The sequence below is a fragment of the Cryptomeria japonica genome, chromosome 10, assembly GCF_030272615.1.
Source record: "Cryptomeria japonica chromosome 10, Sugi_1.0, whole genome shotgun sequence".
Taxonomy (NCBI): Eukaryota; Viridiplantae; Streptophyta; class Pinopsida; order Cupressales; family Cupressaceae; genus Cryptomeria; species Cryptomeria japonica.
This window is the reverse complement of record NC_081414.1, coordinates 42,459,285-42,595,500: the sequence shown is the minus strand read 5'-3', so window position 1 is coordinate 42,595,500 and position 136,216 is coordinate 42,459,285. Positions and strand designations below refer to the sequence as shown.

General features: G+C 36.7%; 1 protein-coding gene across 1 annotated transcript; it reads left to right on the top strand.

The window, feature by feature from the left end:
• The first annotated feature begins 14,557 nt into the window (after positions 1 to 14,557).
• Positions 14,558 to 126,750, top strand: LOC131048815 (aspartic proteinase 36). Its single transcript, XM_057982888.2, has 10 exons — positions 14,558 to 15,415; positions 17,126 to 17,255; positions 20,726 to 20,970; positions 22,195 to 22,416; positions 26,273 to 26,435; positions 26,510 to 26,580; positions 57,666 to 57,756; positions 69,627 to 69,702; positions 80,826 to 80,897; positions 126,469 to 126,750. The coding sequence occupies exons 1-10, from the start codon at positions 15,159 to 15,161 to the stop codon at positions 126,621 to 126,623; spliced, it is 1,482 nt and encodes a 493-aa protein (XP_057838871.1). The 5' UTR covers positions 14,558 to 15,158; the 3' UTR covers positions 126,624 to 126,750.
• The last annotated feature ends 9,466 nt before the right edge of the window (positions 126,751 to 136,216 follow it).

Here is a 136,216-nt window from a genome sequence, read left to right as displayed (position 1 = left end):
CTTGAAAGAAAAACAAAGTCCTTTTTAAGAAGGATTTTGGCGATTTTCTCTAATATGCCTTCAATATGGGGAAGGGAAGCACTTGGGGGGTCTGAGGGAGGGTCAACCCTAGCAATAGAAAAGAATAGTCCTTAGCTTGGTTGAAAACCCTAAAGATTTTCTTACTAGAGTATCCATTCAAATTGAAGACAAGGCAGATATGGGAAAGCTCTTGTTCTATGTAATCCTCATCACAAATTTGAAGGGCTTTCAAGGTCAGGGTTTTAAGGATCCCCAATTTTTGGCAAGGGTGATGATGGGATGAAGAGTGGAGGTAGATATGAGTGTGGTCAGCCTTACGAAACACTCAATGGCTAAGGGAATCATCATATGTTCTAAGGAGCAAGCTGTCAAGGAAATGGAGTTGTTATTATACTCAATAATGTTGGTGTCATCTACATATTGTTTCCACCACTTTGGCTTAAGAGGAAAGGACTACAAAGCAACTTCCTCAAAATGCTTCATGTAAATATTGACAACAATAGTAGACAAGGGAGAACCCATGACCACATCATCAAATTGCTCATATATAATATCTTGGAAAGAGAAAAAAGTTGATCTTAAACATAACTCAACTAAGGTGGCCACCTCATCATTAGATTTTCACTTGACTATCTCAATAGAGTTTGTAATAGGAACCTTGGTGAAGAGAGAGATAACATTGAAACTCACCAAGAGGTTATTTCTCTCTAACCTTTTGTCCTTAAAAAAATGGACAAAATGACTATAATTCTTGATAAAAGAGTCTGAATTGCCTACTAGAGGAGCCAATAACTTGTCTAGGAAAGAAGTGAGAGGATTAGTCAAGGAACCAATGGTGTTGACAATGGGATGCAAAGGAACATCAGATTTATGGATTTTGGGAACACCATAAATATGGGGAGTGACTTCTCTATTAGGAGCACGCCACTTCTCGGTATCTTAATCAAAGGATGAGCATGACACAATGACATTGACTCTCTTAAGAATTTTGGCGCACAGGTTGCAAGATAAGGTTTAATAGTTATGCGGATCTAAGATGAGGTCAAGCATTTTTGTGATACAATCTTGCTTGTTCATAATGACAATGGTGTGACCTTTATCATCTTTGAAGGATAATATTTTTGTTTCTCAATAGCTTATTCAAAGCATGAAATCCTGATTTAGGAACATTTCATCAAGGAGGTTTGACATTCTTTAACACAATCTAATAAAAAAGCAGTTGCAATAATAATTATGAGTTAATATATAAGGATCCAGTGGCACAAGTGCTCAAATTTTCCCTCTCCTTCAAAGGATAGAAAATCCCTATCCAAGAATTCATATCTCTACTCAAGGGAGTACATAATAAGTAACTTCAAGGTAGGAGATGAATCCCTTGCACCATATTGGCAAATAGTCAAATGGTCTTAAACTAGGCTAGTACAAGTAATCTATATCATCTTATAAATACCAAGAGGGTACATGAGGCACATCTATAATAACTATCCCATCACAATAATTGGTCAAGAATTTCAGTTAATCCATTTGGACCAACCCTGTATCCCTATCTTAGTATCACCCAAGTTTAAGGATTTCCCTAAAGTTACAATGTGACTAGATTGTGATAAAACTTTGGCTCTCACCCCGTTGCATACCTTGTTAGTGCATATTATTGTGGTCATCCCTTGGGGTAGTGGAGTCCCCAAGAATGTCTCCTAAAGGGAAGGAAATACTAGGTGTTTACAATATACAGGCTCATACGAAAATGCAAGGATAGAGCATATGTGCAAGATAGCGTTAGGAAATAAAACTTCATAACTAGTTACATTTTATTGATTTCCTACATAACATATGAGAGAGAAACATGCATACAAGATTACATAATCACCATTATAAAATGAGAAAATACACAAGCCACAAGATAACTCAAGATATACCCATTACCCCTGAGGTAAAAAACCTTGCCTCTAAAAGAATTCATACTCCATGTATTAATCAACCATAAAGCAATACAAAGCACTTATAGAGTTACAATGAATACTCCTAAAACATCAAGCCCTCCAATGCATTCTCCATGTGTCCAAACATGAATTCACACATCCCATGCCATGCTTCACATATGCACTCCTTAGAAAGACACAATAATGACAACCCACTCAACCAGCCAACCATAAACACTAACATGTACTTGCTTTTATATAATAAAGCTCACAAAAAATACAACTAGTGATAAAGTGAACCATGTTCCACAAAAGCATGTGAACACAGTACCATTGATACCTCATTTAATATTGGGTACTATTTTCACTTTATTAAATATCCTTCCCCAATATTAAATAAATACAATGTTGTATTTCAACATGACACCCATATTAAATATAATTCTAATTGTTACAATACAACACATAAAGTAGCTCCAAGAATGTTCACTCCTAGTGATGCATGCCCATCTAGGTTCCCCTAGGTGCAACACACATAATAATAAAGTAATGCATTATAAACACTATACATGGTGTACAACTCCTTATCTCAATAGCTAGCACCCCTAGGATTAAAACAACAATACTTAGATTAATGTGAGATTTCTAATATCCAAGCTCATATGAGAATGATAGGGTAGAGTATACGTTAACACATTAACCCTAAACATGAAAAATACTCACTAATTGACCCTTTAATGTGTGTCTAATTTAGTGGAAAGAATATTGCTTTTGATCGTGAACCTACAAGAGATTAAATTGGTAGAACTTCTAGACTTGTTTTTAGACAATTGAAGGAAAGTTGTGCAAATTGGTTAGTTTGATCACATGAAAATACAAGTTAGTAGATTAGTATCAAAAGTGAAATAAGAAACACAAAAAAGCAAAAAAACTTGTATTTTACCTAGTAAATCTTCCTATAGATAGGGAAAATCCACCTTAGAATCTTCAAATCCACTTTTGAATGATATGTTACAAATTCGCATGGAAATTTAGCAAATCAAATTTGCTAAAAGAGGAGTGAATTCACAAATTTGGAAATGGGTGATGTTTAGGCAAATCCACGCGAAAACCTACAATTCTACCCCTACATAGTGTAAATCTACTCAATTGTAAAAAAAGCGCAGAGTAAAAAATCTTACCAACAAATCCACTATTGCACATGTAAATCTTCCCTTTTGAAGTTGAATTTTTTGAAACATAACCTGAAAACATAGAAGCACTAAAAACCAACAAATTTGTTAGATTGAACCCGTGATGTGGGTCCCACCAAGTGTGTCAAAATGTGTGCAAGGAAAAGTGCTTTCAAATGAATTGATTTAAAATTAAAAATAACTCAAAAGCACAAATCAAATCAACAATCAAGATTGGGCTAAAAAGAGATCGAACCATAATAAAATACATAAAAAATGAAGTATGTTGATCTCTTTGTTGTGTAGATTTGCCCAATGTGATAAGTGTAGACACCTAAAATTGTCCTAGCCTAATTGAATAAATATTTATATTTAAATTAATTATTTCATCCTAAGCCTTCTATTAATTAAATAAATTTTTATTTATAAGTATTACTGCTTCTAGATTAGATTGTGTGTGTTTATTTGCATCAACCTTTTGGATCACACTCTATGATCCATCATCAAGATGATAGAAAGTTCATGGAATAGAAAAATAAACAAAGAGTGTGATCCGAAACAATGATGCAAATAAACACACACAATCTAATCTAGAAGCAGTAATACTTACACCATTATGGATTGTGGAAAACAAATATCTTTAATAGATTTTTATTTATTTAATTAATTCACTTATCCTCTTCTACCCTTTCCCCATTTAAATAAATATATTTTTTATTTATTTAAATTATCCTTTTTCTAAATTAAATAAATATTGTATTTATTTAATTGGTTCCACTTCTTCTATTAATTAAATAAATCTCTATTTATTTAATTAATTCTTTATCTTTTTCCTTCCATGACACCTGTCATTAATCTCTTAATTTACCTTTAACAACCTCTCTAATATTTTCCTATTTTCTATACCTACCCTCTAATCCTAGCCGACCATTTAATCCTCCACCTCTTAGCCCTTCATTTTCTAGGGTACTCTCTATATAAGAGGATCTTTTTATCCTTATCAATCCCTAATGTGATCATAACCCTAATCACTCAATCAATCAATGCTCATGCGAGCTTTCATAGCTATCAATCACTCAAGCATCTACACAACCACAATCCATTCTTTGTTGATCTCTTGTGCAAACTAATAAATCTGAGAGCAACCATATCAAGCAAGATCAATGGAGATAGGAAACAATGGGGATCAAACCCTAATGAGCATGTGAATGGTATAATCTTTCATGTTTTGTGTTTTGCATGTTTTTAGGTTCTTCATTGGTGTATGATGGATTTAATTGTAGAAATAGGATTTTATGTGGTTGGATCTTTATTTGGTTTTATAATATTTGAATTCCTAAATTTCATCATATACAATAAGTTTTGATGTGTGCTCACTAGGAATTTTGGTGGCATAACGTGCTCTTAGATTCAAAATACATGAAATATGAGAAAATGACTAAGTGTGATAGTATGAATGAGGGAAGAATGCAATGGAGGGATGAGATTGATTCATGGAGATAAAGGGTGGAGGTTGATTTGGTTCTCTTAAGGTATGAGATGTTTCCAAGTGGCAAAATGGGAGAGGATGTGAGAGAGTTGGTGGTTGGGAAGTGTAACCTTGGGGTATGTACAAGATCCTCCCATAAAGGTATTCTTGTTTGCTCCAAGTGCAGAGGAGAAAAGGAGTAAATGATTTTTAGATGAACCTTGATGTGTCCTTTTGGGAGAAGACCCATGTGGGTTTCCTTCCCAAAAGAAGAAAGCCTTTAAGGATAATTGGGCAAGTGGGGAGGCCATTTATGGAAAAGATTTTACCCCTTCCTAATCCAAGGGATTATGAATGTGCAAATGATTACATGGGTGGTTAGGTGAGATTAAGAGTGCGATTAGGAGGTAATGAGAAATTTTGTAGGATGTGACATTTGGAGAGAGAGAGAGAGAGGGAGGAATTAAAAATTAAAATTTTTAATTCGATGCTGAGGAAATAGAGGAAAATGAAGTAAATTAAATAAATTGGGGAATTTATTTAATTTAATAGATGAAAGGAGTTAAGTGTTGAACATATGTTATGATTGAAGTCAAAGAAGTGTCAAATATGTGATAGGAGTCGACATATTGTAAGGAGCTTTCCATGGGGTCTAATCCACGTGTAATTAAATAGCCACGGTTATATTAATTTCTATGTCTAAGTATTTGAAGTTTTAGAAGTATAATATCAATTGTAATATGACTATAATATCATCTTGTGTTAATTCTTGGTGTTGAGAGTGATTGAAAATTATTTGTGGTATGTTCCTCAACCAATTTGTTTACACTAGCAGTTTGTAATGCTCCACATCTTGCCTATCTCGAGTACTATGACCTGTAGTTTAGAAGGAGAGTATGTCTACACTTATTTTATTGGATTTTGGAGTCAATCTTTTGTGAAGAAAGAGTTTGAAGTGATAGAGTGATCACCATGCTAGTTGATCAATTGAGTTGTTTTGGTTTGATGTGATAGAGGTTTATAACATGTGCTCACTAGAGACAACATGTGGATGATTGTTGGGACAAGATAAGGCTACATTGGGTAATGCATAACATGTTATTTTTCTTTGGGGTAGCATGTGGGATTTTGGACCTGGCCTAATACCACTATTAGTGGTGGTTTATGCTCGTGACTAACTTATAGATCAATAAAATTTTCATAGGCCCACATATAAATGTAATGGTAATTGTACACACACACACATATATATATATATATATATATAGTTGATCTAGGTTCATTCTTTGTTGTTGTATGCATGGCTATCAATATAATTATTCAATATGTGTTATGAGGGTGATGCTATGTGAGATGCATTTCAATCATTAAGCAATTTCATTAGAAGATCTTATGCAAAGTGAGCAAAAATTTTGAAGGTTGATCATATCAAGTGAAAGTTGAGTATTTAGTTTGAAGGTTCATAATTCATATATTTGCATTTTGGTGGGATTGGTGTCTCACCCACTGAGTTAATGCTTAGATATTTTAGTAGAAAATCATTTTCTCTAGTAGGCTGGTGCCTGCAAATGTAATTGGAGATTGGTGTTCATGGTAGGTTGGTTCCTACTTTATATTATAAATGATTCATTATTTTGTGAGGCTAGATTTGGGTAGTATATCCAAGCAACTATTCTCACCGTAGATTTTCCCATTCTGAGTTTTCACGTAAATCTAGTATTTATTATGTGGATGTGTGCTTGTGCATTGATTAATTGTTTTCTCTTAAAGGAAATATTAGTAAATGTTTCTTTGATGATTTGGTGCTTATGTTTGGAGAAGTTTTTAATGGCAACTAATGTTTAATTAAGTTAAAATTAGCATATGTCGATTCACCCCCCTCTTAGTATATTGTGCACCCTTCATTAAAGGTATAATGAACTAGTTAAATTAATTACCTAGGAAGATTGGCTAAGAAATAAAAGAATAAAGACACTTAATTAATTAATAGTGAGTAATTTAATTAATAAGGATAGTGGGAGTAAACAAATAACAAAGATAAATTGACCAAATGTCAATGATCGATTTTAGGTGTCTACAAGTACAAGTTCTGTAATGCATCCTCTAAATACCAAGAGTGTACTTGAAGCACATTCATGAACACTAGCTCATCATAAGCATGGATCAAGAATGTTAGAGAAGCTATTCAAACTAGCCTTGCACTCTTGGCTTAGTATCACCCAAGTATTAGAGCTTTTCTAGATATGATGTAATTAGATTGAAGTACAACATTCATTCCCCCCCCTTTGTATATACCTTATCCATTCACGTGGTTAAGGTCATCTCATAGGGTGATAAAATCCCCAATAATATATCCTAAAATGAGGGATATCATAAGTATTTATGATTTCTAGGCTTAAACGAAGTGTAAGGAGAGAGCATAAACATAGGCTAGCACTCCTAGGATTAACACCATAAGACTTAGATTGATGCATGATTTTTGATCCCTAGGCTTGTCATATGGTGCTAGGGGATAACATACAACAATGTGTAATCCTAAACAAAGCAAACAAGGTTAATTGACCCTTTATAAAATCAAAGTGTGCCTACTTTAATTATGGGAAACACATGTCCTTGACTTAAATTCTACAAGAAACAATACTAGATGTTTAATTCCATTGGTCTTAAACTAATGATAATTGCACAAACGAGTAGTATGATCCCATGCAAGGACATTTTAGGTGATTAGTATTGAAATCAAAAGAAGTTTGACCGAATGGATTAAATTTGTAATCTGTTGTATACTTGACATGTTCATCCAAGGATAAGTCATATTCGCCTTTATGAGTTTAGAGTCTACTCCAACACATTTACCTAAAAATTTTAGGTTCACCCTAGAATTGAGGAAGCATACAAACAATATACCAGTTGATGTATGCACCCAAATGATGTAAGCTCACCTTTGTGCAATTTATATTCACCTAAATACTGCAACACACAAAAGTCAAATTACAACTATGCACATTTTCCCAAACAGTGATAGATTCACCTATTTGACACTCGTGTATGTGAAAATACTAAAAAAAGGAATTTGGTTAGTTTGATATGTAACGTGGACACCACTAGGCATGCTAGAATGTGTGCAAGAAAAAATGTGCTTCAAACATGAATGACATAGAAATAAAATCAAACAAAACACAAATATCCAAACAACAATCAAATTGGGTTGAAAGAAGATCGAATCATTGTGAGATTTAGTGGAAATAAAGTATGTCAACCTCTTTCTTGTAATTATTTTCCTATCTTGTCTAGATTCAATGTATGGTCATGAAAATTTGGGAACATAATGAAGCTCAGTTTATTTGGATGCAAGATAGATGAAAATGGCTATTTCTATAAGGAAGTTAAGGCTGTGAAACAACTTCCTACACTAATATTGAGAGGAAGGTAATGTAATTTAAAAAAAAAAATCTTTATAATAGTTACATAAAATTAATATAAATAAGCATAAATAACATGCATACCACAACATAATGATTCTCGTAGGGAAAACCCTTTCACGAGAAAAACCCCACACTCCAAAGTCACCCAATTTATTATCCAGAAATCAAAAACAAATTACAATATACTTACAGAACAAGCTTCTTATAGGAGTATCAACAATGAAGATCCAGGGCGACTCAACAGCTATAAGACTCTTACACATAACCTCCATCTCACACACCTAATATATAGGAAATACAATACATGAAATTGTCAAACGGTATTACAAAACCATGGGCTAAAACTACCCAAGAGTAGCACCCATCTTATATACAATAAAGATGACCTATGATGTGTCAATACACACACCAACACGTGTAACTACCTTTTACAACTCATTTATATATTCAACAAAATTTTATTTTTCCTATTTTATGAGACCCAACTTTTGAACTGAATGTCCGATTGACAAACCGTTTGAAGCATCGAAAAGATCGTGATGTGCTCTATCAAGCTATAAATAGCTATGGTAGTTATAGGATCTTTCAGGCTATTTTAGAATCTCTAAGGCCCTCAAAATTGACTTTGGAAGTTTTATTTGCAATTGTAAAAAACATATACTTTAATATCTTCAAATTATAGACAATGATCTTGCAATGGGACCAATCTGTGCTTAAATGGAAACTTACTAAAACTAGTAACCTTATGTATATACAAGGTTGATATACCATTTTCCTATTATTATCCAACATGAATGAGGAGAGAATGTAATGCATGGCTAGGATGAGGGGAGAGGAGATCAATGGTGGAGAGAGATTTTGTTCTCTCAAGGCATATGATTGCACCAAGTAGCACATGGAGGATGAATGAGTGACAGACAGGTACCTTGGAGTATGAGAAATATCTTGTCATTAGGCATTTCTTGTCTGACCGCATTCTCAAGACATGTGGATGAAAGACAATAAATGAATTTTTAATTCCTTAGAAGTTACTTTGGGTGGTCTTTGGAAGGAAAGCCCATGTGGGGCTTTCTTCTAGAAAGGAGAAGATTTATAAGAGAAGGGATATGGTGGGTGGAGGGTAGGTGGAAAGGGGGTTGACCCTCTCCTAATTAGGATTAGGAGTGTGCACATGTTTAGGAAGAGAAATAGAGAGGATTAATATTAGATTAGAGGGTGAGATTAGATGTAAGTGGGAAAGATGGAGGATGGGACTAGGAGAGAGAGAAAAGGATGAAATACATAATTTTTATCTATTTCATGAGGGGAATAGGTTAAGTAGGCTAAATTAAATAAATCAAAGTATATATTTAATTTATTGGAAGAATGGAATAAGATAAAATGGGACATATAATTAAATTATTTAATTGTCTTAGGATAGAATATGCAATAATAGAAAAAAGTAAGGGATATTAATTACATGATGAAATATCATTTAATTGATATAGATGATAGGAATTAGATGAATTAAAAGTAAATTGACCAAATGAAAGTGGTGAATTTTAGGTATCTACACCCACAGTTGCAATTGATCCTTGCCTTTTAAAAATTTAAATTTTGGGTAGCTAGTCCCCTTAATTTTCTTGTCCCAAGCTAATGAAGTGCATGATTTGTGAGTTTTGACACCGTGTGCTAGTATTTAAAAATATTTAATTGCATTCATTTCATGACTCTCATCCCACAAGCATCATCTCTTATCCTAAAGTATCAAAGGAACATTCAATAGTGAAACCTCTATATTGGTGCCCTAAAAGGAGTACAAAAAATCTACATACATCATTATAAGGTCCTCACTTGATGTCTCCAAATCTTTTAGACATATTTTTTGGGGTTAACCTAGGAGAATACATATCGTTATGACATAACAATAATGCTTCCAAAATATTCCTAAATATCACTAGCCTTCAAATATTAGAAAAGAGTAGTGGCAGTTATATCCCACAATATTGGGTTACACTTTTTGGTACATCTTGATTTTTGCTGAAATTATACATTTTTAAAAAAATATAATGATTTAAGCATTAAGATGTCTCATTTGAAGTAATTAATCAAGGAGAGTTAGATCAAAGACTCTTAGATCCAAATTTATTGGATAGAACCTATCTACTTCTAAATCATACCTGCAATGGAGTCTCTTTTGCACCTATCAAAATGCTGATAGGAAATCACTCTTACATTAGCTTTTGGGGGGTCAAATGAATTCATTTAGAAGTTTTTTTAAAAAAGTATTTAGTCTTTATTATAAGCTTTCCAAATAGTATAATTTTTAATACATTTAATTTCATTAATATATTTATGTTTTATTTCTTATGAATGTAGGTTTTTCATCGAACATTAAGGATTGTGTTTCACACATGTGGAAAAATTGAAAAATGGAGAAAAAATTGTAAAATTTTTTTATTTTCCCTAGGTATTGATATCCTCTTTCAACACAAAAAGAAGTTAATTCAAATGCATACAAAAAAGTTATGCATTACAAAATACACCTCTATCCAAATTACAATTACTCTATCTTCAAAAATTAACTAAAAAAAATATATGTAACAAAAAATTATGAAAAAATATCCATTCACTAGATATTGGTGTGATAATTTTATATTTCAAAAATTAGAATTTCCTTCTTGCTACAAAAAAGTGTTATGCATTACCAAATAAATGTCACTTCTAAAAAATGTTGATTATTGTAAATATTGAGTTATTAAAAGTTACATAAAAATATGGACGATTAATTTCTAGTTATTTAAAAAAAATATATTTAGAATCTATATGAAAAATCTCACAAATTAGTAGTTTACATCATCTTCAAAATTTTAATGGTTTACACGCTGTAGGTTTTAGAAAGTAAAGATCTGATGTAAAATGTTAATTTCAGTGTCAAGTTTGGCCAAAAAGTGTAACCCAGTATTATGGGGCAAACAAACATATGTTAGGCGAATAGTATTATATAATTTTTATAATGCTCAAGGCCAAGTTTAGACTCTCAAGACAAATCTATGATTATATATTTTGGGGGTTGACCTAGGAAAACACATTTCCTTATGGCATAATAATTACCCTTCCAAGATATTTCTAAATACCACTAGCCTTGAAATATTAGAAAGGAGTAGTGCAAACAAAGATCTATTAGACAAACAATAAAGCACAATTTTACATTGCTCAGGGTCAAGTTTAGACTCTCAAGACAAATTTGTGATCATATGCTTTACCCTCTATGAATTAAGATTAGGAATGTGCAATGTTTAGGAAGAGAATTAGGTAGGATTAATATTAGATTAGGGGGAAGATTAGGTGCAAGTGACAAATATGAAGGATGAGACTACAAGAGAGAAAAATAAATGAAATAAATAAACTTTATTAATTTCAAGGAGGAAATAGGATAAGTAGGTTAAATTAAACAAATAAAAGTATTTATTTAATTTATTGGAAGAAGGGTATACGATAAATGGAATAGATAATTATATTAATTGATTACCTTAGGATAGAATTTGTAACAATAGAAAAACTAAGGGATACTATTTAATGATGAAATATCATTTAATCAATATAGATGATAGGAATTAGACGAATTAAAGTAAATTTACTAAACAAAAGTGGTCAATTTTAGGTGTCTACACCCATAGTGAACTTCATCTTTGTCTTTTAAAAGATTAAATTTTGGCTAGTTAGCCCCCTTCATTTTCTTGTCCTAAGCTAATGAAGTACACGTTTTATGAATTTTGATGTCATGTGTGAGTATTTTATCGATATTCAATTGCATTCATTTCATGACTCTCATCCTCAAGCATCCTCTCTCATCCTAAAGCATCAAAGGATCAATCAATAGTGAAACATCTATATTTGGTGCACTAAAAGGAGTACAAAAAATCTACATACAACATTATAAGGTCCTCGCCCGATGTCTTGAATCTTTTACACATATTGGTGAGGGTTGACCTAGGAGAACACATCTTCTTATGACATATCAATAACCCTTGCAAGATATTTCTAAATACCAATATCCTCTAAATATTAAAAAGGATAGTGCAAGCAAAGATCTATAAATAAATGATACAATATAATTTTACATTGCTCAAGGTTGAGTTTAGATTCTTAAGACAAATTGGTAACCACCTTAAAAGGTTACTTATCTCAAGGATCTTGACAATGATGGTAGCTTTGATCTCTTCTCATGTCCGCGTTGCTCTCCCTGACGATACTCCCCCTCCCTTCTCTAAGGGTGATAAAATATCCTTTATCCATTTAGACTCGCGAAGGCAGTTAGACATAATCTTTTTACTATACAAGGCATCCATATAAAAAAGTATTAATTTCTTAAATTAATATAATTTATTCCATAAATCTCATCAACCATGTGTTTTCAATAACTTCAATTAACATCATCGTATCTCTAATTATACAAATCGAGCAAAAATGAAAAAGTTCATGAAAGAGGGATGTAACAAATATCATTTAATCCATATAGATGATAGGAATTAGATGAATTAAAAGTAAACAGACCAGACAAAAGTGGTCAAAATAGGTGTCTACACCCACAATTGCAAACTTCATCCTTGCCTTTTTAAAAGTTTAAATTTGGCTAGCTAGCCTTCTTTGTTTCTTGCCCTAAGCTAATGAAGTACATGTTTTGTGAAGTTTGATGTCATGTGTTAGTATTCTATAGATATTCAATTGCATTAATTTCACGACTCTCATCCCTCAAGCAGTATTCTATAGATATTCAATTGCATTCATTTCACGACTCTCATCCCTCAAGCATCCGTCCTAAAGCATCCAAGGAGCAATCAATAAACATCTATATTTGGTGCACTAAAAGGAGTAAACAAAATCTACATACATCTTTATAAGGCCCTCACTTGATGTCTCTGAATCTTTCACACATATTTTTGGGGGTTGAGCTAGGAGAACACATCTCCTTATGACATAACGATAATGCTTCCAAAATATTCCTAAATACCACTAGCCTTCAAATTAGAAAAGAGTAGTGCAAATAAAAATATGTTAGGCAAATAATATAATATAATTTTTTATATTGCTCAAGTTCAAGTTTAGACAGAAGACAAATTTATGATCATATATTTTGGAGGTTAACCTAGGAGAACACACTTCCTTGTGACATAACATTTACTCTTCCAAGATATTTCTAAATACCACTAGCTTCCAAATATTAGAAAAGAGTAGTGCAAACAAAGATATGTTAGGCAAACAATATAATATAATTTTTATATTGCTCTAGGTCAAGTTTAGACTCTCAAGACAAATTTATGATCATATATTTTGGGGGTTGACCTAGGAGAACACACCTCTTTGTGACATAACAATTACTCTTCAAATTTATTTCTAGATACCACTGGCCATCATTAGAAAGAAGTAGTGCAAACAAAGATCTATTAGACAAACAATATAATATAATTTTACATTTCTCAAGGTCAAGTTTAGACTCTCAAGATAAATTAGTGATCATATATTTTACATATACACTTAATCCTAGATGTCAACATAACTTCCATTATATCATCCATAGAGATCAACAAAACAAATGACATTGAATGAATGAGTTTTAATGATGTCCACGAGACCATGACCAAAAACATCATTGTTAACAATTTCCAAATTCTTTTCACTCACTTTCGAACTATATAGAAATAAACAATTATCTACTTTTATATATTAAAACAACTAATCACTTTGCAACACTTATTCAATGATGGTATTCCTTGCCTTGACATGGGACAAATGTCCAAAGGCCCAGCTAAGCGGTTTGGAATCTGTTCCCACATCCCCATCGTCGTTATCTTATCTTATCGTAATTCACCTCACCTGTAATCGTCATTAAGGCGATATTTTATCACCCCTAGTTTGAAATTTTGAACAGTCGAATGGGACTAAAACAGATGGCCAACCATTTTATTTTCCGACTTTTGCCAATTATTTTGTCGCTTAAATGCCAAATTTATCGATCTAACCAAATCTTAGCCTTCACCAGTGCCGATTTATTCCTCCAATTTTATCGGCTAGTTGTTTTATACGTAGGTAGCCAACCTAACTCAGATTTACCTTTCTGTTTTCTTCAGGCCTACGACACTTGGCTTTTCACAGTTGCATACGGCAAGTAAAACGTGTACAGAAGTTTCTAAGGGTTTTTATTTATTATTAGTCAACGGGGTTACGTACTGCCCGTTACTTGTACCGTCCTTGGGATATAATTAATTGCTCATAAATTTTCTGCTTCCGACGACGAGGATTTGGGACAGAAGTTTTGTCAGTCATTTCACGTGCCTATTTAGAAGGGAAAAAAAAATAACGGGCTCAACTAATTTTAGGTACTTTGAAGATAGGGAAAGGGAAGAAACATGAGTTGCGTAGGGCTCACTTTTTTCTTGCGTGCGCACCACATCATCATATCGATGCGTAGGTTCCGCACTTCAACGCACACGTCACCATAGTGGGATGGGAAAACAAACCGCGGGGTAACCGTGTGCAGAGCGTATTATACTCGTATGTGCAGTCAGAATACGGTGACTGTATATATGTTTAGGAGTTTAATAATGGAGTAGATTTTAATTGAGTGTACATCTACGGCATCAGAGTTTTAACTGACAAAGCGTGTTTTAAAGTGTGCTTGAATTGCGTGGGAAGGAAAGGGATGGCCAGGGACTGTAAATATTTCGAAGAGTAGAGAAATTGATCTACCAGACTCCTGTGAATTTCCCCGTCTATGTGACCCACCTTACGAAAGTGAAAGATCACGTATCGAGATCAGCCGGCTTTTGAAATTGGCTTGCAAGATCGGGGTTTTATATATTCATAGTTTTATTTATTCATTTTTTATTTGTTTTCAGCTGAAATAAGGGGAAGCGGGTCCTTCGGGGATGAATGTCAAGGAGGGAGTGTAAGGAAGATGAATGGTTTGAATGCTTAAAAGTCGCGACTTTGAATAATGTGGCAGTTTAAACAAGGAGTTTGTGTTTAGTGTTTTTTCGGGCTGATTATGTGGGCACATGATTACTAAATCCGCAAAAGCTCTGTTAATTCTGCAAGTTTTTGTTTAGTAGTTTTTGGGCTCTTCAATAGGGCACAGGATTACTAAATCCGCAAAAGTTCATTCAATTGTTGGATAATGGTGAGATCTGGGCTTAACGGTTGCAGCAGCAGGGCCCGTGTTTTAGTTATCGCGGTTGCAGCGTTGACGTTTCTGCTGGGTTTGGATGGGGTTCACGGCGTCGGTGTTTTGAATTTACATCATAAGTTCGCCCACAAATGGAATTCTTCTGACAGAATTAAGGATTTCAGGGAGCATGATTCCAGGCGCCATAGCAGAATTCTGTCAAACGTCGACATTCCAATTGGTGGCTCTGCGAATCCCAATATTGCAGGGTGTGTATGTTATGTTTTTTTGTTTTCAAAAGTAAAGTTAAATGTAGGAAGTTTATGCTTATTTGTAGAAATTTCATAATTTGCATTTGACCTAGTTATGTGTATTTACTTCCCGTATTTCATTTGACTTTTGTATTTATTGTATAAAATTTCATAATTACTCATTTTGTACAAGAACATTTATTGCCCATTTCTTTGAAATTTATTTACTGAATTTAGAATTTATATGTATTTTTATTAATAACATAATTTTGTATTTTATCCGTCTATAACTACATTTAGCCCCCCATGTTTTCTAATTTAAAATTTAGCTTTGTGAAATTTGGATTTATACTTACTTTCTAAATATTTTATCATCTGCAATTATTTTTCAATTGCTATTGCCCATGTTTTATCAATCTAAAATTTAGTTCTGTGAATTTTGAATTTTTATTGTTTTCTAAGAATTTATAAATGTGCTTTTAATCGGCAACAATTTATCATCTATCTTCTTTTAATTTAGATTTCATCTCTATGAGTCTGAAGTTTATTTCTATTTTCTGAAGATTTCACAGTTTTTAATTTGTTTTTAAACTGTTAAAACGACTAAGTGCTCCGGAGGCATTTTGGTGTCAAACTACAGAAGATGTGAATATGGTGCAATTACTTTTCTGCAGTTGTTAATTTTATTGGCAACTCTGTGAAATGCTTAAAAAAGGTAAAACAGACGTTGGGCTTCTTACTAAAACTCGACAGTCACATGCTTTTGATGTTCGATGTTGTTATTTTGCTAGTAGAAAATTATCATTTCATTACTTCTGTAGGTGGAGCATTTTCTGGACAAGTAGAACAGGGACGATTGTCAATCAGTTGTCATCATGATTTTTAGCTGACGGACCAATTTAATCACTATTATAAGTTGATAATTGGTATTTACACTTATTCCCAACTTTTTAAAAACCTCCTGTCAAAACTGATTGGCCAACTCGAAGTTCTTCTCTAGGAAAAAAAATTACGGTTGACTTTCTAATATTTCAATTTCTGTTTCAAATTGGGTTGAAAATTTATCCAATTTAATAGAAAATTTGGATAGAAATAAATTTTATACCATTTTTAACTCATCTTTGTTTTGAAAGTTCAATTCTATAGTTAAGTCGATGGTATGTTAAAAATGGTTCTTGTCCTTCTCACAAAACTTCAACTTATATGCGTCACATTGCAAAAATATGTTTTTTTGGCATGCTCAATTTATCATTTCAGCTTCTGTTTGAAAATGGAGTGATTTTCTGACTAGTAGAGAAATTTGCCAAATGATATTCACAATTTCAAATCACATAGGATCATTTTTCATCATTGTTGGCTTGCTCACAAATGCTGCTTAAATATGTAAAATGACTAAAATGGTTGTTGGCCCTTTCACTAACGCTTACCTGCTTTACATTACCATAAAGGTAACTTTGTGATTGAAATGTTATTTTTCGCATGTGTTAAGATGTTATGATTGTGTGACTGATGATGGGGTAATGGCAATTGCGCATCATGATCTCAATCTGGTGAAATTACTTCAACAACCTAAAATGAATTCTAATTAGCTTAGTGATTCACATTCACACTTATCACATAATCGTAACTGATGATATTTTTTATTTCTAAATGTGTTATGAATAATTTTAATTTGTTAATATTACTTGTTATTTGCCTTTGATTTGTTCATAAATGTTTTGGATGCAGGCTGTATTATGCTCAAATAGGATTAGGGGTTCCAGCCAAGCAGTATTTTGTTCAAGTGGATACAGGAAGTGATATCTTGTGGGTTAGTTGCACTCCTTGCGCAAAATGCCCAAAGTCAAGTGGACTTGGGGTAAGCAGACGTGCCTGTAACTTAGTCCTTTGTTTTGTTTTCAACTTGTTAGCATTGAAAATATTATTTAAAGATCTCATCTATTCCAAAATGCATGGTCTCACAAAGTAACTCAGTTTCTAAGGTAAAAAGCAACCAGATGGTAGAACAGTTAGACTCTCCATGATTTTGGGCCCAAGGGTCTGCATATTTTTGTGAGGAATGAGATGGATCTAGTAATTACTTATTTAATACCAGACAATCCTGCTTTGCCAAGTTGAACATATAGTCTTCACTCTTCGCAAACCATCTCTAAATTATTTGGTGCTTAGGACAAAGTAGGTGGCATTAAATATCAAATGCAAGTTGAAATATTTGTTTTCTTTAAGTTGTGAAGGATAGCATTCATTAAATAAAAAGTTTAAAAAATTATGTCAAAGTGCATCTTGGATAGGAAAAAGTTATATTGGTGGCCACAAATGACTAAACCAGATCAATCAGACTCCAAAAGCATACCAAATTACATTAGCAAGGAGGAATGCTTAAAATAAGCACAACTAAAACTGAGGTATCTAAAAACTAGACACATGAAGCAAAAGAACCTAACAATGAGGTAGAACCCGAAGAGTTTAACCTTATACAAGTTGGTTTCTTGCCAAGGTAGCCCCTAGTAGATCCTATAGAAGTGGGCAATGAAGATTTGGACTCCACCTTGAGTCAGAGTTTGGAGCAGAAGCATGGACAACATCCTCATCAATCACTATGAAAAGGTCAATACAAAATCTGATGACGTCTTGTGGAAAAATTCCTCAAGAGTGTATGATTAAACAGTGTACTTCTCATTGTGTCCCTTGTCACCCATGGTTGATGATCCGCCAAATGTAAAGAGAAAAATTGGTTATGGTTCCCTGCCCTTGCAGTGTGCACTGTGAACAGGCAGAGTATCTGATCCTCTCTGCTGGTTGGTAGCTGACATCATCTTCTTGATGTGATAGTAAGAGGACTTAGTGCCTTGGTGGTCACGTGTGAATGTTGGACCCCAGCTCACTAACATACACACTAAATTATCTAAATCTAGATGTGCTATATGTGGAAGCAATATTTTAAACAAAAATTGATTGAAATGAAACTTGCTACATAATAGAAAATTTTATTGTAAATGAGGACAGTTGCTATGGGAGAGTTTATGCCTTGAACTCAGAGTTCTTCATTTGAATCTACACCTGTCATTGTTATACAATGCATAAACTGTGTAGTGAATGGAAGGTTTTCCTTTGAGAACTGATGAGTGACATGCATCCCTCTTGGAAGCAAAAGCAATCTGTCAGATAAGGACGACTATCTTGGAAGCTGAATTCAACTGTAGGTATAGTGTTCTTTTGGTGGTACCACTTCTTGGGGTCATAGCTCCTGGATTGTAGCTCAGTATTCAAAGCTTAGATATGTGCTGGAAAGCTTAGGTTATGATACAAGTTTTGAGGATTGTAAAGGGAGCTACCGTCTTCCAGAAGCAATTCTGCTTAGAAGGTACCTGAAAATAAGAAAATTATGTTTTTTTGGGGGGAAATTCTTAAATTTCAGTGCAGAACTGTCATCTGGGTCACATCTGCAATCGATTAAAGAGGTCAAAGATTTGATTAATTTATCATTCCTAGAAGTTGCATGTTGAGGCTGATATCTGAATCTAAAAGTGATTTCTACTCTGAGGCAAAGGGCAAAGCACCTTTTTGTTTGTGATACTATTACTATTAACCAGAGTCCCTCTTGGGTTGCTGTTAAAACAGTAATATCTACCTTGGAGTTGATAATAAACGGACCAGCTAAAAATAGATTTTAGAATTGCAGTTATTAATCTTGGCATGCTTCTTATGCAAATATAGCTGCTCAAAAAGTCCAAAAGGTTTTAAATGCATTTAAGGGAAATATTTATTTTCCCAGTGTTTTGATGAAGGGCTTGAACTATATGTGAGCCATACACATTCTTAAAGTGGTAGGATTGCAACTGATGCTGGCCTTAGGAATGGATTTTCTTTGGAAGGTTTGTGGTGTAATGGTCACAGTTCTCATGTTGTTAGGTGGTTCAGCAGCATGCCAATTGATATATGGCATGCCTCTGGGATTGCAAATTTGTAAATGTCTTATTGAGCAAGGAAACATTAAAATATCAAGTAAATTGATTTTGTTTATAAGATTATTGTTGTTTTACTTGTGTGAAATTGTTTCACCTTGATCATATTTTTATGCTTCTTTTTGCCTTGAGGCAACCTGCAATTTAGTTGCTATGTAAGTTCTAGGACCATGGCTAGTCATCATTGCTTTCAGTACACTTATGTCCTTACAAATCATACACAGTTATCCACTTGTAAGCACACGCTTTGGGAGAGCCCATTGTGAAATGTTATGTGGAATTTGATGAAATGCATCTTTCTCTATTTTGCTAATGGGTCAGCAAGTGAACATGAGTGCAACCCATGGTACAGGTTGGTACTTAATATATTGCATGTCATAGTAGGGAGAAAAGCCTGTTTCTCGCTAATATTGAGTCTCTAACAGAAAACGTGAATTATGCAGCTCTCTGTGTTTAAAACGTATCTGCTCCCTGTACTGTGCCATTATGACCCAGGTTTCGTGGCTTTTTCAATAAACCAGTCAAAACCAGGTCAAACTGGCAAAAATCCGATTAAAAACATGCATGTAACTGAAAAAACCACTTGGCTGTGGGTTTCTACCTATAAACATTTGCATTTCTTTTTTCTGTGTTTTTATGTGTATTTGAGTATCTTTTAGTTTGCTTGGTTTTTCCCATTTTAAACCTTTGTAATTGAATTTCACTTTTCAAACTTGGCATGGGTGTTTGCCTATAAACAATTGCACTTCTTTTTTTCTTTTTTTTTAATGAATATTTTAGTGTCTTTTAATTTGCTATGTTTTTTCTGTTCTAAACCATTGTAATTGAATTCCATTTACACTTTTAGATTGCCGTGCTTTCCCTTTGTAAATATAATGTTTCCGTGCAATCTCTTCCTAAAATTATCCAACTATTCACTCCTGTAAAACTGTTAGCTCTAGTGGGAAAATCCTTTTCTCTCAACTAGAGTATCTTGACACTCGTGAGGGCACTTTGGATTCATGGCACTTTACAAAATGCTTTATATACACCAAATTTTGATTTGATGTTGCCATTTGGAACAAATAGTTGTGGAAGTTCATGCCACTATGGGTTTTAGAGACATCTAGTTTGTAGATTTGGTGGAACCATATTACATTTTTCTTTGTGAACTGAAGCTTCTCAAGCACTTGATGTCATTTTTTGTTATTATTCCTCGACATTGAGAATAATTTTTTTGGTGAATTATTTTAAAAGAAATTTTACTCCTAAATTTCTGCCTGTTGCATCGATTATAGATTGAAATAAATTTATCTCCAATACAATTTCCGGTATTTGAATAACATATATTTTTTTACTTTTGTTTTGCTTTGCTTCCTTGCAGGTGCGATTAACAATTTATAATCCAGATAACTCCGGTACTGTTGTTACTTGTGGTCAACCATTTTGTAACTTAGTAAATCAGGTTGACAACCTTGACAGTTGTAAGCAAAGCGATCGGTGTCCATATGGTGTGCAGTATGGGGATGGAAGTTCAACTTCTGGATATTTTGTGAAGGATACATTGCAGTACAATGAATTAGTTGGAAATTCCCAAATGAGAACAGAAAATGCAAGTGTCATGTTTGGGTTAGTTTCTTCGTCTAAAATAAATATTTTTCTTCATAAATAGTATCTTTACTAATTTGCAAAATTTCTACAATTTCATGCTCATCGAAATGATTTTTTGTGTGCTCATTAATAACAAAGAAGTGGGTATTAATATTATTATCTCTTTTATAAACTAACAATAATAGGGGAGTGCCAGCTCATCTTGTTTTAGTCTCTTTGTCTAAACTAAATCCTTTCCTTCATGAATAAGCATCTCTACTAATTTCTAAAACTTCTTAGATTCATGCCTTTGAAATGGTTTTTTAATTGATTGTTAATAAAATAGAAGCAGTTAATGGAATTTTTATTTCTTTGCAAAGCTAACAATGATAGGGAAGTGCTAGCACAACTTCAATAAATGTTTTTAAATGTATGGTATGGTTCAAACATAGGATCTTATAAACTTTGTAAATTCTATAGAAATACATGAGAAGGTTAAGAATCCTATTAGAGAAAAGAGGAATGACAACAAGCCATCACAATTCATAAGCATCATTCTTCACTTCAACGGAGTTTGAAAACAAATAAATAGTTCAAACTCCTGAGGTAGATTGTTTGGGTGATCTATGATTTGAATGGTTTACAATGAGAAGTCTGGTCATTAGACTACTTGCAGTCCAAACATCCTCTGAGCTGAAAGAAAGAAGTCACAAGATCAACATGTTGTAAGCTGTATCCTTCAATGCAATGCTATATTCAGATAAACTCCCCCTCAATTCCTGTTAAAACTTTTCAGAGTTGCTATAGATGCTTGTGAATCTCTGAAGGCACTGATAACTACCTTCCTTTTCCTTGTAAAGTGGACACCTGAAGATGTAATACTGTAATAGTCTTTCATGTCTAACTCCATATTATAGACCTTAGAGATCCATTGGGGTCAAAGGAGGCAATATTCTCAACTCAAAACTGACGAGGACAAACCTATGGTTGGCATAAATGAATTCTGTTTTATATATTAGAGAGAAAATTAGAAAATGTTGAAAATTATAAGAAAAGAGATAGCATGATAAAAAACATAGTGTACAAGCACCAGTTCAGAGAAAAAAAGATTTAGCTTAGTTTCTTTTTTTCATTTCCCTCCAAATCCAAGAGGATTTATTTCTTATGTGTTTTTGTTGCATCTTGTCTAAAGTGCTTCTTTTGTAGGTTATGTGTTCTAAATTTATGGAACCATTGATATCAATGTATTTCTACTCAATACAGGTGCGGTTCTCAACAGTCAGGTGATTTGTTACAGAGTGACCAAGCATTGGATGGTATTCTTGGTTTTGGACAAGCCAATACATCTATTCTCTCACAGCTAGCTTCAGCAGGTAAAGTCCGCAAGGTTTTTGCTCATTGTTTAGATGGAGACAAAGGAGGTGGCATCCTGGCTATTGGAGATGTAGAAAATGATGTGCCAACTACTCCACTAATTCCCAATCAGTAAGAACTAATGCTTCTTTTTTGTCTAAATTTAGATGATTTAAGCCATTGGACGTATCATATTGACACTGTTTATTGTTGTATATCTAAATACTTGGTTTCCAAAAGAATGCTTGGGATATGGTCTTGAATGCTTTGCTGAAAAGTTTGAGTTATCTGCATTGAAAACAAGTAGCTTTATTTTTTATCTAATTTTTTCTCTTAGTTGTTACGTATGGTGAAGTTCTTCGAAGAGGAGCATAAAATTTATGAGCCTGAGGTGAATTTTTTAACATAACTGATTTTCGTTTTTTTCAATCTATTCTGCCATGACTTAGATAATGATCAAGTGGATTTCACAGTCTTCATTTAATACCTTAACTTTGGCCCTCTGTTCTTCCTTATATTGGAATAAGGTTTCCAATCCTTCTTCAAAAATTTACCTCTTGTTAGACTGTTCTTACCAGCAAGAGATCTAATGTGTGTGTATCTCTCTTTGCCTCTGCTCATGCGTATTCATTCCAAATCATCATAATTATAGTGCATTGGAATGGTTTTGAAATTGAAATTATGACATTTTCTTTAATAGCTGTAACAGTGTTCCCTTTAGGATTGTTGTCTTCTGTCATTTATTCAACCATGTTTCTTTCTACAATCACCTCACTTATACTTATGTTAGACCATTCAAACAATTTGCTGGGTTATTTGTTTGTTTTGTTGAGTGATGTCACCATGGAATTTGGGAAATCCCTTGTTGGATCCTTGAGGAAAATAATGATTAGCCTGAAGTGATGTCACCATGGAATTTGGGAAATCCCTTGTTGGATCCTTGAGGAAAATAATGATTAGCCTGAAATGTGAGAGAACCAATATTATTATCCCATGGTAAGGGAAGAGGTGGAATGCCTATATTGTAGTTATTGCCGTGATCAACCATTGTATGATTGAGATGTTCCTTATCCAATGAGATCGGGGTGGATGGAAGTGATTCTCCTCTTAAGGCTGATTGTTAAAAAGCATGAAAAGCAGATTCATAAGGGTCTGCTTTCTTTCAGGACCTTGTGTAAACTTTATAATGCCATATTTCTTTAATTCTAGGAAGGAGGAGGTACAATCAGTCTCCCCGCTGCAAAGTTAGCTTTTCTTTCTTCTTTTCTAGCATGGCAGCTGTTGCTCTCCAATGTGCAGAATTTTTCTTTGGGTTGAATGCAGAGCACCTTAGACTATCCAAGATGTCTTCTTGTTCTAATTCAAACCGATATAGATTAGGGTGCAAAACAAGAGCTTGAGGAGCTTGGATGGTCATTTGTCATGAAATGATAACTTTCAGTTTCAGCAACTCATACCCCATGGTAGGTGCGAAAAAATTAGCTTTTAATTTGTCCTTTGTAGGACAACTTAAACTGGAACAGTGTGTGGAGAAATCCTCTCTTCAAATTAGAGGAAGCCACATTGGTCCAGCATAAGCAAAGAGGGGCTTCGTGAAGTCAATTAAGATGTACAAAGAGGAAGACACTTAGGTTCAACATGAGTGAACTGGATTTATGAAAACAAAGGGTTACATGCATTTGACAAAGATAGATAGGGAGACTTTGGTGCAAGAGAATCCAGTGTGTTGGTGGCAGTTATATGAGCCTCCATTATTGATACAAACACTGACCATTTTGTATTCATTGGTTTGTAGTTCTTTGCTGTTGCAAGGATTTGATGCTATAATCATGATTTCTATATTTAGCCTCTAAATGTGCAACGTGTCTCTTTTCTTGGGATTGGTAGGCATAACAAACCACATTTTCTTACCCAAGCTTAGCAGCCACCAATTATTTTTGGTTATTGTGGCCAATTGCACTCCATAGGTTGTCTTCATGAACTGGCTGTCATGATGTGCCAATCCCATATCATGTTTGTACACTATTTTTGACTAGCTTGTCTTTCCTCATGCAAATCAATAGCTGTCTACCGTAACATATCTCCAATATCAATATGCTGTCTTCTGCTTTAGTGACCATGCCCCTCCTTCATGCTATCTATACATCCTTCCACTTGTAGATCATTTTTGCAGTAAAGTTATCTGTCCTTTCATTAGGCTGTCTTGAACATTTATACCACCCCCCTTGGACAACCTCTGTACTTCTCATACAACATTTATCTCACAAGAGTTGCAAACAGAAGTGGAAATTTGGGAGTCGCCCCTTCACTCATTACTAATGTATCAATCAAATTGATATTTATTATAAGAAATGTTCCAAGTCTGTGATACAACACATCCATGTTTACCTTGATCTTTCTTTCTCTTTCACAAGCCAAATTGGATTGTCATCTTTCCATCCCTGGTATTTCAATGATTACAAAAACCAGTTTTCTTCCGTCACCACTACAAAAGCCTTGAAATTGTTAATGGAGACATTCATTAAAATAATTAATCAATTTGGTTTGAATTGATGCATGCCATCGTACCTCTTTCATGTGCATCTCCATTCCTTTCCTTTTTACTACCTTTGTTATTGATAGAGGTGATATATTTTTGGATGTGGTATCAACATCCTCCTTTTCTTTTCCCTAGATAGGTAGTGGTGATTACCTTTTTCACATGGCATGCACATCCTGCTTTTCTCACTCTAGATACGTTGGGTGCATTGTTCTTTGGGATAGAGGGGTGGATACTTAGCATCTATAGGAGATCTATACAGGTACGCATTACCAGCTTCCTCCCTACTTCTGGAGGATAAATGGTATGTGGATGCTAGGAGTGTCTCTAAGAGTCATTTCTTGTGCCCCCAATGCTCATCCAGTCCTAGACTGACTTATTCTTAGGTTGCCGTGTTCTTGGTGGTTGACATCTTTTTCTCATTGCATTCAGATGCAGATAGGGGTCAACTTTTTGTCTCCAAACAGGGACTCCTTTAGCTTCATCATCTTTGGTAACACCTCTTTTCACATGGCTTGTAATGTTGTAATGCTTGCTATTGTATATACTGACATGTTTAGAGTTGTTTTGGGTTCACTCCCACATTTAGTTAGAATTTTTTCTTGTTGTGCTTCCAGCTTTTAGCATGTAGAGTCTATTTCTTTTGGATGTTGGAGCTCAGTTGTGACGACTTCTCACTTGCTGCTACGAATTTTGTTCATTTATGGACATCATTATGCTTTCTTTGTAGTCGCTTGAAACAACCTACAGCTACTGTTGATAACCATGATGTCAATGTAGACCCAGTTACCGCTGTCCTCCAATCCACACCACTCAATAACCAATTTATGTTTAGCAATGTTCAGGTTACAAAGAAGTGTGCAAACTGGTTAAAATGATTCCATTCTAGGGTACTAGTTTTGAGGTATATTTTCTTATTTTAAAAAGTAATTGTTCGCTGATGGCTTCTAAGATTGCTTTGTCTTTGCCCATTAGTAAGAGCTCTTTTCGGTACTAGTGAGGATTAGGGTCCCCAGTCTTTGCTATTCTCTAGAAGATATTTTCAAATGAACAATTGTTGGGTGTATTATGGTTCCTACTTGTGGGAATGGGGAAGTTAGGATCTTTCCTTTTCACACATTTGGCTACAACTTTGTATTTTTCTTAGACATTTTTTTGGATGACGTCTCTTGAGAATATGTTATTGGCATTCTTGTAGATGCACCCCACTCCCATTGAACTATTTAGATCTTTTGGACATTAATATAATTTGAATATAGATTCTCTTATGCTGGGAGACAAAACTGATTTAGTCATTACAAACCATTTATTACTCAAAGGTATTGTTATATAGATCTAATACAAGACACATTTTTTCAAAAGAGAAAAAAGATAGAGAAAAAGGTTGGGAAACCATAGTTTGTTTGATTCTTCACATTTCTTGGGCTTGAACTGCCTCTTCTTTTGCAGGTCTCATTACAATGTTAATTTGAAAAGAATAGATATTGATGCTGCAGATTTGGGAATTGACCCAAAGGTGTTTGAAACTACTGACAAGCAAGGCACAATTATAGATAGTGGTACAACTCTTGCCTATATAACGGAACAGGCTTTCAAGCCCTTGATAACTGCGGTATGTGTAATGATTTTTAATGTTTTCTTTGCTCTTAGAGTGGACAATTTAGTAACGACCCTTTTAAACTACAGATCATGTCGGCGGAACCAAATTTGGATTATATATTGCAAGATGGCACATATTCATTTGTTTATGATGGCAGGTAGTGCTTTAGGCCCTTAGCCTTTAGTGCAATTTTTTAAAGTGATTAATTTTCAGATCATAAATTAGACCCTTACATGGTCATTAGCAACTGATGAAGTAGTTAGTTACTTAGTATTGGTTACCACATGGACTCAATCAATTCTAATCTGAACTTTCTAATTTTTAAGAATTTTTTTAGAAATTGAAATGTTCTTCACTGATTTTTTTTTTGCACAATGGGCTTTTAAAGATGATGCTAGATATTTTCAATCTAGTCTTCCATTACAAAGATGTGTTTAAAGATGTACAACATTTTTTGTCAGCAGATTCTTTTTACTTCAAGATTTTTTTTGTCAAAATGAAATGTACTCCATCTGCTTTCATCGGAAGTTATGAATGTTTAGCTTAATTTAATTCATTTTTGAAGCAACTGTGCTAAACAATTAAGGTATTAAGTATTCAACTCATTTACTCACAATATGGGCCTTGTAGCATATAGTGTGGCAATGGTATGGTAGAAAATAACAAATTAATAAGAGAAAACTATATTTTTGATAGAAAGAAGTGTGAGAATAAGAAGGTTGTCTAGTGTTGCAATTCGACATGCTAGAATATGTTAAGAATGTACTAGAGGGTGAGATTGATATTGTTGATTGGTGATGAATGTTATGTTGAAAAGGAGAGATGAGGATGTGTTCAAGAATTGCCACGAGCACAATAGCAGTAGCTTGATTGGGGAGATGGAATTGAAGAACATTAAATAGAAGGGATACTGAGATTCATTTGGATTTTCTCTGGGATCTATGCTACTGATTCCTCTTGAAACATGCACTGCCCTTGGACTAATTCTTGAATGTGATTAGCATCTTTGCATCTACTAGTTTATTTGATTCTATATATAAATACGATTATAAACACATAATTATGTGTATCTGTGTGTGAAGGTGGGATTGAAGTTGTTGAAATACATGTGTGATTCATTAGTTCCTTTGGGGTCTATGGTACTGAGTCCTCTTGATACTCGTTGCAATTCTTGAATGCGAGTAGCAATTGTGCATCTTGTAGTTTAGGGTTTGAGGTCTTTCTCATTCTTTCTCTCTCTCTATATGTCTGTGTGTGTGTGCGCACACACACATAATTCCTAGATTTTGGAACTCTGGCACACCTGTAGCTGATTCACATTTGCCCCTGCACCCACACTTACTGCACTTGGGTATAGGTTGACAAGAAGCCTTTTGATTACCAAGAAGAAAGTCAAAGTAATACAAGCCAATAAATTTGATTACCAGGAAGAAAGTCAAAGTAATAATAGTTAATAAATTTGATGAGCACCTTATATTGTACTTAGTGCTCAGGTTATATTGTGATGCATATGCTTGATGCAGCTGGTAGTCATCAAATAATTTTGGGAAATACTGAAAACAAGGTCAGCTTGCTGGGGGTGCAACCTGTTGATCAGAATTCAAAACCATTTAATGCATCAGAAAGCTTACGCTTTTAATAACACAATGAAAGAAAGCATTATTTTTTGGTGGCAAATTTCACCCGAGAACCACTCTGAAGGGCCAAATAGTCACAAAATATGAATATCTGGGAAGTTTGGTTTTTGGAATATTAGAGTTGTGTTTTAATGAATTTTTTTGTCTTCACAATATGAAATGTCTAGAACATTCTTTTTTTTGGAATATTGAAGTGTGTTTTGATGAGTTTCATGTTGTGACATATCCATTCAACTTGTTGGAGAAGTAATTGTCATATTGCTTTTGAGATTCTATGGTTAATCACTTCAGTTTCTATTTTTAGACTTCATTAACTATTAAAAGTTTCCGTGAAAGAATTAAAATTCAAACAAAGAAAAGGAGATTGCTGTAGGGTGATGTCCTCGATATAATTAAATAATAAAAGTAAAATACTTTATTGTATGGCCCCAAATTTAATAATAAATCTTTCAGGCCCTTTATTTAACTAGTCAAGTTTTATTTTGGTCGTGTCGGCCCGTTTGTAACCCTTCAGGAAATTTCCCAGATTCCATATTTATGAACGAGTTAGTCATTGTTGTAGGTATGCGAATTTGGTAATTTCTTTGTATGTGCGAATTCCAGTTGGAGTTCAGCTTGTCTACCATTTCGGAGGTGAGAGATCCTCCCTACTTGGCATTTGCAGTTTCGGTGGGAGTTTCTCCTCACCCTATTCTGCTTCTGTTCGGAGTCTGTATAATCTGTTGTGCAATCATTATCAATATAATTTCTCTTTGCATGTGCAAATCTTTCTTTTGGCAAGTACGAACCTTCAACTAAGTCTCGTGTTTGGAATATTAATAATTCATTTCATTTCTCTGTGCAACACCAAACTGTCTAAACATCTAGAGGGCTCAAGGGTGAAACTCGGTGGATATTCACTCACCGTATGACCCTTCGTATGACCATACCACCGACTCACCGTGCGGCTACTACCGTACGCCTAGCCTGTATGACCATACCACCGTACGGTCAAGGTCATTGATCCACGCTCACCGCACACCGACTTCTTGAGGGGAGTGTTCCATACGGTCACCATCGTATGTTCTAAGTAGCCATACAAATTACACTGTACACCGACTGCTGAGGGAAGTGTACTGTACGGTCACCACCGTACTTTCTGAGGAGGCCATACACAAGTTACACCGTATGTGGAATAGTTGAAGAAGACCGTACTACGTACGAAACCTTACAGTGGTATCAGAGCTGGTGATCTTGCCAGCCTGTTGGGTAGTGGATGCAGATGTACACTAGAAGGAGGTACCGTTTTGCCGACCGAATGGGGGAACCACAGGATCCTGCAAGAGAAGTCATGGCACTACTAAGGGAGCTAACCAGAAGCCAAGCTCAACTCAACGACACCATAACCAAAGGGGAACAATGACAACAATTCATGGAGGAAACATTACGACAATTGGCCTTGGGAAAAACGAATGGAGAACAGAGGCAGGGCGATAATTCGGTCACTGGAAGATCAAATTCCCAATGCTCACATTCATGACCGCTGATGCCTACTTTTCCCCAGAAATCAGAAGCGTCATGTGGGGAGCAAGAACCCACTTTTCAGGAGATGCAAGCATAGTCGAACCAAGATTGGAGGGATGCAAATTTCGAGGGGGACATATCCTTCAAGGATTATGTTAAGCTCCGGATGAAATACTCTGGTGACAGAAGTCGGGGCTATTACGGTCACTATAACGATGACATCAAGCAAAAGGTTGGTAAGATCAATATGTCATCTTTTGATGGGATCGGGGCAACCTTGGCACGAGCTTGGGTACAAAAAGCAGATACCTACTTACAACTCAACCCGATGCTTGAAGATGAAGCTATCAAGTTTGCAACACTTCACCTGGAAGGAGTCGCTCATGAATGGTGGCATCATGGAATGGTCACTCTCGGCCATGACCAGATAACTTCCTATGCCGACTTCACAGAGAGGCTCATAGACCGATTTGATGGGAAGGATCCAGAACTCAATTTCAAGGAGCTGGCACAACTAAAACAGTCGGGACCTGTGGACAGTTACATCATAGAGTTCCAGAGGCTATCTGTGTTGGTAACAGGCATCTCAGAGCGGAGATTGGTAGTCTTGTTCATGGGCGGATTGGTGGAACCCCTGAAGGGTTGGGTGAAAGGGTTCAACCCCGACATGCTCACGGAAGCAATCAAGAAGGTTCGTAACATGGCAAAATCTTCCTCTTCCAGAAATTTTGCACATCCCAAACCACCCTTTGTTCCGAAGAAGGATAATAAACCCTTCCCGAAGAAGTCATTGCTGAATGAGGCCACAAAACATTAACTCAGAAGGAAGAAGCTTTGTTTCACTTACAGGGAGCCATGGGAGCCAGGACACCGATGTTTGGGCAAAGGGAAGATTCATGATATTGAGGTGATGTCCGATGGAGAAGAGGAGCATGAGGAAAGTGAACTACTAGGGGAAGAATTTGCCGATGAAACAAGCTCAACGGAGAGAATTTCCACATTGGTATGGAGGGGAGGCGTCATTGCCACATTGGCAGGTACCCCAAGGAGCAGTGTGTTTAGGGTACATGGTACGCTTCAAGGGCAATGAGTCCTTGTTATGCTCAATAGTGGGGCCTCCCTCAACTTCATAAACTCATCACTCGTCACCCGAAGGGGTTTGCATACAAAGGAGCATGAAGGGTTCGATGTCAAGGTGGCAGGAGGCAATCTCCTATCATGCACTCACCTGGTCCGCAACTAAGCATCACCATGGGAAATTACATGGTGACAGACAATTTCTTTGTAGTAGATCTGGATGACACAAATGTCATATTGGGCATTCAATAGATGGAAACCCTCAACTAGTACACGCAGAGCTTCAAAAAGATGGAGTTCTCATTCGAGGCGGATGATAGGAAGGTGGTTCTCAAAGGAATGTAGAGTGGTGGCCCGAGGGAGATTTCCGCCAAACATATGGAAGCCATCTTCAGACATGATGAAGTAGTCTGGGCAGCACATTGCTTGATCTCGACAAAACTTGTGAAAGGGCAACTGACTTACTACCAGGATGAGGAACTTCAGGCGGTTATGGATAAGCATAGTTTGGTCTTCGCTGATATTCCACCTAGTATACCCCCACATCGAGGGTTTGAGCACACCATCGAGTTGGAAGAAGGAGCAATACCCGTTATCACCATACCCTATCGACACCCGAAGAACAAAGAAGAGATAGAGAAAATGATCTAGGAACTCCTCGATAGAGAATGGATCCGGCCCAGCTCTAGCCCCTTTGCATCGTCGGTGGTACTAGTGAAGAAGGACGTGTTGACGTGTTTTTTTGACAGCTTCGAACATAGAATAAAGTTACCAACGGTCACCTTACCCTCTCTTGAGCAAAATTAGTCCGTATGCTAAGATTGCATAAAGTTCAAACGGCTAATTCCAAGGTTCCTCCACCATGTGGACATGACTCAGTTGTTTGATGGGTTTGCTGTTAACCCAAGGGGCCTTATGTGTGTTCAATTGAAGAAGATGATAAACTCATGCAAGCTCAAGGATTTCTATATGGATGATTTGCAATGAAAGCCTTAGTTTTAGATTTTTGATTTTTGAATTATGCAGAAAGTAAATGAGAGTAGGGTAGAGAGAACTATGTTAAAGCTAATCTAATCGTAAGAATAGGAGATAGGATCACCCATGCAAAATCAAACCACGTTTCGCTTTGCCGGCAGAGCACAACTACGCGAAGGCGATGCAATCTTCAAAGGGTGTGTAGAGGTTTTTCAGATCACCAATATGGACCATCGGATCGAACAATCTTCACTGGTGATCGAAGTTAAGCGCACACACATAACAAAAGGCTCAGTCTAACTTTGCATGGTATACAACAATCAACTGCACACCAAAAGTACGAGCTCGGATTCTGCAACAAGTACTCCTATCAAATCCGGTTCTCCTAACAACATGTAAGCAAATCTAATCTGACTGAAGAGAGCAAGACCATGCAGATTGCTAAAATAGAACAAGAATACACCATCAAAATCGAACAATGTATTAAGTTGGCTACTTCAACAATCCCGATGCAACAATCTTAGATAATAATCTCTCCTTACAAATAAGGGGGCTCACCCCTTTATATAGGCCTCAGGCCATGATTACATGCAAACCCTAATTAGGGTTTTCCCTAAAAGATTCTCCACTCAAGATGCAACAAGGTGGGAATCTCCAATTAATAACCCATCACGCCCATATACAATTAATTTAAAAGTACCCCAAATAGCACTTATTGCGCATTAAATGCACCACCTCTTTCAAATTCACCCAACATGTGTTGAATATTCATCCATGCAAAAATTGCCCCACCATGTCATAAATGCACCATCACCTCCACATGCGACGACTGCATGCAAAAGGAATCTACCATAAATTCAACATGCAACGACCGGGTTGCCATTTGGTCAAATATTCCGACAATGAATGTGCCACCATGCTGCCATGCGTTCAATAAATCCTCGCCATGCAAGTGGACCCTGTCGTCGTATATCTGCTCTTTTACATCTTGAATTGTTGGAGAGAGAAAATTTGATTCAAGAAGAATTTTCTTGAAGTCTTCAACTTTCGTTGCTTGAATAAGGTTTTTCATCAATTCTGCACATTTCCTATTTTTTAGGAAAATTTCCAAATTAGGGTTCCACGGTCCAGGAGAGAGAAAATTCTCCTACGAATCCAAATCTATAAAAAATTTGAAATTTGGATGTGATTTGATGCCTGAGAATGGATTTTTAAAAACTTTTCCTAGGGGAAATTTCTTGTTCAGTTCATCCCTGATTCCTTCCTTGCCAAGAAATTGTTTTTCCACCTTCAATTCATCCCGACGTGGAATTCATGTTGTGAAGGAATTCTCCTTTGAAAAGAAATTTGTTCCTTACCCCCGAGGAAGGAAATTCTTCATGCCTTGGCCAATTTTCATGATTTCCAAGAACTATGTCGTGAAGGAAGGTATTTCCACCACTTAGTCAATTTTTTTTTCAGAATTTCTTCTTCTTGGGCACAATTCTTTCTCGAGGAAGGATTTTTTGTGTTCTTTGAATTCATCACATTCGCAGGGAGCTTTTTGACAAATTTGCCACATTTCCTATTTTTTAGGAATTTTCCTAAAATTTAGGACTCGGGTCCAGGAGATAGAGAATTATCTCACGAGTCCTAATTTGTAAAACTTTCCGGATCTGATAAGATTTGTTGTCTAAAAATGGAAATTTCAAAAAATTTCTCGAGGGGATTTTTTTGCTTTTCATTCCTCCTTGACCCTTGGACTTTCATGCCTTAGACAAATTTTCAATTTTCAAGCCTAAGCATGAAATTCACCATGTCTTGGAAATTGATCATTTTCCATGCCTCCAAGCACCCCTCAATTTGGCGCTTTCCATTAGTCTAGGGCGCTATTTCCATGTGCAGAGGAATTCACACTTTGTTTGGAATCTTCCATCACTTCCTTGTTTTGGCGCCTTCACCATGCCTTGGGCGGAATTTCACCGTGGAGGAGGAATTTCATCAAATGTTGAATCCTCCATGACCCCTCCATTTTGGCGCCCTGCTGAGTGTTTGGGCAGAATTTCACTGTGGAGGAGGAATTTGATGTTTTCTACCAATTTAGGACATGTATATATATGAAATATAACATTTAAGTATAAGTGGCATCTTCAATGTCTTTTTCCTTTCTTATACTTTAAGTTATATTTCATGTATATTGTCAGGATGTTTGAGAGTGGTTTCAGGTCCCTAGGAATCATAATGCAAATTCTGGATTTTGGAAGATCTTTCAAACTTTCAGACTTAGTCAAATTTCAGGCCATTTTCAGATCAGGATGACATTGGTGGATTGATGTGAATTTCCAGACTTGGATGATTTTGCATGCTTTCCTCTTTTGGAATAGGAGTTCCAAACTTAACCATTTTTTTGATCCAACTTGTCCGCCTTCTAACTCTTTCGGATTTAGAAATGATCTTCAAGAGCGTTCAGTCTTTAGCGTCTTCAGGGATGTTCAGTTTTCAGTGTTTTCCTGTGAAGAACTTGCCAAAAATAGATTTTCCCAAATAGTAAGTGTTTCAAAATGTCAAGGTTTGGGCAAAATAGGTCAGGAAAGCACTTACTAAAAATAGTAAGTTTGATTTTTGGCAAAATTAGACCAATCCGGGAGGCAGTGAAACTTACTAAAAATAGTTAGTGCTCAGAATTTGCTCAAATTTTACTGAGAGGTTTCTTGAAGGGTCCCGATTCCAGTTCTAAGTTCAGTTTTTCCAAAACCCTAAAAGAAACCCCTAAAATCTAGGACTAATGGCAAAAACCCTAAAATTAACAAAACTAGTCCCAGACTTAACCAAATTTGCTCAAACGAAAAGAAGAATTAATCAATATGACCCCCAAACACTTGCAAAGTGGAGAGACTGACGAGACTGCTACGAAAAGACCCAAAAAACAAAGCCAAAAGACCGGAAGGGCCTAAAAAGTAGGGGGTCCCCATCTGGAATGGGGCGATGTGTGAAAACGTCACAACAGGATGGAACTCTCAGAATGTGTGTTGACTACCGTGCACTGAACAAGAAGACTATCAAGAATAGATACCCCATTCCCAGGATTGGTAGCCGATGCCCTGTCAAGAAGGCCTGCCATATGTTCTCTATCCCAGATTTCGGCGGATTGGAAAGAACATCTGTTGGTTGAATACTCCAAGAATACTTTTGCATGCAAACTGATGGATGGTCAACTGCAGGATGATCGATACAAGGTGGTTGACGACATCATTTACTACAAGGATAAAATTTATTTGGTACTCGAGTCCAAGATGGAGAAGATTTTGAAGGAAATGCACGACTCTCCCTTGGCCGGACACCCGAGATACTTAAAAACCTACAGACAGATCCGGGAAAGGTTTTCCTGGAAGGGACTTAAGAACGACATTCTGCAGTACGTGCGGGAATGCCTCACCTGTCAGGAGAACAAATCTGAGCACACCTTACCCGCTGGACTGCTTCAACCATTGCCATTCCCTAACCAGAAATGGGATAGCATCTCGATGGATTTCATTAGTGGGCTCCCCAAAGTGCAAGGTAAGGATTTCATCTTCGTCGTGGTAGATCGCTTGACCAAGTATGCCCATTTTTTTGCCATTCCCATAGGATACCAAGCAGTTCAAGTGGTCGAGTTGTTCTTCCGTGAGGTATTCCGCTTACATGGTCTACCATGGAACATAGTAAGTGACAGGGATAGCCGTTTTCTGAGTACCTTTTGGATGGAGTTATTTCGGTTGGTAGGAACCGAGTTGTCGCCCAGCACTAGCTACCATTCGCAAACAGACGAATAGACCGAGATTGTGAACAAATGGCTGGAGGGTTATCTCAGGAACTATGTCTCAGCACAACAAAAGGCTTGGGTTCGTTGGTTATATTTGGGTGAACATTGTTACAACACCACCTATCACATGTCGATAGGCATGCCACCCTTCAAAGCACTGTATGGTTATGAACCTTCGTCATTTGTTGATCTGGCATTGGGAGATAGTCGTGCACCAAGGGCCAAAGATTGGCTTCAGGAGAGTTTGGATATCCTGAGATCTCTCAAGGATAACCTGCAGAGGGCTCAAAACCAGCAGAAGATGTATGCTGATAGACATCGGATTGAGCAAAATTTTGAGGCGGGTGATTTGGTATACCTCTGACTTCAACCGTACAGACAATCCTCCTTGAAGACAAGTTGTAAGGAGAAGTTGAAGCTGCGTTGATATGGACCTGTTGTGACCATTTCACACATCGCCCCATTAAAATGGGGACCCCCTCTTTTTGCTCAGTTTTGCCTTGTTCTTCTCTCTGCTTTTTAGGGTTTTTGGGAAGTGAGTGAGTCGTCTGGACTAGGGCTAAGCCTTAGGGTTTCTTTTTTTGATATTTTCAAGCCGCAGTCCAGTCAATTTTGAAGGTTATTGAGCATCCTCGTATGGATTGCAATTTTGGAATAGGGTGAATCTGTCAAGGGGTCAAGTGAATCTGTCTAGATTCAGTCGGAATTTTGAAAGCAAGTCCAAATTTTGCCTAAGTGTTGATGATGGAATTTTGAAATTTTGTTTGATTGAATTTTTGACCAAATTTTGGAAAGTTTGATAATTGATCCTTCGCCTTGGAGATAACCTAATTTTGCCTTGTGAAGTGACTGAGAGCCTAAATTCTTGATATTTTGGCCTATAGAGGTAAAATCGCTCCTGTCCCTCAGCCAGGGACCAGGGTGAAATTGGTATTTTATGCGTCTGGGTTATTGACTTGCTTCATTCGTCTTGTGCAGGGTCGCCAGGAGATGCAATAATTGAAGATTTAGAAGATTTTTGAGACTCAAAATGGCAAATTTTTAAAGTTTAAAGTCAAATCGCTCCTGTCCCTCAGTCAAGGACCAGGGCGAAATGACTTACTTAGACCATTTTTGACCTCATTTTGATCAAATTGAAGCGTCAAGGACGCAATGGAAGGTGAAATCAACATGATGGAACGCCAGGATTTAGCCGTTTGCAATGAAAAGTTGAGATTTTGACCTCAAGGACAAAAATCGCTCCTGTCCCTCACTGAAGGACCGGAGCTTGTTTCTTAAAATTCAATTGTCCTTGCAGGACCAAGACGTTTTTTTGGATTGGAAGATATCAAGGAGGGCATCTTTGTCCATTGAATATAATTTGAAGAAATTTGCAAACAAGGAAATGTGCCAGAAGGACAAAATCGCTCCTGTCCCTCACTGAAGGACCGGAGCTTGAAATCTAAGATTGCTTTGTCCTTGCAAGATTTTAATGATTTCGCGATTTGAGGAGAACAAAGAAAGTGTGTTTTATCAGTTGAATATAACTTGAAAATGCCATCATGGAGAAAATCTACCCAAAAGGTCAGGATCGCTCCTGTCCCTCTGTCAAGGACCAAGGCGAATTTCAATGATAGCTCTTGTCCCTCTCTCAGGGACCAGAGCGATTTCCTTAAAAGACAAGTTTGTGGCGAAGGTGAAGAAAGTTTTAAGTTTGAGGCAAGCAAAGGAAAGCATAACGAATCTATTGAAGATAATTTTGAAGATTGCAAGACGCCAAGTAAGCCCATATTTGCCTAGGCGCTCATGTCCCGCTCCCAGGGACCAGAGCGATTTCCTCCTAAGACAAATTTCCCACCAAGTTGAAGCGAGTTTCATGTCAAAGATGAGTGAAGGGGAGCATAATAAATCCATTGAAGACAAATTGGAAGGTTGGCAAAACACGAATAAGCTTGCAAATGGAAGTTCGCTCCTGCCCTTCAGCCAAGGACCAGGGCGAAATATAGAATATCAAGTCTTTTCCTTCAAGATTGGTCGGATCCAAGCCAAGACGCATGATGGAGATGATGTTTGGAATGCTTCGAGGAAGAGTGAAGTTACAAATACTATGAGAATTTGAAGGAAATAGCTAACTCGCTCCTGTCCCTCTCCCAGGGACCAGAGCGAAATAGTCAAGTATGCTTAAATTTTGAATGCCACTTCCTTTTCAAACGTTCAAGAAGGAGTAAGAGACACTATTTTACGCTTTGAAGACAATTGGAGGTCGATATGATCAAGGATTAGCACAAGGAGCAAAAGTTCGCTCCTGTCCTTCAGACAAGGACCAGGGCGATATTCATTAAAACAATCATTTCCTTCAAAAAACCATATCAAGGCGAAGTCATGCAAGGTCCGAAATGTCATTAGAAAGGTGATGAACAAGGAGTTAATATTAAAAGTTGACAATTTTGAGCTAAAAATACAAAGTTCGCTCCTGTCCCTCACCAAGGGACCAGGGCGAAAATCACTCAAATATCAAATTTGCCTTGCAAAGGACAAGTTAAGTATGCGTAGAATGAATGGATGAAGTTATTTCTTGCCTTGTGACGTAAGTTGGCAATTAAAATGATCAAGGAGAAAAGCAAAGTTCACTCCTGTCCCTCACCAAGGGACCAGGGCGAAAATGGTCTAAGAGACATTCATTCAAAAGATTGAATAAGATCAAGCTCAAGGTTCCCAATTAAAATGCCAGTTTGGACGTAAGGGAAGTGACTTTGAACGTAAAAAGCGAGAAATTCAAGAACAAAATGCTAAAGCGCTCCTGTCCCTCTCCCAGGGACGAGAGCGATGAGGTTAATATTCATTATTCTTCCCATGTCTTGGCGCCAACATCATTTTCAAATTGCATTAAATGCTAAATTTCGATGAACCTTGATATTTTTAATTAAAATTGGCATTTAATGGGTGCGCACAAGGCATTTAATAATTAATTTAGGCCTTTAAAAAATCGAAGTTTTTAATTACAAAGGTATTTTAATTAATTAATTAAATAAGAGGGAGAGCGCTTGGGTTTTATTTTTATATTTATACAAAAGTCGGCCTCCTTTTATTTTAATTTTTTGTTATTATTTGCCTTATTTTCAAGTCGGCCTAGAGATAATTAAAGAGGTGAGCGCCTATAAAAGGGAAGTATGATATTGCATTTCAAATCATCATTTAATCATTCATTTGCATGCGATTTGGAGAAGGCAAGGAGAAGTGCGAAATTTCCATCCAAGGAAGAGTGCGAATTTTGTTGCAAGTGGAGCGAATTTGTCCTCAAGGTGGTGAAATTAAGTAAGGAGGCGCCTTTGCTAGAGGAGGATCACGTTGAAGACTTCAATCTTCATTTTGCCTAGGCGAATTTCCTAATTTTGCATCCTTTTGTTAGAGTTAGCTCTCAAAGTGAGGTATGGCAAGATCTCCCTTGTCCAAATTTTGAATTTTGAAACGTCCTAGTCTCAGTCTTGAATTTTGAATTTTGAAATTTTGAATTTCCAGTAGCTCAATCGTATTTAGGAAATGATAACTCAAAGACTTATCATGAAGTTTCCTAAATTCAATCTTTAATCCAATCTATATTTCTATATTGCAAAATCTATTACTCATTATGAAATGTTGTGTAGGTGTCACGATGGCGACCCCGAAGGCAGGAGCATCTACCAGTCGTCCAGCCCTCATGAAGGAAGATCAGAAGAACGAAGAATTGGAGACCAAGATCGTGTCTAAGTGGAGCAACATTGGAGATACCAACCTGGGAAACTTCAGTGTGAAGAAGTTTCGAGAGGTCCCTTACATTGGCAAGCCATCACCTGTCGCAAGGAGAATAATTGAAAGTGGCATTATCAAGGCGCCGGCTTCCCTCCAGCAATCCAGTGCCATGAGTTGATGATCGAGTGTGCTCGCCATTATGATCCACAGTCCAGATCGATAGTGTCCAAGGAGGGAGACACTTTTGCTTATCTTTCAGAAGAAGCTATCAGTGAAGCTCTTCACTTGCCAGAACATAAAGATATGATTTATAAAAGCTTAGAAGGAGCCAGGTCCATGTATGAAGATGATCCAGACACTTGCTTGAGCATCATCAACAAGAATTGGTTACTCAAGAGTCGTCCTCGCCTGAGCAAGATTCCGAACACACCACATAGGATCGACTTCCAGGAGGAGTACAGAGATTTGATAACATTACTCAACCGAGTTGCAGGGGCTCCTCAAGCCTTCTATTTTGAGAAGTGGATGTTCTACTTCATCCAAGTGATAGTTCAAGGAAAAGGAACAATTCATTGGGCTAGAATGATTAGCCATTGCTTGGACGTGCAGTTAAGAAGACTGAAGGCTACCAAGTCTTTCCACATGAGTTCATACATCATATATGCCTTGATCAGGAGTTTTGAATATGCAGGACTCCCTCACAGAGGAGTGATCGGGAGAGGGCCCGGGGAAGTCAGAGTTTGTGATTCCTATGTGCACTTGCATCATCCGCCAGGAAGTAACTACAAGTTAGTCAATGATACCTTCACGATGAACATCACCAGGACATTGCAAGGTGGGATTCACAATCGGCTATCTCAAGATGCACAAGAGCTTGTAAAGAGGTACGGTGCATGGTTTATCCAATTCCAGAAGTTTACATATATTAGAGTTCATGGATGTCCTTCACCTCCCTACATGTTGCCAAGATATCCGACAGACAGAATAGTGTTACTTGAGGTAATTAGACAGTTGGCAGCGTATGCAAAGGCATTCAGACACAGGCATGGAAATGGAATTCCTGTTCCTATCATACTAGGAAATTCAATTGAAGTATGTCCTAATGCCCTAGCCATGGATGATGCGGAAAAGGAGTTAGCTTTATATTCATTTTCATTCTTTGCCATGAGAGAGAGTTTTGATCCTTATGGGTATATAGAAGAGACAGTCGGAAGGAAATACAGACATGAACCTCAGGTAGAGGACTTTGTGATGAATCTCTCAGATGATCTTGAAGTGAAAAGAAAGATGCATTCCAGATTGCCTTTAGACTTTATCAGAAAATGCAAAATTTACAAAGTGGCCAACCAAGCTCAGGATAGTGGCAGACATCTCCAATCATCTTATGACCGAGAAAGCAAAGCAGTGAAGCTAGATTGGAATGAACCTGAAATTTTGGATCTAGATGCCTTGATGGCTCCAGTTTTGTCTTGTACTCGCAGATGGGTTGATGTGCAACATCAAAAGTTGAGAGAGCAAGGCATATCTATGACTTTTACTTTGGAGGAAAGGCCATCCGAAGGAGGAGCAAGTGTAAGTGAAGGTAATCCTAATCCCAGAAGCACAAGCGAAGGCAACCTTCGAAGCGTAAGTGAGGGTAATCCTCATCCTAGAGGCTCAAAGAGAAAAGAGAGACCTGAGAAAAGGGAATCCTCCAAGAAGAAGCCAGAGGCCAACCGAGATCGTTCATCCGGCACATCTTCTCGACAAGAGAAGAGGACACTTGAAATGGAGGAATCTATGGAATCAATGGTACAGAACGATAAACATGAAGAGGGACAGGCATCTCAACGTTCATCAAGCCGATCTCTCCAAGTCAATGAGCTTCATGAAGACAAAAACGAGGATGAAGTGACATCTCCTCTCAGAGAGGAAGAAACATTGCCTAATGAGATACAGGTTAGAGAAACAAGATCTGCCATTCCAGATTGGTTAAAAGAGAGACTAACAAGGGTGATTGTGATCGAGGACGAAGATAATGTGATTGATTTAGAGAGCCTTGTTGGAAATTCTCAGGAAGTGACAGAAAAGAGGAAAGCCACCAAGATGTCCAAGATGATCAGAGATGAGACAGGATCCAGGAAATTGCAGATAGCTACACCAGCAGTAGACAAGTATGAAGGTGAGATCCTCGCAGAGGAATATGATGTAGAGACATTTGAGCTTGGTCCACTCACAGCCGAGCAGACGTTGGATGATGCCACTGATTCATTTGAGGCACTTAAGGACAAGCTTAGAGAAGAAATGGAAAAGAGTAGGAAGCTTGAGCGAGAGGTCAGTGCTTGGAGAGGCTACTTTAGCCATCTCAATCAGCCTTTGAGACGTCAGGATCCAGCAGTATCTCCTACACAGGCACTTCCTCTTGAATCAGTTGGCGAGGCAGAGAGAGTCAGGAGTTTGGTTCAGCTTATGAGCTCTTGGATTGACAAATCCCATACAGTTGCTATTGAATTTGCAACAAGGATGATGCAGACCATTCACCGAGCTATTCAGGTTCTTGAGGTCATCCACAACCTAATGATAACTGTAGCTGCTTTTGCTCATACTAAGGATGTTATCATTCCTGTCCTGCAAGTAATCAGACAAACATCAAGGAAGGTCTTAGCACAAGAAAAGATAATAGATGGAGGACCTCATAGTTTACTCCAATGGTCAACTTTACTTCAGATGAAGGAAGTTCTTTTTGAGGACATCAGTAACAAATGCAATCAAGTTGAAGAGATTATCCATCCGATCCAGGACAAAGTGTTTGAAGTATTATGTACTATTCTTGGCAGGAGGATTGCAGTTGAGACAGATGTGGATTTGCAAGAATTAGAAGATAGAGTCAAGGTCATCTTTTGCAAAGATGAGAATGTTATTACAAATGAGCAACGAGATCAGATGTTTGCCACCATGCTCCTAATTGAGAAGATCAAAGAACTTGAACCTGGATGGGACACTGCTCTGCTCAAGGCTCTCGATCAAGTCATACACTTGGAGGAACGAATGAAGAATCTTCCCGAGATTCCACTTGCTGAGATCGAAGGAATCGTGTCTAGATTCATTGCATATGCTAAGAAGGAGCATTGGAAAGGGAATAAGATTCTAGAAGAAAGGTTGTTATAGATGATGTGGCACCTTAATTGTCATTGGTCTATGTTTCCTAGATTTTTGTACCAAATTTAATATTTGGCTATGCATTTAATGTTGTGCAATAAAAGGGGACTTTTTGTAATAAAACCCTAATTAGGGTTTAGGTGTCATAATCTCGGCCATTGATCTTCTTTTGATCTAGACCGTTCATTGTAATTGAGGATGCTATATATACCCTCACTCATTTTCATTTTGATATAGATAGATGGAGATAGAGAGATAGAACTAAGAGAGAGCAATAAGAAGTAGTTAGAGTTTTAGAAGCAAGTTATTTTGTAGCAAGATTGAGCTTTGAGGAAGGAATATCAGACAATTGTTGTTTATGATGGCTTTGAGATCAATAAAATATTGAAGTTATGGTGTTTTATTGCAATTCTTGTGGCTATTTTCATGGTTGTTTACTTTCTTGAATCATTCTCGGTCGAAGTAGTATTTAAATTTGAAGGACTAAGTGTTGGGTTTGATCTTTGGTGAGATTCATACTCCAAACCACTAGCTTCTTGCTGATTGTAAGGACGCCTTGTGTGGTCGACTGGAAATATTTGGATTGCATAAACCTTCATTCATTATTGAGTCATTGATATGTACCTTCATGGTAGTGCCTATGATTCTTGATGATTTGAAAATCATTATTCACCTTAGAAGATCGCATCAGTTTCAGTAAAGTTGTAATTCCTTGGCAATACTGAAGTTGGTAGAATCTTGCCAAGTCTAGCCTACATTGAGTCATTCTTAGGATTAGATTAGAGTTTATCTCTTGCAACCCTCCCCCCTTTTGATCTTTTTTGGAATTCATTAGTATTAGGAAATCTTGTTCTCGCATTTCGGATACGTAAGTCCCCTTGATGAAACAGCAATCACAACGACCACTGGTGCTTATCCACACGTAGAGACCCTACATAAAAGAACATTGGAGTCACCCTGATTGATCCTTTTGCGACATCTTCAGCAATCAGAGACTTTATTCAAGAGAGGATAAGGTACCCTTGGGTATTTTATTCTGTGTATGATTGTGTACAAAATACACGTCAACAGGACCCTACAGGGTGGTTCGGAGGGTGGGCAAGGTCGCCTATGAGCTGGAGCTTCCTGAGGGGAGTCGGATTCCCAATGTTTTTCACGTGTCATGTCTCAAGAAGGCCGTCGGGCAGTGTGTCACAGTGTCCGAGGATCTGCCACCCATCGACGAAGAAGGAAAACTAACTTTGGAACTGACGGAGATCATTGATGTCAGAGAGAAGCTGAGATCGCGCACAGTCAAGGAGTTCCTTGTGCGTTGGAAGGATCTACCGATTGAGGATGCCACCTGGGAAGGCGAGCAAATTCTTGGAGCATCCAAGTTTGCAATTGCTTGAGGGCAAGCAATTCTTGGTCCGGGAGGATTGTGATGTCCCCGATATAATTAAATAATAAAATTAAAATACTCTATTGTATGGCCCCAAATTTAATAATAAATCTTTCAGGCCCTTTATTTAATTAGTCAAGTTTTATTTTGGTCGTGGCCACCCGTTTGTAACCCTTCGGGAAATTTGCCGGAGCCCATATTTATGGCCGAGTTAGTCATTGTTGTAGGTATGTGAATTTGGTAATTTCTTTGTATGTGCGAATTCCAGTTGGAGTTTAGCTTGTTTGCAATTTTGGAGGTGAGAGATCCTCCCTACTTGGCATACGCAGTTTCGGTGGGAGTTTCTCCTCACCCTATTCTGCTTCTGTTCGGAGTCTGTATAATCTGTTGTGCAATCATTATCAATATAATTTCTCTTTGCATGTGCGAATCTTTCTTCTAGCAAGTACGAACCTTCAACTAAGTCTCTTGTGTCTGGAATATTAATAATTCATTTCATTTCTCTGTGCAACACCAAACTGTCTAAAATGTCTGGAGGGCTCAAGGGCAAAACTTGGTGGATATTCACTCACCGTACGACCACTACCGTATGCCCCGCCGTATGACCATACCACCCACTCACTGTGCGGCTACTACCGTATGACCATACCACCGTACTGTCAAGGTCATTGATCCACGCTCACCGCACACCGACTTCTTGCGGGGAGTGTTTTGTACGGTCACCACCATACATTCTAAGGAGCCATACAAATTACACCATATGCCGACTGTTGAGAGAAGTGTACCATACGATCACCACCGTACGTTCTGAGGAGGCCATACACAAGTTACACCGTACGTGGAGCAGTTGAAGAGGATCGTACTGTGTATGGAACCTTACAGTGTTTTGATGAGTTTCATGTCTTCACAATATGAAATGTCTAGAACATTCATTTATTTGGAATATTGAAGTGTGTTTTGATGAGTTTCATGTTGTGACATATCCATTCAACTTGTTGGAGAAGTAATTGTCATATTGCTTTTGAGATTCTATGGTTAATCACTTCAGTTTCTATTTTTAGACTTTATTAACTATTAAAAGTTTCTATGAAAGAATTAAAATTCAAACAAAGAAAAGGAGATTGCTGTAGCCTTCTTTTTTTGCTGGATTCTTTACATTTGTTTCAGTTTATTGGTATATAACACATCAACTTTGAGAAAAAGGAAAGGAAGGATAGAAGAAAATCTCAGAAACTCAAGAAAGAAACCCAATCCTTGGCATTGTGGCCTTGTGTACTCAGTATTGTTAACAATGAAGTGATTGGAGGTTGGCCAAGGCAATCAGCCGTTTTGTTATCTTTCCTTTCCATTATGCTTGTTTAGTAGATGGAACTTCTACAAGTATGTCACATTCTTCATGTGCCTTGCATTATTGAGCTTTGTTTATGCAGAAATTGAAGAGAGTTGTGGTTGTTGTGAATTGATGGTCTCCTTACCAAAGAGATAATGTTACCATTACTTCACAACCTGATTTGCATAGAGATCCTTTTTGTAGGTAGAATATCTTTGCACAATGTCAGTGTGTTTCAAAATGATATGCAACAGAATGCCCTTTTTGAGTGAAAACAGGTAATGTATGAATGCAGAATCAGATGCATTGGTCTTTATTTCAAAGTATTGGTTGACATTAGGCATAAGGATGGGTGTGGAGCAAAGTCTGGCCTTGAGTTCTTCAAATGCTTGATGTTGTGATTGTGTCTATTGGAATGATGAATTACCTTACATTGTTTGGTGCAATTGCTAGTGGAGGTGAGAATCCAAACGTAAACTAACCATATATTTGCAACTCCAATGCATCTTCATAATTATGTATGAATGAAGGGAGTTGGCCGATCATGAATTATCTCATTCTTTGCTAGACCTAAATGAAATCCTTCCTGATCTATGGTGTAGTCCAAATGCTGAACCTGAGTTACACCAAATGCACACTTCCCTAAGTTAGCTTGTAAGTTGTGGGTAAGAAGCATGTCAAGAACCTTCTCAACATGTGCAGCATGCTCAGTCAAGTCTTATTGTAGATGAGGATGTCAACTAAATGGATGGTGGTGAAGGCTTGTCAAATATTATTCATGACCTACATGAAGGTTGTAAGTGTAGTGGTTACATCTAAAGGCATTATCAACTGGTCACATGCGCCTTTCTTAATCTTGAGTTCAATCTTGTAGATGTTTTTTAAATTGTAGGTGCCCTGTTTATAATTAAAGAAAAACAACACTTGAAAGAATAGTGCCACCTTATACTAGTCAGCCTATGTTTAGAAGAAAGCAAGGGTTAGAGCTAAATATTCCTATATAAACATGTTTTCCTTATTCAAAATCACAAACGGTTACTCCTTTTGCTGCACATAGCAGAAAGTTTTTATTTCTTCTTGATTTTGTAGGTTTAAAGGTCTGATTTTTGGTGCCAAGGAAGAACATTTGTAAAGTTGCAGCTATAGTAAAGAAAATTTTAACATACGTGTCAGCTTACCCTTCAAATTCTTCCATTTGTTGCTTCTGTCATATCAAATCTCTCTTTCTAAAGTGCTGTTCTGCCAGTTACAGCAGGACTGTTCTTTCAAATTGTTATATATTCCAAGTCACAGATATTATGAAGAAGACGCTTTAAGTATTATATTGCATGAGGATTTCTTGGAGCCAAAAACACTCTTGTCAAATAGCTGATGCCATGTTTGAACTGCAATGCTTAGTCATATGAACATACATGATTTGAAGTTGGACGAAAGAGTTAGAGCAAAGAGCAATTTGGCTGTCAAATTAGTGGAAAGTGGACTCTTACTAGCTGCCTCGTATCCTACCACAATCCATTCCCTTGAATTGCTGATAGCTTGTGGCCATCATTACAAGCCAGGAACCAGAAGGATTATGTCTTCCAACCTAAGTTGCTGATTCTGGTACTGGTACGGGATACAGGTGTGTGATATGAGTTTGGGTATGTAGATACGACAATTTTTTTTTTCCTTGGGTACAGGTATGGGTATGTTTGTACATATAAAGTAATACATTTAAAATGAGTAATAAAATAATACTAATATGTTTAAAATAATAAAATAAATATATAACAATAAATAAAAAATGCACTTAATAGAAGTAATAAAATAAAAATAAATATTAAATAATAAATTTATAATTAATATATAATAATATATATAATAGATATATTATAATATAAGTTGAATTTAAATTTTTAATATTTTAAAATATTAAATTTTAACATATTGAATAAAAAACAAAAGTAAATATTAAAGTTCATTCTAACTTTCATTTATATGGTTGACACCTATGCGAGCACATTCTTTGCAAGGGATTTAAGCCTCCCAACTCTAGTGGACGGCCTTTCGTGGACATTTTACAACAAAAGTTGCTTAGCATTGGAGTTAACTGTGAGACAACGTATTGATTTTTATCTTAATTAAGATATCACGTAGGCATCTGGCCTCAGATTGCATTTTCATGACTGCTTTGTCCAGTTAGAATCCGCTAATTCCGGTGTGAACCTAGGGTTGGATTGGGTCGAGACTCGCACTCAGATCAAACCCGAACCAGCACTTGGGCTTCAAAAGTTGAATCTTGTATCTTAGCTTCCAACTATTGAGTGATTGTAAACCTTTGAATCAACATTTGCATTGCAGCCATATAAAGAGACCCATCTGATTAATTTAGAAGCATGTGAACATAAGTGGGACAACAATGGGCAGGATTTAAAAATAAATTACACGGAGATGGTTCAATGAAACAAAGAGGCCTACTTGCTTGCCAAAGATACTATACCAAAATGATTTTAGGGAAGAACTCAGCCCAATGATCACTATACTCAACTAAGTGATGGGCCAAGTAGAAGCAAGAACTTCCAAGAATTCGATGTTTTACATTATCAACCTTATTTGTGAAGGAAAGAGACACGTTGATTGGATTCATTTTATCAGCAAGTCTACTCCTTAACCGATAAAGTTCTTTAACACTAGGGCTTTTCATATGATGTCATAGCTCATTTACTCTTTGGTGCATGTTGATGCTTTTATAGGGTTGGAAAAGGTCCCAATAAACGGACACTTTTTCTTGCGAAATCCACAACTAGATTACAAAGTAGGGTTGAAGAATTTTAAGAGATCAAATGATGTCTTTACCATTTTAATGATTAGGGATATGGAGATTGAAAACTGTTATAGATTTCAAATTAGGCAAGGATGGTTATTATGGGTGAACAAATTGGTTCATCCATTTTCCTATCTTCACCAACATTAGAGTGTGTAGATTTGGCTCATATCCTTATAAACTTCCATGATACCCAAGTGGTCAAATCCACTTGATGGATGTTGATAGCTAAAACACATATTAGTTTACTTTAATTACATTGTACAATCATCAAGTTTAGTTATGACTTGTTGGTTGTTTACAATAGTTATGGGTAGCTGCTAAAGGTTGGAAAGTACTGTTATAGATTTCAAATTAGGCAAGGCTGGTTATCATGGGTGTACAAATGGGTTCATCCATTTTCCTACCTTCACCAACATTAGAGTGTGTAGATTTGGCTCATATCCTAATAAACTTCCATGATACCCAAGTGGTCAAATCCACTTGATGGATGTTGATAGCTAAAACACATATTAGTTTACTTTAATTACATTGTACACTCATCAAGTTTAGTTATGACTTGTTGGTTGGTTACAATAGTTATGGTAGCTGCTAAAGATTGGAAATCCCTGAGCAATGATTGACAAGTTTAAATACTTATCTTGTGGCCATGACAAGGGATTGCATTGTGCAAGAAGTTCACTGGTGTTTGGGGTGGGTATGGAGTGGTGGTTCCAAAGAAGGCTTCCTATCCCCTCCCACCAGTGGAGCATCCATCCAGAACCATGCATCTTAGTTGAGGTCATCTCTTCGAAAGGTAGGCCGATAGGATGACGAATCAGAGAGGTGGGTTCTCAGAGAACAAAAGGGTTGGTTACAATAGTTATGGGTAGCTACTGAAGGTTGGAAATCCCTTTGCAATGATCGACAAGTTTAAATACTTCTCTTGTGGCTAGGTGTAATGTCCCCTACTAGATTTAAGCCTGTTTTAACCAGAATTAATCCATCTCAACATACTTATGACTTAAGCTACATTGACTAGGAGACAAAACCATCTTAACCAGAATTCAATCAGTGATAACATAACCTTCTTCCTGATATTGAATTCATAATTCAATCAAATTTATAATCTCACATTTATTTGTTCTTTCAAATTACTGTTTATATATATATATATATATTTAAGTTCAGATAGTATTACACTCTATGGTTTTACTGTAGAGTAGTTTCTAAAGATACTGTTTTAATTATAATTATTATATTGATATCTATTATTGTATCAATATCCATATTTATAACCCTTCCTTAATTCTTATTCAGATTTGAGTATATATATAAATAAATAAATGAATTAACTATACCAATAATTTATGTATTTGCTAATTACTTATTCTATAGATTATTAATACTACTACTGCTTCAAAATATTAATTATTAATAATATATTTAATGGTTGGTAAAGACAGACAGATCTGACATGTCTGCCAATATGTATATAAATTGAAATGTAACCCATATGTATTGCAGTCTATAATAATATTACTATTGAATTCTGCATATAGACATTGTATCGGGTTTTATATATTAGGCATACGTATCAAGCACATCCCCTCTGCATACCCCCAGAACAAAATGTTATTGCCTGTCCTCCTCTTATGAGCACACACTATATAATTATTTCCCATCTATCTGATCATTGCCCGTTCCTCTCCTCCTTTTTCTAATCTGTTATAATCTTTCTACAAATATCTGCCTTGGTGAATATCTCCTTCCAAACGGTCACAACCTTTCAAATAAGTCATATCTTCTCCTCCCTAGTATTCGCTCCTCTTGGAAACTAATTAAAAGTTATGAACCATTGGTAGCCTTGAGAAAGTATAGTAATGCATCCCTTTGGGGTGTATCATGGTAATCGCACCCTTTATAAGTTTATGGCTTACGATGTTAATTGTATGATTAACTTATTAACTTCTTTTTGTACAGAAATGGATTGTAATAAGCTAATGATCATTTTCGATAAGAATAAGTAGTGTCCATTGTCACATATAAGTATAACTAAACCCCCTTTGTTTATGCAGATCATCCTCAGCTATTTGTTACGATATCATATTTGACCTAATCGAATGCCTTTAAGAAGATATTGATATAAATATTTCTTAATTCGATATGCTGTTTGTGTATTACTAATTACAATTGTTGTTCTAACCAACTAATCAATTGATTATTTAGTCTGTCGCTTACATTCATCCCATTGGCAGCAGTTATTGATATTGGTTTGGTTGACTGGATACTTGGTCTTCCTCAACGTGAATTATCGTGATTAGCTGTAGTAGAAATTGTATCGCTACAGGAATGTAAAGCTGAAATCCTCCAATCTTTATTTGCTATTTAACAATAACTCCAGTGTCAATATAGTAGCTATCTTGTATGTTATTTTGACATATAATATTTGTTTCAAGAGCTCCCTTGAATATGAACACTTTCTTCAGTTTCCTTGATATCCCATGAAAGCAGTATCTAAATACTTATATACTGATCTCTCTCATCCATGGTGAACTACTGCTGTGACTAATCAAGTGCGGCATAGTTGCTGCTGTCTTATGTTGTATTGGCTATTGATATTCTTAGGTCTATAAAGATAATACAAGGAGTTTCCTAAGTTAGCTACACAATATCTAACGAAATCTTGTTTTATATTAGAAATTTGATGGGGACATCACAGATAATTCAAATATGTCAAATTTATATGCAAAATTATATGATGATAATTCAAAATTATATGATCTATGTTTACGTTTTAGCAAAGATGTTAATGCATGATAGCTTCGGTAAGATAAATGATTGAATGAGAGATAAATGAAGTCTCTCATTCAATCATTTATCCTATTGATAAACCATCAAGAAAACTTCAATCCATTTTCATCTGATAATCATTCCTCTTCTATATATCAAATCTACTTAGTCGATCAATATCGATAATCATGTTATAGCATGGTATATCGGTGATCACTGATGGTTATCGGGTTAACTATGTATTCCGATTCACATCGGATGTGTTCCCAGCAATAAACAAATAATTATCGAGTTGCTTTCGGGTGGCAAAGTATGCACCGCTTGGGATATATAACCTTTAGTTAGTGATCGGTGTCAGTTAACTTAGACACCGATTCCCATCGGTTAATATGCCACGCCAACACCATCGTGAATATCGATTGGCATATACACTATGTTACGTGAACCCCGATTAGTATCGGGCTGGTAATAAATTAAACACCGGTTGATAACATATATCAAAGGGTGCGATCAATTAGTGTCTTGATCGGTCATGTCCATAAGACATGACCGGTCAAGGCACTGCTTGATCCTCCCCTCTTGCATATATATATCATTTGATATTTGTGAAGAGGATATTGAAATCGAAAAATACTCCTTTCACTTGTCAAACAAAGAAGATAGTCAGATTTATAATAGAGATAGAAAATTACATAGATATAGAGAATACAATTAAGAATACATCTTGCATATTGAATTGTAAATTGAACATCATTTACATGTTATCAAAGCTATAGTTAAATCAAACCTGAGGCTGTTCAATTTTACTTAAAATTCAAATCAAGCATATATTCAACATCACAATTCTCTCAATAGCTAGCGCTATCAAATTTGAAGACAGACTCGGAGGAGGTGATGACTTCTCCGCATGGAAATTCAGAATTCAAATGATTCTAAAAGAAAATAAAGTGGAATCATTTGTAAAGACTGAAATTGCAGAACCTGAGACTGAACCTGACAAAGCAATTTGGAGAGAAGGAAATTGTAAGGCTATTAAAATCATAGTTGATGGGGTAAGAAACAATATTATGCCCATTATAAGGAAACATGAAACAACCTTCAACATGTTCAAAGCACTTGAAGATGCTTTTGAGATATCTAATGCCAGTAGAACCTTGGCTTTAAAAAGAGAAATAAATCACATAGCCATGATAAAAGGAGAATCAGTCAATGCCTACTTCATGCGAATATCTGCCCTAAGGGATGAACTGGCAACCCTTGGATATGAGATCCAAAGCAAAGAATTAACCCTCATTGCTCTAGATGGGTTGCCTAGCATATGGGAAACATTCGTCCAAGGCATCAGTGCAAGGGATGAATTCCCAAAATTCAATAGGCTAAAGGCTGACTGTCTCCAAGAGGAATCAAGGCAAAATAAGAAAGGGATCAAACAAAAGAATATGGATGAAGATCTTCAAGTTCTAAATACGAACTCAAACAAGAAAGGCAAGCATAAGCAATTCAGGAAGAAAAAAGGTCGTCACGGCAAGAACTCCTTCAAGAAGGACCTTTCTCAGATTCAGTGTTACAGATGTGACAAATTTGGGCACTATGTTGCCAAATGTCCAAAAAGAGATAAGCAAGCCACATTTGCCAAAACAGGAAAATCTAAAAGTGAAGAGGACTCCGAGAAGTATGTACTCTATTCAGAAATCACAAACCAAGCATCAAACAAAGTGAACTCCTGGGTGATCGACAATGGCTCATCCAGACACATCACAGGATTCAGAGAAGTACTAGACTCCATGAAAGAGGAGAATGATGAGGAAGTAACTATCGGAGATGATTCTACACATCCAGTCAAAGGAGTTGGAACTTGCACCATCAAACTAAAGTCGGGTGTATCATTACAACTTAGAGGATTTCTATATGTCCCAGGCATCAAGAGAAATCTAGTCTCAATATCAGCACTGGAGGACAATGGATACAGAATAACTTTCATGGACAACAAAGTATTGGCTTGGCCAAAGAACTCATCCATCAAGAAAGCTAAAACAATTGGTCAAAGACAAGGCTATTTGTATGAGCTATGTATAGAGCCCAACTTAGCCCTAATTCATGAAACTACAGATGCCAATGAAATCTGGCATAGAAGACTAGGCCACCTAAATTTTAGAGCTTTATCATCAATGGGAGACCTTGTCACAGGTCTACCTAAGTTAAAGCAATATCATTTAGGGGCATGCATAGGATGTGCCCTAAGTAAAAATACTAAGTGTGCTTTACAGAATAGTACTAGGAAAACAAGTAAAATTTTAGAGTTAGTTCATTCTGATGTATGTGGACCTATGTCCGTACCTTCATTGGGGGGATTTTTGTATTATGTAATATTTGTTGATGACTACTCTAGGAAAACTTGGATCTACTTTCTGAAATGTAAAGAATCAGAAGAGATCCTTAATAGGTTTAAAGAATTCAAATCACTAACAGAGAATTACACAGGAAATAAAATTAAAACCCTAAGAACTGATAATGGGGGGGAATACACATCAGAATTATTTAAAGAGTTTTGTAAAAATTCAGGGATTAAGAGGGAATTAACAATACCTTATAACCCTCAACAAAATGGGATGGCTGAAAGGAAAAATAGGACAATCGTTGAAGCTGCCAAAGCTATGATTCTTGATCAGAATCTAAATATCAATCTTTGGGCAGAAGCAACTAGGACTGCTGTATATATTCAAAACAGATGTCCTCACTCTCATCTTAAAGATAAGACCCCTGAGGAAGTATTTACTAAATCAAAACCTGACATTAGCCACCTTAGGATATTTGGATGCCCTGTCTATATTCATGTACCTAAGGAGAAAAGATTAAAATTAGAGCCTTCTGGAAAAAGGGGAATCTTTGTAGGATATAGTGAAACCTCCAAAGCCTACAGGATCTACATACCTGGTCAAAAGAATATTGAACTAAGCAGGGATGTGATCTTTGAAGAAGACTTAGCATTCAAAAGAGCCCAAAGCTCTCTAGACCCTGAAGTCTATATCCCCACCCCTAGCATAGATAGAGATCTTATTCCTGAGCTTCAGAGGGAGAATCCTGAGGAAACTATAAGTGAAACTCAAAGTCCACCTAGAGAAAACCTCAAGAAAAGACCACTATGGGCCACCAAGACTATAGCAAAAGCTCAAAATTTTTTTGCTCCTTCAGGGAAAGCAAAAGGCCTAACAAATTCACTAGCTATGTTGCTCTTATGAATGATCTCTCTAAAGTAGAACCAAACAATGTATCAAAAGCTCTTGAATATCAAGTATGGAAAGATGCTATGTTTGAAGAGTATCAGTCTATTATGAAAATTGATGTCTGGGAGATTGTTCCTAGGCCAACTAAGAAATCTGTTGTTTCATCTAAATGGCTTTTTAAGATCAAACATGCTGCAGATGGTAGTATTGAAAAACACAAAGCTAGATTTGTAGCTAGAGGGTTCTCACAAAGGGAAGGAATAGATTATGAAGAAACTTTTGCACCTGTTGCCAGATATACATCAGTAAGAGCTGTATTAGCCATTGCAGCAGCTAAGGGTTGGAAGGTACACCAGATTGATGTTAAGATAGCATTTCTAAATGGTGAGATCTTAGAAGAAGTCTACCTAGAGCAACCTGAAGGGTTTGAAATTTATAATGCAGAGTCTCATGTGTGCAGACTCAAGAAAGCTCTCCATGGGCTTAAACAGGCTCCCAGGGCTTGGTATGAAAGAATCGACACCTATCTCTCAGGACTAGGCTTCTCTAAAAATGATGCAGATCCTAATCACTACTACAAAAGAAATAAAGGTGATATGCTAATGTTGATTTTATATGTTGATGACTTATTAATCACAGGAAATGATCATCTTATAGATCAATGCAAGAAAGATCTATCCAAAGAATTTGATATGAAGGACTTAGGACTCCTTCATTACTTCCTAGGATTGGAAGTATGGCAGAATTCTGACAACATTATACTAAACCAAGGAAAGTATACCTTGGATATTTTGAAGAGTATCGGAATGCTAAACTGTAGGCCCATGACCTCTCCTATGGAAACCAATTTACATAAACTTAAAGAAGCAGCAGCAGAGTCACAACCCACTGACTCTACTCAATACAGACAGATGATTGGGTCCCTGATGTACCTAGTGAATACAAGGCTAGATATCTGTTATGCAGTCAATGCCTTAAGTCAGTTCATGTGTGAGCCTAAGGAGATACACCTGGTTGCAGTAAAACACATCATGAGATACCTACAAAGTACTCTAAACCTTGGTCTCAAATATGAGAAAGTTGACATAAACCTACATGGATTTACAGATTCAGATTGGGCTGGAAGTGTAACTGACAGAAAAAGCACTTCAGGGTATTGATTCAATCTAGGTTCAGCCATGATATCTTGGATCAATAGGAAGCAATCCTCTGTAGCTCAAAGCTCCACCGAGGCAGAATACATTGCAACTTCTATGGCTGCTCGAGAGGCAGTATGGCTTAGGAAGTTGCTTGTGGGGTTGTTTGGAGAACCTATGAAACCCACTATTTTACATTGTGACAATCAGAGCTGCATAAAACTTTTCAGTTAATCCAGTGTTCCATGACAGTTCCAAGCATATTGAGATCCCATACCACTATGTGTGAGATATGGTAGACAAAAATGTGATTCAATTAGAATATGTTTGTACAGGAGATCAAACGACAGATATTCTGACCAAACCTCTTTCCAGAGTGAAGGTTGATCACTTCAGAAAAGGTTTAGGTATGATAGAAAGGTAATTTGCTTTGTAATCTATATTTACATATCAATAAGATGTTTAATGTGTAAACCTCTTTGTCGTGATAGGACATTTGGGATTTTTATCCCCTGGGTTCATATCTAAGAGGTGATGATCTCTCCAGATAATGAACACTTGTATGGAGACATTATAAGGTGACGATCTTATAATGTCCAAACCAGTTATCATGTTGGATCTCTGGTGTGTCATGGATGAGCCATGATTGTGTTGTGGTAAAACATTTATATGAGATGTTAGTGCACCTACCACAACTTGGATAAAGATGAGAATTGAATATTTTCTCATATGATTATCCTTAAGTATTGCGTGCTTAGGCAATACTGATATCACATGTTAAGGTCATATCCTGTCATCACAAGATTGATGTGATAGACACTTTGTATCACATGTTTAGGTGATACTTCATATCATGTGATTAGGTGATATGATTTCCTAGAAAGTTAGATTGTGTAAAGAATGCTAACTATCATTTGAATTGTGATGCTTGATGCACTGCTCTCATTTATCTTACCCAGCTAAGAGGGAGTGTTAATGCATGATAGCTTTGGTAAGATAAATGATTGAATGAGAGATAAATGAAGTCTCTCATTCAATCATTTATCCTATCGATAAACCATCAAGAAAACTTCAAGCCATTTTCATTTGATAATCATTCCTCTTTTATATATCAAATCTACTTAGTCGATCAATATCGATAATCATGTTATAGCATGGTATATCGGTGATCACTGATGGTTATCGGGTTAACTATGTATTCCGATTCACATCAGATGTGTTCCCAGCAATAAACAAATAATTATCGAGTTGCTTTCGGGTGGCAAAGTATGCACCGCTTGGGATATATAACCTTTAGTTAGTGATCGGTGTCAATTAACTTAGACACCGATTCCCATCGGTTAATATGCCACGCCAACACCATCGTGAATACTGATTGGCATATACACTATGTTACGTGAACCCCGATTAGTATCGGGCTGGTAATAAATTAAACACCGGTTGATAACATATATCAAAGGGTGTGATCAAGTAGTGTCTTGATCGGTCATGTCCATAAGACATGACCGGTCAAGGCACTGCTTGATCCTCCCCTCTTGCATATATATATCATTTGATATTTGTGAAGAGGATATTGAAATCGAAAAATACTCCTCTCACCTGTCAAACAAAGAAGATAGTCAGATTTATAATAGAGATAGAAAATTGCATAGATATAGAGAATACAATTAAGAATACATCTTGCATATTGAATTGTAAATTGAACATCATTTACAAAAGACGATAGCTTATTTTAGGCTAATTGCATTTATTTAATTGTTTTAGAATTAGTTGTTTTAAAGTAGCTTTATTTCCTGTTTTCTGTAGATATGGATTAGATTGTTATCCAAATATCATATTATTAATTTTATCCTTAAAACATTTTTCGTAACAGTTTATAAATAAGTCCTTTGAGCATTATTTGTAATGAGAGTTTATGCCATACTTTTGTTGCAAAAGTTTTCATTCAAACTGTGAAGTTAAATCATTGTGCTTTGTTGTGAGAATTTGATAAGTCAGTAATAAGAGAATTCATGTTTAATTTTATGCAGCACTCATTTTTCTTCTTATAAGTAGCTTTGTATGCTTTTAATAAAATTGCTTCTTTTCAATCTTGCACCAAGTTTCTTATTGTTAGTCAAGTGCTGATTTTGTTTAAACTATTTTGTTGAAATGAATCTGCTGATCTCTGCTTTAATCAATAGATAGTATTGTTGTTTAGCTGCATAAAGAGAAAATCCTTATGGTGAGATAAAGAACTTTCAAATCTTGTACTATAACCTCCGAGATCAAATAGATAGGTTGAGTTTGCTTTCCACTATTTTGTTTTCGTGCAAAACTCTCAATGATAAAAATGTATAGTGAATAGAAGTAGCAAGCTTGTTTACTGTTTTACACTAAATCCCTTTTAGATTAGGGAGATACCCTTGTGAATTTGAAAAGATGATTCCTCACATATTGTTCCTATTTGAGTTGTTCTAAAAAGGACAAGTTAAAATGCTAACAATTGGGTTAGCAACTCAATAATTACACTAAGCACTAAATGGATTTATTAGAAGTTATGAGGTTACATGATTGGGAAAAGAACTCTTCAAATAAGTGGTTTGTTCATATCCAAAGTCAATATTAGTCACATGCTATCCAATGATTTTAGCTTTGGTTTAAGTTTTTATTAATAATGCCATTGAACTTTTAGTGCATTTGCAAAGATAGTTTATTGTCCATTCATAGGACCTACAGGGCCTTTCATTCTCCAAATAGTGTACTACTAATCATTTGTGGGAATGTGTTCCTTGCAGTGTCAATGAAGCATTTCCAACGATTACATTGTATTTTGAAGGAAATTTGTCTATGGCAGTTAAACCTAATGACTATCTTCTATTATCACCTGTAAGTTGTTGATCTCTTTACTTAGTTTAGAAAGAGAAATGGATCTTGAATTGTTTTAAACACTTCACTTGCATTCAAACCAAATTACATGTTAAATTGCAACCTTATATGAATTTTAAATCTAATGTATGTTGTAAAGATCTTAATTTTAAGTTTTAACAGCACTGAGCAAAATGTTTGCTTTTTTACATGTGGTCTTTTTATTATCAAGCTATCTTAATAAATTTACTAAGATTGAGTTTTGATGAACTAATGCTAATTTTGACATCTTAATATTTGTTGAAGACCGTTAACATCACAACAGAAAAGTTGTTCAGTTTTCTTATAATCCCTTGAGTTGTCTTGTATAGAATGATAGAGAATGGTCGTCATTTTCATAAGTAAATTGTAAATCATAAGTTGGTTTCCTTTTGCTACTAGACAATAGAGGTAACAATTGAGCTCTAGAAGCCTAATAATGACTTGAGAGTATAAAAGATAAGATTGTTTTTGTATTGCTGTTAAAATAATATTAATATCTTCTATAATGGTCATCTTCTATTTTTAGTGGTCATCTTCTATTTTAAGTTGTAGACTTATTTAGCTTGTTAAGTTAGCTTTTTATTATGTAATTAGCTTTTAAGCTTTATTTAGCATTTAACTTTTTTTCGTTTTAGTTAATTTAGCTTTTATGCTTAATTTAGCGTTTAGCTCTTTAATCTTTTACTTTAACGTTATGTTCTAATTATAGAACATCGTCTTGTAACCTCTCTATATACGTGTATATCATTCAATGTAATCATTCGATTATTGAATCATTCATTCAATTTATTTTTCATGGTATCAAAGCGGGTCGATGGGATTTTTTAAAGTTTGGCGAATTTTTTCATGGCCTTCTTTCTGGAATATTTTCTAGATTTTTTTTTATTGTTTTTAAATAAAAAAACGATTTTGCTTTTTTGAGGGTTTCGAGGGTTTTTGGTTCGTGGGCGAATTTCTTTGTGCTGGGCAGCAGTTAATGTTTTTTAAAGGGTTTTGAAGATTTTTAGGCCTGCAACTTGGAGGTTTTTTTTTGCAGATTGAAAATTTTCCTAGGGTTTCTGCAATTTTCGACTAGGGCTTTGACCCTTCAGTTCAAGTCGAAATTTTATTCTGGTTGCAGATTCTTGGTGGGTTTTTCGAGACCTTAACTGGGTCGTCATCAGATTTTTCTGGGTGCATCGTTTTCTGTGCCTCAATTTTTGAGCCGTCAGATTTGCATTCTGATTTCAGATTCTTGGTGGGTTTTTCGAGAGCTTTTTTTGGGTTGGTTTCATATTTTTCTGGGTACCTCGTTTTCCATGCCTCAAATTTTGTGCCAGCAAATTTGCCTTGGAATTTAAAAACAGTTAGCGATTTCTACTAATTTTGTGGACGTCGAGAATTTTGGTGTCTTCTGGGCGCCATTTATGTTGTACATCCGACCTAGGGTGTCTGCCCCTTTTTTTTTTTTGCGTTTTTTTGGGAATAAAATCGTCAATATTTTTATGGTTTTTTTTCAAAAAAATCAAAGGTATTTTTTTATTTTCTGCAAATTATTATTTTTTTCTGATTATTTTCAGGAAAAATTTCAGGTTTTAAGTTTGTAGAAAATTTTAATTTCTGGGTTTCTTCCAAACCTCGAAATTCACGCTTTGGGATTTGTGTCTCGAATTCCACCCCAAGGTTTCAGATTTTTTGCAGTTGCTTCTATTCTGATTTTTGAATCAGTTTCTTCTGTCTCATGATTTCACTAGGTTGACCTCGTTCAACCTCCATTTTCGTGATGGCATATTTGACATCATGTTGGAACACAGTCAAAAGTTCAACAACTGCCACAACACTTGGAAACAGTGCATGTGCACGATATCTGAGTATCGTTACCTTTATTAGATTGATTTAGGCCAGACCTCGTCTTACAGGTCATATTCAAGGTAGAAAAGAATGACACATATTAGTAAGAGCACATGTTTTTGTCTTGCCTACTACTAAAGGTAGAGAAGAATGACACATTTTATAAGAACTCATATTCCTTGTATTTTTTGTTGATTAGTCAACAACTAAACTAATGATCATGATGTTTTTAGAGCTCTTGATTATTGCTGTATATTTATAAAAATAAAGATTTTACTGAAGTAGTTTATAGATAGAAATATTTTTACTATAAACGTGATTTTATATATACAAATAGACTTAATGCCCAACTGATTTGCATAGTTGCTTAATCATTAATGTAGAAAACATTGTCAATCATAAGACTTTGTTGCATCTTGACCATCAGTGAATCCAGCTTTTGGAGAGTCAACATTTCTATGTATAGTATGCCACTAAACCCATAGGCGTAGCTGTAATGTTGAGTGTAATATTGAGATAGTCTTAGTTCTATGCTTATTGTGATTGATGTTATCTTTTTTATTTTCCCCTTTTAGGGCAACTTAAGCTGGAACAATTTTAGGAAATCCTCTATTCAAATTTAAGGGGAAGCTCGTTGATTTAATCTACTTTTAAAATCTAAACAATACACAAGTTTGCTATTTATGGACACTGTACAATTTTTATCATTTGGGGTTTTGCATGAAAATTAAATATTGAGAACAAATTAGACCAACTTTTGTTTTATCTCAGAGGTTGGAGCATAAGACTTGCAAAGTTCTTATCTCACCATGATAGTTTTCTGTTCATACATCTAAATTATAACATGGATTAAACATAGTGTTTTCCATCAACAACTGGATATATTTGAACAAAGAAAACAACAATGACAACTATAAAAAGGATTAATAACTTAGAAGCATACAAAGCTATTCAAAGGATAGAAGACAAATGTTATGCATGTTGAAGTAAGCAACCAAGATTTTCAATTTGCAACACCAAATAACTTTCACGCACACAAGAGAGAAGCAACAACAAAAGATGCTATTCTACCAATCAAGAATACAATAGGACTACAATATTCAAAAGATTACAAAACATGCAAGAGATTCTCTTCTTATAAAGGCAAGACGAGACTTAGAAAGGCATAGGAATATGACAAGTGTCATAATCATATGCAATGAGACAAAAAGAGATAAGTATCCTAGGTGTACTCTAGAAGCTACCTATATAAACTTAACTCCTAAGTATGAATATATTCAAAAGATTACAAAACATGCAAGAGATTCTCTTCTTATAAAGGCAAGGCGAGACTTAGAAAGGCATAGGAATATGACAAGTGTCATAATCATATGCAATGAGACAAAAAGAGATAAGTATCCTAGGTGTACTCTAGAAGCTACCTATATAAACTTAACTCCTAAGTATGAATATCTTCTAGAGGGGAACCAATTAGGGAATAACCCTTTTCATACCAACACGCCCCCCTTAAGTGCAACTTAGGGTGGAATAAACCAATGGAAAGAATGCAAAAAATGGGTATTGACAACAAGCCTTAATGAGGTTCCCATGTACAAACTATCTCTCACAAATAAAGAAAAGAAGAAAAACTTTATGAGAAAAATATCCTCTCCAAAAAAGAGAGAACATCCAAACAAAACATGAGAAGTGAAGGAAAGACTCAAGAAGACCCCCTCAAGGACAACTTTACCTCAGGCATAGATCGCAACTGATAAAAACGAGGCGATGCCAATGGTTTAGTTAAGATGTTTGCAACTTGCTGCTCTGTAGGCAAGTACTCTAAACTAAGAACACCATCTTGGTGAGCTGCCTAATGAAATGTGTGTAGATCTCATTATGCTTAGTATGTTGATGCTCCACTGTGTTGTGTGAGATATGAATGGTACTTTGGTTATCACACCAAAGAGAAGTGGGATGATTAGGAAGAAATCAAAACTTAGTCATCAATTAATGAAGCCAAAGAATCTTTTGACTAGCCAAGATTGCTTCTGAATACTTAGCCTCTATCAATGATGATGCAATAGTTGTTTGCTTCTTGCATTACTATGCAATCGGATCGAAACCAAGGCAAAAGAAAAAGCTAGAAGTAGACTTCTAATCATCAACATAACCAACCCAATTTGAGTCAATGAAGCCCACAATCTAAGAAGCTCTTGATGTGTAATGAATGCCAAAGTGTGAAGTGCCCTAAATACACCTCAAGCTACATTTGGCTTCCTTCTAGTGACTTTCATGAGGCTTTGTAGAGAAATGAGAGACAAGTCCAACTATAAAGGAAATATTAGGACAACTATGTGTCAAGTACGTAGATTGTAACGCCCCGCCAAGGAACCCTAGAGGATATGAGCAATATACACATGGAATGCATGGAAATATTTTTTTAAGAGTAATCAAGTGACATCATGCATATCATATACAAGTATAATGCTTAATCTCAAGGTAAAGTCAACTATTTGTTAACCAACCATGCACATGCGGAAGTCTAGACTCTCGAAACTCCATCCGAGTTAACTCAATCCACCTCTAAGGGTTCGTTAACATCGCTACCTTAGCAACGCATCCGAGACCGGATCAATTACTCATGACCCACTAGGAGATGACTAAATCAACTCCCAACACTAAACCAAACACATCTATGTTCATTTTAAAACACTAATTGAAATGTTCCTATGATAGCATCATTATAAATCAAGAATAGAGAAGCATAAGAGATCATACTTTGTGCCTGATTCCAACACTAGTGCACGTAAAGAAATGTCATGCCCAAACTTTTGGGCACGAACGGGAATTTTTTTTTTTTAAAATACTTAACTAATTATCGACTTACTTATCTAAAATGATGCATCTTGGTTTGATCTTAACTATATTTGGTGTCAATCAGGTAATTCAATTCAATTTAGTAATGAAGATAACTAAATTATCTATGAGCTAAAATTTCTCCCAAAAGGAAATTCACTAAGCTTCGTTAATAAATAATTAAAATCTCAAGTATAACGTTTAATCTCAATTTAAACGTTCTAAAATTTATCTTATCTTTCTTAACCCGTTAGGATTTCTAAATTTAATTTTGTCCTAGTTTTCTTTTAAGATTAACAACCTCACTAAAGAATGTCCCCTTAAATTTAAAACGCTTCTTAATTAAATTCTAAATAGGCCACTTGACCCCACCAATATTGCTATGAGTTATTATTATTATTACTCCTTTCTTTTTGAAACAAATGGGCATGCTCTACCCACGAGTTTATAATTTTTCCCCTTATAATGCTCCTACATTTAATTTCTAATTTAAAAGAACATTAGGTAATGTTATCAACTTCCATTTGAGTTATCAATCATCTAAAACAAATTTAAAAATTACTCATATATATATATATATTTATATACATACGTATTGGTATGTGTATATATATATATATATATAAATACGCATATGTATTTCTTATATATACTAGAATATTCCTTATGTTACCCTTAACTAATTACTTGATTAACCACCCCAAGCAAATATAATTCTTTTATAAATGTTTATACATACCTATACACATAATTTTATATATATATATATATATATATATATACATTTATATATATATATATATATATATATATATATATATATATATATATATAACTATTCTTTATTATTACCATTTACTAAATTGCTTCTCCAAAAGAATGTAGGGATTTGAACCCCCTTTTTTTTTGTTATATTATATTTTCCCCCCCCACACACACACACTCATATTATAAAACTTAAGTGGGTGTTTGCCCTAACCCGAGCTAGGGTTAGGGCGATTAGAATAATATCTCCTCTTCTTTTTTTTTTTTTCATTTCTACAACCCCTGTGTGTGTTGTTGCAGGGTGGGTCGGCGGCCGAGGGGCAACCCTAGCCGAACCCCACACCCTCTCCCCTTATCTTTTTTTTATTTGCTAACTGGAATGGCGGAGGAATGGAGAGGGAGACGGGCGGAGGTTTTCCCTTGAAGAAACCGCGGCGTGGGCGAGTGAAACGGGCGGAGCGGAGGGTTTGGAGAGGGCGGCGAAGCGGCGGAGCGAGTTTTTTGTTTAAGCGCGGGTGAAGAGTATGCAGTGGGCGGGGTATTTCCCCCGGGCGCCACTGTGGCTACCCACAGCGCGGCCGGGCGCCGCCCACTGTGGGTAACCACAGTGGCGGCCGGGCGTCCCCCGCGCCACTGCCGGCCACTGTGTTACACAGTGGTTCGGCTCGCCCGTTAAACCCTCCCTCAGCTGTTAAAAAAAACATTAACGCGATACAAAAAAAAAAACGTTTATTTTTCGTTTTGATATTTAAATGCAAATGTATATATATTTATATATATATATATATATATTTTTATATATATATATATATATATATATATATATATACATGTATGAATGTATATATATATAAATATATATATGTATTTATATATATATGTGTATATATATGTTTTTAAATGACTTGTTTATCAGATCTCCTTTTCTGTAAATTAATATTATCAGAGCTGTGAATATTATTTTTTTTTTGTATAAATCAGATTGTCCAAACAACATTTAAGGAGCTAAAAATATTAATATAAATCTCTTTTGCTACCATTTATTTTATTTTATTTTTTTTATATAATCCCATATAGGCTTTCCTTTTGTGTTTAATCTTAATTTGTAAAACAACAAAATGCATTTAAAGGGATTTCCTAGTATGTATTCCTCTTACTTAGTAACAAAAGTACCATTATCAAATGCTAAATGTTACTTCCTTTTTTTGAAAAGAATAAACTATTACAATAAATTTCATTTCTGCAATAACAGGAAATAAATGACTGTTTTTACTTAAATTTACAGCAGCCTAACATTATAAAGAACACGTAGCATAAAATTCCATTTTCTTGCAGAAATCATAATAAATGCATTTGCTTCTCTTTCTTTTGTAAAACATAAAAATTTTCATACAATCAAATATATTACTTCTTTCATTTGCAACTATCTAAAATAGGGAAAACATCATGTATTTCATTAGCAAGGTAGATACAAAATTATTATGGATACCAAATAACATGAATACAAATGGGATGAAATCCCAACAATGTTTCTTCTCTACATAGTAACTTGAGAATAATACAACACTTTCTCTTTCTTGAAAGTAAATACTACACATGCTCACTTTTCTTCCTTTATACAAACTACTACATTGTAACTATCTTTTTTCCTTTTTTTTTAAAAACACTTTTCTGCAACACCAAACAGCAACATAGTTCTTTAATCCATCTTTTCCCATTCCGATGCAACCTGCAATAAAACACATTTTTGACCATGGGAAGCTCACCTCCCAGCCTAGGCTTACTAGAAGCCACCCCCGAGCTTGGAGAACCAAGCACTAGACGGGTTACAAACAAGCAACTCCACAACAAACATAGGAAGACACTTACATTCAAATTTCCCTTCCCAAGCTACACATTCACCACTTTCATGGTGACTCTTCCATGGGTGGAAGTGGACCAAGTACCAATGGGGAGAATGCATGCCAAAAAAAAACAACACAAGCCACCTCATGGCAACACAAATGCAACAAATACTTCCACAATCCTTATGCCCCCCAAAAAGGCTCAAGGCTATATTTACTCCCCTTATGACCCCCAAATGCATACACAAGGCTATGCAACAAGGGTCACAAAGGACAACCTTGAGATCACTCTCCATAAGGAGAGCCTCTCACCCATGGCTGTCATACTCCTTCCACCCCAAGATCTTCCTACCCTCCCAAGAGTAGGAGATCTTGGACACTCCCAAAACAAGAAGAACACAAAACAAAACACATAGAAAAGAAAACTACACTTTCTTAACTTCAACAAAACTTCATAAAACACTCTCATTACAAGCAACTCTTTTCTTTTACAACAACATAAACTAACACATACAACATAACAAGAGGAGGTAAGAAGTAACCAACCTTATTCTGCCAAGAGGTTTGCTAAAATTAGTTGGGGATGAGCTGCCCACTTCCTCACTAACTTTCTCCAAATTCCACCAAAAGTGCTAATCTCCTACTAACTTTTTCAAAACCAGCATAATCTCCAAGAATGGAGAGTGGGTGATTACCCACTAAGCCTCCAAATTCTTGCCTAAGAAGGCCTCTCACACACCTCCCAACCCCTTGGGTGAGGTGTGAGTTCCCATTGGTTGCCCTTCCCAAACTCTTACACATTACCAAGATTGGAAAGGGAAAAGGTGGAAGAAGATGGGGAAGAGAGTTTGACATCTAAAAGGAAGGTTCTCTATCCTAGGAAGAACTTTCTAAGTTGAATTTTCGTTCATCTTGGAAACACCCCTTTTTGAAGTGACTAAATAGTCACATGGGAGAAGCCACATGCTGCAAAATACCCCTAACCCATAGGTACACCCTTTGGACCTTTGGAAAAGCCTAAAAACTTACCCTAGGAGTCCATTAAACCCTTTGGAAACCCAACTGAAGTTTACCTACGGGTCAAACTTGAGTTGACCACTCCCAAGACTCCCTACCCAAGGCAAATTTGGGACCACACTCATGTTTTTGAATGGCTTTGGTAGAAACAAAACTCCCTCCAAGAGACAAGTCAAAATCAATGACACTAATCAGCACATGTGTCAAGTGACACAATAAAAATACAATATAAAAAATCACACATAGGATTTGTCTCTTGTAGGATTACACATATACACATAAATTAATTTTAACACTCAAGCATTATACACTTCACAAATAAAATACATTACAAAGGGGTGTTGTCTCTCCAAATAGACAACTCCCGGCTTAACAAACGCACATCGGTCTAGGCTTGGTTCTCCATATAAATTCCATGGTCACATGGATAATTTTCCTGCGCATCTCAATTAACACATTAGTAATTCCAAATAATCACATTTATACATAATCAAATACATGGATTCCATAGCACATCAAACACTCATACATTAGGCAACAATAATTCAATATCTCATTTGTTTCAAATTCAATTTCACATAAGCAATTAACATAATTTTCCAGAATTGAACCACTCATAAATAAGCATCATTTTTCTATCATCAAAATAAAATCCTGCAAATTTCCAATAATGACATTCACCATCATAATGTAATTCTATTCTAGTAACATATCTAAAGTTTCATAATCATCATGCATGAAATAAAGCATCAACATATGTCAGTGTGATCCAAATCATGGAATCATATAAGTTCTAAGTCCATAAAGCATAAAATAAAGCATCCATAATAGTCTCAATATGCAAATAACTGAAAATGTCAAACTGAGTCGAGGTAGGGCCTCACAAGAAATACCAATCCATATCATATTAAGTATTACATCCAGCTCCAATTGGAGTGTCCATTTCATACATGATCAATGATACATCGCATGTATCAATATACAAATGATCACGTCTTGCAAGAGAGAGAGAGAGAATGAGAAGAATCCAATGTTGAGGAAGGAGGTAGAACCCATCGAGCTAGTCACGAACCATGTCCTTCGATCCCCAACGGTGTTTGGCAACACCACCCGACCATGTGGTACCCTCAAGTCCACCCCACCATGCTCGTAGAGATAGTCACATGACCCAAACAGTCATACAAGCATACAAGGCAATTGATAGGCTTACATAGATACATCACTCAGCATGGAGCATATACTCAACATGAACACATCAACCCAACAAGAGTCATAAAACCACAACAAGATGGAAACGCCAACAGTGCATCAATATAAGAGAGGGTTCTCGAGCAACAATAAGCAAAACACCAAAAAAGTGAGGAAGCATCCTCAGTTGGCAACAATAAGGGCTAGGAGGCACCCACAAGAGAAACACCAAATTTTCCGCATGACATATATCACAAGATAACAAAAAGATCAAGCGACATTAAATCCATAGGGTGCTACCCAATTATTAGGACCTAGATTCTAGAGTGCTAAGTGTAGGGAGTGTCATCATGTGTGCTTGAAGGGATGGCACCAGATATAACCAAGTAGTCCTCTCATACACACGAGGAGACTCAATCATGCTAGATCAACGTCCCACGGATTGCCAAGCCTTCCCAATACATCCTTAGCCTCATGCTAGCACTCAAGGCATGCAAGGGGCAATATTATCTTATCATTAATGTTTTATCCTGTTGTGACTGTTTCACACATCACCCCATTGCAAATGGGGACCCCCACTTTTTTCTGCTTTCTGGGTTAGTTGTCTTAGTTTTGTCATCTGGTGCTGTCTTTAGCTATTAACCTTTTACTTGTAGGAGGTGCGATGCCCCAAGTTGTTAGTGATAAAGTCATGTCTCCCTCTTTAGGATGGAAATGAGTCAATTAACTCTCAAGGCCTTAGCAATGAACGATTTGAGATGATCATTTCACTTGATCATCGTCATCATATGCCTTCAAAATTAGAGATGAAAAATTGAGTCTAAGTATGAAGAGCTGTCAAAGAGAGTGGAATGCTTGAGAAGAGGTGTTAAGGCATAGTGCAATCAAGATGAGGTTGTGCTGATGATGAAGGACCCTTAAATTGATGGAACAAGTGTCACTGTTAATAGAATTGAACAAGTGAGGTCATTGTTAGTGACCACCAAAAAGTCCAACCTGCCTCTTCTAGCACTGCCAGTTGGTGGTAAGATCTCCGACCTACCTTGAGATCATTTCCAATTGCCTACCTAAAGCCCGCAGGTTGGGAGATTCATGAATTCGATAAGATTAGTGTTCCTTGAAGTCAATGCCTTAGAATTTTTAAGCTAATGATGTTTGAAATGGAGGAGGTTGCATGGTAGTAAGTGGAAGCATGTTAAAATGCTAAGTGAGTAAGATGAACTCACACTTTGGTGTCACTTCCATTTCACCCCTAAAAGTTCGACCTAGCTTATACCCATCCAATTGGAACCAAAAAGTTTGAACAAGAGCATGACTTCCAGTGCAAGATCAAATCTATGACCATTGCCATTGAGGGTTTAAATCCGCGACTCGCAAAGATGATTTCCAGTAAGTGGTGAAAACCACGATCACTGCTAGTGCATCCCCAAAACCTTGACCATTGCTAGTGGGGTCCAAAAAGTCCGACCATGCTGAGTGAATTTCCAACTTGCCTTGAAAAATCTGACCAAATATGTGGAAGAGAGCGCAATTTATCAAAGTTGATTGAATGAATGATCAAGGGTGATAATCAAATGATATAGAAGGCAAGGTTGGAAGCTTTCACTTCCACCTAAGGGCTAAATCTACGATCATCTTGCAAGCATTGTGAATGCCTATCAAAAAGCCCGACCTTCCTAGTGTCACTGCCGGTGAAGGGTGAAAAGCCCGATCACTTTTGATGATGGCAAGTTCATTGTGGAGGAGGAAACTCACGAACTTCCACCTAGGCCTCAAAAGCCCGACCACTTCCTATGCCTCTCCCAAAATCAGCGAACTTCTAGTGGAGGGTAAAAATCAGGACCTTGAATCAGCATTGCCAGTTCACTGTAGGATCCACAATAAGGGAGAGGTATATGAGGAGGGGCCTGCTTGAGATGAACGTTTTATTCAAAATTTTAATAAACAAAAGTTTCCTTAGATGTTTCCCATTTATTATATTTAATTATATTCTTTTTAAAAAAAATTAGATGTTGATCAAGTAACCATCCAACATTGAAATAAAAGATTGCAAGTAAATATTATCTTGTTAGCTAGATATAAATGTCTTATGAGGCCTTTTTTGATCCTAAATTACCCATTGTATCTAGGCTTTATTTGAATTAAGTTTTATTAAGTTTATTTATTTTACATTGAACGCAAAATTTATATGGTAGTATTCATTGGAAATTTAAAAGGGCATGTGAATCTTAAGTATGGAAGTGGCTAGATAAACATCAATATTTTAAAGATGAATGTGTTAACAATATTCCAACCTATATCTATTATAGATTGAATTAGAACAAGCAATGAAAACATTTTAATGAGCACCTGCTTTTGCTTGTTTTCTAGGGAAACTATTGGACTATTGGGTGGCAAAACAGTGGAAACCAAGGAGAGGAGAACAAGTACATGACAATACTAGGAGGTAGGAGAAGCATCTTTAGTTAAATTTTCTTGGATGGATTGCTTATGTATCTGTTTTGCTCAAATGGCATTTCATGTGGTTGTTAAATTGCCTCATTCTAAGAATTTCTTAATGTATTTTTTGTATGTTTCCTACAGAATGTGTCACTAGTAAATCATTTGGTTACAGCTAGGAATATGTTAACAATATAAAAATAGTAAGTATTCAACACCTTGTTGTCTGAACCATTGGTCTTCATATCCCCCAAGGATTACCATATATTTATTAAACATAACAATGTAAATGCTATGGACTTTCCTTAAACCTAGCTAGAATTTTCCCTTACTTTAGGTAATGGCTATAGATGGAAATAAAATGATCCTTATGATTTTAGCTATGCATTTACTAGACATGTTGATCTGTTAACAATCAACCATGAACATGACTATAATGCTTTTCTTTCCTTTATTGTGCTGCCAATAGAATCTGAAACTACCAATTTGAACACTTTACGAGCCTTAAAAGGGTATTATTGGACTATTACTGATTGATAGTTGCTCTGCATTGATTTATGATATCAAAGCAAACATCTAGAGGTAACAATTGGACTATTACTGATATATGGCTACTCTACTTTGATTTTTATGATACCAAAGCAAATATTAATATAAGATTTATGGCTGATCTATAGTACTTCACTAAGCTTGATTTGACTTCTATGTATCATCAAGCCCACATATAGCCATGTGATGTTGGAAGATGGCTTTTAAAATCAAATTTGGATTCTATGGGTTGCTGTCATGCTTTTTGGCCACATCAATGCACCTGCCACATCCATGCACAACATCAATGATATTTTTTGATCCCATCTTGGCACCTTTTTGTCACCTACCTTGACTACATCTTGGTCTATAGAAAGTGTTGCGATGACCACCTTGTTAATGCATAGACAATTCTGGATCTTCTTAGCCATATAAGACATATTCTTGAACACTATTCTATTGATTTCCCTCAAAGTGAAAATACCTTCATTACAGTCCTCAATGTTAAGTAAATCTCTGTTAAGCTTGAAATTGCTCTTCTTTCTTATCATATTAGGTTTTTCTTTAGTATACATTTGAATTCTAACCTCAATAGGGTTGTGATGTCCCTAAACAAGACTCCGTCAAGTATTGCTAATATTGAGAAAGCTCCTTGTATTATCTTTATAATAAGTTGATGCAATTGAAACAAAATAGTTTGAAGACGATGTATTGAGAATAATCAAGATTATTAAATGATGAATGTGAAGCAGTTTGATAGAAGAAGAAATAGATCTTTACTCTTGGCCAAACTTGAAACATATATACACTCTAAGGATGACAAACTCCTTTTGGAAACAAGTGACACTCATGAAATGCTAGATTCATTTATAAAGGATATTTACCAAGTGTTATATGGACCGATCTTCTTATTGAAAGAAAAAAGACTTAATTAATGAAGAAATATAAGTTAACATTACAAATCATAGTAAGCAAGCCATGTGAGGAATAGCAATATCTTCTAAGGGACCTCAATCCATCATACAGAAGATACATTACACAAATACTGTTTTAAGGGGGGCAATTCCTTTGACCATAGTCTGCGATAATTTCTTAAAAGATTCTATAAAGAAGTGGCCCGACTCATCAAGATAATACACATGATGAATGCTATCATAGTAGTGATATTATGTGAGGACAAATACAATACATACCAGCGGATTGTTTATACCAAACAAACAGTGATTAAGAGATTTGGTATCCATGTATGAACAACCAGCGATCATCTAAGCTTATCAATCATATATGAAGACAAAACAATGATACAAGTGATGATGCCTCGCTTGGATATTTGACCAATGCACAAGAAGGATTGATAAGGGCAAGGAAACTAATGAAATTATGATGATTAGTCTAATATGGTGTATTCTGTATGTATGAACCATAATTAAGCAGAACGGATAAGGAAATGAGTGATTGTTATATTATCAGCTAGTCCAGTTGAGGGAAGCAATCAAACTAATATCCATTACTGGCCATGAGATGATTGCAGTCAGCATCAATGTGGAATATGTCTATTTGATTGAATATAGTAATATTATTAATGGACACATCTTATCCCAAATAATCAATATAATCTAATATATTCCAACGTGATTACATCTACAGACAGTGATGAAATAGAGACTATTGTGGGCTAGCGATTCATTAACAAACAATCATTATTAAACCGAGGAGATGTGATCTGCTTATGGAGAGACATGATTAGGAAGAGATATGTCTCTTCAATCACCAAGCGATACAACCATTCCATCATGCATGATACATAAGGGAAGTAATAAAGAGAATGGAAGGGGGTCAGCGGAGGATATCAATAAAGCCATCTGAGACATTAATCAATATATAACTAAAGACGGCAAGATAAAAGGTTTGATTATATCAAATGCAGCGATTAGAAAAAGGATCAGATTAATCAATAGTTGATAATTTACATATATCCAAAAGGAAGAGAATTGCATTATGTAGCAATTATTACCTTTGAAATGCAGCGATTATATTTTGAAAACTATTTAAATATTTTACAAATGGTTGTGCATCTTGGGTGGCAACCTCCAAGAAAGGACATCATCATTAGATGTTTCTATTCATTCTTTAAAAGGATATATAATAAGATTGTGATGGGTATGAATAGGTTATGTGCAATGAGAGACTTCTGAGTATATGGAAATCAATATATAATATAGGAGGAGATAGTGAAGAGTTTTAGGAAAGACTTATGAGGAGATTGTAAGAGTTCTAGAGTAGTTTGTAAGGAGATGGCAATCAGTTTATGGGAGGTTTATGATCAGCATAAGTCAGAGAAAGTTATCAAGATAAGTTCCATCTTCTAAAATTATTCTTAGCATTATGATTTAAATATTATAGTAAAATGTCTTTAGAATCAATCAAATTATATTTATAAATGTATTAGAATTCTCATTTTAAGCTAGAATTGTTGTTTCAGGACTAAATTAAGGTGAATCCCAAAAGGGGATATTACAAGGGTGGTGATCAGATAATGTGCGAGTATGACATAATTCCCATCATCAATTTGATTAAAACTAAAATAATCATTGTAAGCATGAAACCTATAAAGTTTGCACTAAATTATTTTGTTACCATTTTGGGAATTACACCAAGTAATCCAAATGTCTTTATTTTCACCTTTCATACCTTCTAATGGATCAAAAAGTATCAAGCTATTCTTCATTTTTTTCTATAAGAATTCCTTATTTCCTTTCCAGCTCATTCCCCATATCACCCACTTTATCATCTCTGTTTTCCACCATATTAAAGTCCCCCAAGTTTAAAACCATCTTTTTTCAGGATGAGCCAAACCCTCTGTTACACTAGAACATCTATGGTCCTTGATAAACCTGACCCATCTATTATTAAGTAGAGTTACAGTGCCTCCCTTTCCTTTCTCATAATTATTGTAGAATTGTAAAGCATCTTTCCAAATGAACTTTAGACTAATTTCAAGCATAAACCTAATTGCTTTGACCTCTTGAAGAAAAGGAAAGTTGAGGAACTACGTAAGAATTTCTTGATAATATTTTTTCAATTTCCAACTAATGCAATTTATGCTCATCGTCTTTAAGAGAAGAGTTTACCACCTTAGGGTTTCTGTACAGCCTATCAAAAGTAAAGCATTTAGGATTTTTTTCTATTTTTTCCCGTTTTCCGTCTTTGGCTCATCCTCTCTACTAACTTGTTTCCTTTCCTTTTTTTTCTTTTCCTTTCTATCGCAACTCTCAGAATTGAATTCTCAATCCTCATCACTTAGGAACAAGGAATTATTTAGAATTAGCTCAGAATTAGCTCTTCCTTGCTGCCCTCCACAACTGTCTATCTTGACACAATCCTTACATCCCCTTTTGGCTCTATCGCAGAAGAGACACCAGAATTCATCTCAAGATAGTCTTCCTTGTTTTTCAATCTGGCCTGATTTATCTTTTCTTTAATTTTATCTAAAACTAATTCCTGATCAATTTTTTATGCCCAAAGTGCATTTCGTCTTTACTAGTGGAAACAACAGATTTTCGCAAGGGAGTATCGCCTTCTTTAGAACTTTCAGAGTCCATAGAAATATCCTCAGTTGGAGAATCATTTGGGGAATTGTCAATATTGTCACCTGTTTGCTTTTTGAATTCTGGTTTAAACTTGATATTGGCTTTTTTTAATTTTTGGAAATCTCTTTTCTGATGGCCTTCGCTTTTGCAAAGAAAGTAGCGTTAAGGCCACAAAGGACCTCAATCTTGCAAAGAGTCAAATGGCTACCCAAGTTTATTCCATTTTACTCAGATATTTCAACTCCATGGGAGAGAGAAACAAGAGCCCTCACATTCAAATGGGGTATGGCAACTTTGGTTTCCTCAACTCAGAGAACTTTCCCCAATGGTGACAACAACTAAGGGATAAACACCAACAATTGAGGCAGAAGATTTTTAATAGTGACCCATTTGGACATAGTACATGCCAAAACCTCCTCATTTAGCATATTTGGAGACCAAGAGGCTACCTTAAAAATAGACTTGCCAATATTTCATAATTCCTTACTTAGAGCCCTTTTTTGCATTGAATGATGTCTAAAAAATATTACAAATAAGCCTTTTTGTGTCATTCTACATAATGAAACATGAAGCCCTAGATTTTTACCCCATACATTGAGGATCCATTAATTGAAGAATTTCTTGGCAAGAAGATTCTCTATCCATGGCAGCAAAAAACAATATGTATTTTAACCTAAATTCTTCTTTAGCAACAGCTGCAAGCATGCCACAGTTAGGTTTGACAACAAGGGTTTTTAGGGAAGGAGAAGCCAATGCACCAATTTCTCCTCTAGTTTGTTGACCTCCCCCAACTCCTCCATCATTGGAAGACCGCACCTCAAATTTGGCTCCCATTAGAATTTCCACAGCATCATCCTTTGCCTAAACTAATCTATAAGATTTCTTCTCCAGACACATCGTCATTAAAATCTTCCTCATTTAATAACTCTGCCCCTTGCCCCTCCATTATTCCTCCTCACCCTGCAATAACACCTAGTACAACCTTAGCACCCAACAACTGGTGGGAAGAAACAACCAATTCAAAAAAGGAAATAAGAAAAATTAAAACCAACACAAAACCAACCAAGACACCACCCCAATCAGTGAAAAAGAGGGCCAATGATCCGAGAGTGGCTAAGAGAACAAAGCTGAATCAACTCAATGAGAGAGAGCTGCAACAAGGCCAACAATGGAGGACGACTGTTTGTCTTCCTCATGCATTTCAGAGCTCTCCTGCTATCTCAATCCTGAAGCCAACGACTTCAATATCAAGCTTCAATTTAATAGGCTGTGAAAGTACCTAGCTACAAGCCCTTCATTGGCTTATTCAAAACCAACACAACCTTTTATTAGAATTAATATAAAACACCTCATTAGTTTAAACACACCCATTCTAACAATGGGTCATCTGACATCTGACTCCAAAACCATTCCATAATAAATGATCATTCATTATGAAACACAAAGCAACCAATCTAAACCCTTGTCTTTGGCTAGCATAACTAACCACTACTAAAATTGCTATGTATACCAAAACTCCTACACCAATTGCATAATCATTCTTACAACAGAAAAAAATTCTAGAGTCCTTGCAATTGGATAATACAATCATCCACCTTAACAAGTAATACTGTGACTATCTAATACCTTGCTTGGGACATGATAGTAAAAAACATAGACAACAAACTTATGAAAATACCTCTTTATATTGTTGTTTCGTACACACATCACTAGACTTAACAATGAATACAAAACAACTTCAAGGATTGCCTTTGGAAATAACACAATAAAAAAGGCTTCCGGTTATAATATAAGGATAGCATCACTAGATTGTCGATACAAGGTTTCTTGCCCATGCACCATAAACCTTCTAAGCTGATTGGTATGCATTTCTTCCTCTATTTTACCATTCAAAAATGTTGTCTTTACATCCATTTGAAAAAAGACCAACCAAAATAAGATGCAAGAGACATAATTATCCTGATAAAAGTGTATCTCACGATTATAGCAAAGGTCCTGTTGTAGTCAACACCCTTTCTCTTGAAGAACCTTTGCGCAACAAAACTAGCCTTGTACTTCTCTAAGCTCCCATCATCTGCCTACTTCACCTTGTAGAACCACTTGAAATCTTCTAGTCTTGGCACAATCTTCCAAACATCATTTTGTTTAATGGAGTGAATCCGTTGCCATGGCATCTCGTCACACTTGCTTTGAATGTACCTGCTCCAAACTCGTAGGCTCCGCTGCTCCACATCAATGATGGAAGGCATCAATGCAACATAACTTGAAAACTTCATAAGAGAATTACTCACCCAAAAAAGAAGCCTTTGGTGGCCTTACTAGTTGTCTACTGTTGCATTGGAACCTAGCTGAATTGCATTTGGCACTCTTGTACTTTACAAATTAGCACTTGGGAGTTGGGACAATATTCTATTTACCCCCCTAACTTCAATAGGAGGTTCTTGAGAGTTTAGGCCATGAATGTGGACAAGACTTCTGAAGACGTGAAAATGAGAAATGTTAGGTTGTTCCCTTGTGAAGGCTTCATAATGAGTATTTTCTGTCAACACCTTGTGAGGACACACTTGCTCAAAATGTAAACAACATAGGTGCATGCCTCTGCTCCAAGAAATGTGGGCGAATCTAGGTCATGGATCATTGCCTTTGATGTCTCTATAATGGGTGATGTCTCTATAATGGGCTTGGTCTTCTTGTTTGCAATCCCATTTTGTTGAGGGTTGTAAGGCATAGCCAGATCCTTCTTGTTTCCTAAATCTCTGCTAAATCCATCAAAGTCTTTGGATGTTAACTTGTTCCCATTGTTAGGCTGTACTTTCAGATCAGCACCCGGAGCAGTTCTGTATTCACTTCTCTCAACCTCAATTTAAGAGGCTTTTGAGATTTAGAGGACCAAGCATCCTTATCAAACTTAATATTTCAGCTGTCTACTATTTTCCTATATGATGAAATGTAGACCTTGTAAGCATTTGACTCATTGTATCCCACAAACACACCCTCAAATTGGAAGGTTAAAAATTTGTCCTCTTCTTCTTTGGCACATGAATGTTAATAGGACTCTGAAACACCTAAAAATGATAAATGTTTGGTTTCTCTCTAGTGAAAGCTTCCTTTGGAGTCTTGTTCTTAAACTTCTTTTGAGGACACATCTATTCAAAATGTTAACCACACAATTGCATGACTTTGCCCAAAGAAACATGGGCAAATCTAGGTCATGAATCATGGCCTTTGATATCTCTATAATGGACCCATTCTTCCTCTCTACAACACTATTCTGTTGAGAGTTGTAAGGCATCAACTCCCTATTGGTCCTTGCATCTCTGTAAAAGCCAGCAAAATCCTTGGAGGTATACTTGCCTACACTGTTAGTCTGTTAGACCTTAAACTTAATATTTCTATGTGTCTGATTTTTCACAAGAGCTTTGAACTCTTGAAACTTCTGAAAGATCTCACCTTTGCTTTTCATTAAGTAAATTCAGGTTATCCTAGAGGAATTATCAATAAGTGAAACATAGTGCATAAAGCAGAAATGCAACTAAAGCAAAAAAAACGTCTAAAGTAAGAATAACTACTTACAGATTTTAGAATCCAATCTAAACATAAGAAAAGTAAATGTTGTCATGCTAAAGGATAGAAATGTCCCCAACTAAAAGTTCGGAATAATAAAAAAAAACTAATAAAAACTAACAAGCTGGACTAATATGATTAACAAGTTTATAGACTGATATCGAGCTATTTACCAAATGATGAATGTAGCATTGGTAGTTTTGAGTCTGAGGCTATTAGCCAAGGCTACAAAAGTAGTGCACATCACCAAACCCGCCATTGTTTGGGAGGGAAAAGCTACATACAACAATTTGGTGAGTGCATCCTGCTGAAGGAGAACAATTGTCAAGCAACATGTACAAAATGCAACAAGTTGGACTAATATGATTAACAAGTTCATAGATTAATGTTGAGCTATTTACTAGACAATGAATTTATCATTGCTAGTTTTGAGTTTGAGGCTATTAATGAAGGCTATAAAAGTAGTGCACCACACCAAACCCACCATTTTTTGGTAGAGAAAAGCTCTGAACAACATTTACAACAGGAAATTTTTTAAGTATGCAGTGGGTTAACAGTCCAAAACCAAGCCCCCCATTAAACTTCTTGCTTTGGATCCTCTTCCTATGGGCCCTTTAAATTGATGATTTAGATACCCCTACCCACCCCATTCCTTCGAAGATTCTCCTTTAAACAGATGCGTTATAGATAGATACCAACCCCATCTTAAACTCACCTCAATCTTTCACCAAGTGCCCCTTTCATCTGGTAAACCCTAGAAGCTAGCCCACAAGAGTTTTCACCTTGGACAAGCTTTGCAGCAGATCCACCCATTTTTCCAATCATACAACTAGTCCTAGCAGGTCTGTTGATCCTCCCCTCCAGAATAGCAATTTGTCACCCATTACACACATTTTCCAGTCTCATCAAATTTTCTCTTCCCATTAGGTTCCTTCACAGCCTTCTCAGATGAAATGGGTGTTTAGCCTTCCCACTCAGCTTCAGAACATAGCTAATATACCCCTTGCAACACGAGACCCTTGCCAACCCATCATAGCCTTGTATTGCTAGATTGATGAAGCAGGTCAAAGAAAATTGATTAAATATTAAATGCCCCTGTTTTGACACTGTTCACTCTCTATCCACATGCGCTTGAAGTTTGGAACATAAATGGAATAATATATAACTTTTCATACTTTCAGTACAATATGCATTCACCTTATTTCAAAAAAGTTTTTGATCCTCCAAGAAATCATTGTCCGCAGAGCCTCGCCAGAGTACAAAGGAACTTCAAATTTTTGAGTGTATTGAGCAGCCAATATGAATTTCAGACCAACCTACAGAAATCCAGATTCCTCCAAGTGAACCTTTCTGATAGCCTCCCTGCACACAGTCTCTCAATTGACAACAATTTCTATAGACAGTCTCCCTTTGGACAGCATTTTTGGGCAGCTTGTGTCTGCATAAGCCCATTTCAACTAATGTGAGTAGTCAACTAACAGTAGGTTGTTTTGGCCTCTTCTTCAAGGTAAAATAAAAGGAAGCTGGGTTATTTGGTAGGCCTTGCACAGGAAATTATCAAAGCCTTTATTTTAGGATAACTGTTGAGTTCTATGATTCTAACATAGCGGAATGTTACCATAGATCCACTTTTCTAATAAAATACAAGATCTCTATTTTGAGAATATTTGAAATTTGATTAACTACTGTTTGGCGTGTAGTTCTATTCAGGAGTTAACGAGGGACCATATTATAGGTGACAAAGCATAAGGTGATGTAATCTCAAAAATTATGGATTACCTGGCTTTATCAGACAGAGGCACAATGGCTGTATATTGATGTTAAGAACAAGAGAAGTTTTGAATGTGTCAAAAATAATTGAAACGTGCAATGTAAATGTGAGATTACTAAGGATTACAACATGTGAATTGATTAGAAGGCCAAGGAAGCTAGGATAACCTAGCTTGAGGCTCTGTTGGTTAATCTATAGATGTAGCTTGAGATTCAAAATAAACAGCATGAGCTGATTTGTTATTAATACACGGGTCTTATCCAGAATTTGAGTTGCCAACACAATGTTACTACTGTAGATGATTGGAAGTCTAATACCATAGCACCCGAGATGGACACAACTAGATTAAAGAACTTACGAACTGAGTATCAGCATAAAAAAATAGAGTAGGAGAAGCAGATTGTTTAGCCAAACAGAGTAAGAGTTTTACTACGGTGGCAGTTTGAGTACTTAAGGAATGATAGAATGTGTGAGATAGTTTGAGCTCTTGAGTTGTGCTGGCATTTTCTACTTCCGCTTCATTCCAATGTCTCACGCGAGTGATGATTTTAGCATCATTCACTTTTATCTCAGTTCCACCTAATGTTGCTCCACCATCTGCTTCCTAGACTTCCCCTGATCAGAGTTGCAAGGATGACAATGATTCTAGAGGTTGTGATAGATGTAGAGAAAAAGTAAAAAATTCATAAATAAAACCAAAATAGGACAAGAATATGAATAAAAGAATGCTATTACATGGCTATGCTATGATTTGCTTGAATTATGATTCATTTAATTTTTTACTTAAGGGCAGTTGATGTTTCTATATTGAGGCCAACCATCCAACTTACCCCTTTCCTTTCCTATTTATATGACTTATAACAACTTGATTCCAATGAATCTGTAATGCACTTGGATCAGGTACATCTGTTTACTGTTATATCTGATAAATCAATTACAGAAAATAATAATATACATGACAACGCATACCAGACACAGTAGTAAAATATGTCTTTATTCGCACATGAAATTATTACAGAGGAGAAGACCACAGATGGTCGGCCAAGGATTACAAGAGATCCGATTCTACCAGACTCTCTTCCTTGGCAGTACACAACATATTTAGGAGACCCAACAGTTGCCGAGAGGAACACAACCGTCAACCACTGGACACATTAACTACCCGAGAGTGACAACCCACTTAATACAAACAATTAATACCTTGGCAGATAACAAATATTATCAAATATAACAATAGGCATTTTATGCCGACTACAACATCCATTTATATTGTCAATGAAGACATTAATTTTCTGTTTATCTTTGCTCTTTTACTGATGTTGACTGATATACTGTTGTAGATAGCTCGTTGCTTTTCTTTGTGCAAATAGCTGTTCTGTGTACATATCAGTGTTCCCTTCTAATTCTTCTTGGATCGGAGGTCTCCATTGTGTGCATTACATACCTCCATATTCTGTGCATATCATTATTCTCATCTTAACATTGTATTTTCCTAGAAGATCAATAAATAAATGTTTAAAAATAAAAATAATTTGCGATAATAGTTTTAAAAGCAACAAACTGGAGAATTCTAAATCTTTGCAATCTTTGAGGTTGTGTTTAATAGCTAGGTTTAAAATTTGAGGTTTCTTGTTTTTTTCTCACGAGTATCTGGACTGACTCTTGTTGGTTTGACAGATTTGCTGCTGAAAAATAAGCTAGTTATTTATGATCTTGAGAGTCAAACAATTGGATGGAGAGATTACAACTGTAAGTAATGCACATTCTATGTCATTTTAGATCAATATTTTGATTCGGGTCCAATGAAACCTGGTGATTGTATTGAAAAGAGCAGCACTTTATATTGGGATAATATACTTTGTTTTTTGTATTCTGTACTTTATAATATATATAACGTACTTTGTATTGTGGTAGCACATAAGGTGCCTCCTTACATGAAATATGGGGTGGTCTAATATGCTGTAAGCTAAGCTACAGTATAAGTACAGTGCACCGGGCATTTGTTGACCCTAGACTGATCTTTCCGTTATTTTGTACAGCCCATCTATTGGAAACCTGAAACATCCTCCTGCTTGTAGATATTGATTTCTATTGGCATAAACACTGCTCAATATTTGTAAAGCTTTGAGGAATAACACATTATATAGAAACATCTACAGCACATATGTATTATTGAGATACTAAACAAGAAGGGACTAGGAATAAACAGTAATGCATCATAAGGATCTGCTCATAAAGCTTTTAAGCCTTGCATGTCAACCCAAGGCCATTCATGGTGCTTAGTCTTTCATTTTCACCCCAATGCCATATCATGTTGAGTGGCATGGCAGATCACGGGTTAATTGTGCTACAGATCATGTTCCCCTATTTCTATCTATCTTTTATTTCAAAGATGGCATAATCCCATGTGTCTTTCACAACTGCATATTTTTGGTCACTTAAGATTGAAACATATATGGAAGAAAACTAGCATTCTATAATTACTTTGAATCAGAGGAGCTGGATGCTCCTTAGTCCCTCTTTAGGTGCACATATCCCTGTATCCAATATGGATACGTATCTGATACGGCCCGGATACATGCCTGATTTTGTACCCAGGCGTGCCCAAAAAACCTTGGTTTTCCTATCATGCCAAATACTATGTGATTTGATTTTTTAAAAATCTGATGTAAATCTTCTTAAATTTAATTGAAAAAAACTTCATTTATGCAATTAAAAAAAATAAATTGGTATAAACACAACCTACACCAAATGAGAAAGACAAATGAAATGTTTTTCTATTTTAGCGACCCATTTTTTTGGGTTATCTTCCAATACAACTCTACTATTTTTGCATATTGTAAATTGTTAAATCAACTTATAATTTTTTATGTATCAATATGTGTCTATATTGCTTTTGAAGTAATGAAAATATCCTCTAATAACTTAGAAAATTGCGTTAAATATATGTCTATGTTTTTTGTGAATGTTGTATCTAGCCTTATCCATATTCGGGGTCTTAAAGAATGGCTATATCTGTATTGGATACCATATCCGTATTTTTATCTGTGTCTGTGTCCATGCTACTTTGCTTTGAATGTGTGGGGCGGAATGTGATTATAGTGTTATGTTGCTGTATTGATCCTCAACTTGAAGGGAAGTCAAATGTGGACAGTGAAACCTCCTATATATACCCCCATTGATGGTCTGAGACCCTGAACTATAATTCTGCATCATTGGCATAAGTCTAGATGCACAATAATTTAAAATTAGTTCAATTTCACAAGCGTGAACATGTAATACAGGAAATAGAAAACAAATATGCACAACCAAACCAAATGGGGTACATTCACACTCAACAATGGAACAAATTCCTATATAAAATAAGAACTTGATTTGTTCTTTAGTATCATATCTGTGCAATGCACAATCTCTCCAAAGCATAGCAATAGAACACATAAAAATTACCAAGAAATAATCTGTAGTACAACATCACAGTGTAATGATTCTGTGAGATTCCTTCCTCATGAAGCATCTTTTTTTCGCCTTTTCTTTTTCTCACAAAACTGACCAAAATCAACTTTGAAATTAAACTCTAGTCCAAATTTCTGAAGTCTCATGTCATGTTGTAGTGGAGGTGTGCCAATGCCACCCCTATAAGCTGCAAATGTTAGGACGATGTTTACATTAAATCATTCAATTTATCTTTTAACCACTGGCTTCAACTGATAAAGGTTGATTCCACACTACAAGCCAATGCCACTTTATATAGTCCTGATGTTATTGGTGTCTTTACTAGAATCATGGAACTGTTATAATATTAATTAATTTTAATCAAATGATTGCCTATTGATACACAACCCCCAACATCTATATAATGATGCTTACTGAGGTTGCTCTACTATCATCTGTATATCTTGTTAAATATCAGTCAGTACAAATCCATATATTCGAATATATTCTCCATTGCTTTCTATGAATTTATATCAGGACATGATTATGCTATTGGGCTATGGAAAAGCATATAAAAAATTTTGTTAGTCAAAGATAAATGCTATATTCTGCAGCAGAGGAAGAAAGTAGAAATTGAATTGTGCAGGTTCAAGAGGTCTGGGTTAATATGAGACCTTAGGCCCTCTTGCCATGTTGAGGGAAAAGGCTTGTAAGGATTCGAAGAACAGGGTAGTGCTGTGATCAAGATTTGATTTGCAATCTGATGGACAAATCACTAAATTGTTGGAAGTTAGATGTGTTATATAGGTGAAAATCAATTTATTTTCTAATATTGGCAAATCATGTCTTGCCTTTCTTACATGGGTTGGGAGATAGTACCCACTATTGTACATTATTATCATACAATTTTTGTAGTTCCCATCACTTGCCACTGTAGTGGAGTGCTCCCTCTAGTATCTCATCAAACCACATGCAAGGGGTACCTGTGAGGTTTGAATTTGGGAACTTGCTTTCATGGGGGAAGGATGTTACCTCTCTACCCTAGGCGTGAATCATATTGAAGCACTTAAATACAGTAAGTGTAGCATACATATGGATCTGTAATGGTAACTGAGAGAAAGGAAAACAAGTATAGGAGAAAAAATAAGAAAATGGAAAAGAAAAGATTGTTGTTCTGTTCTTCATTGAAGTCAGAAATGAAATTTTCAGATACATAAAGGCAAAAGAATTGATCATCTGAATGATAGCTAACCCCTAATTGCAAGGTTAATTAATGCACTCCTTTATTAATTCTATAAAGGACAATTTTTTATATTTTCTTATTGTGCATTTATTTCCTATGTTAATGTACATTTATAGTATGATACTTGAATCACATTTATGACCATTTTGTCAAATATTCAAATGCCCTTGCATTATGGTTGTGTATGAAAAAAATGTCCCCTAATTTAGTAAACATTTAATGCACAGCAGTTTTATAAATGGATCTATTCTTCTTTCCTAAGTCAGACCATAGTTTTTTGTATTAAGTATCATAGAATCACAAAGCTCATTTTTTGCTCCTTTGATTATCCACGTTACAAACTTATTACAAATACTAGCTCCTTTCGAGCAAACTTATTACAAATAGTAGCTCCTTTCAAGCACCAAACTAGAAACAACAATTGGAAGACCAAGGGTCACAACTTAGAAATCCACTTTAAACAACCAATGGAAGACCAAAAGTCACAACTTAGAATTCTACACAAAGGTGTTCCTCATGGGAGTTGAACTTGGGTCTCCACATTGAGAACTCAATGCTTTAACCAACTAAGCTCAACCCCTTGGACTAAGTCAGACCATAGTTGAAAAATTTAAACTTGGCAATGACTCAACTAACCCAAAAAAAATTAAATATTGGGACTAAGCAAAAATTCAGGGAAAAACTTGGCAAAATTTTTGAACATTAAAAACACATAAAATGGTAAAAATACTTTTCATAAACATGCATACTACTGAATTTAGGGAACATATTATTGATTTCCTATATAAATATATATAAATTTGAACTTGGCAATGACAGCTGACCTAAAAAAATTTAAATTTTGGGACTAAGTGAAAATTCAAGGAAAAGCTTGGCTAAATTTTTGAACATTATAAACACTTAAAATAGTAAAAATACTTTTCGTAAACATGCATATTACTGAATTTAGGGAACATATTATAGATTTCCTAACCCGTCAAGTTTTTGGTGAGTTTCTCACAAAAACTCGGCAAGTCTCTAGCAAAAACTCATCTGCATTAAAAAAAGAAGCCTAGATGCAAAAAATTATCTATTTTTTTTTTTTCAAGTCAGTCTCATTCTCTTCAGTAGAATATATACATGAAATAACATTTAAATATTTCCTTTTTTATACTTCAAGTTATATTTCATTTATATATTGGCAAGATGTTTGAGAGTGGTTTCATATCTCTAGGAGTTATAAGAAGATCTTATAAATTTTCAAACAGTCAGATTTTAGCAATCAATAGGCTCCTATCAGCATTCTTTTGCTCTCTCTATCTCACTCACTTTATCTTCTAGACATATCTATCTCCTTGTTACTCTTCCTCTATCCCCTATCTAATACTCTCTATCTCACTCTCTCCTTGCTCCCCTAAGATCTAGACCTATCTCTCTACCTCTAAGTTACTGGGTTCTTCTCGGGAGGCCCAAAATCAGAGTCAGGTCTAGTTTGGCCTCGGGTTCGTTGCGGATTCATTCAGATACATCATTGGGGAAATTGCTGAAAAAATTCATCGTCATTTGCCAAAAAAATCCATACAACTAGGGTTCGGGTAATATAGTTTATAAAAGATAGTTTTTCGGTGTTTTTCGGCTAGTTGTGTTCGATTCTTCGGGTGACATGTTGATCACTGCAAGACTAGATACTATACATTCGAGCACAGGAGGAGTTGTTCTGAATCCCACTACTAGCTAGGCGTGTACGACTCCTCTCCCACAACTGCAATATCGTGTCAATCAGTTGATTGCCTTGGTTGTCCACGATAAGATAATGGTTTGTTTTATTTGAAGTCTTTTGTTTTAATTTTCAAATAAAATTTAATATCCTTATATTTTGTTACTAAATGAATTTTTAATTTTATTTTTATTCAATATGTTTATTCAATTGCCTTCATTTATCTTTAATAATGTTTATTAAAATTTGTTATTTATTCATTAATTTTATATCTTTTATAAATTCACATATATTATAATATTATAATATATATTATATTGTATTACAATATTATTCTAATATAATATTATATATATTACATTATAATATAATATTCTATATATCATAATATATATATGTATACACGCGTATATATAGATACATATACATGTAAGGACGTACATGTACCCGTATCCAAGGAAAAAAATTGTCATACTTGCGAATCCGTACTCGTACTAGTATCTGTATTCATATCCATACCCAAATTGGTAACTTTGCTCTTACCTCTCTCGCTCTCTCTATCCCCATGAGGGGTGCTACCCTAAATCTCATTTTGGTGAGGTGGAGGTGTTGATGAAATACCTTCGGTCGATATCCTTCAAAACTAACGACATAACTAATTGGCCTAATTGGCCTATCGGCCTTAAACAAATTAAATAGTTGAACATAAAATGATTAAAGTAAACACGATTTGCGTAAATCTAAAATGTAATCATTCATTAATATGTTGAGTTAAATAAATCCCGTCAACCTTCAAGAGTCATGATTAATGAACCGTTGTGTAATTAACTTAACCAATGCAAAATCATAACGTGTGATTGGAAACCGACGTTTGTAGGAGTTGCGATGGTTGAAGGCTCACTCGATCGGGTATACATATGAAGGTTTGCATCCTTCTCCAAATACAACATACATAGCAGATAGTCCGTGGATATCATAACACACATAGCAGATAGTCTGTGGATATCAAATTATACACAGCGGATAGTTCGTGGATATCGTATAACACACAACAGACATTTCATGGAGATTGCATAGCAGATCGAAGACATATATAATAGTTCATTGATAGTGTATGGCAGATAGAAGACAATCTACAGTAGGTTGAGGATCAACAAAGGAATTCCTATTCCTTATTGCAGATCAGATATTCTCCATATTGAATTATTATTATATATATCTTCAAGAGTGAAGCAAAGTCCTTTGTAAAATCTCTTGACACATTTGAAATAATAAAGTCATATTTAATTGCTGGGTTTTTCACCTTCAAGAGGAAGGTTTTCCCAGGGTAATAGTTGTGCATTTGTATGAATTATTGTGTCATCTAATCTGATCATAAAATTTAACATGGTATCAGAGCCACGGTGAAAGAAGATCGTGATCAGATTCTCTATAACTTCTAAACATTCTCTCCTCTCTCTCTCTCCATCAAGCAGGACCTCTAAGTCTCGAAAATGGTGAACAGTCTTAAAGTCGAAGATAGGCTTGAAGGCGCATCTAACTTCACCTCATGGAAGTTTAGAGTGCTTATTGCACTTGAAGAAAATGATCTTCTTCAATTCATAGAGGAGAAGGATTTATCTGAACCTGAAGATCATGAGGAGAAACTGCAATTCAAGAAGAATGCAATCAAGGTGAAGAAGATATTAATCGACTCCGTGAGGGATCACCTGGTGCCTCTCATCTCCAAGATGACAACTGCAAGAGATATGTTCAAGATCTTGGAGGGTTTATATGAGATTAACAACGTAAGTAGGGCTCTTGCCTTGAGACAGCAACTCCACCAAGTGAAGATGGCAAAAGGAGATTCAGTCATCACCTACTTCATGAAAATTTCAGAATTGAGAGATCAACTATGCTCAATTGGGGATCAAGTGATAGATAAAGACCTTGTTATGCTAGCCTTGAATGGTCTGCCTCATTCATGGGAGCCATTTATCCAAAGCATAAGTGGAAGGTCAAAATTACCTAAGTTTGATCGACTCCATGTAGATTGCATTCAAGAAGAATCAAGATTAACTGCCAGAGGAATTGTCAAAAGTTCTCAAAATGAAGATACACATGTTCTTGCCACTCAGTCTACCAAGAAACGAAAGTATTGGAAGAAAGGCAACTTCAAAAGGAATAGAGATTTCAAATCAGATTTTGCACCTGATTCTAGGAAGAGGAAGAAAGATCTCTCTCGCATCCAGTGTTTTAGGTGTGACAAGTTTGGTCACTTTGCAAAGGATTGTTTGACAAGACCTAATCATCAAGGAGCAAACTTCAATGAAGTCTCATCTCAGAAGGATAATGAAGATAACTCCAATGGTTTTCTTTTCATATCAGCATTATCAAGCAATGTTCCTACAAACAGTGATACATGGTTAATTGATAGTGGAGCCTCTCGACATATCACTGGTCATCGGGAGCACCTTTTTGATCTAGTGGAGAAAGAGTCACATCTTCAAGTCATTATTGGGGATGATGCTCGCTATGTTGTAAAAGGAGTTGGTGCTACATCTCTAAAACTTGAATCTGGAGTTTCTCTACACCTAAGTGATGTATTGTTCGTACCAGGGATCAAGAGGAACCTTGTGTCTATTTCAGCCTTGGAGGATAAGGGATATCAAATTGCAATTTCTGAAGGAAGAGTTCTTGCTTGGCCTAAGAACTCCAGCATCAAGACTGCTCGTGTGATCGGAAATCGACATGAGAGTTTATACAAACTCTCCACTCTCCCAGTTCAAGCTCTTATTTATGATTCTTCCAGTTCCAGCGAACTCTGGCACAAAAGACTTGGACATCTTCACTTCAGGGGACTTCCATCTCTGGAAAAGATGGTAAAAGGTATTCCTAAACTTATTCACATAAATGATGGTACTTGTAAAGGTTGTGCTATGGGTAAAAATGTTAAAAGTCCTTTACATAGCAGTGAAAGTAGGTCTAAAGAAATACTAGATCTTGTACATTCAGATTTATGTGGTCCAATGTCAACTCCATCCCTAAGTGGATGTTTGTACTATGTAACTTTTATAGACGACTACTCTAGGAAGACTTGGATTTATTTTTTAAGGTCTAAAGAGTCTGATGAAGTCCTAGGTAAGTTTAAAGAGTTTAAAGCTCTTGTAGAAAACTTGTCTGGAAAGAAAATTAAAATTTTAAGGTCTGATAATGGAGGTGAGTACATCTCGGGTAGCTTTCGTGATTTCTGTATTGAGGCAGGGATCAAGAGGGAGTTCTGTGTCCCTTACAATCCTCAACAAAATGGGGTTGTTAAAAGGAAGATCAGATCCATAGTTGAAGCCGCAAAAGCTATTCATGATCAAGACCTTTAGATTTTCCTATGGGCAGAAGCCTTTAGAACAACAGTGTATGTTCAGAATAGATGTCCCCATTGGATACTACAAAATATGACTCCTGAAGAAGCCTTTTCAGGTATCAAGCCTCATATTAGCCACCTGAGAATATTTGGCTGTCCTGTGTATGTGCATATTCCCAAGGACAAGAGAACCAAGTTGGAGCCTTCTGGCAAGAGATGAATATTTGTAGGCTACAATGAAACCTCCAAAGCTTACCGTATTTACATTCCTAGACAGAAGCAAATAGAGGTTAGCAAGGACGTCACATTTGAGGAAGATGTTGCATTTAGGAAATCAAAGGGCTCATGCATGGAAATGGATGATGAGACTCCTTAAGACATGGATGTTGATCATACTCTTGAGATTCAGAGGGAGTCTATAGAACCTGATATAAGTAATGATCCAATTGAACCCTTGGATCCCACTGATGGGCCTAGGGATATTGTTGTCTCTCGAAAGAGACCTCTTTGGGCGTGAAACGCTATGCAGGAAGCATAACAGTTTGCTGCTCCTAGAGGCACATTCGGGGAAAGCAAAAGACCACAAAGATTCTCTAGTTATGTTGCATTAATGTGTAATCTTATTGAGTCTGAACCTTCTAGTGTAGAAGAAGCCTCAAATCAACAAGTTTGGAAAGATGCAATGGATGAGGAGTATCAATCCATTCTCAAGAACAATGTGTGGGATATTGTGCCTAGACCAAAAGGGAAGTCTGTTGTATCTTCCAAGTGGTTGTTCAAAATAAAACATGCAGCCGATGGCAGCATTGAAAAGTACAAAGCTAGATTTGTGGCTCGTGGTTTTTCTCAACATGAAGGAATAGACTACGAAGAAACATTTGCTCCTGTTGCTCGCTATACTTCCATTAGAACCATCATTGCTATTGTAGCAGCTAAGGGATGGAAGTTGCATCAGATGGATGTGAAGACTGCTTTTCTCAATGGCGTGATTGTAGAAGAAGTCTACATCGAGCAACCTGAGGGGTTCATGATTCATGAGAAAGAGTCTCATGTGTGTAAATTGAAGAAAGCCCTATATGGTCTTAAACAGGCTCTTCGGGCTTGGTATGAAAGAATTGATAAATACTTAGTGGGTTTGGGTTTTTGCAAAAATGATGCTGATCCAAACTTTCTTCAAAATATTCTATGGTGATATGTTGATCTTGGTACTTTATGTTGATGACCTATTTGTTACTGGAGAAGATCATCTCATTGATAGATGTAAGGAGTTGACTTCAGAATTTGAGATGAAGGACTTAGGACTTATGCACTTCTTTCTAGGGTTGGAGGTGTGGCAGAGGCCCAATGGGATTATCCTAAGTCAAGGTAAATACACCATCGATATCTTGAAGAGATTTGGAATGACAGATTGTAAATCCATGTCCACACCCATGGAATCTAACTTGAAGAAATTAAGGGAAGCTGCAGCTAGTTCAGATCTTGTGGACCCTACTATGTACATGCAATTGATTGGGTCCCTGATGTATCTAGTTAACACTAGACCAGATATTTGTTATGCAGTGAGTGCACTTAGACAGTTCATGAGTGAACCTAGACAAATACATCTAGTTGCAGTCAAGCATATCTTGAGATACTTGTGTGGCACAGTTGGATATGGCTTGAAATACTCTTCCAATATGGATCTGACTCTTGAAGGATATTCCGATTCTGATTGGGCAGGGAGTGTTACTAATCGGAAGAGCACTTCTGGTTGTTGCTTCAGCTTGGGATCTGCTATGATTTCTCGGTGTAGCAGGAAGCAGTCTTCACTAGCTCTGAGCACTGCAGAGGTAGAATACATTGCAGCATGTGTAGCAACCCACTAAGCAGTGTGGCTTCGTAAGCTTCTTGTAGGTTTGTTTGGCCAATCATTGGAGCCTACCATCATACATTGTGATAACCAAAGCTGTGTAAAGCTTTCAGTCAATCCAGTATTTCATGACAGAACGAAGCATGTAGAGATTCAGTACCACTATATCAGAGATATGGTACAAAGGAATGTTGTTTAGTTGAGATACATTTGTACTGAGGAACAAATGGCTGACATTTTCACCAAGCCTCTTGCGAAAGTGAAATTTGTGCACTTTCGAGACAAGCTTGGAATTGTGGAAAATGAAGCTCTTGCTGAGAGGGAGTTTTCAGCATCAATGATTACCTGATATGTTTTATAATGCATTCTTCTCTGTGAGAGAAGTTTGAGGTATCAACCCTTGTTGTGCATTCTTCTCTGTGAGAGAAGTTTGAGGTATCAACCCTTGTTGTGCATTCTTCTTTGTGAGAGAAGTTTGAGGTATCAGCCGTTGTCATGCATTCTTCTCTATGAGAGAAGTTTGAGGTTCCAACCTGTTATGACGTTTTCACACATCGCCCCATTGCAAATGGGGACCCCTGCTTTTTGCTTTCTAGGGTTTGTTTTCTAGGTCTTTTGGGGTTTTGTTTGTTAGCCTTTGCAAGATGAGTGCTGTCGGGGAGATCAATAGGATGGCAGGTCCTGCTAGAGTGAAGTCCTGATCCTGAGATTTGGCTAAGTCTGGAAAGTCCCGATCCTGAAATTTGGCTAAGTTTGAAAGTTCTGATCCTGAAATTTGGCTAAGTCTGGAAACTGAAAAACCTCCAAAAACTAGATTTTGCAATATAGCTCCTGGAGGTCTGAAACCACTCTCAAACATCCTGAAAGTATATATGGAATATAACTTAAAGTATAAGAAACTTATACTTAAATGTTATATTCCATAAAATTATCCTGTCGGAGAGTTCAAAAAAGTCAAATTTCGCTCCTGTCCCTTGCTGAGGATCCAGAGCGAATTTCGCTCCTGACCCTCTCAGGAGGTCCAAAGCGAATCTCGCTCTTGACCCTCTCCGAGGGTCCAGGGCGAAAATCAATCTAGGACTCATTTCTTGCCTTATTTGACCAAATGTTGACTTGCAAGGCATTTTGAAAGGAAATTTGGAAATATTTGTAAACTTTGAAATGATGAATTTTTTCCAAGATTAGAAATTTCGCTCCTGACCCTTGCTGCGGGTCCAGAGTGAAATTCATTGTAGATTTCGTTTGCCAACTCGCTTGAATTTGAAACCTTGTTCCTGGCCTTGAAAATGATCTTACCTTGCCCAGTGAAGTGGTTTGAAACTAAAAGATTGAGCAATTTAGCCTAGATTGTAAATTTCGCTCCTGACCCTTGCTGAAGGTCCAGGGCGAAAATGTTGTTCAAGTTTATTTCTCACTAATTTTGGCTAACTTGTTTTGTGCAAGGTTTCCCGGAGAGAAGATTGGATGTTACTGGATGCACTTGAAAGTTTGAAAGTTTGAAAAATGGTGAATTTTGGGCAACAAAGAGAAAATCGCCCCTGACCCTCTCTGAAGGCCCAGAGCGAAATTCTCAAAAGTACATTTTTTTTGCAAAGTCAAAGCAATTTTTATGGTTGGAATGGATGCGTAGAGGTATGTTTTACCCATTGAAGAAAATTTGGAGGGCCAACAAGAGGTAGATAAGCTTGAGATTGAAAAATTGCTCCTGACCCTCTCTGAGGGTCCAAGGCGAAATTCTCCATGAAGGTCATTTTTAGCATTGTTGTGGTCAAGATGAGATATTAAAGGCAAGATGAGCGGTGGAATGAGCATGATGAAGCCCCCAAACTCGTTTAAAGATCAAGAGGTGAAGGATTTTTGCCTAAGAAGGACAAAATCGCTCCTGACCCTCTCTGAAGGCCCAGGGCGAAATTTGCAAAACCAACAACTTCCCTTCAAGATTGCGCTAAGGCAAGGTTGTGCTAAGGTGGAAAGGTCCTCCAAAACGTGATGAACAAGGATTTACCTCCAAAACTTGATGATCCTAGCCTAAATTGCAAAAGTCGCTCCTGACCCTCACTGGAGGCCCAGAGCGAAAATCTTTGAAGCCCCTATTTTGCATTGCAAAAGCAAATCAAGTATGCATGGAACAAGTAAAGGAGATCATTGCTTACCCCACAAAGAGAATTGACAATTAAAAGATGAAGGATTAAGAGCAAAATTGAAAAATCGCTCCTGACCCTCTCTGAGGGTCCAGGGCGAGATTAGTGATATCCTTCATTTTTACATTATTTGAGCGTGATATTCTTAAAAATTCACCAAATTTACTCACTTTGAAGCCTTTGGAAGATTAAATCAAATTCACATTAAATTAAAGGCATTTCAATTTAATAAATTAATTTTGCACCTTGAAATAATCAAAATAAACATCTTAGAGGTATTAAAATTAGTTTAAATAATTAAAAGATTAAAGGTTGAGCGCACAAGGCATTATTTTGTCTTTATTTATCAAGTCGGCCTTCTTCTTGGTGGTTTTTTATTTTATTTTAAGGCTTAATTACTAGGTCAGCCTCAACAAGAAGAGAGGTGAGCGCTCTATATATTGGAGGGGTTTTGTTTCACATTTCAAATCATTCATTCATCCCTTCTAAAGTGCGAAATTGAGGAGCAATTTGAGGAGCGAAATCCAGAGGATTGAAGGCGAATTTCCAGATTTTGAAGAAGCTAGTGGAAGGTGGAACCCTTTTGGAAGGCTAAGGGAGGCGCAATTCATCTAAGGGAGGCGCAATTCATCCAAGGGAGAACTTTAATCTAGACTTTGCCTAGTGAAATCTACTTTTTCTTGCATCATTTTTCACAAGTCTTAGAGTTTAATACTCAAGAGGAGGTATGGCAAAATCATCTTGACACCCTTGTTTAAGGTTTGATTTTTAGACATTTGTTTTGGAAAAATCTAAGTATTGCATGGTTAATTAGAAAATGATAACTCAAGATTTATCATGAAGTTTCCTAATTAAAATCTTAAATCTTCCTTTTAAGTTTAATTTCTAGACTTCAAGATATATTACTAATTTTGAAATGTTGTGTAGGTATCAAGATGGCGACTCCTAAGCCCGGAGGATCTACAAGTCGGCAGGCTCTCATCAAAGAAGATCCGGTCCAGGACAAGGATGATCTCCTCCAAGAAGATCGAGCAAGGATAAGGGCGACCTCCTCCAGTCAAGCATCGACAAGGACGGCCTTCTTCGATCCGGCATCATCAGGAATAAATTCCTCCAATCCAGCATTCCAAGGCGAGATACATCATCATCCTGCACATCAAAGACAAAAGAAGTTAGAGCAAGGGTTCGTTGAAGGAGCAGATAGTTCCAGAAGAGTTAATTAAAGCTAGCTTCTCAGCAACATCAAAATGGCATCAACCAAGTGTCAGACGAGGTGGCATCCCAGTCATCACTTCTCCAGTCGGTGTGGTCCACCTCAGCATGTCCAAATTCAATGTACCTAACTCATGGAAGGTGGCACAAACTTCGATGTACCTACCCCAGCTATCTATTGGTCGAATTTTCCAGAGAAGACATGTGTCCTAAAGATGCAATTTTATCATTGGTCAAGCATTAAATGTTATGTAATGGTTGTAACAAACCCTAATTAGGGTTTTCATTGTTGAATCTTGGCCATTGATCTTAGCCATCGAATTGTATTATGGGCACTATATAAGCCCCTACTCTTCATTTGTGAAAGGCTAATAATAGGAGATGAAAAAGGAGTTAGTAGATAGATAGTAGTTAGAAGGTGAATAGTCAGTTGATAGAGTAGCAATTAGAGTAGAATAGGAGGACAAGGCAAGAAATTGTTGCCATTGATTGTAAACAAACTCCATTTTCATTGAAGTAATGGTGAAGTGTGTCGTTTCTTGCAATATGCATGGTTTCTTGTTGAATCTTCAATTCTAGATGATAGATGATTAGATCGAATGAAGGAAATTGTTGAATACACCTGTGTGGAATCCGTTTAATCCATACCACTAGCCTCTTACTGATTGTAAGGATGCCTTGTGTGGTCAACTGGAATGAAATGAGCTTAATCATAAGTCGTTACACGTCTATTGTTTCATGCATTTTCTTGAATGGTGATCATTGTCAGATGGTGTACGATTTAAACATATTGGAAGCATCCCTTAGAAGATCGCACTGAGTTGGTGTTGAATTGTTCAGCCTGATGGTGAGACCCAGCCCAGTAGGAATCCACCTAGTCATTCATCCATCTTCTCGCATTCTAGGTAGTAGAGTAGACTTCCTGAACCTTGCATCTTTTGCCATTTGTTTGTCTTCCAGTTAGTTAGTAGGACTTGTGATTCCAGCAAATCAAACGTTCAGTCATCAAGTGTAAGTCCCCTTGTGATTCCAGCAAATCACATCATACCACAGGTGCTTATCCACACGTAGAGATCCTACAGCAAAGAACCTTGAAGTCATCCCGATTGATCCTTTTCGCGACATCTTCAGCATTCGGAGACTTTATTCAAGAGAGGATAAGGTACCCTTTAGGTATTTTATTCTGTGTTTGACTATGTACAAAATACATGTCAACACAACCCTTGTTCCACCCTTTGCGAGTAGGCATGGTGGATCCACCCTCTATGAGTAGGTATGGTGGATGTCATGATCTTGCACTTGTGCATATTTACTCTCTGAGAGTAGCCATGGTGAATGTCACTATGTGACTCAGTCATCAAGAAGGATTCCTCCCTAGCTAAGCGGGAGTGTTGATGAAATAGCTTCGGTCGATATCCTTCAAAACTAACGACATAACTAATTTGCCTAATTGGCCTATCGGCCTTAGACAAATTTACTCTCTGAGAGTAGCCATGGTGAATGTCACTATGTGACTCAGTCATCAAGAAGGATTCCTCCCTAGCTAAGCGGGAGTGTTGATGAAATAGCTTCGGTCGACATCCTTCAAAACTAACGACATAACTAATTTGCCTAATTGGCCTATCGGCCTTAGACAAATTAAATAGTTGAATATAAAATGATTAAAGTAAACACGATTTTCATAAATCTAAAATGTAATCATTCATTAATATGTCGAGTTAAATAAATCCCGTCAACCTTCAGGAGTCGTGATTAATGAACCGTTGTGTAATTAACTTAACCAATGCAAAATCATAACGTGATTGGAAACCGACGTTTGGAGGAGTTGCAATGGTTGAAGGCTCACTCGATCAGGTATACATATGAAGGTTTGTATCCTTCTCCAAATACAACACAAATAGCAAATAGTCCGTGGATATCATAACACACATAGCAGATAGTCCGTGGATATCATAACACACATAGCAGATAGTCCGTGGATATCAGATTATACACAACAGATAGTTCGTGGATATCGTATAACACACAACACACATTTCGTGGAGATTGCATAGCAGATCGAAGACATATATAATAGTTCATTGATAGTGTATGGCAGACAGAAGACAATCTACAACAGGTTGAGGATCAACAAAGAAATTCCTATTCCTTATTGCAGATCAAATATTCTCCATATTGAATTATTATTATATATATCTTCAAGAGTGAAGCAAAGTCCTTTGTAAAATCTCTTACATTTGAAATAATAAAGTCATATTTAATTGCTAGGTTTTTCACCTTCAAGAGGAAGGTTTTCCCAGGGTAATAGTTGTGCATTTGTGTGAATTATTGTGTCATCTAATGTGATCATAAAATTTAACAGGAGGAGCCACAACAAACTCTTAGGACTAGACTCTCTAGTTCTACCTCTCCCCTAGTTTTCACTAAAGTTGAGAAGAGGAAGATGTAAAATGTTTTGGTGTAGTATTTGTTCTTGGTGGTCAGCACCTCCTTGGAGACTTGTGACATGGCTTAACCGCCTCCTGTGGATCGGGTTAAATCTGGTGTTTGTATCGGGCGTTGATTGTTCGAGCTTTTGGCGCAACGGCAAATGATTCCAACAATTGGTATTAGATCCTTGGGTCATGGGTTCGAGTCTCCCTTCAGTGGGTGCTAATGGCTCAGTCGGTGTTGAGGGGGAGATTGTTGACTTGCTGGTCAGCACCTCCTTGGGGACTCATGACATGACTTAACCACCTCTCATGGGTCGGGTTAAATTTGGCGTTTGTATCAGGTGTTGATAGTTTGAGCTTTTGGCGCAACGACAAACAATTCCAACAATATTTACTTTTAGTTTTACAAAGCAATTTGCTCTTTTCATTTTGTTTCAGACTATCAACCATCAACATTCCATTTGAGGATGTCATTTGTACCCATTTCACATTTAAATCGATCAAATATAACTAGACTTATCTTGTTTCTTTTATATACTCATTTATTAATGAAATTTAAGCAATTTTTAAAGTTGCCAAATTTTTTACCAAGCTTTCGCCGAATTTTTGCCATGTTGCATTTTCGAGCCGTGCAAAGTCCGAGCTGTTCAACTATATATATATATATATAATTTAGAGTTAATTACACATCATAGAACAAAAAACGAGTTCAATGCATATCACCGTCAAGTTTCAATATTAATAAAAAAAATTACAAATTATAAATTTGTTTTATGACTAAGTGTGAGTGTCCTCAAGTTGAACGGTATAACTTTTAATTTATAAATAATTAATAGAATACTTAAAGAGGAAATAAGATCCTCTTACATTAATACTTCTTTTTTGTAGTGTTGCAAGGAGATGCATCTCCAACCCCCTAGAACATGTCTCAAATATTGAAATGCATTTCTTGTAGTAGAAATGGGTACAAAGATGCTCTAACACATTATATTATAAGAAATAATATAAAAGGCCATTTGAAACTATTATATTACGAGGTTACTAATTACTAGCTACATGTGTTGGTGAGGTTAAACTAGCAAATTAGACACTATATTTAATCTATTATATTATGTTGTGTGTATAAAATTGAAAGTTAAATGTCATGGTATTGATAGTCAAAGAAATTATAATAGCAAACATTTAATCTTTTTAATTTTTCTCTCATTAAATTTGATGTATATTCAGAGTTTATGAGTCCAAAAGGCATTCTCTTATAGGCAAATGTTCCCCATTTGGTAGTGAAAGCAGTCTTCAGTCGATCCTCAGGTTCGACTAGAACTTGATTGTATCCTGAATATCCATCTAGGAAGGACATCATCTGTGATCCATTGACAATCTGCAATACCTCATCTAATGATGGGAGCGGATAATTATCTTTCTCTGATGCTCTATTAAGATTTCTGAAATCAACACACAATCTGATCTCTCCATTTTTCTTTCTAACAGGTACCAGGTTGGCGACCCACGTCGAGTGTCTTACTGGGAAGATGATTTTAGCTGTGAGTAACTTCTTCACTTCTTGGTATATCAGTGGTTCTAACAAAGGATTAACTGGTCTTTGTCTTTGCCTGAATGGCTTACTTCCTGGCTTCAACGGGATTGTGTGAGTGATAATTGCAGTGTCGTAGGTCTTAAGATCTTCATAGCTCCATGCGATGACATCTGGGAAGTCCCTCATGCTCTTTAGGATTCCATCTTTTTCAGTCGCTGTGCAGGACTTTCCAATGAAAACATTTTTAACTTGTGTCTCATCACCTAGATTGATCGCGTCGCACATATTGCCTTCTACATTGTGATTCTTCTTTTCTTTCAACTTGTCAGGATAAAAAATCCTTTCTAATTCAACCATTCCTTTCGGAATAGTGTTTGTCTTTAAGTTCAGGACTCCTTCGGCATCGAACTCAGCTTCACCTACTTCATCTTCATCTATGATCTGTGTTAAGAAGACGTCCGTGCTGGTTAGGAAGTCTAGGATGTGCTTGTCGTCTTCGAAAACTTGGAAATTGGTAATGTTGTCTGGGACCGAAGGGACTGATACTAACTCGATCGTAAACTTCTTTAATCCTTCCATTGCTAATGGAATCAATGAGCTCGCGGCCTGTGCAAGTGAATTGGCCACTTGATTCTGATGTCTATAAATCGAATTGATATTGAAAGCATCAAAACTTTCAATTAGATCCCAGACTCGATTTCTGTACTTGGTTAATCTTTTGTCATGGCAAACATATTGCTTCCTGATTTGCCTTATTGCGATTTCTGAGTCTCCATATACTTGCAGTATCTTTGCCCCCTTTTGGATGGCTAATAATAATCCATGAACCAAAGATTCATATTCTGCTACGTTGTTGGTGCAAGGGAACTGCAATCTGTGAGCGGCAAGGTATGTTTCTCCCTTAGGACTAATCAATTCATATCCGGCTCCGGATCCTTGTTTGGACTTAGATCCGTCGAACCTTAATGTCCATATCTGATTTTCTTGATCGTCTGTTTCTGGACTCTCACGACTCTCATTTGGTGTGTCAGACAAAACTTCATCTTCCACAGAACTCTCGGTCTCTGTAAAACTCTCATTCTCTGAATCTTGAGTTTCTTCTATAATTAGTGTCTGCGGGACTCTTTTGTTTACCTGCTCCAATGCGGTCTGGCATAAAGCACAAGATAATTCTGAGTGGACGGCATTGTGAATTCTACACCAATTCGGAAGAAGCAAATCTCGGACGGATGCTAGGTTGCCAAGTTGCACACTTTGCTGGATGTTTCTTTGTACGAACCTCCTAAAGTTTTCGAACATGCCTTCGTCCTCTTGGTCAGATCCTTGATCGCTTTCAATGACTATCTCCGTCGATTCCATGACCTCTTGCTGGGTATCCTCATCTCGCATATCTTGTATCATCAGGATCTCCTCCACTTCTGGCTTATATGTTCCTAGGTCGGACTCTAAAAATAGGACTTCATTGTCTTCCCCATATTCAGTTATCATCAACCTCAACCTTGGGGTGCTATCAATTTTAATCTGGTTCGGGACTCCTCTCCATGGTAGCCACATGTGTGCGAAATCGGTCGATACATATCCATTCAATTTTCGGGACCAATCTCGACTCAGGAGCATTCCATATGAATCTGGAATATCCACTACTGATATATCTATAAAATTCTGGACTCTTGGGTCTGCGGCCAATTGCATATGAATATTGTTCAACTCTCCCATGACTGGAACTTCTGTCTTGTCAAGCTGAGTGACCTTTCTCTTGGTAGGTGCGGGAGTTATTCCAAGCCTTTGACAAACAGCCAGGGGCATGACATTGCTTGAGGCTCCGGAATCATAAAGGCAATTGTGTAATAGCTTTCCAAATATTCTGACTGATAACAGGAACGGGGCCGGTTCGTCCTTTCCTTGAGAAGGAGCTGAATTTTCTTCACTTGATTCTTGATGTTTAACTTGATTAATCTTTGAGTGATCATCCTTTGCTGGGCTCTCCTCTTTCGAGTGATTGGCTTTGCTTGCAGATTTTCCTTTCTTAACAACATCTTTCTTGATTGCGACTTCCTTTTCGGGAAGAACCAAGTTAGTGGTGAGGTTCTCTTTGACTGTAGGCTGAGCTTTCTTTGTTTCGCCTCTTTTAAGTACTACTTTTCCTTCCAACATATCTTCCTTTTTAGCTGGGAAGGTTATAGTTTGAACCATGCACTCATTTTGTTCGGGTTGTTCTTGAGAATCGGCCTCCTCTTGAGTCATATTGATAGTGGCTTGAACATTTGACCTTGTTGCACTAGGTTCACTCAAACTATTGATCACTGCCTCTTTAATTTCTGATACTTTGAGCAACTCATAGAGCGGTAAACTTACCTTGACTTTCTTAAGTTCATCTAACACCAAGGCGGCCAATCTTTTCATTTCATTTCCCGCGGGAGGTGAAATATTTCTTTGTCTGTATTCTTGGGTGTTTTGCGGGTACTCTGGAACGTTGCTGGCTTGGGGATCTGGCGGAGTTGAGAAATTGTTTGGAGGAATTGATGTAGTTAACGGTTCAGGATTCCTCTGATTCCTGTGATAAACTCTTTGGTTGACTCCTCCTGATGATTGGTGAAATACTTCCTTTATTCCCTCTACTAAGACACTGTCGTTCAATGGTGGGAAATAGTATTCTGAATCCTCTACAGGTCCATTTGCAGATGCTGGCGGAAACTGAGATCCTGGTGGTACCATCGGTCCATTGGCCGATTCTGGAGGAAATCTCCCATTTCGCACTTGATTAATTTCTTCTTGTGAATATCTGCAGGTTTCAACGATCATGGCTTGACCATACTGCGTGGTTGGAACAATTTCGTACCCTGTGGTGGGAGGATTTTCAGGTGGATTAGAGGTACGCATCTCTTGTTGGAAAATGTCGGCCGCAATTTTGAACTCAGGACACTGCAACTCGGAATGCTGGTTCGTGTTGTGGAGTCTGCACCAACTAGACAAGGCTGCCTCGGCTAAAAACACTTTGCTTGAAGAGGGGTTCTCTTGACTTTGCGCATTTGGTGGATTGTCTAAAGGCGTCACCACATTTCCATTGTTTGGAGCTGTATTCCATGGTCTTCTTTGGAAACCTTGATTATTATTTCCTTGATAATTGTTTCTGAATCCTTGATTATTATTCCCTTGGAAATTCTGATTGTTCGTGTGTTGGCCATGGTTGGCCCTCTGCATGCTCTGGAGTTGATTATTCTGGTTCCTCAAGTGAGTTACCTCGGTCGATAGCCTCTTGACTTGTTCAATTAATTCTTTCATTTCATCTTTATCTTCTTGTGTCCTTGACGAATTTGTAGCGTTTTACAGGTACACAGGTTGAGCGGGTGGGGCTTGAGAAATTGGGGCTCCTGGGTGAAGGACCAACTGATTCGCCGGCTGTACGCTTGGATAGGTCGCTTGCGGAATTGGGTTCATGACTGGAGTTTGGTTGGCCAAGGCCGTGCCAACTGCCTGCATCTGGTTAGGTGCTGCGACGGGTCCCATATGTAGTAGTGGTCCGGTGATGTTTTGACCCATGTGTTTACTCATTTCAATGGCCTTTGCATAGGCCGCATTTAGATCATTCGGAGTCGGATGTGTCCTCACGAACATAGCTGTGAGATGATCTAAGGCTCCATAGTAAATCTCCCTTGGATCTGCAATAAGATAAGGAGGACGTAGCATTGTGTATGCGCGGTGAAATCTGTTGTTGAAGGAAGTTATAGGTTCATGCTCTCTCCTTCGAACCTCAACAAATTGTCTGTATAACTCCGCTGGCGTAGTTGGGATGCCAAATTTAGCAATGAATGCGTCTTTCATCGCGTCCCAAGTCCTGATGGATCCTGTAGGCAAATGAATAAACCAAAAGTATGCCTCTTCTCCCAATGAGTAGGGAAAAAGCCTACATGCCACATCTCCATATTCAATTTGTCTGTTACGAAGAAGGTCCTCGAACATCTTGATGTGATCTTCTGCCGTGCGATGGAAATCACTAACATTGAATTTGGAGCAAAAGTGTTCTGGATTCTTCGGCATATCATGATAAACTGCAAATTCCAACGGTGATGGATTGTTGACTAGCCAAGTCGCACCATTAAGTATATGAGGAGGAGGAGGTGGAGGTGGAGCACGTTGTGCCATTGTACTGTTTGAAGCTGGACTTGATGAACTAGCTTGGCTCTTTGTTTGTGAAATTGCCTGGATACTAGATTGGATTGCCGCTTGCACTTGTTCTTGGAGAACTTGTGATGACTCAGGAGATCCTTCCAATCTTAGTTCGAACTCTTTGGGAGTGTCCTCTCTTTTAACTCGCTTTGCTTTGGAAGTGAACTGAAGTTCGCTTAGATCTTTGATGCCTGGTGTGGACCTCAACAACCTTTGATGTTTCTCGGGCGAGAAAGAACCAATGCGATCCAGCGTGAAGTCTTGCAAGGATTATTGTGGGTTCCTTTGATTGCGAAGATTCCTAGCTATGACCCTTTGATGTTCTTCAGCTCTATCTTCCTCTTGCTCTAGGATGATTCTGACTCTGTTATATTCGGCTTGACTTCTCCTTGCGTTCCAAGCTACTTGATTCAATTCGGAAATGATGTCCTCCTGGGTATTGCCTACTTGCAAATTGGGTTGCACTACTTGATTCAGTCCTTCATTCGGCAACACCATCGTACTTCATGATCATGTTTGCAATGTTTTGCTCTTTTCAAAATCTCCGGACTTAGAACTTTGAAACTAAAGAGCCCTCCTTCTAGCGCCAATTCTGTTGACGTGTATTTTGTACACCATCATACACAGAATAAAATACCTAAAGGCATCTTATCCTCTCTTGAGAAAATAGTCTCTAACTGCTGAAGATCTGCAAAAAGGATCAGTTAGATGGACTCCAAGGTTCTTTTAGTGGGGTCTCCACGTGTGGACAAGCTTTTTAGTGGTATGATGTGATTTGCTGTTTCCTCCAAGGGGTCTTACGCATTCTATAGCTCGAAGATTTTACTAAACTAAAGGAACTTTCAAAAAAAAATCAAAAGGATAGGGCTTAAGAGGTCTAATCTAGCCTAACCCTATGAACGACTTAGCATGAATGAGATTTGGCAAGACTCAACCAACTTCAATTTTGCCATAAGATAACAACTCAATTGAAATTAGTGCGATCTTCTAAGGTAATAATGGTGTTCAATGCATCAAAGACCAAGGACACTACTATGAAGGTACATATCCTAGATACAAAAATGCTTGAAGGTTAAGGATGCAAAGTGTTTTCCAGTCGACCACGCAAGGCATTCCTACAATCAGCAAGAAGCTAGTGGTTTGGATTGCGAATCCCACCAAATATCAAATCTCACACTTAGCCTTTCAAATTAACAAACTACTTTGATTGAGCGTGATTCAAGTACATCCAACAACCATGAAGATAACTTAAGAAATTTGCAACAAAACACCATAACTTCAATATTTTATTGATTTCCAAGTCATCATATACAACAATTGCTTGAATTTCTCTCTTCAAGACTCAATCTTGCTACAAAATAAAAATTGCTTCTAACTCTAATCTCTCTATTACATCAACTATTATCTCTTACACTATTCACTATTACCAAATGAAATGAAAAATGGGGGTATAAATAGCATCCCCAGTTACAATGAAAGGTCCAGATTGAAAGTAAATCAATGGACAAGATCATGACACCTAAACCCTAATTAGGGTTTGTTACAAATGACCTCCTTTTTACTGAACAATATTAAATACATAGCCAAATATTAAATTTGGCACAAAAATCTAGGAGGTATCAACCAATGAGAAATAAGATGTCATGTCATCTGTAACAACCTTTCATCTAGAATCTTATTCCCTTTCCAATTCTCTTTCTTAGCATATGCAATGAATTTTGTCACGATTCCTTCGATTTCTGTGCTTGGAATCTCGGGAAGATTCTTGATACTCTCTTCTAAGTGGATAACCTGATCAAATGCATCTAGAAGAGCTGTGTCCCAAGTAGGTTCAAGTTCCTTTGTTCTATCAATCAGGAGCATGGTGGCATACATCTGATCATACTGCTCATCTGTAACATCTGCGTCCTTGCGAAAGATGATCTTGATTCTATCCTCAAATTCTTGTAAATCCACATCTGTCTCGACCTCGATCCTTCTGCCAAGAATGGTACGAAGTACCTCAAATACTCTGTCCTGGATCGGATTGATCACCTCCTCAACTTGACTACATCTAACACTGATGTCCTCAAAGAGAACACTCTTTATATGGAGTAAGGTTGACCACTGAAACAAACTGTGAGAATCACCTTCTAAGATCCTCTCTTGTGATAAAATTCTTCTGGATGTGTGTCTTATAACTTTCAAGACAGGGATGACAACGTCCTTGGTATGGGCAAACGCAGCTACTGTTGCCATCAATCTGTGAATAATCTCAAGAACTTGGATAGCCTGGTGGGTGATCTTCGACATCCTTGTAACAAACTCAATGGCCACCGTGTGAGATCTATCCATCCAACCACATGTACGCTGGACCAGGTTCCTGAATCTTTCTGCTTCATTGATTGATTGAAGGGGCAATGCCTGCAATGGTGATCTAACTGGATCCTGACGTCCCAAAGGTTCATTGATGTGACTGAAATACGTCCTCCATGCACCGACCTCTCTTTCAAGCTTTCTATTCTTTTCCACTTCTTCTAAGCTTGTCCTTCAATGCCTCAAATGTGTCGGTGGCATCATCTAAAGTCTGCTCTGCTGTGGATGGTCCTAACTCAATAGTCTGTATATGATAGTCTTCTGCTAGGATCTCACCCTCATATTTGTCTGCTGCCGGTGTAGCTATCTGCAGTTTTCTAGATCCAGTCTCATCTCGAATCATCTTGGACATCTTTGTAGCCTTCTTCTTCTCTGTTGTCATATGTGAACGTCCAACAAGGCTCTCCAAATCAATTGCACTGTCCTCGTCCTCAATTACGATCACCTTAGTCAATCTTTCCTTCAACCAATCTGGGATATTTGATCTTGTCTCTTGAACTTGAATTTCTTTATGTACTATTTCTTCTTGTCTGGGAGGAGATGTTACTTCATTATCATTATCTAAATCATAGTCTTGGAGAGATCCATCTGACGAAACATGCTGTGCCTGTCCTTCCTCCTGTCTATCATTCTGTACCATCGATTCCATGGACTCTTCCACTCGAACTGTTCTATCTTCTGGTCTGGAAGAAGTACCTGGTATTTGATCTTTGTTGGCACCTTGCTTTTTCTTGGAAGACTCTTTCTTTTCTGATCTTTCCTTTCTCTTCGAACCTCTCGAATGGAGATTGCCCTCACTGGCACATCGAAGGTTACCTTCACCTGAATTCCTAGGATTAGGATTGCCTTCACTAACACTGGCTCCACCTTCGGCTGGTTTTTCTTCCAAAGTAAAAGACATGGCTATGCCTTGTTCTCTCAACTTCTGATGCTGAACGTCTACCCATCTGCGAGTACAAGACAAGACTGGTGCCATCAAATCATCTAAATCCACGGCCTCGGGCTCATTCCAATTCAAACTAATTGTTTTACTTTCTCTATCATATGAAGATTGGATGTGCCTGCCGTTGTCCTGAGCTTGGTCGGCCACTCTGTAAATCTTACATTTCCTGATGAAATCCAAAGGCAATCTAGAATGTATCTTTCGTTTCACTTCGAGATCATCTAGGAGATTCATCATAAAATCTTCAATTTGGTACTCATGTCTAAATCTTCTACCGACCGTCTCCTCTAAATGTCCATGTGGATCAAAACTATTCCTCCAAGCAAAAGATGAAAAAGGATACAAGGCTAACTCCTTCTCTGCGTCATCCATGGCTAAGACATTAGGACATACCTCAACTGAATTACCCAAAATAATAGGTACCTGAACTCCATTCTGATGTCTGTGTCTGAATGCCTTCATATATGCTGCCAACTGCCTTGTTACTTCAAGTAACACAATTCTGTCCGTCGGGTACCTCGGCAACATGTATGGAGGTAAAGGACATCCATGCACTCTAATGTAAGTGAACTTGGGAAACTGAATGAACCAAGCACCGTACCTCTTGATGAATTCCTGGGCATCCTGAGATAATCTATTGTGAATCCCTCCTTGCAACGTCCTTGTGATGTTCATCGTGAAAGTATCATTGACTAACTTGTAGTTCTTCCCTGGTGGATGATGCAAGTAGGTATAGGATTCACAAGCTCTGACCTCGCCGGGTCCTCTTCCAATCACTCCTCTGTGAGGTAGTCCTGCATACTCAACGCTCCTAATTAAGGCATAGATGACGTATGAACTCATGTGGAAGGACTTAGTAGCCCTGAGTCTTCTCAACTGTACGTCTAAGCAATGGCTAATTATCCTAGCCCAATGTATCGTACCCTTTCCTTGAACAATCACCTGGATGAAGTAAAACATCCACTTCTCAAAATAGAAGGCATGAGGTGCTCCTGTAACTCTGTTGAGCATGGTAATCAAATCTCTGTACTCCTCTTGGAAATCAATCCTGTGTGGTGTGTTCGGTACTTTGCTCAGAAGGGGACGACTCTTGAGTAGCCAGTTCTTGTTGATTATGCTTAGGCAAGCATCTGGATCATCATCGTACACTGATCTGGCTCCTTCAATGCTCTTGTATATCATGTCCCTGTGCTCTGGAAGATGGAAGGCTTCACTTATAGCTTCCTCTGAAAGGTACGCCAAAGTGTTTCCTTCGTTGGACACAATTGTCCTGGACTGTGGATTGTAATGACGGGCACACTCGATCATCAACTCGTGGCACTGAATAGCTGGAGGAAAACCGGCCGCCTTAATGATGCCACTCTCTATTATTCTCCGGGCGACAGGTGATGGCTTGCCAATGTAAGGGACCTCTCGGAACTTCTTCGTGCTAAAGTTCCCCAAGTTTGTATCTCCAATGTTGCTCCACTTAGACACGATCTTGGTCTCCACTTCTTCGGTCTTCTGATCTTCTTTCATGAGAGCCGAGCGGCTGGTGGATGCTCCCGCCTTTGGGGTCGCCATACCTCAAGAGAGAGCTAACTCTAGAATGCAAAAAGGAAAAGATCGCCTAGGCAAAATTGATGGTAAAAATAGATCTTCAATGTGGTCTCCTCAAAAAATCAACTTCGCCACCCTTGGATTGAACGTGATCTTCAAGTCTTTAGCAAATTCGCCTTTGATGTGATCTTCAAATGGATCTTCAAGTTCGCCTTTGGTGTGGTCTTCAAATTCGCACCACCTTTTGATAACTAAGCGCCACCTTTGGATGAATAAAACTCGCACCACCTTTGGTCTTCAACGCAATTCGCACTCCACCCAAGATGATACTAGCGCCACCTTTGGTTTGAAATCGCACCACCTTTTGAACACACTTAGCACTTTCCTTCGTCTTCCTCAATTCGCATGTAGAAAGGTAAAATAATGATGTAGAAAATGATAATTCCACTCCCCTTATATAGCGCTTGCAATCGATTTATCCCTTAGGCCGACTTGGAGATAAAAAACACTTTTAAAAATAATTTTAAATGATTTGCAATAAAATAAGAAGGCCGACCTCCTTAAATGAGCGCTTGAAATCGATTTTATATTAATTAATTAATTAATTATTAATGCCTTGCGTTTTTTTATTTGCAAATTTCGATTTTAATAAAGGCAAAAATAATTAATAAAGATCAACGCCATATTAAATGCCAATTTAAATAGGATTTTCAATTTTTTATCGATTTTAGCATTTAAGGAAAATTTGAAATGTTTATTTGGCACCAAAACTATGAAAACAAAGGGGACGTACCTTACCGCTTTGGTCCCTTGGAGAGGGACAGGAGCGATCCATTATTTTGTCTTGATTTTGCATTTTCAACGTTCAACTCCTTCATTTCCACGTTCCAAATCGATCATCTGGTTGGGTTCTTCGAATTAGATTGCCTTGCATGTGCGCATAAGTGTCTTTAGATGTATCATCGCCCTTGTCCCTTGGAGAGGGACAGGAGCGATCCTAAGGTTTTTGCTTGAAATTCTCGGTTTTGATACGATCCTTTCCTTGTATCATCTTCCAAATGCCATTTAAAACCTTGTGCGTCCTTGTCTTATCGTGATTTTCAAAGAATATCATGTGTTTTGCCTAACATCGCCCTTGTCCCTTGGAGAGGGACAGGAGCGATCTCCATGTCTTCACGTTCATCTTGTATCTTTGACCTTCGAACTTCCATTGTAAGGCGAATAATATCATTGCTTGTCCATTCCACGCACGTCCCACTTGCTTTTGCAAGGTACCTTTGATGTTATAAGGATCATCGCCCTTGTCCCTTGGAGAGGGACAGGAGCGATCCATGTTTTTTCTCCATTTTGAGCTCAAGTTGGTAACGTTTAACCTTGGTTCATTGTTTATTGCCTTCGAAATAACGTCCTTTACCTCGTCCATCCTCGCCTTGACTTGCCTTTGAAGGAGTATGAGTGTTTTTGCAATAATCGCTTTGGTCCTTGTCCAAAGGACAGGAGCGATATAGACTCCTTTAGCTTGATTAATAATGTTTGGACGTTCAAAACTCTTGTTTATCATCTTTTTATCATACCATGGACCCTCTAGAACATTGCAACATCTTGTCCTTACATAAATTTTGCATGAAATGGCCAATACATCTAACATCGCCCTGGTCCCTTCCTGAGGGACAGGAGCGATCTTAAGGTTTTAGGGTGTCAATTTCTTCATTTTAACGTCCTTTGAGTGTTTGCGCATGATGAAGACGCCTTGAAATGTCCCTCGCCATCTTGTCTTGACTTGTGTCGACCTTGAACTTTGGAGGAACGACCTTGAACTTGCGTAGGAAGTATCATCACCATTGTATCGCCCTGGTCCCTTGGAGAGGGACAGGAGCGAACTTGCTCTTGTGGTCTTCATTTCACTTTGCCAGGTCCCAAGTTTATATTCAACGGACTCGTCCTTCTTCACTCTATTCGTTCATGCCTTGACATTGTTTGTAACCTTGCAAGAAAAGCAATTATATCAAAAATCGCTCTGGTCCCTTCCTGAGGGACAGGAGCGAACTAGGCATTCAACACTGTTATGGACGTCCAAAAAATCTTCAATTTATATTCAACGCGTTCATCTCATGTTTTCTCTTGTTTTGAACGTAAACTTGCCTTGACCCTTGTCTGGATTTTGCAAAATGAAGGAAATCGCTCTGGTCCCTGGGAGAGGGACGAGAGCTACAAGGTACCTCGCCCTGGTCCCTTGGAGAGGGACAGGAGCGATTTAGTCAATATAGGTCATTTTCCTTCGTTTTTGCATATCAAATTATATTCATTTGGCAAAGCATCCTCCCTTGGACGTCCTCAAATCATTAAGCTTTCGAAATCTTGCAAGGACAAGGCGAAATTTGAATTGTAGCTCCGGTCCTTCACTGAGGGACAGGAGCGATTTTCCTCCTGGAGGCATTTCTGTGCTCATAAAAATCTTCAATTTATATTCAATAGAAAGATCTCGTCGTTCTCCATCACTTCAAACGTAAAATTTGTCTGGACTCTGCAAGGACGATGAGGTATTTGAAAATGAGCTCCCGTCCTTCACTGAGGGACAGGAGCGATTTTGCTCCTACAGGCCAAAATAACAAGATTTTTCACATTTTAACACTTCACGAGGCGAAAACAAATCAATTCCAATGCCCAGGATCAAAATTCAAAAAAGTCAAAATTTGGTCAAAATATTCAATCGGACAAAAATTCACATTGACGGTCAATACTTAGACAAATTTAAGCCCTGCATGAACATTCCAATTGAAAATTAGACCATTTTGGCGAAATCATTGCATTCAAAATTTGCATTCTAGAAAAGGAAGCTCAAAAGCTCTCAAAAACGACTGGATTTTGGCTTGAAAAGGCAGAATTTAAAACCCTAAGGCTTGGCCCTAAATCCAGACAACCAACTAACTAACAAAACCCTAAAAACGAAAGCGAAAACGAGCGAAAAACAAGCAAAAAGAGGGGGTCCCCATTTGCGATGGGGCGATGTGTGAAATGGTCACAACAGTACCAAAATGCCATTTTTTGAAAAAAAAAGTAGGATGTGTAAGTGGATATATATATATATATATATAAACTTTCAACATACATCATGTTTAATGAGAAGAAAATTAAATAGATTTATTGTTTGCTATTTTAATTTATTTGACAATCAATACCATGACTTTTAACTTTCAAGATTAAATATAATATCTACTTTGCTAGTCTTATGTCACCAGCACATGTAGCTTGCTTCTAGTAACCTCATAATATAATGTTTTGAACAAATTATGTGTTTGTAGGGAGAACTGGAATGTTACCTATATAATGGCATTTTACTAATTATATTTTCTTCAAATAGCCAAAAAGTAAAAGAGAATCCGGAATACTTGTTTGCTAGTCTAATCCAATAGAATTAGATGAATGCAATTGTATATTACTGCCTTTGGTAGGAACTAACTAGCTCTCATGATTATTTGCGAATCAAGTGATTAATTGCAGCGTTTATCAATCAATGCTTTTCAATTGTGAATCTTTGAGTGGTTCAAGCAATTGGTGCAATTGTGATTGCATAGATCATTTGGTCACATGGAGGTAACTAAATTCATTTCATTTCAACTATGAATTGGACAGTATATCAATTCAATTCATTTCAACTATGAATTGGACAGTATATCAATTCAATAATTCCCTTTTCAACTAAAAAACACATGGATTGCAAATGAACCTCTATCTACTTGGTATGCACATGGGAAACTGGACTTATGACCAATTTGAGCTCACCTTGATTATCACAAAATATATATGTAGGCTGCTCTTGATGTACTTGCAAATAAGGAAGCCCCCCTCAACCAAATCGACTAACATCAACAAAGCAAATATCTCGAAAAAATCACGATTATACGTGAATCAGGCATGGTCACAATTTTTACCTACAAAATGTAAGAGTTGGTATAGAACGCTCTATACCATGCAAGATTGGCTGAAGATTATAGCCACCCAAGGTCTAGGCACTTCATGATTGCACAAGAGAGATTAGCAATGAAATAATTATTCTATTCTATCAAGGGATGCAAATGATAGATAGATAAAACATGAATTACATAATGTAAGATTACAAAAGGGATGCCTTGGTTATATAGGCCAAGGTGAACATAGGATTGCGTAAGATTATGACATGTGTCTTAATCTTATGAATTGAGACAACTAACATAATAACCTAGGAAACAAGAATTACTTGTGATAAGATAAGATCACATGACAACTAAGATTTCTAGAAAGATTCCTAAGACCTATGTGTAACCTAAGTAAACTTAAGTAACATGTGTGATTAGGACTTAGGTGATAAAACATGCTAGGTAAAATATCCCTTTCACACCAACATTGACCCTTAAGTGCAACTTAGGGTGAATGTACACAAATGCAATATGCAAGATGGGTCTCAACTACGATGCCATGTTAGGTATCAATGTACAAATGCTATGCAATATCTTACAACTAGAGAACGGGAGAAAACCCAGTGGGACAAAAATCCTCCCCAGAAGAGAGATGAAAGCAAAATACTCTCAATGATGAATGAGATGGACAAAATCCCGTGCGAGGGAAAAGTGCGCCCCCCCCCCCCCCCCCCCCCCATAAGAGAGAAGAAGAAGAGATCCCACATTAAAAATGACACTATTGAAAACTAAGTCATAGAATACGGCGATTTTCATGGATGAGGTTCGAATTGAATCGAATTTCAAACTTTTATAGAAAAATCGTACAAATTTGGCCATAAAAAAATTCTGCTAAAAAGTGGGCAAATGGCAGAATAACTTTTACAAAAACTACAAATGTGAAATAAAGTAATCCAATACAATGACACTTTTATATATAAAAGAAATGGCAAGTTCCTAGAATAGGAGGGTGGTTTCCTGCACGCTAAGATTCAATTCAACATGGTCCCTGGCTGTGGCTATATAAAGGCGAGACGGGAAATGATAACTTGCAAACCCACATTGAACTATCACCTAGTAAAAAATTCCTTAGAGAAGTGCAGGTGTCAAGTGCACTTCCTTCTGCAGGTTCAAAAGGGATTCCGCTGTACATTGTATTAGGCATATCATATATGATCACTAGCATTACTAAAATTCTTATGTTTCTTATGGTTTATATTTTATAAATGTGCCATCTTTTTATAATGACTTCAAATCTATTTAGCAATGTTAAGCTATTTTGATAATTTATTAGAAGTATACATATATTTAAAAATAATCAAAATTATATAAGGCGAATTTTATCCTAATTTTTTTTTCCGAAGTTTTCCCTTGTCGAATTTCATCCGAATTTCATGGCTGTCAAATTTGAATCCGAACCTTGTGACTTAGATTGAAAAGACAATTTTTTGTGGCAAAATTAAATTTCTCTTATTACATCCAATCCAAAAATAAAATTGAGAACCAGGTGAAGAGAGTAGCTAGAGAGCTTAGCCGTCACCAGAAGTTTATTCCAAATTCAGCTTTTTTTAATCATTAAATTATGTAAACATTTAAGCAATCAAATTAAGACTCAAAGGTGCTTATTGCAACCACCTGCCCCATTAGTATTGGTCATCTATTGCTCCCCTCAGTTACAAATTACTCCCTAAGGCATTGTACTTAGTTTGTAGGTTGGCTTTGTACAAACTAGATTGTAATTGAAAATTTGCAAACTGTCAGCATCTAATTATTTTTTATGCACTATGAAGTATGTTTTGTGCAATGCAATGTAACCAATGATATGAATATAAACACAGAAATCTACATTTTACAATTCATGGGCTAAACTCTCTATTTTATTTTCTCTCTGTTTCTCTATGCTATGTAAATGTTTTTAGGTTTTGAAAACAAGTAATTTTTGTCCCTTTTTCTAATTTTGTTTTACATTTTTCTTGAAATCCAATCTTTTCCCGGTTAAATCCCAATTTTTTCAAAAACTCTTTCCTGGTTAAATCCCAATTTTTTCAAAAACTCTTTCCCGGTTAAATCCCAATTTTTTCAAAAACTCTTTTACTTTTGGTTTGCCAATTTTTTCTTCAAAAGATTTTTGCTGCTATCCCTCACATGCAGCCAAAACAATGGTCTTGTCCTCTGCTTTTGTTGAGATAAAGCAACTATCTTGTTTCTTGATTATCCTAGAGATTACAATCATTCCAAGACTAGAGATATGTCTAATTGTTAAAATCTTGTCCTCACCTAATCTGACCCAAGCTGATAATCATTAGAAAGACTATCAAATTCCAAAATCCAAAAATGCTGTTGATGCAAATCAAAATCCTCTTTGATGCTGTAATTTCCCCACTTAGAAATATAATTTATTAATAAATAATAAAACTAAAGTACAAAAGAATAAAAATAAAAATAAAATTAAAATATAAGAAAAATAATTAAAATTTGATTAAAATGTGAATGGTCAGTTGGCATGAAATGATAAGTTGTGACTCCACCAAATATGAGGTATAAAAGGGAGAAGAGATTTCATTTGAAGGGGGTATAATTTGGGAATCAGAAGTCCAGATCTGATTTAAATAAGAAGTGCAAATCTGATTGTGAAAGGTTGTGTCCCTTTCAAAGGGCAGAAATAATGAGGAGTTGCACTCTTTCAAAGGGTGCTAATGGTGAAAGGGTGTGTCTCTTGCCAAAGGGCTTACATGACGAAGAGGTGTGACCTCTCCCTCACATTGAGATATATAAAGGAAAGGAATCAAAAGCCTTCAGTGATATCACCATCAATCAGATCGGATCAGAACTGTTATTAAGTTATAGGCAGTGACATCCTTGTTCTTGGTGGTATGCATGGGGATGTGCTTAATATATGAAGCCTGATAATGTTCTTATGCAGAATTTAATAGTAATATTAATATAGACTGCAATATGTATGACAGTCATACTTAATTTCATGTACATTAGAAGTTAGTGTACTCACAGCCCAATTACTTAATCATTTCTATTGCCCCCCACATAAGGAGAGGCGTGGTGTTGTTAGGAAGAGGCAGAGTAAATCCATCCCAAATTAGGTGAGCCCCAAGGGTGGTCTGGACAGATGTTACTGAAACCTGGGCCATATTATGGAGGTGGTGTCATTGCGCCCTAGACAAGTAAATCCCCTTCCAGGGTTGAGGATTAGAAAGGAAGTAACAATTGGGGCTTGAATATAGCCACTATCAATTGTACTATGAATAAATATGGTTATCTAGTTTAATAAATTAATTTAAGGCATGATAATATTAAGTAATGGGTGCTGATTAGTGGGAAATTGGCAGCCTCCTGGTAGGGGACATTACAGATGCCCTCTAATGAAAAGCATTAGGATTACTAAGAAATCTGCTAGCATGTAACAACAAAGGAAATATCAGAACTAGAAGAAGAAAGACATATCAGGCGACCCACCAAGTCAATGAAGTGACCTGTCGATTTGCTGAGCAAAATCACTTGAGGTTGCTAGTTTTAAACCACAATCTATGAGGGTTTTGTTCTCATACAATCTATCATCTTGATTATCTCAAATTGTACTCTGGCTGGCTTTCTTTAAAAAACTAGAATACCTCTATTTGTCTGCAAGAATTTAATCTCTAATACTATTGTATGAGACCTAAATCTTTCATCTTGAATGTAGAGAAGAGATCTTATTTTTATCTTACTAATATTGTTAAGTCATCCATATAAATAATAGAATGACTATATCATCCATCAGACTTTTGATGAAAATTTTGGGATTAAAACGACTTTCCTAAATCTCAAATTAAATGGAAAATGGTTAATTTTGGCGTATGGTGCTTTGGTGCTTGCTTTAACTCATAGAGCATTTTCACTCATGTGCATAAAAGTTTTTCCTTGTATCCACATTCTTCTATCTGCATCATGTAAGCCTCCTCGACCAAATAGTAACTCCAAGACACTTAACATCCATTTGAATCATATTCGAACAAAATTGAGAAGCAGTGGCAGTTACTGATCTAATTTATTTCATCTTTTTCAGCGATATATGTCTACTCATTGTCTATAACTTCCTGCTGGAAAGCACCTTTGCTACATGAAATATTCTAACCTCTGATTCTTGACAGAGTTTACAGTTTTGTTTTGTTTAATGTATCAAATTTGTTTCATGGTATAAATCGATTGTACATGCAATGGCAGAAATACAAAATGAACTTTCGAAGGAAACTAAGACTTTCTGAGTTCTATTATTGACCAAAAACAGAAATGTTACATACTAGGTTCGAACTCTGTGAGGGGCTGTTCTCAGACAATTGACTGTAGGTTTCAGACTGCTGTCCAAGCATTTCCAGTCCTTATATGCTTGTGATTTCTCGGAGTTTATTGGACTGCAATTCTGGCTTGAGGAAGGTGTCTGAACTGTATCTTCAAACCCCCTTCAATCTGGGTGTATTGAAACTGATTTTTGGCTCTTCCTTTCGCTGAATGTGAACTGTGCATATAGCTTGCATTAAAATATCCAGTCTGGTGCAGAACGGTCCAGAACATTGGGGCTACGTCCAAGTTCTAAGCTCAGGGGTTTCGTCTTGAGGAAAAAGCATGAAGTCACCTTCTTGCAGAGAGAAACCAAAACATACAATCAGCAGAATGAATCTCAATTCCTCAATCGACCCCTTTTATAAAACTCCATGACAAAAAAGCATCGATTTTCCCTCTTCAAGTCTTGACTTAGGCGATTTGATAATATTCACTATAATTATTAATTGACCCCCAACATGACGTTGCCTAGAGTTAACAATTTTGTGACTTAAAAGTGGCCCCCTTATTAGTTATAATGAATAATTAAAATATTTTGCACAAGACTTTAGCTTTTTGGGCTCCAATTTAATTATTCATTTATTCCCTTTTATTTCTTTAATTTTTCCTAGCCCTGGGAATGAGGAAGGCTAGTAAATGCATCCCGGAGACTCATCATTCAAGAAGGGACATTACACTACAAGTGTGGTCCTGGTTTGCCTAGCGAATCATCTGCCTTCAATTTGATTTTATAAATTTATTATAGCCAATTGCCTTTTTACTCAATGGCAAATCAGCAAGTGCTCAACCTTTGTTCTGCATCAAAGAGTCATGCCTAGCTTTCGCAGCTGCTTCCCACTCTATCTTACCTCATGATTCTCTTTTGAAAGACTCATACACTATTAATAACAAAATCTGACTCACTACGAACATCAAACATTATTCATATACTTTATTGGCATTTGTCTTAGGTCGTGAAGTAGCATTTGGCTTGTCTAACCCATCTTGCTTTAAATACTTTAAAGAAGTATGATCAAATCTAAATGAATCACACCTAGGAGGCAAATCAGTCTCTTTTTAGTAGGCATTTCATCTTCCAAATAAGCTCGAGCCTCCATTTTGATGTACTTCTCAGAGTCAAAATACATGTGGAATCTGATCTTACCGCTGGCTTTTCCTGAGGGAAATCAGTCTCTTTTTAGTAGGCATTTCATCTTCTAAATCATCTTGAGTCTCCATTTTGAGTACTTTCTAATGCCATTAGATAGGACTCAAAATACATGGGGAATCTAATTTTACTGCTGGCTTTTCCTAAGAAGTAGAAGTGAAAATATCACCCTCCTCAAAATCAAGATCTCTACTTATAGTTATTATTTTATCGTACTCTTCAAGAACCTTGGTTGAACATAGAGTAGTTCAGACTAGGTACAGATCTTGGTTTGGGTGCTGTCTGGGTTTGACTTGGGTCTTACCTTGGGATTGTGGATTTGGCCCAGACATATTTAAATGTACTTGAGCTGAATCTAGAGGCTTGGGGCTATTATGGGGACATAGTTGGTAAAAAATTATTGTTGTATTTACGAATGATCATGAAGATCATTATAAAGAATTACAAAGAAATACAAAATAGAAAGTTTCTAATAAGAAACTAAAATTGCAGTATATTACATTATTGAGCATTAATAACTTAGGAAAATATAATATTAATACCCTCCCTTAATGCTCAATCTATCAACTACACCAATAGACCCCCTGAATTTTACAAACTTATCTAGACTGAGGGGCTTGGTGAGAATATCGGCTTGCTGCTCCGTTGTAGGAACATACAGCAACTGAATGGATCTGTCTTCAACCAACTGTCGAATGTAATGACAATGAAGCTCTACATGTTTGGTTCTTTCATGGAAGACTAGATTCTTGGTAAGTTTGAGAACTCCCTGATTGTCAGAGAACAAGGGAGTCGGACCTGCTTGAGATATTTGCATATCCACAAGCATCCAGCGAAGCCAAACTGCCTCACAAGCTGCCTTAGCTGCTCCCTGATATTCTGCTTTTGTTGAGGAGAGAGCCATTGCCTGCTGCTTCTTACTAGTCCAAGTGACTGCACCGGATCCCAAACTGAACACATCCAGAGGTTGATTTCTAGTCATCAACCGAGCCTACCCAATCTAAATCTGTGAACCCACTGAGTCTAGGATCATGACTCCTAGTGTAAAGAAGTCCATAATCAAAGGTGCCTTTCACGTAACGCGGCACACGCTTCATTGCTACCCAATGATCAGCCTTTGGGGCTGTCAGGAAGCGTGAAATGTAGCTCACTGCAAAACTGAGATCAAGTCTAGTAGCAGTAAGATAGATGAGCCTGCCCACTAGTTGCCTAAATTGTGTTTCATCTACAGGAGGAGAATTAGACTTGGCTAACTTAGGTGTGGAAGCAGGTTTGCAATCCTACATTTGAAACATGTCAAGCAAGTTCCTGGCATACTTAGACTGAGAAATAAAAATGCTACCATCAGTGTGCCAAACGTCAACACCTAAACAATAATGGATAAGCCCCAAATCTGTCATATCAAAATCCTTGCACAGATCTTGTTTGATTTCTGCAATCAAATGTGCTGAATTGCCAGTAATGATCAAGTCATCCACATAGACAACAAGAAAGAGAATATCATCACCAGAGTGTTTGATATACAGATTACTATCAAAAGGGCAACGCTGAAAACCATGAGCAACCAAGTACTGATCAATCTTAATGTACCACGCTCGAGGAGCCTGTTTAAGCCCATAGAGTGCTTTAACGAGTCTACATACTTGATGTTTTTTGCCAATAGCCTTGAAACCAAGAGGCTGCGTCATGTAGACTTCTTCCTGCAACTGACCATTGAGGAAGGCACTCTTAACATCCATCTGATGGACTTTCCATCCAAGCTGAGTTGCAATAGCGAGAAGAAGACGAATGGTACTCATCTTGGCTGTAGGAGCAAATGTCTCCTCATAATCAATGCCCTCCCGCTGTGTGAATCCTCGAGCAACTAATCTAGCCTTGTACTTATCCAAGGTACCATCTGCATGATACTTGACCTTATAGACCCATTTGCAACTAATGGGTTTCTTCCTTGGAGGAAGATCAAAGAGACCCCAGGTGTTGTTCTTCAGAAGGCTCTGGTCTTCTACGTCCATTGCCTGTTCCCACTCTGGAATCCCTTTTGCTTCTCTATAAGTCTGAGGCTCATAAATACTATGAATGTTGGCCATGAGAGAAAAGTTAACTGTATTTTGCTGCTTGCCCTTATTTCTGGAAGATCTACCCTCAATGAGCTCATCAGGACGAAGATCACTGATGGTCTTAGCCCACCATTTAGGCCGGAGAGTAGATGTGCCAACATCAGATGGAGGAGGAATAACTGGAACTGGAGGTGGAAGAGGATCTGGAACTGGTGGAAGATTAGCATCATTCGGAGGAAATTTAGGTAGTGCATCATCAAATACAGAATCTGCATCATCCCTCCCATCAAGTGAACAAAATGGAAGACAAACACCTAAATCAGAAGCCTTCAAAGGCGGATCCTCAGAATTATGCTCAGAGGAGGAAAGCTAAAATGGTCCTTGATCTTCATCAAAGACAACATCGCGACTGAAGATGAGACGATCAATGTCTACATCAATCAGCCGGTAGGCCTTATGGTTGTCACTGTATCCTGTAAACATAAGCTTCTGACTCTTGGAATCCAACTTAGAGCGCTTCGCATCTGGAATCCAAACATATGCAAGAGAGCCAAAAACTTTCAAATGACTAATCCTGGGTTTGCGACCAGTCTAGGCTTCCTCAGGAGTCTTCCCTTTAACAACATGAGTGGGAGACCTATTAAGGAGATAGACTGCAGTAAACAATGCTTCTGCCCAATACTTCTTAGGAACTTTTTTGTGTTCCAACATAGACCTAGCCATTTCTGTAATGGTGCGGTTACGACGTTCTACAACGTCGTTCTGCTGAGGGGTGTATGGTGTGGTTAACTGACATTTTATGCCATGTGTATCACATAAAGTGGAGAAAGCAGTAGAACAAAACTCCCCCCCATTATCAGACCTAAGAGTAATAATAGAACAACCACTCTTTTTCTACCAAGGCTTTAATTTCTGAAATATAGGAAACACATTTGATTTCTGTCTAAGAAAGTTCACCCACATCTTATGACTGTAATCATCAACAAAAAGTAAGAAATAGCTGCACCTAGTTACAAAAGTAGTATTCATTGGACCACATACATCAGCGTGGACCAACTGCAGTACCTTAGATGCTCGCCATGAGTCACCATCTTTGAACGGTGTCCTGTGCTACTTCCCAGCCTGACAAGCTTCACAAACTCGCTGATTCTGAATTTGAATTTCAGGTAGGCCATGTACTAAGTCTTCCCGAACAAGCTGAGCAAGATAGTGAATGTTCAGGTGACCATATCGCTGATGCCATAGACGGGTGATAGAGGAAGATTTTGCTGCGAAGGCATGCTCAAGAGAATCACCTGTATCCACAAGTCTGTAAAGACCATGATCCTCAATACCAACAACAACTGTAGTGCGTGTCGCACGATCAATAATAGAACACTTATGTGCATTGAAGATGACATCAAGCTGAGGAGAATGCCGCATAATCTGACTCACAGAAAGAAGGTTCAGTTCCATGCTAGGAACGTGGTACACATTGAGGAATATGAGATTCCTCCCACCAGACTGTATCTAAACGTTGCCCTTGCCGACAATTGTATACTCCTCACCTCCAAAAATAACTGAATTAGTATAGGGAGTGAATTCTGTAAACCAATCACGCCTGTGAGTGAAATGCCGAGAAGCACCAGAATCAATGTACCAAGCAGAAGATTTTGAAAGATCCCTGATGGATCCCCTTGCTGATCTGCTGTAATTTTTAAAATAATAAACTATATTTTCTTGTGATTTTGCTGATGGTCTTACAGAATAAAGAGAAGTTGCAGAATGTTTGGTTTCTTTTTGTATTTTTTTGAATATATAAGCAAGTAATGAATAAAGAACAGCAAATAAGGAAGGAAGCTGAAACAAGTAAGAACATTCAATTAAATCAGAATTGATACAAATCGTACCAGGCAGATTTTTGATTTATAATATCCAGATTATTCCCTACGCACTGGGGATGTGCTTACATCCAATAATGGCGCCAACTGAAGGGTAGATGATGAACACAAACCAAGAACACCAGCTATGGCTGAATGAAAGTCTTCACCACTTCCAGTGTAAAGTGTACTTGTTGTAATGGTGGCATCAAGCTGAAACAATTACGCCCCAGCTGGGAAATTCAACCACCCTGCTGAAACCCTCACCAAGCAATCTGAATCTCCACAAGGAATAGCGCATACACTCTGACCAATAATGCCAATGCCAAAAGAATCCACTGTCAATCAATAGCTGAGGGCTACGTCCCAGCCAGTACAAATCATGGGGTTTGCATCCCAGATTGAAGAATTGCTCTACCAGAGCAATATCGCACCAAACAAGTTTTCAATATGTAAAAGATAATGAGAAATTAGGTTTCCTTCTCCTTATATCTCTTTCCTTCCAAATTGAACCCTAAAGATATATGAAAAGTGCGCTTTATTATAAAGTCATATTTCCCAATATTGGGCTCCCAAGTATAGAAAAACACCACTTTTTCAATATAAAATAACTCCAAGTGCCAAAAGGACCTAGGCAAGTGAAAATCATTTAGAAAAGTTCAAGACCTTTCCAACGAGCTATAACACATGGTCATACGAATCCAGATGAAGCCAAAAACCCCTTATTACTCCGAAATGGCTATAGACATAGCCTTATTTAAAATATTAAAACGCTAACTTAGGAAATATTTAAATATATTAAAAATATAACCCAAATAGCTACAGAAAGCTCGAAACACACCAAAAGCCTGAAACTGAACCTGTCACTTGTCTGTGACTGATGTTGGAAATCATGGATCAACTGGCAGTCTCATCCCTAAAATCTAGGGATGCTCCTAGAAACTAGGAAACACACCCAAATTTCCTAAAACTGAAACCATCTGAAAGGTCATGAATAACCTCACGACTGGCAACTATCACGACCTCCTAAAATTTAGGGATATCCCCTAAAATCTAGGAACTGCTCCAAACTGGCTCCAAATTGCCTGTAAAGCCAAAATCTAGTCACTATATGCACTGAATGAGTCCCAATCAACCTCTGCTAGCCTACGAGACTCCAATGATAGGCCAACTCCTCAGTCTCTGATGTCCACTCTAGAAAGGGGACATGACAGATTTCACATGGTCTGCAGGTCTTTTAGCCATGAAGGCATACAAGGAAGACTCTTTCTACTCTATGTGCTCACCGACATTGGCCTTAGGCTGAGACCCTCCCTGCTTTCGCTGTTCGGAAGCTATCCGATTGCGACAATCCTTAATCAGATGGCCATATTTGTGACAATAATTACATTGAACCTTTTTCTTTTTTGAGCCTTCCTATGACTGACTAAAGCCCTTCTACTGAGAGGACTGAGATGACTGAGATTTGTCTTTATCCTTGTGAAAGGATTTGGCTGCAAGGGCTTGCTCAGAGGATGATGAAGTGGCATTGCTACCAAACTGTTGTTTCGAGCGATCCTGCTGCAGAAGTTTGGTGCATAACTCTGGAAGTTTCAGATCAACATTCATAGACGTAATGTTGAGAGTCTCTATGAAGTGCTCATAGGATTTTGGTAAGCTTTTCAGGGTTATGACTACCATATCCTCTTCCTCCATTTTCCGACCAATAGCTTCAAGCTGATCTCGAATGTCCTTTATATTTGTGAGATGCTCATGTAAGGACATGCGTTCAACCATCATGATGGAGAACAACTGTTTCTTTAGAAAGAACGCTCTACTTTTGTCGGATGTCTCATGCAACTCCTTCAGATGCTTCCAAATTTCTAAGGCTGACTTGCTGGAAGGAATCTGAGGTAACTGGTCATCTGTGACAGAGAGCTTGAGAAGCATAACAGCCTCTCGATTCCAGTCATCAAACTTGTCCTGATCTGATCCAGCTGTGGTAGAATGAGATTCTGTTCCCAAAACAAGATCATCAAGGCGACAATATTCAAAAATAGTCAGCATGCGCTGCTTCCAGGTGTTATAATTCTTGCCATTAAATCATTGATTGCCTTCCAACATCAAGTTGGTCAATGACGCCATCTTGCACGTTTCCCAATGCACAGAAAACAAAAATCAGAGAAGAGGCAATAGCATGGAATACAAAGCACAAATCCCAATGCAAATACAAGTACAAACTTCAAAAAAATTATGAAGTACGGCTAGCACGGATTTCAAAAAAAATCCGAAGACAACCCAAAATCCTTGCCAAAAACCCAAAAAGAATCTGAAATCAGAATTGAAATTTGAGACACGGAAAACGATGCACCCACAAAATTATGAAAACACCACTGTTGAGCTCTCGAAAAACCCACCAAGAATCTACAATCAGAAATTTTTTTTGACTTGATTTGAATGGTAAAAACCCTAATAAAAAATTCAGATTTCCGTCCAAAAATGGCAGAAAAAAAAAAATTGCAGGTGGAAAAAATCGCGTCATGCACAGAGGATTAATGGCATCGCGGGACGAAGGTCTTGTTAGAAAGAAATCCGCCACAGAAAACACGAAGAACAGTAGAAAAAACCGCTTGGAGGAAAACCCTTTTAAAAAAAAACAGAATTTCGAATTCTGAAAATATCGTAGGCCCTAGATTTGTTTTTTCACTGATGAAAAATTTCATTCGAAAATTTTTAGAAAAACCAAAATTTTTCTTTTTGCTCTGATACCATATTATGGGGACATAATTGGTAAAAAATTACTGTTGTATTTACAAATGATCATGAAGATCCTTATAAAGAATTACAAAGAAATACAAAATAGAAAGTTTCTATTAAATTATTGAGCATTAATAACTTAGGAAAATATAATATTAATAGGGGCAGGACCTCGGGCGAACCCAATGAGAAAGTGTCTGGCACAAAAAAAAGGTCATTTTAAATGAAAAAAAGAAGACTCTAAGTAACCGTAAGACCAATATGATAATTTGTATTGATTTTCTATGTACAATTGCACTAGTATATTTTGACTTATCTTTAGCATTTTGACAATTATATTGAATCATCAATTCTCAGCTCTGTTTTGTATTTAGTTCTGAAATTAATTGACAAACTGTCAAATCTAAACTGGCAATGTAGAATAGCTACCTTGGTTGTCAGCATGCCCATGACTTTGTAGGCAATAGTCAACAAAGACAAATTTCTTGGAACCCTTATCAAATATTCTAGAAAGCTAATTTGGGGAAATGTTTCTTTGGTTACTTGTCTGCTCAAGCCTCATGTGATGTGATCCATTACAATGCCTTGGATGGGATCCTATTGGGAACATAGATAGTAGTGTTTATTGCTTTTATCGAAAACTCATAGCTACACTTGTACTCCTTAGCATAGATTAGCGCATTTCCATTGCCACTTGATTCTTCCTGTTACTAGCTCCATTTTGTGGTGGCATATAAGGGGTAGGAAAATTTCTTTTCAATCCTTATGCACAAATATCAACAAATGCTTTTCTGTTAAACTTGTCACCAATATTACTACTACAAAGGAGACACTTGGACACTAAAACCTTTCACTGAATAACCTTTTGGTTATATATTTAATTATTAAGTAAATATTTTTTGAAAAGAAATTTTTTAAAATAAATTTCTTCTCTGTATATGTTTTAAGGATATATTTTAAGTCAGTCTTATAAATGTTATTTAGAAGTACTTACATTAAATGGAGTCCCCAAGTAAACATTATTCTCTAACAATAATAGTATTCAATTTTGACAACAAATTTCTACAAACATCTATTCATCCCAAGTTGTCGGTTATCAAGTCAGTAAATTCTACCATTAATTTATGGAGATATTCCATGCCTATCAACATTGATTTGGTATGGATTGATCTGGACTCTAAACGTTAGTCTAGGAATTTATTGGGTTCTTATCACTTATTGATCTGTTATTAGTGTAGTAATCCACTATATAATTCATTAACACGAATCCTATTTAACCTTCATGTATATTGATTGACAGCATTTTTGTTCCATGTGCAGATTCATGGAAAACAGTTCTCATTTAATTAGTTTAGTGGTGATAACTGCAATTAACAATGAAAGAAAGAAAGTTTTAAGTTTTAACACATTCAGTGCATAAAATGTACATAAGAGTTGGAAGAAAACTGCAAATGACATAGAGAAACCCAATATGAAAGAAAACTTGAGAAGAGTGAGGGATTTCCTCCTCAAGCCTTTATCTTATGAGCTGTTACAATGGTTTACCGCCTTCTAGAGACTTTCATGGACTTCTCTTGCACAATCAACAATCTCCAAAGATCATACAAGCCCTGCAATTGCTCCTACAGTTCCCAATTCACACTATCACTCATTTAAGGCTCAAATGCTGAAGCAACATAAGCTCAAGTCAGTCAAGATGCTAAGAAAAAACTAAGATCTGGTTTGCAGGTGTATAATGAACAAGAGTAGGAGGCATATGTCTGAGGGGAGCCCAAGAATCTTCTGGAAATGATGCACATGAATTTGGATTTCTTTAGCTACTTCAAATCACAGACTGTCTTTTTGCCCTATCTGGGATGGTTTTGGCCGTGAGGTAAACCATCCCTGGTGATTATCACTACACAAGATGAGTTTGGCTTTGATCAAACTCACTAGACAATTTCGATGGGGATCAAACTCACTGCCCATGCCTGGTTTATTAATGACAGCAACATCCTGAGTTGGGATCATTCGAGACACCTTTGGCTTTGTTCTGCCTCAAGCAGCTCTTTTGATGTGCATTATTACCAAACGAATCACCAAGAGTATTTTGTGCAAGGATAAGTATTTTTGATAACAGTAAGTGAAGTCAACTATAATTTCACTTACTCAACCAATGCATTTAGATTATTTACCCTCTACAAGTGCTTCAAAAACAAGTCTCCAAAAGAGGATATGTAATGGATCCAATTTGTCATCTTTTCTATATGGCCTTAATGGAGGAACATCTATTTATCAACGTGCACCTTAAACACCCACTTCTTATATCTATACACCTATCATGCATTTTATATTTATATATTTATTTTGAATACTACTGTTGGGGTATTACATTCACAGTAACCAAGAATGGAGTGGCAGGTGTTTTTCTGAAATGGTTTGAACATCCATAGATTGACTATTTCAATTGCCTCACGTGACTTCCTGAAACCAAATCAATCATTAGTATTCTTTGAATTTGGAGAACTTAGCAACTTTTGTGAAGAATGTCCCAAACTTTTATTATTGGAAACCATATATCAGAAGTCTCTAATGTGATACAGGGAAAATTAGAAAATGCATGAAATAAAATCCATTTAGGATGTAGTGCAATATGTTGCTATTACTAAACTAAGAATGACAATAGGAATGTAAGAATTCTAACCCTTTTTTTGTAGATGAGAATAAATATGAATATGGCTTAAAAATTCAAACTATTAGATCCTCGCCAAATAAATTTTGGACAAAATGAACGTGGCCGTTGTAAGATTGTATACTTCTTAAAGAAGAGTACCAAGATGAAAGCGCTAAGTGTGGGAAAGGATGATAATATGAGTTCAAAGGGTTTAAAATCTTACTGCAATCAACCACCTCAAGGGGAAGTCCAACCAAGTCTATCTTTAGCAGCTTTAACTGCAGTTGTTTCATGTGCAGACCTTGAAAAATCAACAGTATACAAAGAAAAAGTAATCTTTCTTATTGTTTCTAGCAACACTCAATTAGTTGGATATTGAGTGGGCGCTATTTTTCTCCTAATAATTTTGTAGTAATTTTTAGACAGAAAATAGTTTCACAGATAATATTACATCAACATGCAGTCATATAGACCCGGAATCCTCACATAAACAAAATTGGTCAGGCACAAGTTTCTTAGTTCTTATAGGCGAAATCTTGGTCTCATACCCAGCCTTGTTTGTATTATTGCCTTCCTATATAATACTGCAAAGTTATGCATCAAGTGCTGTATGGTACATAATGCAGCTTTTTGTAACTGTAGGTTCCTTATGTTTGGGAATAGCTACTTCCTAGGACTATTTGGAAATAATTTTATGTAATGAATTGGATTGCAGGTTCCTCAAGTATTCAAATGAAAGGCAACAATGGTGCATCTGAATATGTACATGCAACAGAAATTTCAAATGGCTTTCTTATCAGAGTGGGCAGATTCCCAGTCTTCTTAGTTTCTCTACTGACAATAGTCCTGCTTCAGTTGAAAAGCTTGTGAAATGTACTTAATTATTTTTTGATTAATATTTAATTTTTGCATGAAATGTCAATGCATATTGATCTGTATGTACGTATAGTGCTTGGAAAGTTTATAATCATTTATCAATTTTTTTCATTTTGAAGTCCCTAAGAGGCTTACAATTGTGAGAATTCCTTGTCGCAATTCATCTTCCAAATCTCCTCTCAAATAAAGAGAATCTTTACCAACATAATAAAAAATTCTGTTAATTATTCAACACATTTGGATCTGAGATTTTCTTTTATCTTCTGGTACTAGCCACTGTGTTAGTTCCTTAATAGTTCATGAACATACCCAAAAAAATCTTTTCTTGATTTGGGCTATATTTTATTTATCTTTTTAATTTTAAAAAATAAAATAAAAAATGCACTTAAGATACTTAAGTAGCGGCTTCCATATGTCACAAGGTATTCATGAATTTGTTTTAGCAAGAAGATATAAACCCACGTCCTTATAACCGGATTTTCTCACACATAGGGGAACGTCTGAACCAATCGGGTGACGTTTTTGGCACTATTTTCTCTTCTGGATTGTTATGTACTATGATCCAATGGTTCACTTGCAATAGCATTAAAGTTGTTAGGGTTAACCAAATTTAGGTTCTAATAATATTCAAGTGCTTTCAAGCCTTCTAAAAATACATTTTATTATAATATTTTTAAAGATAATATCGATTGCCTTAAATATATCATGTTAAAATTTATAAATAAATTGTAAATATTTAATATTTTTAAAAATATTTTGTTATGATTTTGAGAGGTAGATTTTTTAAATTTTTTTGAGGAGTTATATTATAGCATACTATTAAACTAAAATATGAGAACATCAAATTACAAATATGCCAATTTTTCACAATGATTTTTTACATCCAATGCAACAAATTAAAATTAAAATTAATAATATACTCAGTTGTTTCCGGATTAGATTGTGTCTGATTTTTTGCATCAATGTTTCAGATAAAATTAAAATTATTTTATTTTCTAATTTTTAGGTATCAACATAGGATAAATTTTGTTTTCTACACACAAAAGATTTTTATATTTTGTAATTAAAGATATTTATCAAACATATGATACCTCAAACAAGCATTTTGGTTGAAAATATAGACACCAATAAATGTAAACATATTTTTATAGATTTAAAACTAAGATTTTGTAACGGCTTTTTAATGATAAAAAAAAAAGACTAAGATTTTGTAACCATGACAAACAAAGGTTGCATTAATTATTAATATCCATTCAATTTACGAAAATCCTTTCACACAAGTAGTTTACATGAAAATTTAATAGCAATTTGACATATAATTATGATCACCAAATGTGAGTGCATAAAACACTTCGAAGTATTTATAAGGAATTGCATATTCACGCATTCAACCAATTCTCACAATTTGTGTGGCATCACAATTCTTTTTTAAATAGATGCAAAAACAATCTTTTTGTATCTCTACTAAAAATTATTTGTAAGGCAAACAATCTTTAAATATCAGAACATTCAAATTGACTTATTCCAATAACAAGAAATCTTAAAAAAAGATTTCAGCTAATAATTTTATGTTTGAAAATAAAGCCAATTTAAAAGATTTCTATTAATAACTATAGAGTATGAAAAGTGAACTACTATGAAAGATGATGAAACCCTTTGAGGATTCAAATTTCTACCTTCCACACATATAAGCCTCGAGTGACTACGACCTTCGGGTTTATAGTCTAATTAGCCAAGTGTGTTTTAATTATGCAAAAAGATTAACCAAGTTCCTAGGACTTCATAATCCAGAAGTGTAGACCACAGAGGTCTCTCAAACAACTCAAAAAACTCTATGTAGGATGAGCACACAATACATGGACAAAAGCATGATGCACTAGCATAATGTATGGACAGAGAACAAGGATTGTCACAAAGAAACACGAAAATGGCATGTATGACGTTTTGAAGATCAAAAACTACAAAGAGCAATTAAACAATTATATACAATAATTGAAATGAAAGCATTGAGCAAGATTAATGACAAAGGAAGGGTTTGATATCACCATAAATACCCAACATGCTCACAAACTTCTTCCAAGTAGTTTTTTCAGTTGCACCTACACATAAAAGACCAAAGAAATATGTTGGGCGGTGTATAAGGGTTTGCCTTAGTGAAACCCTCGCTTTAGTGTTCCCATCAGCACAGACAACCAAGATGAAGATAATGGAAATTGACATAAAATGACAGAATAAATATAGTGCTAAGACAATATGCTTACTTACTAAATGTAAATAGTTACCACTCAAGTGCAAAAGTTGGAGAACTTGTTGGTGCAATGGAGAAGCAACAATAGAGTCCACAAGATGATAATGATTCAAACCTTGAGAGGTTCCATTTGAAGTATTTTAATTGAAGAGGGTTAGATCAAATCCCCCTAGATAGAACCTCTCTAGTCTTAAATCATACCTACAATGAAATCTTCTTTGTACCTATCAAAATGTTGATAAAAAAACCACTTTTACTTTACCTTTTGGGGGTCAATGAATTCATTTAGAAAATGTTTTGTATGTAGTCCTTATTAGAAACTTTTTGAAAAGTATATTTTAATAACATTTATACATTTAGTTTTTGTTTGTTGTGAATTTAGGTTTTTCATCAAACATTAGGGTCTTTGTTTCACACGTGAAAAAATAGGACATGGAAAAAACTGTAAACAATATCATTTGCATACATATTGATATCCCAATTTCAACTGTAAAAGAAGTTAAATAAAATGCATAGAAAAAATGTTATGGATGATGGCATACACCTATGTCCAAAGTATAATTACTATGACTTCAATATTAAGTAAAAAAATACATGCAACAAAAAATAATGAAAAAATATCCGTGCACCAAATATTGATGTGACAAGTCTATATTTTAGAAATTAGAATTTTATCTTTTCAATAAATATAAATGTTACTTTTGAAATAATGTTGATTACTATAAAAGACAAGATATTAAAAGTTTCATAAAAAGATTCACAATTTATTTTGTCATGTCCCCTTTTTCTAAAAATTTCTTCTTTCTAAAAATAACAGTTTCTATTTTTAGTAAGGCCAATTGTCCAAAAATAGGAAGACATGCCCTAGGGATAAAACATGAAATATTGTACTTGAAGGTGAAATATTCAAATCAGATTAACGGTGAATATTGTCATGTACCCTTTCTAAAAGTAGCATTTACTATTTTTAGTAAGCCTCACTATCTAAGTATAAAAAGTCGGGACTATTGGTTAATCGAGAAATTTTATCTTCTAATTTGATTGAGAAAAATCTGATTTGGCAACAAATATTAAGCAATTTTGAAATAAAATTAAATTGCAAAAAGGGTGAGGATTTTAGTGGGGTTCAAATTGGCAATTTTTTGTCTTCTTGGAATCTAGTCAAAAAGATGTAATTAATTGGCAATTTTTTGTCTTCTTTGGGTGGAAGAAGTGGAGGTGCAAATTTAGAAAAGAGGTTTCAAATCTTTAATAGAAATATTCCCTCTTCCTTGGCATGGGTTTTGGTGCCCAAGATGTATTTTGAATGTGGGTTTCATTTATCAAGTTTTTGGTTTGTTTTTCCATTCATTCTATCTGATCATTTTCAACAGGCGAAAGCTATTATCCTTCAAAGGTTGGTAAACCAAAGAAGGTAAAATCTCCAAGGCTGATAAACTAGGGAGATAGAGGCTTGCAGGCAGTGTGTTTATAGGTCTCCAGTGGCAATCACATTCAAGGGTTGCAATTGTGCTTCAAAGAGATTTCCATGTGTGTGTTTGGCAAGGGCTGTAATCGTTGGTGTGTCGTAGTTTCTTAGTTCATTTTCATATTTATATTTCTAGTAATAACAACATATATTGTTTTTCTTGGCCATCGTTAGACATTTATTTCATGCATCTTGCTATTGTGGGGAAGTTTGAGGAGTTTGGAGAATATTTTGGATTTTATAGTGGATTTGTGAAGCTTTGAGCTCCATTTTTGGAGTCTACTCTATAATGCTTCATGGCAGATTTGTAGATTGTTATAAACATATTTTGCATGTTGTTATAATGCTGAAATTTCTATAGAATCTTCTTCTTGTGTTTTTATGAGGGTTTTAAGTGTTTATAAGCTCATTGGTGTAATTTTCGGTATACTCGATTTCATCTTTTAGTTGCAAATTGTAAATTTGAGTCGGGTAATTAAAATTTTGTAAATCTGATATAAAATTGCAGAAAGGGTTTTACATATTTCTAATTTAAAATATACATATTTAGAATCTACACAAAAAATCTCACAAACTAGTAGCTTGCTTCATCTTCAAATTCTTAATGGTTTAGCTGCTATAAGTATTAGAATGTGAAGATCTGATCCAAAATGTTGATTTGAACAAAAAGTGGGAATCGCTATTGTGGGCTAACTTATCACCATAAACGTATTAGCTGTTGTTTATGGTGAAAGTGGATAAGAACAATATTGAAAGACTAAATGAATTTAACCACAAAAACCCTAGCCTAACAACAACAAAGATCCACCATAACATATGAAGATTACCTAAGACAATGCAAATCAAATAAAATCATAAAGATTATACCATCACATGTCCAATAGGGTTTGGATCTCCATTCTTCCTATCTCCATTGATCTTGCTTGATATATTTGCTCTCAGATTTTATGTGTGCACAAGAGCTCAACAAAGAACAGAAATGTGGTTGCAAGTAGGCTTGATCACATATGAAAGTTTGAAAGCGTAGTTGGTTTGATTAGAATGATTAATTAGGATGATTAGGGTTAATAATGAAAGAGAGTATCCTTTTATATAGAAGACACTATAAGAAATGGAGGGATAAGATTGAGAGGTATAAAAGATAAATGGTCGGCTAGGATTAAAGGGTAGGTAGAGGAAATAAGAAAATAATAAGAGGGTAGGTAGTGTAGGAATTAAGAGATGGATGACATGTGTCATGGGTAGAAAAGGCTAATGAATTAATTAAACAAATAAATATTTATTTAATTAATAGAAGAAGTGGGATCAATTAAATAAATAAAAGTATTTATTTAATTAATAGAGGAAGTGGGATCAATTAAATAAGTAAAATATTTATTTAATTTAGGAAAAGGGGAATTTAAATAAATAAAGGTATTTATTTAAATGAGAAATAAGGCTAGAAGAGGATAAATGAATTAATTAAATAAATAAAGATTTATTTAATTAATAGAATAATTAGGCTTAAATAATTAAATAAATAAAAGTATTTTTTTAATTAGACATGGCAGTTTTAGGTGTCTACATTTTGCCCCTCTTTGAGACAATGCAACTTGTCGCGTTGTTTCAAAGAAGATAAGATGAACTGATACAAAGTTGCCCCAAGATGGGAATGATATGCCCCCTCGAGAGATTGGATGAAAATGTCTGAAAAGATCATAGACAATCTCTCGATAAGAAAGAAAGGCTAGAAAGGACTGACAAGATATGATAGAGTGACAAAGTCACGGGATAAAGAAGACTGACACGATAGACTAGGGCTAGGGTAGTCTATAAGATAGACTACGAGGGAAAAAAAACCTCATTGTCATCCACACATCCAAGAGATCAGAGTACAGAGAGAGCAGAGAGTAGTCAGTAGTCAACAACGATGGCATTGGTTCATAGATTCGATCGCGTTCGCTGATTTCAGAGGTCAGCAGATGCTAGAGAGCCGGTGAGTACCACAAACCTCCTTGTACCTTTGTTGCATTAATTATTGTCATAAATGCATGCTAGGTAGGATAGTAAATGCGCTTTAGGTATGTTGAAAAAAATGTCAAGCGGGGTAAAAATGGTAAGGCACGTCTGCATTGGTGCCAGGAGCGTCTATGTTTGAAAAAGCGTCTATGCTCAATGCGAGCGCGTCTGTGTCTTACAGGCGCATTTATGTAGGATAGACACATTTGTGAAGTATGCAAGCGTGTTTGTGTCATGAATGTGCGTTTATGTCTTCAAGGTCAAATCGACAATTCTGTGATAAACATACATTGTCGATTGGATAAGCTGCTGAGAGGATACACTCAAGTAGGTCCTCTAGGGAAGACTAGAATAGCAGATAGGGCTAGGATTGACAATTCTATGATAGAACATACATTGCCAATTAAGAAACTATTCAAGAGGATACACTCAAGTAGAGGCCCTAGGATAGGATCAAAGCAATACTTTGTGATGAACAAGGAATGCTACTAGGATAGAAAGCAACACTTTGTGATGAACAGGGAATGCCACTAGGATAGAAAGCAACACTTTGTGATCAATGGGGAGTACCACTAGGATTAAGAAGCAACACTTTGTGTTGAACAGGGAGCACCATTAGGATAGAGTGTCATATGATAGATATAAGCATTAGGATAAAAAGCAGCACTTTGTGATGAACGGGGAATGCCACTAGGATAGAAAGCAGCACTTTGTGATGAACAGGGAGTACCACTAGGATTAAAAGCAGCACTTTGTGATGAAGATGGAGTACCACTAGGATAAAAGAGCAGCACTTTGTGATGAACAGGGAATGCCAAAAAGTAGTACTTTGTGATGAACAAGGAATGCCAAAAAGTAGTACTTTGTGATGAACAAGGAGTACTAAAAAGAGCAACACTTTGTGATGAACAAGGAGTGCCAAAAAGAGCAACACTTTGTGATGAACAGGGAATGCTACTAGGATAGAGAGCAATACTTTGTGATGAACAGGGAGTACCACTAGGATTGACACAGTTGATTTGCTTGACTACAGGAGGACCTACCGATGTTGGAGTCACGGGAGAGATTCCCTTCGACTCAGAGTTTACAACCAAAGCTGACACTCAAGGATAGAGCAACAGTTCAGGATATGGGCTTGCGATATATCCTGTATGTGCCTGAGTTTCAGTCGAACATGGGATTGTTGACTGCATTAGCTAAGAGATGGCACTCAGAGACTTGCACGTTTCATTTTTTGATGGGTGAGATGACAGTCACCTTAGAGGATGTATACAGGATATCGAGGATACCAATCGATGGGGAGTTGGTTCCTTACGATCGAGATGGAGATAGGGATACACTGAGACAAGTGTTTCAGGATCCAAGACTGGAGATGAGGGCTGGACACGTGGCTTGGGACAAGGTGAGGGGAGAGAGGAGGAGGATGAGATACTATCCTTGAGGGAGATCTTCCAAGGATAGGCAGATGAGATCCAGGATCTGGAGAGGGAGACAACTAGGCTCAAGAGATAGCTAAGGGACACTGAGCGGGAGAGGGACCAGGATATTCATCGCTATATAGAGGCTAAGACAACACTAAGGGAAGGGAGGCAGGCAACAGAGGAAACAGGAGCTGGATATGCCTATGTTCTGTGGGTCGGGGAGGAGATAGGCTACTGGAGAGACCTATACTATGGAGCAGTGCCACCAAAGCAGTGGGCTAGGAGCTTTCGTAGACCATCGCGGACTGCGATGACCACTGGAGGGAGAGATAGGAGACAGGCATCTAGCGGTGGGGTTATGGGTCCTCCACCACCACCAGATAGAGGGGACATGAGAGATGATCTTGGAGTGGGTTCTTCCAGGGCTCAAACTCCATCGAGGCCAACTGGCTTTGAGGGAGAGAGTTCATCATAGCCTTAGAGGGCTCCCTATGTATCAGTTTTGTACCATTTTGTATGATGATGTAGACACCTTCGGGTGATTTTGTAGCCATGTGTATTTTGACATCATTGTATCATGACACTTATGATTTTGATATATATATATATGAGATGATTCATCCTTGTGGCAGCTATATGCATGTGTACCTATGTGATGTTGCTTCTATGTGATGCATGTTTCTATGAGATGCTTATGATATGGATGCAAATATGTACATGATGAAATGCAATATTTTTTTTCTTTTATGTTTTTAATATGTCATGCATATGTGAACGTATGAAATGCAGATGAATATGATAATGCAAATAACTATTTACATGATGAAAATGTAAAATGTGCTAACATGTGTTGTGTGCAGGATATGGTGCAATTGTAATATCTATATGTATGTATGAAATGCTAATATGTGGCAATGCAGGTGCAAACTACATGAAATGTAAATATTTTTGGTGTGTCATTATACTCAGCCATGTGATAGCGGGCTACTCGAACTCAAGAAGGACGATGGAGGTCAATCAAGAAAGGGGGACAAAAGAGAGAAAATATGGAAGTGAAAGAGCTTCTTGTGCTATTATCATCATTGAGCTTTATTATGGCAAATAGGTTATAACAATCCAGACATAGGTTCGATCTAGAAAGTCATTGTACCTGTTTGCATGGAGATCAGACAGTCACAAACAAGGAATACCCCAGTTCATACTAAACTCTTAGTGTCCTCATATCCTTGGACAAGTCATAGCATTACTAAGAGACAATCCACGGACAACAAAGAAAAACAGGTGACGACACCCCATCCTCACCTTTCTAGCCAAAGACATCCTGGAGATAGAATCTCTAATCAGAGACATCCCAGAAAAGCTAAAAGACATGTCACTAGAAAGATAAAATCAAAATAAAACCAAGACTCTACACCAACATCCACTGTAGTCCTCAAGTTTAGTGTCTCTTGTCACTTGTATAAGTCTATTTGATTGTGGTCACAATGTTTACTTTCACAAAAGGATAGATAGAACTGAACCATAATGTTGTCTGAGTCTGTTGGAAGATTTGATTTGTTGAAGCCCATTGTTGCTTGTGTCTCATCTGAAACTGACTGAATCCATGAAACTGATACTTTATTGCGGAGAAGGCGAAACTTTATTGCGGATCGACGATACAAATGTTTCTTTATTGCAGATTGTGCGCAGATAGACTAAAGAAGACTGGAAGAAAATGTACTCCTCAGAATGTGTGATGCTCTTAGTTCCAAACCCATCACTAGATGTAGGATTTGCCTTAGCCACATATAGGAGTTGATTTATTATGGACGGAAAGGGGTGAAAAGGAAGGATTATTATGAATGGCTAACCAATCTTGGATAGATCAATGACAAGCCATGATGGGAATGGGTAAGTTTATTATGGATGGATAGGTTGTGAGTGTGTGCAAAGTGAAGTGATGAAAGAGAATCCTGAAGGAGGGAGGAGCAATGTCTCTACACATGGCGTTGGTGACCCGGTTTTCACAATGGTACTTGCCCAGGGCGCCACCGAAGTGGTTTTCACCGTTGGACGGATTATTTCTTTTTACTTTTTTTTTTAATAATTTTATAATTTTTTTGTGTCACAAGGTGCATGTTTGCTAGGTTTTCACCAAGTAACGATTTTTTTTGTATTTTTGTATTTTTTTGTATTTTTGAATTATTTTTTATTTTATTTTATTTTTATTTTTATTTTTTATTTTTTTTGTGTCACAAGGCACTTGTTTGCCAGGTTTTCACCAAATAACAATTTTTTATGTTTTATGATTTTTTTTGATATTTTTTTAATTTATTTTGTATTTTTGAATTAGGATACTCTAAAGAGCTATGTGTAAAACCTGCAAAGGTGCATGTTGTTGATACGATCCTCCAAAGGTTCGCCCTCTAGGGTTGAGAGCTGATATGCACCGGATCCATAGGTCGCTGTGATG

Coding starts and splice junctions, on each gene's coding strand:
- LOC131048815 (XM_057982888.2), top strand. CDS start 15,159: ATGGTGAGATCTGGGCTTAACGGTTGCAGCAGCAGGGCCCGTGTTTTA. Junction 17,256..20,725: donor CAAAGTCAAGTGGACTTGGG/GTAAGCAGACGT, acceptor GCTTCCTTGCAG/GTGCGATTAACAATTTATAA. Junction 57,757..69,626: donor ACTATCTTCTATTATCACCT/GTAAGTTGTTGA, acceptor CTTGTTTTCTAG/GGAAACTATTGGACTATTGG.